The sequence below is a fragment of the Lichenostomus cassidix genome, chromosome 1 (genome assembly GCF_008360975.1).
Source record: "Lichenostomus cassidix isolate B80296 chromosome 1, HeHo_3.0, whole genome shotgun sequence".
NCBI classification, from domain to species: domain Eukaryota; kingdom Metazoa; phylum Chordata; class Aves; order Passeriformes; family Meliphagidae; genus Lichenostomus; species Lichenostomus cassidix.
In genome coordinates this window covers 99,653,228-99,779,738 of record NC_139479.1, presented here as the reverse complement: position 1 = coordinate 99,779,738, position 126,511 = coordinate 99,653,228, and the positions used below count along the sequence as shown (strand labels likewise).

The 126,511-nt window shown below is 41.4% G+C and overlaps 1 protein-coding gene across 4 annotated transcripts; it reads left to right on the top strand.

Annotated features, from left to right (window-relative positions):
* The first annotated feature begins 12,231 nt into the window (after positions 1–12,231).
* On the top strand, positions 12,232–106,959 carry UVRAG (UV radiation resistance associated). 4 transcript variants are annotated; one of them, XM_085074410.1, is made up of 16 exons: positions 12,233–12,447; positions 27,451–27,568; positions 29,006–29,040; positions 30,835–30,996; positions 31,838–31,912; positions 38,233–38,318; positions 49,402–49,507; positions 52,643–52,769; positions 53,718–53,802; positions 54,272–54,359; positions 54,924–54,984; positions 57,045–57,210; positions 73,372–73,450; positions 76,979–77,008; positions 91,989–92,080; positions 103,284–106,959. In XM_085074410.1, exons 1-16 carry the CDS (start codon positions 12,367–12,369, stop codon positions 103,981–103,983), a joined length of 2,091 nt encoding a protein of 696 aa, XP_084930536.1. In that variant the 5' UTR covers positions 12,233–12,366; the 3' UTR covers positions 103,984–106,959. The 4 variants fall into 4 exon arrangements, with proteins under 4 accessions (XP_084930554.1, XP_084930536.1, XP_084930544.1 ...); XM_085074436.1 differs by having other exon boundaries at positions 12,235–12,338; XM_085074428.1 differs by lacking the exon at positions 30,835–30,996 and having other exon boundaries at positions 12,232–12,447.
* Positions 106,960–126,511: the final 19,552 nt, after the last annotated feature.

Here is a 126,511-nt window from a genome sequence, read left to right as displayed (position 1 = left end):
TCAGGTGGGGGCCAGGCCCTCCTCCCAGGTAACAAGGGACAGGACAAGAGGAAACAGCCTTAAGTTGCACCAAGGAAGGTTTACAAGGTCTATTAGGGAAAATTTCTTCACTGAAAGGGCAGTCAGGCATTGGAACAGGCTGCCCAGGGCAGTGGTAGAGTGTCCATCCCTGGAAGGATTTAACAGATGTGTGGATGTGGCACTTGGGGACATGGGTTAGCAGTGGGCTTGGTAGTGCTGAGGGAATGGTTGGACTCAGTGGTTTTATGGGGCTTTTCCAACCTTTATGATTCTGTGGGTTTGCTCAGCTGTTTTTACCCTCCGTGGAACAGGGCAGCGATATTTCCTAGAGCACCAACTATAAAGGTGGGATGTCTCCAGCTTCCTTTGAGCCACTCGTTAATCAAAGTTACATAAGCAGAATAATGCCATTTGTAGCGTGTACACAGCTTTTTTTTGATTCAGTGTGGAAGCAGAGGGGGGTCTAATGAGAAATGGAAAAAAGAAACAGAGAGGAAAGGCTGCCCTCATGAGGTGCCTGTCAGTAACTCCATGATAATGAAACAAAATCCCCACGCATTATGGGGAAACGACAAGTAGCAATGCCGAGAAATCCCTCACCCAGATTGGAACGGCCTTCTTTGAGGAGGAGGCAGAAAACAGAAATGGATGCATTACCCTCTGGATAAATATTTTGTCAATTTAGCCCAAGCAGCAGTACCACAATAACAATGGAATAACAAATGATTTTGTACGGTACAAATTCTCAAAAGTTGATGCTGAAAAATGATCCCCTGGAAAATGGTTCTACTTGGCAACAGCTAACATAAATGAAGTTTTTCCACGTAAAGCAAAATCCATACTCTCAGGAAAACAGTCATTTTCTTGCCTACTTCTGCCAGGAATTCAAGGGTCCATGTTAGGCAGCTGAAAGGGCTATATTAGGAAAAAAAAGGTGCTTATGCAGGGATTTCTCTATTCTGCTTTGTGGTTATCTTTTCTTCTCTCAGCTGGGGGTCTTGGGGGTTGAAGATGTTTAAAGACACTGTAAATGATTGTAAGAGAAACCTGGTGGGAATTTGAACTCCATGCATGGTTTAATTATTTACTGGTTCCCTGGTTCCTCTTAGATCTGATCCACACTTCTAGCTAATCATATATTGGGAGTTTTTTCCCCCCAAAGTTTATTACTTTGCTCTGTGCTTTCTGCTGTGCTTTGATCAAGGTGACACAGTGCAGAAGAGCCCGTCTGCCACATCTGACTGAGCCAATATTAGCCTCTGTGTCAAAATCTCATATTCCCATTGCATGAAATCTTGGGAATGGTTTGGCTTGATGATCTGAGACATCTTTTCCAAATGAAATGATTCTGTGATTCTATACCTTTATGCAAATTGGTTGCATAGCCTCAGCAACCATAGTACCCATCCATTCTTCTTTCTTGTCACATCAGAAGGTCTGGATGTCCCAAATTCTAAGTGGATGTACAGGTTTCATCAGTGACTAGTCAGTCAGAATGTAATGACCTACAGATGATACCTAATAAATATCAGAGATCAAGAAAGTCTTGATGGTTTGGTATAATGGCATTATATTGTTCTGGAGATGTTTACAGCCAATGAAAGTACAAAGTTTTGGTACAAATGCTGTCCTGGGGAGGCTTCACAGCCAGTAGGCTACCATTCAATGGGTATCCTGATTTTTTGTCTCCTTATGCATGCTTAGCTTTCATAAGTGGATCATCCTGCAGAAACTCTCCATTCAAAGGGCCTTAAAGGTCTCCATAAATATTCCACAGAAGAATTTACTATCCCATAGAGGACATGCAACCACTTCTGGAGTGGAAAGCATAACCATGACACATCAGATTAAGTGATAAAATCACATTACAATCTCTGCATGGTGAAAATGCAGGTGCAGTAAAGGGAAGGACTCTATTTCAAGCATAATTCAGAAATGAGTTTCCTTCAGGGATTTCTGGTAATGTGTCAGGAGATATTTCATGACCGTACTTACGCAGGAGTTTAGGAATTTTGCACCTTGTTTGAAATACAGTCCTTGCAGCAGGCTGCAGTCCCAGTGCTTATTCAGTTGTGAATCACAAGCCTTTGGCATTGATCTACCCACTGAAATCAGAAAGTATCTTCTGGTTGATTTATATGGGCTTTTGATGTAGTCCACTGTGGTAACAACCACTTTGAGGTGGGTGGGTGTGGTGGATCCCATGTGCTAAAATGGGATGATGATGGAGATGGTCCTGTGCAGAATCAGAGTCTTGTGAGCAAGCAGAAAACTCTACCTGGTTTAATTTCTCTGACATTAAAGACATTTTAGTGGATGACCTGAGGAATTTCTTTCTGAGAAAGGCAGTTGCCTGTTGTCAGTTCATTCTCCAGGACAACCATTTTCTCCCTTTGAAGTTTGGTACACTGAAACTTTCCATTAAAGAGTAATGATCCCAAAAGAGAAGAGAATTTGAGCTATTTTTCTGCCATGCTCTCCAGCTTTTGGAGGCTAACACTTCAGCTCAATGTAAGAGCCTATAACGATTTTTAAAAATTTGTTTTCAACTCCTCTAATTAAAAAAATCCCCCTAAAGCAGAAGATGCCTGTTGTCATCATACCCAAGAAGCATGGCCACCAGTAGAAAAAGCACATGTGCTAGAACAGGGAGTTTCAGAGGTAGCCCATTTGTATCAGCCCCTACAACACTAACCACAATGATCAACACTCTGGGACAGAAACCAAAACCAGTAACATTTATATCTGGTGTTATCCTAAAGCAGTGAGTACTGGTATGGCCTTCTCCTATAACCCTTCTGAAAATATCTTGGAAAATACTATTCCTTATCTCAAGCTGCTTAAGCCTCTTTTATTTTTGTCTCTGCTCTGCCTTTTATTTCATTGTCTGCAGGGTTAAATAAATCAAGGCCAGGTTGGATGGGGCTTGAAGCAATCTGGTCTAGTGGAAGGTGTTCCCGCTCATGGCAGGGGTTTGGAATGAGATGCACTTTAAGGTCCCTCCCAACCCAAACCATTCTGTGATTCTATGACTTCTTAAACCCAGCAAAACCCAGCAAAACCCAGCAAAACCCAGCACACCTAGAAAATTTTTCTTTAAGATCAAATTGGTTTTTTCTGCTGCCTTTAAAATCTATTGTTATTTGCCTTTTTTGAGGGTATGGTGGATGCAAAGATCTAAGATACTGGCAAACTTTAGGAATATTGCACTCAGTTTTGCTACATTAATCTCACCCACCAGCTAGAGTGTAACCTGAGTATGTGAACCTGATTTTTTTTCTTTGGAAAAGATATTTCAGCATGTTTACTCCTGCAAGGGGGTTGCTGTGGCTAGCACAGGCTTTTCCCATGAGAATTCTTTTTGTTTTATAAATAAAGATAAAGTTTGGATGTTATTAAAAACAGTGTCCCAAGATCTGGACGGTGCAGGCCTGGCCAATCAGGCCTAGGGGGAGACTTCTGGCCGACCAATCTGGGTGACCTTTGAAAACTCTATATATATGATGAAATCAAAACAATCTCTTGCCACTGAGAACGGAGTTCTTTACTCTGCTAGCTGCTCAACAGTGACAGGTTGCCAATTAGTTTAGAAGATGTTTGAATTAGCTTGTTAAAACTTTCAAACGAAAGCTTATTATCCAAAAGAGCTGAGGGGGTGTCAAGTGGCAGAGGGTTGTAAAAACTGCCTTCAGGCAGGTGTTATGACCTCATCACTGTGGCCATCATCAGGAAAAAAAAATTTAACAAGTTCAAAGAACCTCAGAAAAACTTCTCAATTTGTGTTTTAAGTGTGTTAAAATAGAATTGCTGCCATGAAAAGTCATGCTGGGATCTTCCCAGGTATCACAAGCAAGGCAGAATCATGTCAAGATAGTGTGGGATGCAGTTGTTTTAAACGTCTCCTAGAAATGGCCTTTGGGATGAAAGCCATGAGCCCACAGCGTGCTTACTCAGGTACACATCTCCAGCAAACACAGGAGGCTTTGGCTTTTGTGGGGGCTATACAGGAGCTCTGAGTGAGGGACTGCTGGCACCCTGCTTAATCTAGCCTTGGCAAGGTGCTGGTTTGCCCTTTGGATTGCTGTTGCAACAGCTGGGAAAACTATGGTTTATCAGACAGAAAACCAAGCGCCCAAGTCTAATGTGCTCAAGAAGGGACAGTGCTGTACAAAACCACGACTAATGAAGGGGCTTCCTAAAGGAAGAGGGACTGCTGAACTGATTTCACAGAATCACAGAATGATTTGGGTTGGAAGGGACCTTAAAGTTCATCTTTTTCATCAACCCCCTGCCATGGGACACTTTCCACTAGATTATGTTGCTTCAAGCCTCATCCAAACTGGTCTTGTACACTTCCAGGGATGGGGCAGCCATAGTTTCTGTCGCAACCTGTGCCAGGGCATCACCACCCTCACAGGATAGTCAAGAAGTCTGGGACAGTCACAACTGCCTCTGTGGTGTTCCACTGAACTGAATTGCATCATAGCATCTTGACATTTTGGTGAATTTCATCCCATACCAGCATGTTGAGGGCTTTTTTTTTTTTTGCAAACCTTCACTATCAGCTTGACTAAAACCCCAGAGGTGCTTAAATGCAGCTCAGTACATTGACTTCAGTGGATTTGAGATCAGTCTATCATAGTGGGATTATTTCAGTCTGCAACACATTTCTCAAGACACCCAGAAAAACCAGCCAAACAAACACCACCCTTTCCCCCAAACCACAATGTTTTAATACGTTGCGGTCTTCAAAGAAGCAATATGCACACAGTTTTAAAGCAATATGGCTTAAGCAATGAGTGCTTTTCCAGAAAATACATTTGGTTTAAAGGTTGTTGGTCCATATTTTGTAATTGTGCTGTGAAGACTGACAAGGGAAGAGTCCAGGTGCGAACCACTAAAGCCCACGTGGCAAAAAGATACTCAGTGCTTAATGAAAAATTACCAAATTTACCAAAATTACCATCTACCTCTTGTACAACTTAGTCAGTATAGGAATAAAGCTGGTTTGTAAAGCTTTCACTTTGGATTCACTTTGTTCTGAGATAAGGCTGCTGTTCTCCTACATTTAATCACCTTCTCATTTAAAATATATTTAGTTTTATAGAACTATAGAATCGTTTAAGTTCTAAAGCCCCATAAGACCATTGAGCCCAACCATTCTCCCAGCACTACCCAGCCCACCACTAATTCATGTCTCCAAGTGCCATATCCACACCTCTGTTAAATCCCTTGAGGGATGGGGACTATACCACTGCCCTAGACAGACTCTACCAGGGCTGGACAACCATTTATGTGAAGAAATTTTCCCAATATCCAAGCTATACCTTCCCTGACACAACTTGAGGCCATTTCCTCTTGTCCTGTGCCTTGTTACCTGGGAGAGGAGCCTGACCCCCACCTGGGTCCAGCCCCCTGTCAGGGACTTGTAGAGAGCGAGAAGGACCCCCCACACCTCCTTTATTCCACACTGACCACCCCTGCTCCCTCAGTCACTCCTCCTCAGACTTGTGCTCTAGTTCTTTCACTACTTTCCCTATCTCATTCACAAAATATATTTAAAATATATATGTTTGAATCTGAGAAGGAAGTTTTTTCCATGTAAATAATAGCTCTTCTAAGCACCAGGAGAATAACAGATATTTTAAGCATCATTTGCATTCCAAAGCACCAGAAGTCCTCTTCTGTGTCCTGCATGAAAATTATCTAATTGTTATGAGTGACTTGAAAATATCTTCTACAGAAAGTGGATCTCTGCACACATAACATGACCAGAACAGCTTGATGATGTGTCAAAACCACAATGAATTGTCTCTCTCTGAGGTAGGGTTTATCTATAATGGAACACTTAGGAAACTTGTGATAAATTTATAAAATCAGTTTTAATACCCCCACATTTATGCAGCTGATGGTAATGGCAAAGTGCAAACAATGGCCAGTTGCAAATTAATACAGCCCCTCTTGGAATGTAATGCATTAAGGACTTATATTACTATTAATTTAAAACCAAGGGCCTCCAACATTTAAAAGATCTGACCTTTACTGTGCTTTTCACTGTGAGCTTAGGGATGACCAGAACACCTTAGTTATCGGAAAGTGTCTCACAGCAGTTCAAAATAACCTCTGTGAAGGGAACAAACATATTCAGCTGGAACTAGAAATATAGACCCTCAGAAATACTTGAAACATAAACAAGTCCAGGGTTCAATGCCCACAAAACCAGTCTCTTGTGTTAGTCACTATTGCTTGAGCTTGATGCCTTCCAAGGCAAAGCTAAACAAACTCTTTTAACCCCACATCTGTGGCTGTAAATTATATAATTTAATAAGCATTCAGTGCAGAATTTGTCCTTTTTTCTCTTTAAACAGCTCACAGAGTTCAACTATTTGCTCTGCATTTGAAATCCTTCTATCCACCAATGAAGTATTTTGGTTCATCTGAGTGATTTGCAATGATCTCATACCCAAATAAGAAGCATACTTGACCCAATCTGTGGCAGAAGTAGAAATTACTGTTGACCACAGAGTAATTTCTTCTCTTTCCAAAGGTTCTACCATGCCAAATTTGCGATAAATTCTATTAAATAATATCTGTAATAACTTGCAGGTGGTATTCCCCCACCACATGTCATTTTGAAGGACACGAGTCTATGAGTCTCAACTTCAGTGCAAAAAGAGCACTGATAAAGTTGTGCTTCCAGAAATGGCATTTAAGTATTCAAATATAATTTCTGACTGGCATTTCATCCAGCTTTCTCCAGAAGCTTTTCAAAAATACACTTCATTCTGCAAGACTCTTTATCAAATCTTGTTAAAATTGCATTTTGAAATTTTGTTAGTAATAATTTAAATTAGTTTCTGGCTTTGCTTCCCAAAAAAAATGTTCAGAAGAAATGGCTTCTGGTTTTCCATAATGTCAAAGTGAGGAGCTGCCATTGTGAGTTTAGACAACACATGAACACAAGACAGTCAGTAATCAGGTGATGTTTTTGACTGTTGGACTCACTTGAAGAAAAATGAAGATCACAGAATCACAGATTGAAAGGGACCTTAAAGTTCAACTTGTTCCAACACCCTGCCATGTGCAAAGATATTGTTCACTAGATCATGTTGCTCTAAGCCCCATCCAACCTGGCTTTGAACACTTCCAGGCATGGGGCAGCCACCACTGCTCTAGGTGACCTGTGCCAGGGCCTCTACTCCCTCACAGGGAAGAATTTCTTTGAAATCTCTGATCTAATCCTGCCCTCTGTCAGTGTGAGGTCATTTCCGCTTGTTATAGTCTCACAGAGTCACAGAATATCCTGATTTGGAAAGGAAAGGACACATTAGGATCATTCTGTCATTCCAGGCCTTGTCCAAAGTCCCTCTCCAGCTCTCTTGGAGCCCCTGTATGTCGTAGAGTAGAAAGACCTTGCAAAGCGGGGGCCTTGTTACCCTTGTAAAATCCTTGCTCACTTCTGTTACTTTGGCTGACTAGAAAAGCATTCTGGGAATGACTCAGCTAAACTAGAGGTGAAAATCAAGTTACATAATTTGTAAAACATTTATTAAAACCAATAAGTACTCACACCGTGAGGCTCATAGTTGATTACATCTGATGCCTATTCCTATCGTAGTCTATAGTAGTTGGTTAAGCACATTTTTGTGCCTCAGAAGTGTGAAAACTCATAACAAACTAACAGTTTAAGAGCCCTAGATTTTTGCAATAAAGTGTCTTCGTCACACCATCGTAGAGATCATGTGTTTAACGCCACAGCTGTAGGCACTGGCAGGGGCTCTAAGGTCTTCCAGAAGCCTTCTTTTCTCCAGGCTGAACACCCCCAGCCCTCCTGGCCTGTCTCCAGAGCAGAGGGGCTCTAGCCCTTAGAGCACCTCCATGAACTCGCCTGGACTCGCTCCAGCAGCTCCATGTCATTCTGATGTTGGACCCCAGAGCTGGAGGCAGCAGTGCAGGTGGGGTCTCACCAGAGCAGGACAGAGGGGCCAAATCCCCCCTCCCCTGCTGCCCATGCTTTGGGATCAGCCCAGAGCATAGGGGCTTCTGGGCTGTCAGTGCACATGGCTGATCCTGTTGAGCTTTTCATCCCTCAACATTCCCAAATTCTCCTCCCCAGGGCTGCTCCCCATTCATTCTTTGCCCAGCCTGTGTTTGGGCTTAGGATTGCCCTGACCAATGTGCAGGACCTTGCATTTGCTCTGGTAGAACTTCACAAGGTTCACACAGACCCACTTCTCCAGCCTGTCCACATCCTTCTGGATGCCATCCCTTCCCTCCAGAGAGTAGCCACACCACTTTGGTTGGGCAGGTGGGGAGGTTATGGATGTGGCAGCACTGTGTGCATCCCTGTACTTGCTGCAGTCGCAGGAACTTCATATTTTATGATAACACACAGCAAAAACACCCACAGGGACATTATAAAGGTTATGCTGTGATCTTCAAAATGATGCAGACAGATAATGTCATCCTTTTGATGTGGTTAGAAAATTCAAATGACAGTTTCCTAGGGCATCAGTAAATTCCACAGGGTCCTGCGTAATGCCATGTACATGGTGAGTTGGGCAGTACTGCTCCAGCAATTCTGCCTCCAGTGCCTGCTCATAATTAGGGATAAAAGAAGCCACTCTCCAGCTGCAGCTTGCAAATATTCTGCTTAAAATAATCCAACATTCCTTATTAATGAACTAATTATTGTAAGCCCTACAATTCAGGGACAATCTGGGTTATTAAATGGCTGTCATCATGTTGAATGGTTATTGTGGTGAACTAGACAAGGCAGGGACTAAACCTCTCAAAACTCATGAAAATCAGATGTAAATCTGAAACCTTATCCCTACAAATTTCTCATTTTATAATGCCCTTGGAAGAGGTTCTTTTTCATGCTAGGATACAAATCCCAATGATAAGTCTGCAATTAAGAATGAGGACAAAGCTTGAGCTACTGTAAGCTGGAAATCTGCCAGGACTTCTTTGCAGCTCTATGAGTTCCACTGCTATAAAATCACTAATAAATCCACATGGGTTTTGGGGTCATATTTGAATTTTTCTCTGGGTGGAATTTTGATTTTTAATCTCTGAATTACAGATCAGAACTCTCAGTCTACATCAAGCAGCAAATTAAATGCAATCTCCTTACACAGGGCACTGCTATGCTAAGTAAGACATTTGACTCTTCTAAACATCAATATTTTATCATCACAGTCGGTTCTTGTGAAAATAAACAAAAATAGGAAAATCCTGCTATGGTAATGACATACAGACTTTAAAGACACCGAATCTATGTAAGTTAGTGTCCTGGTGTTCTCTGGCATAGAGCTAATTTTCTCCATAATAGGTGGTATGTGGTTGTGTTTTGGATTTAGGGTGAGAATAATCTTGATAACACACTTTTTATAGAAGGAGAAGGTGAAGAAGTGAGGGAAAAAGTCAGTCACAGAAATGTCACGTTTCATCTGAGGATGGACTTATTTTTTTTTTTTAAAGGATACATTTTTAAAAAATATTTTGGGCAAAAAAGCAGTGGCATTTTCACATGGCTTCCATAAATTGTTTTTAGTGATTTATCTCTGGAAAAACTATTCTTACAGCTGTGATCTTCACTAATTTCCTATCTTATTTTAAGCTAGAATTAGTTTTGTTCTCTGGAGGCAGCATATTGGGAGCCTCAAAGGCAGAAAGCATTCCCAAATTTTCTTGATGTTTAGATAATTTCATCATTCTGAATGCTTTTTTCACACGACGAGCAAAGAAACCCCCCAGATTTCATCCTAAAAAGCAAGTTTCAATCCTCCAAGGTGAAGATGGAAAGCTCAAAAGAAATGAGCGTGTGTCTTGTTATGAACCAGAAACCAAGAGGTGAATCAAACTGATACAACAGGTCCAAAACTACTATGTTTGAACTTCCTGATCTTGACAACATAGCTCAGGAGTCTGGGTGCTTGAAAACAGAAGACTTAGCTATTGAAAATACTGAAATAGAAAATTTTTTTTTTTAATCAGAAGGAAAAACTGGTGACACACTTGTTCCCAGATTTTCCACAAAAGGCCACTGTTTTTAATCAATTGTCCTGATCAGAGACAGTAACATCCAGAACTCGCACACAACACCACACTCAATGATGTCCAAAACTTAATCTTGAGGTACTGAATTTATTTGATGCCTACATATAGAATCAAATAATATGGGAAAAAAAGTCTGCAGAAATGTGTTACTATGGGGTAAACCAGGGAATCACCCAGGAGAAAAGTTTAGCATCTCTATTCCAACTAGGAAGCACTTTGGAGAAAAGCAGATGCAGAGGAAGGAGGAGGATGGAAGAGGATGACTTCATCCCACGAGAATGGCCATCAAACTCCAGAAAACTTGACTTTCCACTCCAGTTTTCATTTTTCTTCTTTTTAACCAGTTCACTTTTGAATACCCAAGAACAAACAACGCTGTTACAACATGTCACCACAGCACGGATATTACTAACCCAGAAGTACTGCAGGTGAATGAAGGGTTAGTGGGCTTCCAGCAGGGTGGTCTCCCTGGTGTGGGAGCTGCATGCTGCTGAAGACAGGAGGACTGGAAGACAGGAGGAGCAGAGGACAGGAGGATGGGGTTTTCCAGCACTGCACAGAACACTCAACCCTTCCAGAGCTGCCCAGCTCAGTGGGAACAGGCGTTTCCAATGCTGTGGCACGTGCTGAGGACAGGCATTCCCAGTGCTGCTGGCAGGGCTGGCAGGACTGGTGTTCTCAGCAGTGTGGGGACAGGTGTTTTGACTCAGTCCTTGATGGTCCCCGGCAGTACCATGGGGATGAGTGTCTCCAGCACGACCACCTACAGCAGACAGATGCTGCAGAGTGCTGTTGGGATGGATGGCCTTGGTGGTGCACAGGGACAGGACTAGTGCTCCAAGAGCTGCATGGTATATGGGGATCATGCTGTTCCTGGTGGGCATGGTCCCTGTGGTCAGGATGGATGTTGCCTGGGTGGGATAGAGGTAGGTGCTGAGGGGATGGTTCTGTTGGACTTTGGTGTCTGTAGGTGTCATGGATGGTATGATGTGGGATGAGTTGGCCTGACATGGGATGGCCTAGCATGGAATGGGATAAGCCCATGTGATATGGGATGGGTTGGTCTGATGCTCGGTTGGTTGGCACGATATGGGGCAGGTTGGTCTGTTGTTAGCCAGGCTGGGGTGACATGAGGCAGGTTGGGGTGATATGGGCCAGTGGATGTGCTGTGGAGAAGGTTGGTGTGATATGAGGCAAGTGGATGTGATGCGGGGCAGGTTCATAGAATCATGGAATAAGCTGAGTTGGAAGAGATTCATCAGGATCATAGAGTCCAATTCCTAGCCCTGTGTAGGACACCAGAACAATCCCACCATGTGCCTGAGAAGCATTGTCCAAACAATGCTTCTTGAGCTCTGTCAGACTTGGTGCTGTGACCACTTTCCTGAGGAACCTGTTCCAGTGTCCAACCACGCTCTGGATGAAGAACCTTTTCCTAACATCCAGCTTGAGCTTTCCCCAACTCAGCTTCATGCCATTCCCTCAGGTCCTGTTACTGGTCACGAGAGTGAAGAGCTTGAAGCAGAGGGTCCCTCTGTGTCTCCTCCTGAGGTTACTGAAGACCTTAATGAGATCTACTCTCATTGGTCAGCCTCTTCTCCAGGCTGAACAAAAGAAGTGATCTTAGTCGCTCCGTATAAGGCCCTCCAGACCCTTCGCCGTCCTCCTGGCCCTCCTTTGGACGCTCTTTAACGGCTTAAGGTCTTTTTTATATTGACATGAGTCAGATGGATTTGACGTGGGGCAGGTGTCACATGGGGCAGGTGTCACATGGGGCAGGTCGAGGTGGTGTGGAGGACACCGCTGCCGATCCACAGTGTTGGGAACAGCCCCGTAACCCCTCCGATTCCTATGTGCCCGTCCCCGCCGTTGAACTATTTCCGTCACACCACGTGATGACAACAGCTCCCGCACACGTGACGGAAGGCAGCCTGTCAATCAAACTCGATGTCCTCCAGTCACCGCCCGGTTCTTCGGGTGCCGTCCCGCCTTCCGGAAGCGGGTGCTCTAATCGGCGCCGGCGATCGTTCCAGCGGTTTGACAGGGCCAGCGAAGTGGGGCCTTGATTGGCATTGTACTGAGCCAGTCGCAACTCCGGAAGGAGGATGGCTCCCGCCCCGGCGGCGCAAGGACCAGTGGGCTTACGGGAGGCGGTGCTTCGCCCACCCCCTGGCACTGCGGTAATATGGCTCCGTAGCGGACGGCCGGGTCGGCGTTGCTGCCGCCATTAACCCCTGCGCGCCCGGCGGCCCCGGGTGAGTGGAGCGGGGACCCTACGTGAGGATGAGCTCGGCTGCCGGCCCCGCCGCATTACCGCCGGGCTCCTCCGCCCGGGCCCTGCATGTGGAGCTGCCTTCGCAGCAGGTACGGCAGAGCCTCGGGGCGGCGCTCGGAGGGGGCTGAGATGGAGGAGGGTGTCCTGAGGTGAATCAGGGGTGTCCCCTGAAGCGTCGGGAGTTTTGAGATGAAGTGGGGGGTGCTCTCTTAAGTGTAGGATGCCCTGAGGTGTTCACAGGGACGTGCTCACTGCGGGGTGGCTTGTTCTGGGGTGAAGCGAGATGTTTCCTGAAGTGGGGGATGTTCCCTGAGATGTACAGGGGTTGTTCCCTGGGGTGAATGGGGGTGCCCCGAAGTGTACGGGGGTGCTCCCTGAGGTGTGGGGTGCCCTGAGGTAAAGGGGTGGACAAGTACTCCATGAGGTGTCAGTGGGGCTTCCTTGAGGTCTGGGAGTACCTGAGGCAGAGTCCTCAAGCTGATGGAAGAGGAGTCCCTGAAGCAAGGGGGAATTTGTGCACCTTTCTCTTAAGCTGGTAGGAAGTGAGAGGAAGCATGGGGTTAGGGGCCTCTGCCTCTCTCCCTGGGGAGTCAGGTGGTGTTTCCTCTCCCAGGAAACTATTTCTGTGCCTACAAAGGATCTGGGAAAATCAAAGGTGAGAGTTGCAGCAGGAGTAACACCCTACAAATCGGTTTTAAACTTGGGCATCTCGTGAGACTGGAGCAGCTGGGGTGTCCTCTGTCTTTTTTTAGAAGGGTAGGGAGTGAGTGTGGATATAACATGCGGTGTATTCTGAAAAGTGGTGAAATGTTCCCTCCCCATCACATCCTTTCTTTGCCTAACTCTGTGTTTCCTGTTTGCTGATAGTCGGCTTTTGGTTTACTGGGCATGTGTCCTACGCTTTAATTTTGGAGAGCATTAGGAGCAAGGTTAAGCAAGGAAGCCTAGGCTCTGCCTGACCATTTAGCAATCCCGATCAAACCGACCCTGTGACCCTTCTCCCCTTGCGTGCAGTCACTTTGATTGTACAGGAGCTGGAGCAGTAGTGGTGGAGAGGTATTAGTTAGCAAAGTCTTGCTTTTCTTTACTAATACTGTAAGATGTGAGTCTTGTTTTCGCTCACTGACTCTCTGCAGTTGGTGTTATTACGAGTTAGACGTCTACACGGTATGTGCTACTTGAGCTATGTGTTACCAGGTGGGAATAGAAATAGTTCCAAGACAAAAAATCAACAAATGTTAACTTGAAGCAGAGCTATAACTGCTCTTTTGTTAAGCATGTTTCAGCAGACATCCACTTAGGGGCAAAGGCAGGGAACGGAGGTGGCTCTTGGCCACCGACCTAATTTGTAAGCAAGTATTTACTCTGAAATGTGGGCCTGCTCTATGTTAATAAATGTAAACATGAGCACTGCTTTGTATGAACAGGAAACAGTGGATTGTCCATGAGATCAAGTATGTACTTCTCCCTGCTGAATTTTTGGTTTTATTCTTTCTCAAGCTTGTGCAAAGACCAAATGAATGCTGCAGGGAGAAGCCTGAGATATTAGTCATTGGACTTCGTTTGTGAAAGTGAGACCAAAACACAGGCTTTTTCTCCTAGAAGCAGAAACTTTTATAGCAGTTAGTAGGAGCAGAAACTGAGTCATCAATTATAGGATGTTCCAGTTAGGTAAATATTTATTGAGGATGCTTGCATGTTAATTGTAGCAAGTGTAAGTCTGTAACAGAGTGAGGTATTGTTCTGCTGTATGCTCTGCTAACACAACCCTGTTCTGAGTGATCTGTGTACTATGTCCATACTTGCAATCAAACTGAGAGGCTCAGCTGAACACACTGATAGCAAATCACCCCCTTTCTCTGTATCATCTAAGTGCAAGAGTATATTACTGAACTGCAAGATACCTTGACAAGGCTATTTTTTGGAGCTATTTTACTGCAGAATCATGAAAAAGAAAAGTGATTCCCAGTCTGTTGTACCACCTCTGTAATGCCATAGTCTGGCTGATCCAAGCTATTTTGTACTATGTGAGGCAAGGTAATTCTTTGCTATGTGCCAGCACAGAAATCAGCTTGGTGATTTGTTTCAGTAGACAGTTTTCTCTAGAACACCCAGTGCTACATTTTTTGACTGTAAGCATGAGAGTAGGATGGTCTGAATCATGGCTATAAATCTCTCTAAAAACAAATTCTCAACTGTTTATTCGAGGTGAGTGCTTTTAATGACTGAAGTGATTTTTTTTTTAAGGGCAGAAGTCCTGAAGGTGTAATTTGGGTTTAGTCTAGTTTTAATTGTTCCACTGACATTCACATTGATTAGAAAACAAAATTCCTGCTACTGACACTTTTGCAGGAGTGGAAAATCATGTCCAAAACCTTTTGCTACTGTGACCACACTTGTGTCAAAACTGACTGACCTCTTCTTTAACTTAGTTGTTGTTGGCAGGATGACCAGGGCAAAGAATGCCTTTTGTTGTTGTACTCTGCATTTTAAGAGAGAAATAGAGAACATGGCTGTAAAGAAATGCATCTGATTAAGCATAAAATTCCCATTTCAATCCCTTACTAATTATGCCAGGATGTTGTTGTATTTTACTGGAAGAGTGAGCACAACAGAACTGAAAAGGTGAAATAACTGCACTTTAGGGGCAGAGCTTCTTTAGGAATATCTCTTTCCAGTTGCTCGATGCAAGAAAACCAGGAGTGTCATGATAACTTAAGGATTTCTGAATGCTCATTATAAGCGGCTCAGAGCAACAGAGGGGGTGGGGGAGCCAAATCTTTCAGACTCTTACGTCCTCGATGGAAGGGATTGGACAGAAAATGCAGCCTGAACGTAGAGAGGCAGTCATGCCGCAGTCAAATGATCTGTTGAATGTTACTGTGCTAATTGCTGTCTAAAACAGATTTCATGTGTGGTTGTCTACTGATGGGAAAGCACACAGTCATGGACTCCGGAACCAGTGCCTTGGGAGGGTGGCTTGGCATGTGAGGCAGGGAGATGTATCTGCTGAGTATGGATGTGGTGGTAAGGAGGGAAGGGGTAAATTGTGCCACTGTGCACAGCCACGAATGGTGCCAGACCAGGTGACCCAATATTTTCTGTATCTTTCAGTTCACAGACATCTCTTGACAGTGAAAGTTTCTGTGGAGAGGAGCAGCAATGAGGTTTCAGCTACAGGTGTCAGAAGTGTGTGTTTAGGGTAGAGCAAAACAGAGCAAGCAGTTAGTGAAACTTCTCAAGGGTGCTCTGTAGCCTTCATGAACTTTAAGAACTGGGATTCTTAAAGGTCCAGTTGGAGTTCTGTGCACTTTTAAGAGTCCAAGAGCAGTGCTTATGCTCCTGTGAGCTGCTCCAAGAGCAGCATATGGCTCTTGTGGCTTCTGTTCTAGCTTAACTCTGGGAACACCTTTACCCTCTGGATTTGACCATCCAATCAATTCCTTATCCATCTAACAGTCCCTTCATCAAAAACATCACTCCTATGTGGAGAGAAGGATGTTGTAGGGGACCATGTCAAAGGCTTTACAGAAGTCCAGAAAAATGGCATCTGTAACTCTTTCCTTGCCCACTGATATAGTCACCCTATCATAGAAGGCCATTGAGTTGGTCAGGCAGGACTTTGCTTTGGTGAAGGCATGAAGGTCAAATCACCTCCCTGTCTTCCATGTGCCTTAGCACAGCTTCTTCTGTGCCTTAGCACAGAACAGCCAGGATCTGTTCTGTGATCTTCCCAGGTACAGAGGTGAGGCTGACAGGGTGGTAGCTCCCAGGGTCCTCCTTTCTGGCCTTTTAAAGGATGGGGTACTATGTTTCCCTTTTTCCAGTCACCTAGGACTTCACCTGACTGCCATGACTTTTCCAGTATCATAGAGAGTGACTTGGCAATTAAATCAGCCAGTTCCTTCAGGACTCTGTGGTGCATGTCATCAGGTCCCACAGACTTGTGCACATTCAGGTTCATCGGGTGGTCACAAACCTGATCTTAATATGTGAGGGACTTTGTTCCCCCAGTCCCCATCCTGCTGTCCATCCATTCAAGAAGTGCAGGAAGAGAGGTTGTCACTGAAGACTGAGGCAGAAAAGGTGTTGAGTACCTCAGCTTTCTCCTCGTTTGTTACCAGTTTTGCAGCATTGTTAATCTGGGATAACACCTTCTTTGACCTTCTTTTTCTGAGCATATGTGTAGAAGCCCTTGTTTTGCATACCTTGGCAGATTCAGTTCCAGATTTGACTTGGTTTCTTTCTTTAAAAGTGTGTATCAGTCATGCACAACATTTTGGGCAACGTGGCAGAAAGGAGTGATTCAAAGTGTGCTGGCAAAGGTGTTTGAGTTGTCTCATATGTAGGAGAAGTGAAGAAAGTTACTGTATGGGCCCAGGGCTGCACATGAATGAGACTTTTAACTAAAACAGTGAGAAAATAGTATCTTTTTTAATGATAGTTTTATATTACTCTTGTTATGTATTCTCCTGAGTAATATGAAAAAAAGACTGACTCTTAAATATTTCACTTCCCCTTTCCTACAAAATATGTGGGGGGGGGGAGGAGAATCAGAATAGTGGATGGAAAGTGTTGTACTGGAATATTGCTTTCACTTCTCTTTGACACAATCTGTCTTTAAACACTGAGTGGGAGGGAAGTGCTGCTCCAGTAAAACCCCACAGTGTGAACTGTGACCTGGTAATTTTACTCAGTTGTAGCCATACTCAGCTGTATCAATGTTTAGTGTTTGTTAGAGACAGATTAGGAGGAGTAATTGTTAAAGTTACTGGAAAATTGGAATTTTAGCGCAAAAGGTTGGCTGTTAACCTGGGGCTGGAATTTTGCTATCTGCAGTATACTACCTGTATTCCCTAAGGGTGAGATGCAGGTGTGTTTTGCAGATCAAATGATCTGTTGATAAGTCAGAGAGAGATTGTTCCATCTGAAAGCTGTACTAAATCAGTTTTTTTTGCTTTATTTGGGATGTTTGTAGTGCATTAGGGAGTGCTCTTAATTGAGCAACTTGTTGGCTAAAGACTGTAGTCTCATTTATGAAGGGAAGCTGTCTTATTTGGCCTTGATTTGTCATCCAGCAACATGATAATCATCAATATGCTTCAGGTTATTAATCATCTTATACTGTTTGCTTGTCCAACCTAGAGCATCCTTTAGTGCTTCTTTAAAGTCAAAAGTGCCTTTGCTCTGATTTTCTTGATACCCTTGGTTCTATAAGGCCCTGTTTACTTTTTGAGTCCTTCCTTCTGAGGATCATCTTTGATATTTCCAGGTTATTCCCCCAGCTAATGTGGACTTATGCTCCCTTCCCGAAGGTCATGTTAAGAGGCTTAAGGGACTTGTCTCAAATGCTGCAGTGTGTTATGAACGAGGTGGGACTCACACCCTGATGTTCTCTTTTTTACCCTGTGGTTTAGTTCCCATGCTGTGCCAAAGAAGCAGTTAGAGTTTTGGTCTTTCATCTTGGAACTAAATACTTACTTAGACAAACTCAGCGAAAAACGTCAGTAAGGCAGGATGGTATTTCTAGCTGCTGCTTCTAAAAGGTCTTGGTTAAAAATTGAAAGACTGCCTAGTTCCCTGTTATTTGCATCTTATATAAACACTTAGCAAGAAGAGCTTTTTCTGGCCAGCAGGCAGTACATGTGAGATTTTCTTAACCCTAGTTTAGAGCAATTTTTTTAGGGTGTGATGATTGTTCTTACTCTTTGGAGCTGTGGTGTTTGCCAGCTTGCTGTGTCTGTTGCTCTTGATGTTAGAGTGACCATAACCAAATACACAGAAACAGTACGCAGTTGAAATAATACACAGAAAAAGCTTCCTTTGCCTAATACCCTGCATAGGCTCGTGATTTTGCTTTTGAACCGTTCCTGCTAATATTATGTCTAAGTTAATTCTGCGTTTTGAGTCTTGTTTTGCCACACCTATCCTGCTATCCCATTTGTATTCCAAGACTAAATACCTGTGTCTTCTGTACTTGCTCCTACAATATGTTTTAAATAACAGGCTTTTACAGTCTTTCTGTAGATATTAGCACAAATTCTGCATGTGGAAAAAAGGATGAGGATGCAGAATATTAATGAGTTGTGTGAACATTATGAGCTTATATCACTTTTGCTCTTAGTTGTCTCATTGGTTTTGGGCTCTAAAATAAGTGGTGTGTATTTTCTGATGTGATTATGGTGTGCAAGTAGAAAATTTCTTGTTCCTGCTGAACAATTACTGGCTGTTTACATCTTTTTGTGGGGGTAGAAGTTGAGTTCTAACTTGCTCTTCAGTGTAAATGCAATTACTTAGTGAGGAAGGAGTTTAGAGGGTTAGCTAGTAGGAGACGGTACAGAGGAGGATAGACCAAAGAAGACAGCTGTCTTTCAAGAGTAATACACAGACTTAAGTTTTTTCAGTTATAATATAGTTAACTGTTCTAATTATTTTCTGATACTACTGTGTTTTACTTAGTATTAAAGGTATTTTGTTTAAATATGTTTAAATATGTGCGTTGTTTTAATTAGTATAAAGATCGTGCAACAGACTGACATATTTTGCCAGATCTAACATTGACTTCAGATGTTGCATTCTTTAAGTCTGTGCATACCTTGCAAAGGGCTGTTTTGCATTCAGGTAGCTGGAAAATAATTATACTTCTGCATGGGCCATGGCAAGTATTGAGATATTCCTTATTCTTCCTGTTTCACTTTGTCCTTGTGTGAATAAGGGAAAACTTAATGTCTGTTGAATATCTTCCTTTTTCTGACTGTTCCTGGTGAAGCTCTCAGTGCAGTACAGAAGCAGGAGTATCCATGGCATGGAGTATGGATGATCAGAAACCTGTAGTGACCCTAGATGTGTTCAGTTGAAAGTTTCACGGGTGTTTTCCTTCTAAATTGAAACTTACAAAAGCCTTTCAGCTGCCCAGAAACGTAAAAGAAAGGAGGCACTTTGATTTAAGGAACTGGAAACTAAAATTCACAATTGTGCCTTTGTGAAAACTTGCAGCCCATGAAATAGCTTTGACTTTTCTTCTGGTCATTTAGTCTGAGTAGATTACACTGCACAGGTTCAATGTTTCTCGTTCCTTGCATAAGATTTTTGGAAATGTGAGGGAAGAAAGTGATGTATGTGAGTGTCCTGTGTTGCATCTTCTCAGTAAAAAAGGTGCAGTTGTGTTTCTGTGGTGCGTCTTTGAACTGGTGTTGTCCTCCGGTCTGATTTCTAGTAGGCATAGCTTTTTAAAGGCAGTTGCAAGAAAATAGCTAAATCTTGAAATGAGTTCCTGGATGGCTGTTGAATCGCATCACTTGACATGAGGAAATGGATATATGAAGGAGGTGCATTTATGAAGAGAACCACAAGTCATTCAGTGAATTAGTTATGGCTGCATAGCTTTGAGGGCCTTGCTGTCATCAAGTGTGTCCTGGAAGGACATTAAAATAGAACTCAAAAAAATTTCTTACGGTGTGTCCCACAAAATTGCATATCAAATGCTTCTGCTTTGTGTCAGAAATAGATCTAAAAGCCCATGTGATTCTCTTGACTCTGAACTGTGGAAAACTGTTAAATTGCAAACATTATAAATCTTCCTAGCAATTGTATACATTGGAGTATTGTCGCTGTTGAGCAGCTAGCAGAGTAAAGAACTCAGTTCTCAGTGGCAAGAAGGAAAGATCTTTATTGTTTTGATTTCATCATATATATAGAGTTTTCACAGGTCACCCAGATTGGTCAGTTAGAAACCTCCCCCTAGGCCTGATTGGCCAGGCCTGCACCGTCCAGATCTTGGGACACTGTTTTTAATAACATCCAAACTTTATCTTTATTTATAAAACACAAAAAGAATTCTCATGGGAAAGACCTGCGCTAGCCACAGAGTATGAGTATTTTCTTGCCCTTCCTGTGGTTTTAAGTAACCATACATCTGAGTAGTGCCTAAACTCCTCATGTACATTCCTTGGATGTTAAAAGCTTTACGTTCTGCAACAGAGTACATTCTTCTGTGAGGTACATTCCTCTTAAAAATAAGGTATCAAACTGGAAAATGAGGCAGCTTGAAAACTTAAATAAAATAGAATGAAGTATGAATTCTTGTCTGCCATTTGACTTCCAAGAGATTGGATCATGTGATTGCTTCTTAATATTCAAACTGGCATGGAGAGATGAAAGCAAATAGTGAAAATCTGAGGAAGTTGGAAGGTGTAATAATGAGGTGTAGAGCAGTGCTGTGATAATAAATAATGCTCATGTTGGCTAAATGTAGATCATATTTTGGTAACTTTATTTTTTTGTTTCACAGCTGGAGGTTGTATGCTTTTTAAGAAAAAAAAATTACCCACCTCAACCTGTCTGCTATGACCCACAAGGCACACAGAGCCCTCTGTTTTAATATGACTTAATTTTGACAAATATTCAGACATCTAAGTAGCTGACATTACAAGCTCAGGTCTGTTCAGTTCAAAACTACTAGATTTGCTGTAGTACCATTTGTGTTGCTAACCAATCTTTGCCTCCTGCTTTAATGCTAAAATAGTTGGATTTTGCTTAAATTCTTCCTGAACTTCTGTGGGTCATAAAGCAAGGAAGCAAGCTGGGAAATTGATGGGAAAGCCAGGTAAAAACAGAGTGTGTAGCATGTTATAGAGAGGTCAGAGCTGATCCTGATCTGAAAAAAATTAATGGAATTTACTTCCTTGACAGAATTGTGAGGAGGGCAGCAGTCTGAAAACAGAGATGGTGCCTAGAGATGAAGAGTGTCTTGGTGTGTCTTGATTAAAAACTATTTGATAAGTCAGGTGTTTGATTAAAGGCTGAGGAAGGAGACCTGGTGCTGAAATTTTTGCCAATTTTGACAGTACTGTGTTCTGGAAATACAGTGGTTGCTTTTCAGCTCTTCAGGCCTCTGAGAGAGCCCTGAGTGGTGATTTGGTTTTGGTGAATTTGGGCTTTTTAAGTAATTCATGTAAACTTCTACTTTTCTTGTACAAAATGACTTCCCAGCTTTAGTGCTGGTTTTACCATTGTATTTTGCATTTCAGGCAAAAGTAAGTTTCTGTTTTGGTTTTTTTAAATTCCCCCCTGCCCCGTTCTTTTTGAATTAGAAATGTTTTCTTGAACCTGTGTGATGCTTTGCACATTACATAGTTTACATGAAAAGTCATCAGGAATGGGTGGGTGGGGAAGCTTGTTTCAAATCCAGTCACATGTGTATAAAACTTTCCTCCTGGGCAATTGAATTTAAGCTTCATTCTGGAAAAGGTATTCCTATTTACTATGTTATTTAAAAATATGCCTGTTCTAATAGAATTTCTGAAACTTACTCATGGTCATGGGTGCAGTGAGCCCACTGTCACTTTTTTGGTAACATCTGGAGGAGTTTTCAGCCTAACCCTCCATTCACAGAGGGGTCTGTTTGATGGCATCTTGGATGGTTCTTGCTGGAAGAAACCAAACTGCCTGCTTTGCTTAAGTTTAGATACTCCTTTGATGTATTTGCAAATTTATTTAACGTGTCAAAGGGCCCGCTGAGAGTAGAATTCATGAGCAGCTTTGCTAAAAGAGCCAGTGCTAGAGAGGGCAGACCATGCTACTGGGAGAAGGTCGATGTGGGACAAAGAGAAGACAGACCTCCCCTTTTTCGCAGCTGTGAGACATTAGATCATCTCAACTGCCTATAGCATGACAGGCTCCATGTGATAAGAATGGACTTTGCTGTTGCTCATATTAGTGACCCGAGCTTCACAACTGATACTTGGAGCCAGAGTCAGTGTGATGGCTGAGTACCAGAAATAGAAAATGTTGTTCATCTGTGTTCTCATCCACCTTGGATATACTGACTTTTTTTTTTATCCAGGGTCATCAGATTCTTGTAAGGGAATAATAAAGTGATTAAGACGGAAGAGGAGTCAGAACTCTCCGTGCTTGCTTTTGCTCCCCATTATGTGACCTTGAACAAATAATTATGAAATTCCATGAATACTTGAGGCTGTTGTATGTGCTTCCATGACCAGTCCAGACTTTGTGTTGACAACAGTTCACTTCTCTCGTGTTTGACTTATTTCCTTTTCTTACTGTGCTGTGCCACCTCTGCAGAGATTTTTATTAATTATACCAGAATCTTAAACAAAAACCAGTGAATAGCTTTATCACTTCTGTTTCTCAGACCTGGAGGAAAGCAAAGAGTGATGTCTGGATCAGCTTAAGCCATGAAGAAGCTGAAGTGTTGAAGTCTGCCTGCTCTGTCCTCTTTTGTGGTGGGCATGTCTGTGTAGGTGTAGGGAGCTGAATTAGTGTAACTTACCCAGATGTTGAACTAACTTTTGGGTTTGGCAGCTTTACCTTGGTTCAATTTTCTGACCCTCACCATGAAACTGCATGAAACACATTGTGCAGGATGGGAACAAGCGTCAGTATGCTGAAGGTGCTGTTCTAGGCAGAGGTAGTGAAAGATTATGGTATCTTAGTGTTGAAGGACCTAAAGCATGAAGCAACCAGGCAGTTTCAGTCCCTTAGACCTCAAGAGACTTGGTAAACTGTAGAGTTCTGGAATCATTTGATGAAAAAGCAGTCTTAACAAAGTTGATGATGAAAATACTTGATTCTGGAGCAGTCTGACTTGATTATGGCTTGTGGTAAATCTAGAGAGGTTCCCAGAAAGTAATTGAATGGGAACACTAGATATTGTGATACATGACACAACTGTAACTTTGAAGGATAAAAACGCAGTGCTTATGTTTTTCTGAGTTTTGAGAGAAGCTGGTAATTGCTGAGCAGGGATAGTTTTGCTGCGCTCCGCAGCAGCTCTGTTAAGATGCTGTTGTAGAATTCTGGGAAGCTGCTTTTCTGTCTCTTCAGGCATGAGGGATGAAACCTAATGGTATGTTCTGCTCTTCAGATATCTCCTACAGTTTTCCTGACCAGACTTTCTGTGTATGTTTGGGATAGCTGTCTGCTTATGACCTGTGGTATCTTTACCTGCAGTAGTGTTTTTAAAATGCAGGCTATTCAGGATTTCTCCTTATGGAAAATTAGTGGATCTCTTCTCCTGGTGTGTAGTTGCTTGTCTTCAAGGTAGAAGGAAGCACTAATTTCTTTCATGTGAGTCAACACGTAGTTGCTATATAGCAGTTGCTTTTAATCAAATGCAGCTTAGACTGGCAATTAAAGCAAATGATAACAAGGCCTGCTATGTAATTTCATTGCTCCATTGACTTTCTTGGGAATTGCAAAGGACTAAGACAATTGTAATCAAAATTATTTCTGTCACAAACCCCCTAGAATGAGCTGTTAGACCTGCTCTATTACTGTGCTAAGCACTGATCCAGATATGCCACTATTCAGGCTGCAAGTGCTGAATTGAGAGCTGCTGGAAATGTTAAATAACCTTTTCCATGCTATTAGTTCTGCAAAAATAACCTTTTTTGCTGCAGGATATCTCATTAAGATCCTTGCTGTAGATGCCTATCTGAGTGCTGTGTTGCTGGTAGCCTGTAAACCCTTTGATGAGATAGTGGTGAAAATTAGCTATATTCATTGCATATTTTGCTCATTTTTTAAATTAAAGCAGATCCTGCACTATCATCTTGCGCTCACTTTGGCCTTTTTGAAGTTAAGTGACTCATGATGCTGCCAAAGCTCTTGGAGTGTTTTTTAGCACTTGTATTTTGATTTTTAAGCTGGGCTTTCTGGAATAACTGTTTTGAATACAGAGCATTTTACCCTGGGGGAATCCTCCCTCATGATGAAGATTTCTTGACACTTTTATTGAAAAAGCAAAATAGCTGAAACTTGTCACTAAAGAAAAGGGACCACTTTTTAACACTTCACTTAAAAGGAGGATGAAATTTAAGAACTGTGGATTATTTGCAGGTTCTGTATGCAACATAGAGTGTACTGGTTTATTTTCTAAAAGAAGTTGCTTTTGCAGTTTGAAATGCTCTGGTACCTCATTGTGTAACACCTTTCCCTTGGCTCGTGGCAATGTCAGGCTCTGTTGCTACACACACACTTTAGGCTGGTGGTTTCATTTCAGCAGTTCTCTGCTGTTGGCTTCTTGCTGCTGTGTTGTCCCCTCCTTGGTCTGCACAGATGCTTGTCCAGACACATGGTAAACCATATTGAGGAACTGAGCTGGTGAAACTAACCCAGGAAAAGGGAGATGTGGTTAATTTCCATCCATATTGGTTCCCAGATATGATTCTGTGAGCAGCTGCACAAGTAGCTTATTTATCAACGAATAAGGAAGGCTGGTGCAGTGCTGGGGGCTGGCTGTGTGTGGCTTATGCCAGTGCTAGCAGAGCTGCAACACAGTGGAGTTTTTGTTTTGTGTATTCCAGTGTCTCCAGCAAAAAATTATATGAAATGCACAGAGGTAACACAGATTTAAAACTTCCCTCAAAATAATATTTACTTTGTCACAAAACAAAGCCCTTGATGAGGAATTCTAGAGCCTATTTCAATTGTCTTTTGCATATGTCCAGGTAGTCTCCTGGTTGAGGTCTTTCATCAGGAGAGGTTAATTAACTCTGAATGTTGCCTCCATAGAGTTCTGAGGAAATTTGAATAATGCAGTATAATATCAGTGAACATAGTGGGAAAACTGGAAGATTTATTTTCAGGATTCAAGTCCCTCAGTCATCGTGATGTCACACTAAAGAATGTGAATGATAAAATTGTCTGTGCAATTGGAAATCTGTTCCTTTTCAGCCAGGCTAAATGGACAAGTAATGGCATGAAAGGAGGAGGAGGGTGCTGGCTAAGCTGGAGATTCAAATAGACATTCATTATTGGTTGCACATTGAGTGTGTTGTGGTCTCATAACCCCAAATTTCATGGTCCTCCTCCAACACGTCTGGGAGAAGTGAGACTTTATCTTAAACTCCAGGACTTGAAGGGTGCAAGGAAGTCACAAACCTGGAGATAAGGATTCAAATCTTGTTCAGAGGTGAAGGTGTAGGTTAGGACACTCAACACCTTTTTTTTTTTTTTCAAACCTCGTTGACCTCCTTGTGTACTCGACCTCGTTGTGAAAGGTAAGAAACTTGTTTGACTTTGCATGAGGGCTAATCAATGAAATATCCTACTTAAAGCAGGCACACAAATTAGTTTGCAATCCTAAAGACACCTGGAGAAAATTGACTTCTTTGTTAGGGTGCAGTGTGGGTTGTTCTTTGTTTGTAAGGGATTAAAGGAGGGAAAAAAAAAAAGATACCAAAAATGAAGGGAATGAGCATGGTACTGAAGGTAATTAAAAGAGAGAGATGGCACGTAAAATTCTTGAATCATTTTTATAGGTTGCAAAATGCATGTTCAAAGCCATTTCTTAAGGAGTGAAGCTACCCATGTTTCAGGTTAGATGTGAAAAAATGTTCAAGATCCATGTGGCTTCTTCTAAGTGAGGCTTAATCTTTCTGTTGACATTTTTGATACCAGTTTCTAAGAAAATAAGATCATGTAGTGCCACAGAAGGTTTTCTGTTGCTTGGGATTTTTTTGTTTTAATCTTGTAATTCAGGTACCTGTAGTAGAGGTACCTGGGCATCCTATCTCAGATTCTGTTTTTAGTCTAGGTCATAAACAGACTTTGAATGGAATGAATCCATCAGTAATTTTTAGCCTGTCACATGAATAGAAATTTAATATTCCTCATACCTTTCCATGAAGGAAAACTTAATATCTCACTGAAGTGGTGTTAACTGTCATACTGTGATTCTAAAACAGTTGATGGCCTTTCAGCTCTTGTTAAAAGCCTTTAAGGACCGGCTGCAAACAGGAAAATTGTCTTTTTCAAAAACATTAAAAATGTGCTTTTGGTCAGTCCACTTTTAAGGTGGATTCAGACTTAAGAATGAAGAAGCTTTTGGGAAAAAATGGTCTAAGATGAATTCTGAGGTAAAAGTATGCACTGAAACAGTTGTTTGAGGCTTGTTGGTGGTTTGTGGTGATCCGCAAAGTGTGTGGAGCCTTTTGTCAACATCCCTATGGTAGATGGGCAAGACACTGGTGAGTTGACTGATTGGGAAAATAGGAAGGATTTGGTGAGAGCTTCACGTATTTGAAGTGGGAGTTTGCTTTATGCTAACTTCATGGGAGGCAGTTTGAAGCATGGGTCTTCAAAGTTACAATAGAAACCACAGCTAAGCAGTGATTTAGGTGTGACAATCCCGCATAATTGCTTTGTTAACTAGTTAAATTTTATAGGAAGTTAAAAATGTACAATATTTGTCAAAGATTAAGAGTGTGGTGTGCCCTGAAGCGAAGACTTTAGCCACAGCTATTAAAGCTGTTTGGTACACAGAGGAGGGAGAGAAGGATTGATTTGATCTGATGATTTTCATTCAAGGCGCAGTATTATAGTAAATCAGAATAATGTTGGAGTTGGGTGAAATCACTTAAGCTAAGTATTTTAGTGACATACCCTACTGTATTCAATCCAGGGAAAAAGGACTGTCTCATCAGAGCAGATGGTAACTGACAGTGAAAATCTCAAATTTCACTGTGCCCTTAATTTTCCCTGAAAATCTTGATCTGTCCTTCTGTTGTATTTTACTTTTATTAAAGGTTGTTAGAACAGTTTCCAGGATTACTGTGAAATCAGGAAGCTTTGTTCAGCAAGTTCCTTATGGCTCTGGATTAGGTGGTGGTTTATGTTTGATATCTTTGTCCACTAATGCTTGTTGAAAATAGTTTTGGCTGGGAAGTATTTCTGGTGCAATGATGCAGAACATCTGGGTCATGCTGCTGCTGTGTTTGAAGCTGCTGGTGTCACATATTTGCTTGAAAATGCTCCAGGAGTTGGGGTGATTTAGACATGTGGGATAAAAATGATACACAGGACATGAGTGACAATAGCTTCTCTTGAATATCAGTGTTGCTTAATCCAAGCTTGTAGGTGCTTGTTGTTGCTTGTCCCGTGGCTTTCCTGAATGCTGGCTGTTTATACTTGCTGTCTGACAGAGAAAATGGAGTGTTTGGTGAGATTTTTTTCTTTCACAACTGTGCTTTGGGAATCATTAAAATGCTTTGATTAAAAAAGAAAGAAAGGGTTTATTTTCAACCTAAGAAAAGTTCTTTGACTACTTACGTTTTTTTTCTTATTTTTAGCGCCGGCTTCGTCATCTTCGCAATATCGCTGCACGTAACATAATCAATAAGAATGGTTATCGCCTCTTGGATACGTATTTCACTCTTCACTTGTATGATAACGCCAAGATCTACAAAGGTAAACCAGGCTTGCTATCAAACATTTTTTGCTAGTTAATCTTTGACTTCTTAGGAAATGAATTCTCTCTTTTTGTTTTGTCTTGACAACTTGCTGCTATTAGTTACATCACCTTTGCTAACACTGGAAAAGAGCTCTTCAGTTTCCACAACTTCGTAAAAGTTTTCAGAGTTAGCAGCCAAGGAAGCACAACAGATGACAGTTTTGATAGTCTCTTAAATCAGCCTATTTTTGTCATTGCTCTTCTCCCAGAGATGATGTAAGAAATGGGGAACTTCCAAGGGCACATAAAAGTTTAAGCTTTTGGAGTTTTAGTTGTCTTTTGCGGGGAAGAGTGTCCTACTCTGTGCATACCAGTTGTTTTTTAAAGCATACACCAGCACTTCTTATTATCACAGTTTTTCAAAAATAGGATTGTCAGCCAATGACACGAAGATCCAGATGTCTGTTCGGGTTTGGGTAACTGTGTTTGAGTGCTAGATCTCATCTCTTTCGTGCTTTGCTTTCCCACTGCAGTATATAGTTTTTCATTGTGGAGAGATGTTATTACAAATGTTTTTATGCTCCTTTTGGTGTGTTCATTAATAGTTGGAGATGAATTTTGGTTTTCTCCTAATTTTTATTTTCATCTGGCATAGTGACAGATCTGGCATCTTGCCTTGCTTTTTTTCCCAAGGTTGGTGTTTTAGTAGGATAAGAATACAATACTTGAGCTTGCTGCCTGGCCTTTGTTGTGGTGGTTGGTTGCATAAACAGTCATCAGTGACAGGTTCAGTGTTTGGTGTTAGGGACTGTTTTGCACTTCACCAGAGTGTCTTCCTTGGTCTCCAGTGGGTTGGGATTGTACAAAATCTGTATTCCTGCCTCTAGAGCTCTTCATCTGAAGTCTTTAAGCTCTTGCTTTGGCTGGGAAGGCCAAGATCCATGTGTCAGGCGTTGCTTATTCTCATTTGAATACAGGGTTGTTGGCACCTCTGTCAGGTAACTCAGATGTTCCTTCTCTGAGCACCTGCAACAGGTCGCCCTCGCTCTTCAGGAAAGCTCTGTAATTAATTTATCTCAGCTGCTGTGTTCCGGGAAGATGTTGTGTGGCAAAGCAGTCACTTTGCAAATGTCATCCAAATATTTTTATGTACTAGGGCATGTTCTTTCCTCAGAAATCAATGCCTTGGTAAACCTTGGGAATTATCATGGGTATGAAGAGGAAATGCTCAATTTAAATAATGACTTGTATAACTAAGTGTGAAGGAGTAGTTCTAGTCAAAAACATGACTGCATTTCAAAGTCTTTCTCATGAATCTGTTACTAAAAAAATGGACCCACAAACATTTGTCTTTCTTGAGTGTTACTTATTTTAGCTTTTCCTGTTTCAAGCACTAAGATTTGTATCAGTGTTTAAGCTAATCTAAAGGTGTTTTTTTGCTTATTTTTCTTTAGAATTTTATAAGAGTGAGGTGATCAAGAATTCTCTGGTAAGTTACTTTAATGTGGAAAAACTGCTTTAAAAATTGTGTATTTAGTGCAGTATATTGGTTTCTCTGCTGAATGCCATAACTGTTTAATGTGTGTTTCCATTCTTCAGTTCTGTTAGGAGCCTTGTGTTCTTCTCTTCCTTTTCAAATTCTTCTCATGAGGGTTGGAATAGGGAGCTACTGAGTAGCAGAAATGCTGATTTCTATGAACATCTTTATGTTGTATAGGAAAACAGCAAAGAACATGTACCTGCCATATATAAACATGTATATCCTTTGAAGAGCTAATAGCTGTAAGAAGCTGAAGTTTGAAAACATGTTAGATTTTCTAAATTTTTCAGTTTAGATCAGTGAAGAGGCCAGAACTGAACAGTTTATTACTACTGAGAAAGGGGTAATAGTGGGATGGGAGTAGGATGTTGCAAGCGTTGGCTAAAGGTGTTTGAAAGCCTGCTGAAGACTTTTTAATGCTTGTGTTAACAAGGCAGAACTGCACCATTTATATCACCCTGGGCTGTAAATGCTTTGAAACCTTCCTGAATGGAGGAAAAGCTGTCGGTATACTCAAGGCTGCTAACTTTTCCAACTTCTAAGGATTTTTTGTTCTGCCTATTCTAGATCAGGAAAAGGAAAAACAAAACCAGAAACTAACCTAAGGACATAAGAGATGGAATGACAAAAATCTTAATAAAAGATGTCTTGAAGGCATCCTGTACACACACACACACACACACACACACACAAACACACACATCACCTATGGATAATTTAATGACCTGGTATTCCTTTGTCTGAATAGCTGCAAAGTATCCCTTCTTGTTAAGAGAACTTGATGAATGCATTCCTTCTGTAGTACTTACTGAGTAACTTTGCCTCTCCGTTCTTTTCAGAGGCATCTTTTTTCAAATTGGCTCATTCCAGTTCAGGGATGCTTTTCCAAGCTGCTTAAGCACTAGAAGGGAAGGCGAGTTCTTTCATGGGGTGGTGGGTGCCTGCCTTCTGTTTTGGAGGAGCTACTGTTTCTGTGTTCAGCAGAGGACAGAGATAAATATATATATAAAAGCACTTTCCCATTTCTGATTTTGGACACCCCGTTGTTTCCTGGCACTAGTAATGTTGGATTGACTTGGTGTTGTTACAGCTTGGGTCAGTTCTTTAGATGTTAGAGATGAGTGGAAATTCTTGTAACACCTAGTGTTTGCAAATCTGAGTTCTAGTGGAATATATGCTTGCAGTTCAGCTTAATTAATGTGTGTTGCTTCTGAAAAGCTCCAGGTGCAAATCTGATCTCGTGGAGTAAAGATGAGCTTTTAGTGACAGCATTTGAGGATTGAGCATCAGTCAAGGAGAAGAATGTGAACAAATGTGTCAACAAGTTCTGCAAATTTAATTACTGGGGAATAGATCAGCATTCAACTTTGGCAATACAAACAATACTCTGCTTTTCAGAAGCTGAATTATAAATGGGAAAGGAATATTTCTTCCACTTTGAAAGTTCCTGTTTTGGTTAAACTGAGCTAGTAAATTCTAAAATAAATTCTTTGTCTTGTAATGGAAAGAAGCAGAGCAGTTTCTGAAAAACTTTACAGCATGTATCTTTTAACTGAGGAATGCTCTCTAGAAAACAGTGTAAGGAAGCAGCAGAGTTTGTTGGCTTTGACTCTGTGAACCTTGAAATGTCTGTTTTTCCTTATTCTTAAGATTTTGAGGTGGGCTTTGCTAATTTCTGAATTGTCAATTTTTGGACTACTTTCAGCTTGTTTAAATTGTATTTATCCTCCTTTGAATACTTAGAATCCAACATGGAGGAGTCTGGACTTTGGAATAATGCCTGATCGTCTTGATACCTCTGTCTCTTGTTTTATTGTGAGGATCTGGGGAGGCAAGAAGGAGCACTTTCAGCTTTTGATTGAATGGAAGGTCAATCTAGATGGGTTAAAATACTTGGGCCAGCAGGTAATGTGAAAACATTTTTTCCCAACTTTTTTTTCTTAAGGAAACAAAACATCTGGATGAATTAATACATTGAATGCTAAGACAGGGTGTCTTTTAAGGTTTTATTTTAAAGTTTGATTACAGATATTCATGTTAGTTTACATCAGAGCTTTAAATAATAAAATAATATAGTGGTTTGGGTTGGAAGACATCTTAAAGATCATCCAGTTCCACCCCTCTACCATGGGCAGGGACACCTTCCACTAGACCAGGGTGCTCCAAACCCTGCCAAGCATGGCCCACTTCCAGGCATGGGGCAGTCACAGCTTCTGTGGGCAACCTGTGCCAGGACCTCACCACCCTCACAGCCAAGAATTTCTTCTCAATATCCCATCTAACTCTGCCTTCTGGCAGTCGGAAGTCATTCCCCTTTGTCCTGTCATTCCAAGGCCCTTGTCCAAAGTCCCTCTCCAGCTCTCCTGGAACTCCTTGAGCCACTGACAGGGGCTTTAAGGTCTCCCTGGAGCCTTCTGCTCTTCAGACTGAACTCTTGAGTCTTACCTCTGTTTAGTTTCCAGCTTTCTTAGTTATTTTTGTCACCTGGAGATACAATAATAAGAATGATGCTCTGCCTAGTGTTTCTGATTTCAAGGTAGAATGGCTGAACATAGTGACTGTATTTAAAGCGGTAAAGTAAACACATTTTCCATGGTTAAATTCAGTTTTCTCTGAGATTTTATGTTTTTCTAGAATTACAGATGAGGAAAAATGCTTGAAACTCTTGGAGCAATTTGTGCTTGTTTGGTGTGAGAATTTGCAGTAAACTGGCTGTAAACTGGTTGGTTTTCTTCCCTCCTTACAGATCCATGCAAGAAACCCAAATGAGATTATTTTTGGTCTCAATGATGGTTATTATGGAGCTTCATTTGAGCAGAAGGTAAGGGTGTCTTGTATTTGTTCTGCCTTGTTGGTGCTGGTGACAAGCTGAAATTCAACCTATAAGCCTGATTTTTCAAGATTGGATGCTCAGAACATTTAAATGCTTTGTTTTGAGAAGAAGCAGGTTTTTGACACGACAGATAAGAACTAGTTTCTTGCCTTGTTTGCATGGATATATTTTGAAAATACTTAGAGTGTAGCATTTAAGGTCCAAAAACCCTGTGGTTACTGAAAATAACCTTTGACTGTATTCTTTGAGGCAACCATTTCATTCAAACATAAGACATATTGAAAGTGATGTGGTTGTTAAGACTCATTTTCATGGTAAATATAAACCCACAACATTTTGGTTATCAGTCTGAAGCCAAGAGTTTGTAGCTCTTTAATGGGAAGCTATTTATTTGCTAATGCTGCACCTGTTTTATCCCATGGGTTTCTTTCCTCAAGAATCCACTGTAGTATTTGTGTCTGTCCAGCTAATATTGTCTCTGATTATTACATCATTGGTGATGAAAAGGCTTAAACTTACCTGTTGCAAATAGTGCATCTGACAGTTTTTTTTAAAAATCCCAAATTGCTGGTGGCAGTACTGTGGTATAGATAGGTTGTGTTAAGGAGTCCCTGGCTGGAGAGGAAATGACTACTTGACACACAGCTGCAGTTTCTGCATTCAGTTATCCTGACGCAGGACACAATTCTAGTTTTCAATATTTTAGTACTGACAGCCTGGGCCTGAATTTGAAGGTGGGAACATGATCTTCTTTTCCTGGTTGCTGTCAGGACTTGTTCCCTAGCTCATAAGGTTTAAAGGTACTTCTTGGTTTTGGTTATAAAATCATATCATAAAATGGTTTGGGTTGCAAGGGATCTTCATGATCATCTCATTACAGTCACGTTCCACTCGATCAGGTTGCTTCAAGCTCTGTCCAACCTGGCCTTGAGCACTTTCAGGCATGGGGCAGCCACAGCTTCTCTGGGCAACCTAATCCAGGGCCTCACCACCCTCACAGCCAAGAATTTCTGTGAAATATCCCATCTAACCCTTCCCTCTGTCAGTGTGAGGTCATTCCCCCTTGTCACAGAATACTCTGAGCTGGAAAGGACCCACTAGGATCATTCTGTCATTCCAGGCCTTGTACAAAGTCCCTCTCCAGCTCTCTTGGAGTCCCTTTAGGCACTGGCAGGGGCTCTGAGACTCCCCAGAGCCTTCTTTTCTCCAGGCTGAGCAGCCTCAGCTCTCCTAGCCTGTCTCCAGAGCAGTGGGTCTCCAGCCCTCAGAGACACTTTTTGGCCCCCTCTGGACTTGCTCCAGCAACTGCATGTCCTTCTGATGTTGGAGGTCACGGAGCTGGAGACTGCTCTGCAGGTGGGGTCTCTCACCCTGCAGGTTCCTCACTCTGTATCTTGGTTGCAAATACAGTTGCAGCCTGTCATGAAGAGGAGTAAAGTAGGAAACTCTCACAGTATTCCTGCTAGAGAAATTCTAAGTAACCCAGCCAATTGTAGTACAGTAATTGTCTTATCTGACTAAAAGAACCATAGCCAGAGTCTCTTTATTGTTATCATCACTGATTCTTCACTTTTTTCCTAGAGTTGTCATAAAAGTTTAAAATTCTGTATCCTTGACAATATATAGGTATTAGGAGTTTTACCTTTCTTACATCTCTTCTGTCCAGCAGTAACTTGCCTGTTGCTGAGATGCAATAAAAAAGATGTTTTCTTTGAGTCTTGTTCTTATGCAAGTTGTAGGTTTTTTGCTGCCATGGATAATTAGCTCATGGCAAGGAAAAAAGTTAGGTTTCAGAGGTTTCAAAAACCTTTGTTGAGTGCCTTCTGAGCACCGAAGGGTATTCTTTCTTTACTATAGATGTCTGACAGTAACTCTTGTAGTGTCTACAGCTTTTCTTCTCAGTGTCAATGTAAAGGTGTGCTGCCAATACAGCTGCTTTGTTCTTGATCACATTCAACTTTCACATAATTGTACCTCTGACTTCTGGACTTGAACAAGTTTATTATTTTGTAGCAAATGAAGCAGTAATTTTGCTGGAAGATTTCAGCAGGGTTCTGCTACTTTCATCAGAACCATGTCCAATGTATTCTCCTGTTTCCTTTCTGGCATGGGACCACTGAAGCAGTTGTTCCTCTCTGTGTCACCCTCTCTAGTAATCATACCCTGAACCTTTATTTGGAGTTGCTTGAACTGGACCAATGTTTAAATAAGATAAGTGTGTGCTTCTATTTATTTTGAAGCTGTTAACCTAAATGTAAAGTATTCCTGATCTTTGAGCAGCTTTCTGAATCTGTTTGATTTTGTCTGAGGCTTCGTGCTTGTGTGTTAAAACCAGTATTTGCCCAGGTTTATTATAATCAATTCTGAATGCTATTCTAGCTTTCCTAAAGCCAGATTTTTCTCTTCCTCTGGTTTCCTCAATACCTTCCTAACTTACAGATTTCCTTTCAACCATTTTGTGCTTGCTGTTCCGAACTGATATAACTCTCCCTTGTTCTTGCAGTGATACCTTTTCAGAAAGCACATTGAGGGAAGCAAGTATAGCTTCTAGTTAATGACTAGCTTTCTGTTGTCTCCTTAAAGAAGTAAAAGCAGAACTAGTCAATACAACTCTCCATAGCTCAAAATAATTTGACTATTGTCAAGGCCATGTGGAACAGAAAAGTAAGTTATATTCTTTAGGGTAGCTGAATTCTAGCTTCATTTTCGACTATCAAAAAGGAAAGACTGTTAAAAGGCGAGAGGAAGCTAGCAACACAGCTCAATGTGAGGTATAAAGCAAGCTCAGTTTATTTTACTGCGTGTGCGATTTATATACTGTTACAATGCTTATATTTATTGATCACTAATCTACTGGTTAATCACACAGGTTACAATTTACATTCCATTGCATTCCATTCTCACACTTTAAGGGTTCCCCCCCTCATTCTTCTGAATCGCAAGTTCCCTCCTGGTACATTCTTTCTGAGCATTCAAGGGCACAGCTGCGCTTTCTGGTACCTTTCTCATGGCACCTTCTCGGCGCACTGCCGTGGCCTGTATGGCCTACTTTAGCTGGCAATGGTCTGGCTCACACAAACCTCCCAAGGATTCATGCCCGCAATCCTGAAGCCATTCTGTGACGAAAGACCCTCATCTTTGGAAAGCTGCATCTCTTTTTTCAGTCTGTGGTCTCCATCCATACAGGTAGAATCTTTCCCCACGTCTGCATATACTTTATTTTTGAGCAGCTAGGTCCTGGCTACTTTGCATAAGCAAAGCCTTTTTGTGTGTTTACAAGTACATACGCCTCTATCTAGTAAACATGGCACAGAAAAAGCCACACTCCCCTTTCAGAGGGCAAACTTCCTAATAGCAAAGTCTGAAACCCCTATATTAAATGTTCTGTAGATTTCCTCAGGGTAGAACAGTTTGCCTATACCACTTGGTGCCTGACTCTTTGGAAAATTCCTTCCAATACTATAGTACAGGGGAAAAAGAAAAGGCTAAAATTGGTTGCTGCTGTAAATTCTTTCATTCCTGAAGCCAGTTATTCTAGGTCAGTCCACTTGTTCTCTGAAAAATGTTGCACTTTGTTTTCTGAAGGCAGTGTTTGTTGAAACACCATCAACTTCATGCTGTAAAATCCTAGAATGGTTTGGGTTGGAAGGGACCTTAGAGCTCATCCAGTTCCACCCCTCTGCCCTGGGCTGGGACAGCTTCCACTAGATAAGGTTGCTCTAAGCCCTGTCCATCCTGGCCTTGAGCCCTTCCAGGGATAGGGCATTGTGATGCAGGTACCTTGTGTATTTTCAGTTTTCCACCATCCTAGTTCTTTCAGACATTAATATTTTTATTTTGGTATTTTTTTTACGGAGGATGTCTGGATTTCAGCATTAAGCATCTAGTGTCTTCAGTATGGAAATGTGGTGCTGAGAGAGCTGCTGCAATGGTGTTTCTATAGCAATGTGATGCACTACATAATGTCAGGAAAATTAATCCACAAACATCAGAGGTTTATGTTCAAAAAGGAGACAGAGGAGTCCTATAACTTTATTCATTAATAAAGGGAGAAGTCATGGGCATTTCCCATGGGGTCTCTCAAGTTGCTCAAGGACTCAGCCTCTTTTTATCCGAATTTCCTGGTCGCATTTCCCTCTCTCTTTCCCCATTGGCTGAGGTACTTGAGAGGTACAGACTTTCCGAATTGCCTAATACAGACCCCCTTCTAATATACATCCCTGCCTTCTTCTTTTTCTTGTGTCTCTGTTATTTTAGTTTATTAACAGAGACTTGGGTAAGTCAGTCAGTGGAATTCCTATAGAATTCCTTCCTATTGTTTCTTCTCTCAGTATCAGTCTTACGTTACCAGCAGACTTACAGTTTGTGAAAACACTCGCTTATTCCTTTCAACGTTGTGTAGAGCTCCAGATTATTTAGGTGGAAACATATTTTTGGTGGAATGTCTGCTGTGTGGCCTGTAGTTAACACAGTTGTGTCAGAAGATGTGTTACAGTCCGGTCTAAATGCAGAAGAGCAGAGAATAATAAGTCTCTCTGAATAAAACTGATCAAACCCAGAAGGGTTCGAAATATACCCCAAAACTCAATGAAAACCAAACGAGGTTAGATGCTGGTGCCAAAAGAAATGATTTTTTTTTTAATAGTAAAAGAGATAAAGAGAAAGGAAAAGAAAGAAAAGAAATAAATAGAAAAATATGTGTGTGGGGGTTGTGACAGGGATTAGATAGAAACATTTCACCTTTGTGAGGGTTCCAGTGACATCTTGTTTCTCCCCTCCATTTGGTCTTTTCAGAGGGTCCCCTGCTGCCCACCACCGCTGAAAAGTATAGAATCTAATGGATCAATATACCTTTGGGCCAGGTGGAAATGTCCACATGACTCCCCTGGGGAGGGCAAGTTTGACACTGTCGCTTGTAACTGTGGATTTGTTGCTTCATGTTTGCAGTGCTCTGGTGCAGGGTCTGGGGACGCCTTTGATGGGCCGTGTCATCCCCTCTACTTAATGTGGATGTGGCTTTTCCCAAGGTGAAGGGGCCCCACAGCTGAGCCCATCTGCACAGTGGAGGATGGGTGTTAACTGCCTCTGACCAGAGGCTTTTCCACCATACCCCCAAAACCTCTCTTCCCCCTTTTGGTGTGAGGGTCTGTGCAAACAGGACAGCAGATAAGCCTGGGGCTGTGGTCTCCACCCCGAAGGTGCTAAACCTAATCCTCCTGTGAATGTATTCTTCTCCCCCAGCCCACACCTGAGTCACTTTATTTTACCTCCATCAAGGAGCAGTCCAGGGCCTCAGTCAGGGCCCCATTCAGGGTGTGGTGGTCTGTGCAGCTTTTGTTATGCAGTTTCGCTATAGTAGGCAAAAGTCCTTAATAAAAATGTTTAAGCCATTAGCGATAACATTTCAGTCTCCAAGATGTTGACAAGATGAAATTATGAATTTCAATATCTTCTACATGGAGACAGACTCCTGTTGGGGCTGGAGAGAATCTGTAGGCAGGAATTGTGGTACTCAGAATCCATCTCTATCTGTAGGAAAGCTGGCTCATCCCAGGTACCAGGTGAGTCTGCTTTATGCACTAAAATAAATGCCTTTTTTCCTACAATACCTAAACTTTCTGACAGTAATGCCAGGTGGCTTGACCTACTTAAAATTCACTTTATCATGTAAAGGAATGCTTCTGAGTTTGTAGCTTTTCTAGGAATTTATGTGACTGTGCCTGATATGGCAAAGCTCAATATCTGACATTTGCAGCATGAGGAATTGCTGTTTGTTGCTGTTTTGATCCTTTTTGTGCAGAACAGACACTTTGGTCTCTTAAAAGAACAACCATATGTCTTTCTTTACTTTGTAACTTCCAGACTGTTGTTTGCGTCACTCAAAACTGAGATTGCTTTGATCTTTTAATGTGTTACTGCATGGATGAAGGATAGAGCTTTATTTCATGATCATGTAATTCTCTGTCATGTGACTGAGTGGGCTCTCAGGTCTGAAGCTGAAGAATTGCAATGCTGTCAGTTGCACCTTTCAGCATTTCTGTGCATAAAATTCCGACAGTTATGGATTATAAAGTTAAAGAAAACACACTCAGTCTAGAATACAGAAACTCGTAGGTCTTTTATCCCTTTATATGTAAGTGGTGTTACTGCCACCTTAAATTGTTTCTACCTACCGTAGATAAAACATGTATGAAGGCAGATTTAAAATACATTAAATGCAAGGTCATTTATTCTACTAAAAGTCCATGCTCTTAGTCAAGATGATTTTTTAAAAAATTTTTAAATTAATATTCCTTTTCTGCCTTAAGGATCACTCAGGTACCCTGAAGAACAGCCTTCTCCAGGTGGATCAGAACTGTGTTCGTAACTCTTATGATGTCTTCTCTTTGCTTAGGTAAGGTTTTTGATAATATTTTTCAGATTTGCTTTAATTATAATATTTCAAAAATATTAGTTATGAGAAAGTATAATTGTGGTCCACCGCTGTCAGTAGGTTGGTTTTGAGGTATCGCTATTTAAAAGAAATTTTACAAGGCAAGTTAATTAATAACTTCAGTTCTGCAGTAATGGCAGTAGATGTGCTACAAAGGAAACCCTTGAACAGGAAATGTTTAATATGCTTTCAAAAGTCTGTGTAAAAATACATTTGACTTTTAAAATCAGTTATACAAATTAAATCCATTTGATTGTGTTGACAGTAGGTGTCAGTGTTGCCTGTCTGAAGGGAGAGGAAATATTATCTTAGGTTGCCTATTTAGAGGCCCTTATGTAAGCTCTCTTAAAATTCAAATGTGCTGTTTCTTGATTCTGTAAAGCACATGCTTTCTCAATGTTTGTTTTCTGTACTTTTAGTGGGAAAGAACCAGGGGGAGTGTTAGGAAGTTCTGATTACATTCTGGCATAGTCCATTAGAAGAAAACTCTTGTACTACCTAACATTATCTTTGTTAAACAGAAAAAGGAAAACATATGCAGCATACTCTGATTACTTTATTCACGAGTGTTCTTCACATTTTGTGTCTGCTTCTACATAGTATGAAGCACATGCCAGAAAAACACTCACTATTCTACTAGCTGCTCATGAACTTGACCAACTGGACCTCTGTCTAGCCCTGTATAATTGGTCTGCTATCATGCCTGTCTTTCCTCAAGCTGACAAGAAATGGAGGATAAAATTCCCCTTGCTGGGTGCTCACCAGTGCTGTTTTGACTACTGGAGCTTCTCGCAGTTTTGGGAACATGAGGGTCCAGACTTAGTCTCTCACAGTGTCCAGGCATATGCTGTTGGGTTTAGTTCCTCTTAAACTCTGTCTCTGAGCTGAGACACCCGCCTTTTTTATTTTGTCCCAAAAGGAGCAGTGTTTTCCGGGTCTCAGAACCAGGCCTGCTGCTGATTGTGTTTCAGTGGATTCTGCATACCATATGAAGGGGTTTACATTGCATTATCTAGTTCCAGCGGAAGTTAAAACCTGTAATTTGTGGCTGTACCTAGGTGTCATTTTTGTCTGATTTCGTTGTAGCTAGGAAAGTTCTTCAGGAACTAAGGTAGAGTCCTCTCTGTAGTTTAAATCTTTTCCATTCCCTCTCACATTAACTCTGCTTTTTTACAGGTGCATTTTCTGTACTGCTGCTTACCTTTGATATCTAGCTGAAAAGCCTGGTGATTATGTTTGTTTTAAAATAAATTGTAGTTGCTTTTTGTCAGGTGTCCATTATATCCTACTGAGCAGTTTCGTTTGCCACCTCCTCCAGTAGTCAGGCTTGAATAACCAGCCCATTAACTCTTTCCAAAGATAGTTTATATGAGTGTGTTCCTTTAGATCAGAAGAGAGAGATGGGTGTAATTTGCATTGTGATTCGTTAGACAGGATGGACTTTGGGAAGAAATGAGTTGCTGTCTTCCTTCTTCTGTCCTTTGGCTGTGAAGAGAATACTAAGGTGTCCACACCATAAAGATTTGCATCTGGTCATATAAATCCAATGTTTTGAAGAGTTTCTCATGATAAGATATTTGTAGTGAAAATTCACAAGCTGCACACGTGGTTTCCTAATGTTTTCACAATAAATGTGAGTATGAAGAACAGCTTTTACTGGCTTTATTTAAACTCCTACAAAAGGAAGCAAATCTTGGTGATGGTGTGATCTGAATCGCAGTTGTTGTGGTGGCAACTGTGCTGGCAATGGCTGCCAGTTGTGGCAAAGCCATTGATAGCCAAAATGGAAAAAACTGGTTCTAGGTCAGCCCCTAACTCTTGAAAAGCTTCACAGTGAGAACTTCTGTGGTTGATCTCTGATTCAAAACAGCTTTTGGGGGAAAAGTGATGTAGGTTTTTTTCCCCAGAAGTGAATAGCTAAAGCTTATGAAGCTTGTGAATAGACCTTAATGAAAAGCATATGCTTGGCTCAAATTGTGTTGATTAAAAAATTAATTGGGAATGACAGAATGTGTGAACAGTAGAATTTTTTTTTGTGTATTGGATTAAAATAGCGCTTGTCTGTTCAGGTGATGAATTACATGGATTTACAATTAAGCAAGAGGGAAAGGTTAAGTGTTCAGGCAGCTGCTCTTTACACAAGGAAGTTCTCAGCACCACTGCAGCTCACGAACCTTCTTGTTCCGGGACGGGGAAAAGACCCTCGAGCAAACATGGTGCTTCTTGTAAGTTGTTTGTGCCATATGGAAGTGACAAATGTTCTTGCAGCCATTTGCTTTAAAAGGGCTAACTAACAAAAATTCACCACCTCAGCTGGAAAGCCCAAATGTTGAGGTTTTTGTTCCTTGACAGATTTCCTGAAAAGAGATTATTTAAAGAATTTGTAAACATTATGTTGCTGGTAGTAATAGGTTGTACATGTTTCACCTTTCACACAGCATTTGGGATGGGCCAAATTCATCTGAGGTCATATTCTGGACATGTCTCACTAAGCAAGTTCTCAGCATGTTTGCAGCACTATGGGGAATAGGTTTATATTTAGTATTCCCTTGGTTTTCTAGCCTTTCTTTTCTTAAAGCTTTGAAAAAATAGACCTTTAGTATTAGATACTCGTAAAATCACCTTTGAGTTACCAAGGCTAAAACATGTCGACATTATAGAAAATCAGCTTTTGTTTAGCTCTGCTTATTTTAGGAAAGATGTTTTTAAATAGCTATTTTGCTTTTGTTTAAAATATTCCATCCTTATTAGCAGTTTTATTGAACAAACAGAAGTTGATCTTGGAAACTAGAAATGAAGACAAAATACATGGTCAGTGTAGGTCACTGTGGAGCTGAAAAACTCATTAGTAGATCCTCTGAGTAGTTTCTCTGAGACTACAGAGTCACTGCAATTGCATATGCCAAATGTAGTAACTGCCTTTGGGCAGCTATTTTTAACACATGGAAATTATGCTGAAAATGAAACTGTTTTTTGTAAGTTCTGAGTAGGGAATAGTAGAGCGAGCAAGGGCTTTGTTGGCTTAAGCTGCTCAGGGCTTACCCTGTGTACCTCCGGTACACTGACTTGTCTTCTGTAAACAGGTCCGTCTTGTGCAATGTCAATGTCCTGTCTGACTGGAGCTCAGCCAGACTTTGCTATTGTCCAGTTGATTTAAGTAGCTGTTCCAGACTTTAGGCTTCCAGTTGTTTAGTGGTGTGAAAAGGAGGCAAAGCAGGAAGAAAACATGCTCTCCTCAGCTGCTGTCTGACTTCAGAGAGTTGTACAGTATCTGATAACAAACCCAGAGGTAAGCCATGCAAAGCTGTACTCCCTTTTGAATTTCCCTGAAGTTTCTCTATTTCCATCTTCGTCTCCATGAAATGAGTGAACCCATTGGAGCTAGGCAGTAGATGGGATTACATGGAAACAGAGTTACTTTTTGCTACCCTATTCCTTGTGCCATGCTGGTAGCTGCATAGAGTTAAGTGCAGGCAGAGAAGATCTAGTGAGTTATATTTTAAGATATGCACTGACAATTGAGTCTCCTGTTTCGAGCTTTTCCCTTTGCTGTCCTTTACTTAGAGAAGGGTCCCAGCTCATAGCTGTGATCAAAACATGTCTAAATGTTGTAGTTATGGATGTTCATGCAGTGGAGCAGTCACATGCCATCTTTTATAGGATGTGAATGGATCAGGAAAGGTGATTGCTAGTAAATAACCTGATGCTCTTGCAGTGCCTTGCTTTAGCTTTTTCTGTGAGTATCTTGGCAATCACATTGCAGACTTTTGGACTTTGATGTTGCCACTGCTGCTACCATCACCCTTTCCCAAAAGATGTGGAAATACACAATCTTAAGTGTGGAATAGATTGTATTTGTAGAAGTGTGGAATAGATTGTAGTCTTCTTACCTGACTTGTGCTCTTAAGTCACAAAATTCCTCTGCTACAGCATCTCTTTACTAGTGATAAGCACCAGGGTTTTTGGTTTTCTTTTTTTGTGGTGGCCAGGTTTGATGTTTCTAAACAGGAAAGATTTGCACCTGGAAGGCTTGGCACTTTGTACCCAATAGGCAGCCAAGACCAGGCAGGCATCTCCTTGGCTTTGGACAGGCAAATCCAGGTGGCCCAAGGCCAGCATGAATAAGTAGGAGCTGGAATCGGACCTCTGGAGTGCCTCTGTATGCTTAATTAAGCAGTACTGAAATGGATGAACAGTGTAACAAGTGTCATACTTCTTGGCCTGAAAACTTAGTGAGTTGTAATTGTGCTGTGGTGTCTTCCTGAGAAGAAGCAATGGAGATGGAAACTGGGATCTGAGTTTTCTGTTTTTGAGAGGTTCCATAAGGATTTTTATTGCTGGCGTTAGACTTTCGGACAAAGCTGTTCCCAGGCATTTTACATGTATGGTGCTGGGCTGCATGGCAACTGAGGCTATTCAGTCATCAGAACAGTCAATTTACAAGCCTTACTTTTGCCAAAATCTGTAGCAGAGAGTGGCATGGTTCATAGCAAGTTGAAACAGTCCACGAAGCATAAGAGCAGTGGGTGTTTTTTTGTATGTTAAATGCTGGGGTAGTAGTCTGCTGCTGCTCTGATCTTCAGTGTTCCTAATATGCCATACCAAATAAGCTACCCTTACAGTGGCACAATTTTAGCACAGATATATTGCTAGCTCTTGGTCAAATTTGGTTTCAAAGCACTTTTGAGAGGAATTACACAAAGCCATGCAGAACTTCAAAAGTAGCTTTATTCTGTGTCTTTATTTGTGACAAAGATGGTATCAATGAAGCAAATCTGAGAAGTCAGAATCCAGTCCTGCTCCTTATTTTGTCTCTATTGAAATTGATGAAAGCCAGCATGTTGTAGAATCATAGAATAGTTTGGGTTTGGAGAGACCTTTAAGGATCATCCAGTTCCACCTGCCTGCCATGGCAGACCAGGTTGCTCTAAGCCCCGTCCAACCTGGCCTTGAACACTTCCAGGCATGGGGCATCTACCACCACCTTAAGCAACCTGTGCTAGTGTTTCACCATCCTCATTGTAGTAAGCAATGTCTTCCTTATCTTTCCTCTAAATAGCCAAGTGTCACTGAAGGAGAGTCTAAGTAATTTACTGACAGATACCTGAATGTTTTTGAGGAGGAGGATTTTGTGAACATCGGGACTGTTAATTTTTGCTACGCCTTTGTCCTGGATATGGTTCTTACGAAAGGTGCTGTGAGTTGCTTTCTCTCTCAGCCTGGGTGAAGATTTTGGTATATCTCCAAAATGCTTAGAACTATTCAACCACAGCAGGGAAAGTCAAGACAGCATTTTGAGAACAAATAAAACAGATTAAAGATCTTGCCCTGGGGAAAAGGCTCTAACAAATTTGCTAATTAAAGCAGGGCAGGACAGGTAATGCATGCATGTCTGAGAAGCACCAGTGCGCTCCTGAGAGCATTATGACCATCCTTGTCAGGTGGGAGTTTTCACTGCTTCAGCTGCAGAATCCTGTTTCTCTTGGAAGAAAACTCAGATTTGGGTTTGGGATGGGTTCTAGGAGAAAGTGCAGCAGTATGCAGCTTTGAAACGTGAGTCACCCGAATATTGGCTAGTGTTCCACCTCCTTCTTCCTCCACTGTGCTCTTGTGTCACAAGCACCTTATCAGTTGTGTGGCCTGTGAGTGGAAGAACACAATCAAGTGGAGAGCAGCTGGACTCTTTGGGTGGAGCCTGTAACACATTCAGTCTGAATTTATGCATCTTCCTTTTCAGTTGTTTGGTGAACCACAGTCTCAGGCTTGCTCACTGTTTCAGAGTGAGAAGAAACTTCTATTAAGATTTGTTGGGAAAAGACTGTTGGTTTCTCCTAGTGTCACTGTCCACCTGGTTGGAGTCATCTTGACATTTTTATGTATTTTGGAAATTTGATTTGCATCTAATTTACCTTTCTGCCAAATACAGTGTCTTGGATATGATTCTGTGTGCCCTGGCAGCAATGTTTCTGTAATCACAAACTGCAAAAGAACTAAAAGAAACTTCCTTTGTAATTTGCCACATTTGTTCTTTGAATAAAAAACATCAACCCATAAATCCATCTATTTAACCTGTAATTAAATCTGTGAATTGGAATAAGAGGACTAGAGACATCTTGGGTTTTGTTGCTTCATTTCTCGAAAACATTGTTTGGAGTTTCACTTTAAGGCTCTCCTCTTTGATTCATGCCCTGTGAGTATTGAAGGTGGTCTATATCCTAGCTAGTTGTTTTAAATATTCCTCACATTGAAGGCCAGAACCTGCCCTGCTGCTTGTTTGATAGACATGTTTTTTTCTTTGCTCCTCTGTTTCCAAATAGCTCAAATCATTCACTGTTACAGTCCACAAGTCCACATGGATTGATTATTTTAACACTTAATTTGAGCCTTACACGTGTAAGGGTCAAATGTAGACTCTCACATGTAAGCATAAGGCTTACATGTAGGTGACTTGCATGTGTAGGACTCAGAACTGATTGAAAGAATGATGGAAAATTATCTGTGCTGCAACAGCATTGTCTTGTGTGAGTTTCTTACAGCATTGGCTCTTGTAGATGTTTAATCTCATAAATGGCTAAGTTAGACTTGCATTTTATTCTTTTCTTACTCCCTACTGTCTTCTCTTGCCCTACATCTGCTTTTGACAAACTGTAGATACAGGTTTCTGAGGAAATTGGAAAGGAGCATGTGATTAAAAGTTAGAAATTTTTTTCTCGGGGAAGAGCAGATGATGCAAATAATGGTTTAAGGGTTTATGAAAAAAGGGTTTATACCTGGCCGGCACTCTCCAGAATCTAATTTGTGGACAGATACAAAGCAGTGCATGTTCCAGTTTTTGAATTTAATAGGAAAGTGTTGAATTATTTTTTTCTTTAAAAATAGGTTTGGGTACTTTGCTTCCAGGACCCTAAATCTCATTTATTCCCAGAAGTGTTCCATTCTATTTTTGAAATCCCTTGTAGTAATTCTCAGATTAAATTTAGTCTTGCTGTAAACTAAGGTTGTTCTGGCAAATAAGACCAAAGGCATTTATTTCTCTTGTGAGAAGGAGCTGTAGTATGTGACTGCTGTAATTAGTTGATGTATTTATGGCTTAAAGTTCTGTACATGAAAAATCCAGATGTGTCTGGTGGAAGAAAGTAGATATTTGCAGTGGATGGTAGAACTGCAAAATCGGATCAACTGTCTGATAAAGCTGAGACTCTTTCATTAACATAAACGCAAGCATATTTTAGCATAATTGGCACAACTCTCACTACACTCCAGCTTTCAGTTTTTTAGAGATTGCAGCCAGGAATGAACTTGCTATACAAACTAGTAAATCACTGGACTAATGCATGACCAAGAGGAACCAGGATACTGCAGCCTGTCTTAAAGGAAAGTGCTCCAGCTGAACCTTCAAACTTACTGCAAGCTTAAAGAGTTAATGTGTTGTTACAGCACATTCCTAAGTTGTAATGTCAAGTTATGTTGGACCGCTGCACTGTTCAGTTCTGGGAACTAAGGAAAACTGATCCTGCAAACAAGACAAGGACATTTTGGCAAAGAAATCCTGTAATGGTGTAGAAATCCAAAATTTGACAACCTTCCCCGCCCCACCCCAACAAGCCAGTGCCCAAGTTGGATTGATTTGTGGAACACTGTGTGCTAGAATGGTTTCAAATCTTACAACCAAGATAGAGAGAAAGTGGGTTGTTGGCTTTTTTTTTTGGCGGGGGGGGGTGAGGTGGGGTGGGGTGGTGGTTATTGGGGAAAGGAATTTGATGTCACACTTGAAAAGCCTTGAAGAATTAACCACCAAATAGCCTCTATTTCAGGAACTTGGGATTTAGCCATTGAAGAGGAGAGATGTTGAAATTTTGTGTGCTGGTCCTTTGTAGACCAAGTAGGGATAAAGCTTTTGTTGGTCTTATCTTACAATGCAATATGCTTTTAATGTATCCAACTGTCTTCTAAACGTTCAGAGGAAGGGAGAGTGTTTTGTGTCTTCTTAATCTCCCCTATCTCAGAAAGCAGGTGCTATGGGAGTGGAAGTAGAACAGCAGCCTCATGGATCTCCACCTCTTATCAGTCTTAGGGTGCTCAGGAACTTTAATGTGTGCTTTGCTTTCCATTTTTTTCCCAAGCAGCAGCATGGAACTGGCCTGATGTTGGACAATCACACAGGAGCTCTCAGTGCCCCAGCAACAGCAGTAAATCTGTCACACTTTGCTTTCCAATTGCTCTGCTGCTGGTTGACAGTGGCAGTGAGCTGTTGCAGACACTGGATGATGACACTGTTGGCTAAACCACCCCTTTAAAAAGGCTGGAGTTTCTGCTATAACTGGCTTGGCTTTCCCAACTGCTGGAAGAAATTAGCTTTAAAAGTGCTATGGACGTGCTAATTTTAATACAACATATTAAAAAATAAAGTCTTGAACAATGTAGGAAGAATCCCACGTTAGCTGATAGCATGTGGGTGATGCCATCAGTTCACTCATCATTGGCAGTTACTAAACCAAGCAGGATTGTGCACAAAGCACAGCTTGTGCTGACTTTAGCCTGTAGCATTGGACCTGCATTCGGCCTAGAAACGGAATCAAGATGCGGCCAGTTTAGGTTGATGTTTCTCTGCATTCATTCTGTAGAAATGTTAGTCCTGATTTATGGCCTCAGCTTGCTGATCTTCATTGGTGCAATCATAATGGTTTCCACCAAAGTCTGCTTGTGCAGAAGTGATGGACAAAATTTCCATGCTGGCATTCTTACTATTTATTTTGTATTCCTCTTGTTGGATGACCATAGGTTTCCACGAGGACTTTTTTTTTGGCTGAGAAAAAGATTTCTGTTGATAGTTGCTGCTTTTGTGACATGAAGTCCCTAAAGTTTTAATCTTGAAAGACTTATTTTTGGATGTGGTCATGTTACCATTTTAAAGTTCTTGGAACAACAGTGGATGTACTGGGATTTAGTCAACCAGTATCAGTAATTTTTCTGTCTTGCAGTGTAAATGGCCCTATTTGGCATCAAGGCAGCCAAGTTTAATTGTAGGGCTTTTTATAGTGCAAGAAATGATGCTTGGCTTAAAAAATCCATTTCTTATTAAAACTGGATTTTATTGCTGAATTATTTTGTATAGCAGCTTTTATATGTCAGGAATATATATTTAGATATTGATTTACCTAGTTGAACAAGTATTCCACTGTATAAATTGTTTTGAGAAGTCAGTCTCAGTAGGTTCCTTTTCCTTTGGGCATGGGTAGGAGAACTTAGTTGCTACACAATTTGTAGGGTGTTAAATGAGTATTGATCAAATCACTGTGAGGAACTCACATAGCAAATGACCTTTCTAACAATTTCTCTTTAAATACTCTTTCAATGAGTAGAACACCTTCCAGCAGGTTTTGCTACCTAAATGGAGTGTTGTGAAAAGTTGTAAGACTTTCTCTTAATCATCTAATGGACTAAATTGAGAATGTTCTTCCAGTGTTAAATTACATGAAGAGGAAGGGGAAATGTCACTCAGTTATTACTCTTTACCTAAAAGTTTTAACTTGGGGAAGGCTTCCTTATGTGTAGAAAGAAAATATTCCAGACTTTTGGAAAGAGACAGGTTGGAATGTGTGGAACTTGAAAACTTAGATCCTGCTGGATAACGTGACAGCAGAGCTCCAAATGATGTTCAGGATGATTGGCAAACCTTGGCTTTGACCTGTGTAACCGCATGCTCCATAGCTAACAGCCTCAAGATGCATTCACGAAGGTGGGAGGTATAAGTAGTAGTTCCCAGTAGGATCAGCGTTTCCAGGAGGTCTCAGTTCTTCGTTAGGCATGTTAGACCAAGCCCTTGGGTGATGCAGTCTTAGCCCCCTCCCACCGCCTCAGCAGCCAGCAGAGCTGTCGTTGCTTGGTATGGGATGGGGTACAGCTGCCCCTAACCAGCTCTGAGGCTGCTGGCGCTATGAGCAGTTTGAAAAATTTGAGAGAAACCAAAGAAATCTCTTAGATTTTTGTTTAATTTATCCTATTGCTGGTGTTTAGGAGAGGCAACAGTATGAAGGAACTAAAGGTATCTGGTGACTAAAGTATATTTATTTAGAGTTTATAACATGTGAAAGTCCTAAATCACAAGACCTTGTTTAATATTACTGGCACTGTTTTTTTCCATGTATAACTCCTCTATTTTTGTAATAAATACTTTAATTTCTACTCCATGTTAATATTAAGAAAGATGTTAATGTCCCTCTTAGACCTGTTTCTGCCATCATTTTCCTCTGCCTAATTTTCTTTTCAATAAATATGTCAAATAATTGATTTTCCCTCTTCACCCTGAAGCCAGAGCTAACAACTGGTAACGCATCATCATCATCTTTTCATGCTTCAGACGTAATTCAATTAAGAAACCCATGTTTTTGCTACAGAAGGGCCCACAGCATAGTGGGAGATACTGAAGAATGTTTCATGGTTTTGGCTGGGGTATCCGTGTGCTAGCTAAAGGATACTTGCACTTTTTCTAAAGCTGGCCCATGTTAACAATGCTTGTGTGTATCGATCTTCATGTTAGTGGTGGTTTAACTTAAATGAGATGCCTGTAATTACCCGCTCTCTCACCTGCAGCCAGTTCAGCATCAGTTGAATTGAAAAATGGAAGAGGAGATTTGATACTTGGTTGAATTTAAAGACTTGGCAGTTTTCTTCATAAACTATGCAAGTTATCACAGAATGGTTTGGGGTTGTGGGACCTTTAAAGCTCATCCCGTTCCAAGCCTGTGCCATGGGCAGGGGCATCTTGCACTACACCAGGCTGCTCCAAGCCCTGTCCAACCTCACCTTGAACACTCCAAGGATGGGGCAGCCACAGTTTCTGTGGGCAGCCTGTGCCAGGGCCTCACCTCCCTCACAGGGAGGAATTTCTTCTCAATATCCCATCTAATAGTGCCCTCCTTATGCTTCCTCATTTGATGCTTTGAAATGGAAGCTAACAGTCTGAGTTTGCATTCCTGCTGCTGGTTTTGAGGTGTTTGCACATGTCAAGAACCTTTATCACAGCTGTAACTTCTCCTTGCAGGCTCCACAGAGCTCAGTGTGCAATTAAACAGACTCAGGTAACTGTTCAGAAAATAGGAAGGGAGATTGAAGAAAAGCTGAGATGTACATCTACAAGGAATGAACTGGTAGGTTTGATTTAATAAAAACTTATTTTATGGGCTTGCTGAAGCATCTGACTGATGTCTTGACTGTAAGCTTTTTTTTTTTTAACATTTGAAATATTTACACCTGTTGTTTCAAAGGGAAACTCATCTGAGAACTGTGTAATGTCATGAATTTGAGTTGTATGTGTAACTCAGATGGGTTGATTGCTTATCCTGTTTTTACTTTTATTTTTACAGTCATGCTATCAAAGCATAAACATTGCACAGTGAACAAAAGAGGTCTTTCAGGAAAACAAACTTCTAATGATTTATATGAAACTTGACAGGAATTTAGTGGCTGTATCTTCTTGCACCCTGACATCCTTTGGATGAACATAATTCATGCAAATGCTGTTACTCAAGTGACATATTCATTTTAAGCAGAAATTGTACTAGATCTTACAGTAGCTTTTGACAGTTTGTTTTGCCTGCTCTCTTCCCCTCTCCAGAAAAGTCTGTTGGCATTAGTTTCTGCTTTCTGATCAGAAAAGCTGATCCTGGTTCAAAGCAAGGAGTTTATAGAACAGGAGTGGTTTGTGGTGACTTCATTATGTTGGTACTCACTGGTGTGTCTGGTGCCTTGTGTAGGAAAGGATACATTTGCAGTGTGAAGTTACTTTATTGCTGCAAAGGAGATTCTGAGTTGAGAGTACTCTCCTGTAAATTCCAAAAGTGTCAAACTATTTCAAGGATTTGACAAAGTGGAAAATATGGGAGTTTGTTTACCCTCTCTAATTACAAGGGCTACATTGTAGATGAAGAAGCAAAGAAGTCACCTTTTGTAAGGGGCAATATAAAATCTCTTGTAAGTCATTCCAACACAGAGCTTCTTTGCCTTCTGCTGGTATCTTGACAGTTTAACAATCATCTTTTCAGTTATGGATCTTTGTCCCTCCTTGTAAAGGCTTTTCATTTTTAAATATCTGAGAGCAAAACTGTATTGTACAATGCTAATATGGCTTTGGTTGGAAGCCACCTTAAAAAAGCTCATCCAGTTCAACCCCCTGCCATGGACTCTAGCACCTTTCAGTAGACCAGGCTGCTCCAAGACTCATCCAACCTGGCACTGAACACTTCCAGGCACCCACAGCTTCTCTGGGCAGCCTTTGCAAGGCCTCACCACCCTCACAGACAAGAATTTCTTCCCTAGTATCTAATATAAATCCTCTTTTAGCTTGAACCTGCTCTACCTTGTCCTGTCACTGTCTCCTTGTGTAAAAAGTCCCCACCCTGTTTTTTAAAGGCTCCCTGAAAATACTGAAAGGCCACAGACAAATTTCTTAACAACCATGGTCTGTTGGAAGTGCTTACTCATTTTACTTATTTTTCATTTCTTTTGTTCAACAGTGGAAGCTTTTGTTGGGCTTCTGTTCCCCTTTATATGTGAGTGAACTATAGTTCCATTCCTTAATATATAGTAATTTTTCCTGCTGCAGTTTTGACCCAGAAGGCTGAGTGTGTGGCTAGCACAGGTCTTTCCCATGAGAATTCTTTTTGTGTTTTATAAATAAAGATAAAGTTTGGATGTTATTAAAAACAGTGTCCCAAGATCTGGATGGTGCAGGCTTGGCCAATCAGGCCTAGGGGGAGGTTTCTGACTGACCAATCTGGGTGACCTTTGAAAACTCTATATATATGATGAAATCAAAACAATAAAGGTCTTTCCTTCTTGCCACTGAGAACGGAGTTCTTTACTCTGCTAGCTGCTCAACAGTGACATGAGTGTACATGTATACTTGAAGCAAACATGAAGCAGAAGGAAGAATTCAGCAGAAGTTGACTTGTTTTTGGGCAGTTACTGTTGAAGCACCATAATCTCCATTTAACTGCTTGAAAAAGTGAGAGCTGGTGGAGTTATCTGAAGTGACACTGTCTGGTAGTACTTATGCAAGACCTGCTCACAAGCATGTTTGACTGGCCCTTTCAGTCTTTGAACTGTCAGGGACTGATTGGACTGAAGAGATGTAACTTTTTTTTTCCATTTTGAATCTGTCTTCAGTTATTTTTAGTAAGTATGTATTAAATATGGTAGATGTTCCATCCTGAAAATGCAAAGAAACCTAGAATAGAAACTTCTACTTCACTGTATACATGACAGCACAATTTCTTAGTGGAGACAGCACATTGAGGGAAAAATACCAAACAGATTCTTTAAATATATGGGATTAGATTTAGAGTAGATATAGGACAAATCCTAAAACTTCTAAAAAAAGGGATCCTTGAAGTATAATCATGTGTAATGATGTAACTTGCTCCCTGCTATGTTCTTTCATAGAATCACAGACCTGGTTTGGGCTGGAAGGGACCTTAAAGCTCATCTTATTCCACCCGCCTGCCGTGGCACTTTCCATTAGATCAAGCTGCTCCAAGCCCTATCCACCCTGGCCTTGAACACTTCCAGAGATGGGGCAGCCACCACTGCTCTGGGCAACCTGTGCCAGGGTCTCACTGACCTTGCAGCCAAGAATTTCTTCCCAATCTCCCATCTAACCCTGCCCGCTGGCAGTGGGAAGCCATTCCCCCTTGTTCTGTCATTCCAGGCCCTTGTCCAGCTCTCTTGGAGCCCTGGCAGGGGCTCTGAGTTCTCCCTGGAGTCTTTTCTGTTCTCCAGGCTGAACACTCTCAGCCTTTTCTTTATATCCTCTTTTTCTCATCATCCTGAAGCTGCGAATTGCCTCTAATAGTGCAGCTTGAATATCTCCAGCCTTTTTCCAGCTCCTGTCTCCACTTAGTATAGACCCCTTATTGCTCACCTTCCTTCTAGCTGGTGAACCCCTTGCCAGGGAATGAATGCTCATCCTGCTGCTAGTGCTGTGCTATAAGTTTTTATGTCCTGCTGAAACACCTCTCCCTAATTTTCACTCTGGGCTCAAGAGAGGCAATGTGTCCCATGGGAGGAACAAGCACTGCGGCACACAGCTGAGTGGCTTTCCTTCCAAAGCAGCAAAATAATTAGAGTTTTTGGGTGTCTGTTTCCTGTGGTAATCTATGAACTCACTTTTTAGCCAGGCAGGTTCTGCTTTTGTCCTGTGTTTTCCTTCCCTCCTATCACCTCTTTTATGAAACTACTTCTGTGCAGAAAAGCTTTTATTTTTAAATCTGTATTTCTTCCAATAGAAAAAGGAGAGTGAATGTCTACAGTTGAAGATCCTGGTGCTACGTAATGAGCTGGAGAGACAGAAGAAGGCCCTTGGTCAAGAGGTAGCCTTGTTACATAAGCAAAAAAGTACTTTGCTTGACAGAGGTAAGTGTAGAAACCTTCGTCTAGTTTATGACCAAAATGGAAGTGCTGGTTTCTTTTCTATTTTTGTCTGGCTCTAATGTGCTTATGTTGTTTCTTTATCTGAAATTTGCAGCCAGGTGTAATTTCTTCACCCTCTGTGTTATACTGAGTTTTGGACAGCAGTTTCTGGTATCTTGTGTTGAAATAACTTCTTACTATGACACCTCTTCAAAGCAATCTTAAATCTGTGCTTAACTGACGTTTTATGACAAAATCAGAAGAACCACAGCTTAGTATAGTAAACATTGCCTTGATAAAGGACCATCATAATCTCATGAGGGAAGTTGCTGTACCTGTGATTTGGATTCCACTTTAAGTGTTAGAAGACAAAAATCTGTCTTAATATTTTAAGACAGATTTCTAACATATATAATTTCTGATTATGTAAGTGACAGATGAAATGCTCTGTCATCTTGGTATCATCCTTTACTGGGCAAGTCTCCTATAGTGAAATGCTATATCACTGCCTCTTTGGAGCTCACCAAGGCCAAGCTGCATGCATGTTTGATCTTACTGCAGGATTTTTTGTTTTCAGTATGTAAGTTGGGTCTAATGTAATTAGTCACTACTAAAAATGATGGGTTTTGCCATATACCTTATTCTGGCTATGCAGGTATTGAGACCCCATAACTGGATTACTGCACTGTGTGGTTGTGAGAGGAATAGGTATTAAAGGAGGATGAAATCTGATGAGTTGTATTTGGCTGGTGAATGGTCTGTACTGCATGAAGACAGGTGTTCCTCCTGTGGTCGCGTTCCCTAGTTAGGGAGCATAATTTGGAAAATGGGCGGGTAAGAATAAGTGGAGGATTATTGCCAACATTTTTTCAGTATCTACTTTCAAAACTTTGGATAAGTAAGAAAACAATTTATACTATCCTTTTTTTCCTGATTCGTCATGTTGCTTAGAAAATGCATTTGGGACTGAATACCAGAAACTTGAAGAGCATAATGAATCTCTGTATGAATTAAGAAAGGAATGCACTGCTAAGAGGTAAAAGAACCTATGTTTCTTCTGTAATTGGAAAAAAAAAGGACATGCTTAAGAGTAGGCCATTGAAAATGGGACTTCTGGCACCAAATTATTCCTCATGTTGCCCTAAAGCTTCTGTTAAGACATTGCTGCTACAATTTGTAGATATGTAAAGTGATACCAGTGCCAAGTCTAGAAGAGAAGAACTTGACAGATGTATGTGTGGGTTCTGATAGGACTGTTAGGTCTGTTTTAGTGTAACACAGCTTTGTTAATACCTGATGCTTGAAGTCAAAATATGTCCATAATTTATGGTACACCTGAAAACAAAAATTAGCTCTGTCTGCTATATTTTTTTTGGGTGGATTGACATAGCATTTTGGAGGAGAGCAGGTGATAATTGGAAAGCTGGAGAAGGGATATGACAGCTTGATACCTTTATTTGGAACTTTTGAAGAAAATAATGTTTTTGGAATCTCTTTCCCCAAAGAGAACAGTTTTTGAAGACAAATGCCCAGCAGACTATTCGATGCAAGCAGTTGCTGTCGGAGCTATCCTACATCTACCCTATTGATCTGGTATGTTTTCAACATTTTAAAAAACTGCTTGATGTGAAATGGACTTTCTATTACACTGCAAGAAAATAGCATGCTTTATTTGTGATAGAATCTGCTCTTTGTTAATCTTGTTTATTTCAGCTTTTTCTTACATTTGGTCCTTAGATTACAAACTTCACGGGGAGAGAACTTATGCTAGCACCTCTTACACAGTCTCAACTAGAAAAATAGAATAGCTATAATTCAATGGATGTTTTACATTTTGTGTACAATTACATAAAGTAACCCTGACAGTAGGCTAGCTGAGTGCACAGAAACATATGCTAAAATGTTGAGCTTCAAAATCTTTTATATAATGAATTGATTAATATGAAGCTCCTTACTCTTTAAAAAAGTTCCATTTACTTTCTGAACTGTGCAAGATGTGGATTAAAATACTGTGTTAGTCTCTCTAAGTTTAATTGAATATTTTTTTTATTTTTTTTTTTTTGGTTTGCTTTGCTGTCATTCTGTTTTATGCAGGTTTTGGTTTTCTGGATGTTATTGTTCCATTCTCACTTTCCACTGTTAATTTTAAATTTACAGAATAACCAAAAGGATTACTTTGTTTGTGGAGTCAAGCTTCCTAATTCTGAAGACTTTCAAGGTAGCTGCGTATTCTTAATGTAGTTGTTACAATGAACACTGCTTCTAAATGTTGTAAAATTAAAAAAGCTTTAAAATTAAGGTAGCACTAGCTTGGGGTCCAAATTTTTGACCAGAAGGATCTAGACCAGAAGAAAATTTACAAATTATTTATTGCTAATTCCTAGCTAAAGAAAATAAGGTTTCTGTTGACTCTTAGTAAAGCACTCTGTGTTCTAAGACTTCATATTGAAACACTGGAACAGGTTACCTAGAGAGGCAGTAGTCTCCATCCTTGGGGATGCTCAGAACTCAGCTGGACACACTGCTGTGGGCAACCTGCTCTGAGCCAGGGGTGAGGACTGTGCCATTCCCAGAGGTGCCTTCCAAACTCCATGATTCTGGAAAATACTTGTGTCTTACGTAAAAGTCCATTGGGGCTACTTTTAGTCCATAAATCTTGGTGGGGCAACAGGCATGAATCCCTATTCAGTTTGCTGTAGTTGCTGGTGAACTTGCCAAATAAATACTTTGCAAAAAAAGACTTTAAACTTCCCTGGCACTACGGAGTACTTTACAAGGACCTTCTGCTTTAACTGTCAACCCTCGTCCTGTTGCAGAGGCAAATATACCATGTGCCTGCCCATGTAACAGTTATACAGGTAACTGCATGCATTCATCTACAAATGTTTGACATGAACTGGAAATTCATTAAAATCCCTTTGAGGATTTCTTGCCCCCAGTATTTGTTCACTTTGGTTTCTTGAGCGAAAACGTCCATTGATTGTCTAACTGTTTAAAGCCACTCCGAAGTAATTAACTTGTACTAATAATATGCATATTGCATGCTAGAATATTGGAGGAATAATCTTTAAAACAAATTAATTTGTCAATAGGACAAAAATCAGTCTACTGCTTTGTTTTCCTGATTGCACTAAATGTGGTAATGAGCTCAGTTTGATAACTCTTGAGGAATCAGTGGTGTGCCATCTTCTGGCCCATTTTCAACTTCCTGGTGTTAATTTGTTGCAAAAGAATTACTAATTTTTTATCCAAGTCTCAAGTTATATTGTATCGTGAGGAAGAAGTACTAAGCATTCAACTTAGTGAAATACACAGTAAAATTTGAAACCCGGCTGTCTGGCATGGATCTTATCTCAGATTCAGTATTTCTAAAATACTCAGGCTCTCATAATTCTTAAAAAATCATGCGTCTGAAGGATCAAAAAAAATTCCATAAAAAACCAGTTTTGCTGCAAATTTTGAGTATTTTTTACAAAATCAATTTTGAAAGAGGTGTAGCTTAAATGTGTATATCCTGACAGGTTTTAGAGCTCAGTATGGTTGTTGAGTATCATATAAGCTTTCTTGAAGGTCCTCTGTTTAGCTGGTTTCATGGATGCGTCAGAAGGGATGGACTAGTGTGCTGTTTATATCCCTTAAAAAGAATCAAAAATTGAGAAAAGAGAAAGGAATAGCCTTTATATGGCTAAAAGATGCAATTTGAATTGCAAGACCTGCATGTATTCCTGCAGGTGAAGCTTTAAGGTTGAAACCTTAAATATCAAATTAAAAATGATAATTTAAAACAATGGGTTAATCTAAGTTTTTCCAGTTATTGGCAGAGAACAGAGTTCATAGCTTGGGATCAGTGTCTCTCCAACTGATCTCACTCATAAATAAAGTTGAGGAGAAATGCAGCTTTCCCCTGATCCCACTCACACGTGTCAGCTCCATACAGAGAAATGCAGAAAGCTTAATACTTGAGTTTTGTCCTGGGAATTTTATTTCACTTTTCCCGTCTCTTCTTTACCCTCTCCCATCCAGGCAGTGTAGTTTTGAAAGTAAAATTTGCAGGAGAACAAGCCATCACCCATTTTCTATGCCTTGTCACAAGAGGCAAACAGTGAAGTGCAAACATTTGTAAAGCTCTCCAAAGTGACTCCAGGCCTCCTTCTGTTCTTGAGTTCTGACTTCTGAGAGCTACATTAATTGTCATTCTCTGAGCAATAAGGATGAATACTAGGATTCATTGGATGCAATTAACAGTGCAGTTCAATTAAATCTCTTTGTCATTGACAGCAAAAGATGATGGAAGCATCGCTGTTGCCCTGGGCTATACTGCTCACCTGGTTTCCATGATATCCTTTTTCTTACAAGTGCCGCTCAGGTATCCTATAATTCACAAGGGGTCCCGGTCTGCAATCAAAGATAATATCAATGACAAGCTGACAGAGAAAGAACGAGAGTGAGTATGTTGTAAATATACTGATGTACAGTGTAAAAGGTACACTGATGTACTTTCTTCAAAACAACAAATCAACATCAAAAAACCCCATGTTAAACAGTTTTGAGTTGTCTGAGGTGACATGGAGTTTGGAGTTGTTACTGCTTTCAGTAGCCGTGTAACAGTCATTGAGTTTCTCTTGTTGGAATTCTGGGATGCAATAGTGTAACTTGGCTTTGTTTTTCTGGGTCTGTTGCACATACATGGCTTTGATTTGGCATCCAGTAACACTAGAAAAACTTAAATAGTATTTTGTAGTGTTTCCTGAGTTTTGCCTTTTGTTTGGAAAACTTGCCTTTTATGTTTTGCTACTGGCTATGGGAATAAACTACAGATAGCAAGTCTAGCTTCACTGGGGAGCTGCTGCCAGTGCTGGAGTAGTGGTTGATAAATGTGAGAAAACAAATAGCTTTCTTTTAACACAGCATTTTTTAATCAATTGAAAAAGCAGAATAACCTGCTACCTACTATAAATCAACCAAATGGTCAATGAAGAGCTTTTCATTTGTTCTGTAATCATTGTCTTTCAACATGTAGCTACACTGTTGTTGTTTTCCTTCTAGAAACTGTTTTGCTGTCTTTAAATTCACTCTGTGAATGCCTTCTTCTGTGTTTTGGAACTTTGTCTGTTTTTCCACTGTCTTTACACCTGTGTGCTCTAATATGAAAATAGTGGCAATAATTGTTTAAGGTTCACTTTGTAACCTGAAACCATTGAACTCCCAGAATTCAACACTAATGAGTGGTGGGAGGCCAACTGCTCCGTTCAGATTCTGGGCACTGGCAAAGTTTGCCCAGAGAGGTTATGGACTCCCCATCCCTGGAAGTGTTCAAGGCCAGGTTGGATGGGGCTTGGAGCAACCTGGTCTAGTTGAAGGTGTCCTTGCCCTGGCAGGGGGTTGGAATGAGATGAGCCTGAAGTCCCTTGCAAGTCAAACCATTCTGGGATTCTGCAACCCTGTGTGTGTATGGATGGCTGCACTTGGGCTTGCAGCACGAATAACTTTGTTTTTCTACAAAAGTTTGAAAAAGGAGCAAAGGAAATGACTGAGGAGAAATGAACTTGTGGAAAGTAACTGACTCTATTGACAGGAAGCTGTGAAAACCCAAATTCTTCCCTTAGGAAATAGGCAGTCAAAGTACTACAACATTTTAACACTAATTCCTCATAATCCAAATCAAGATGGAAGGGTTTTATTGTGCCTAGTTTACAGGATTGGAATGCATGAAAATGTCTGATTTCTCATTGAAGGTTAGTGACTTTTGGCGGGACAGGCAAGGTAATTTGCCTTAAGATTTAAATTCGCTGAGGTCTTCCTGTTTTGACATCATAAAAAGCAACTATATAATTATGTCTCGCAGAGCAATTTTGATACCATTTTAATAACTTGTCCAAACACACTTGTGGGTACCTTAACATAACATTGACCTGTTTTGCTTCAGTGTAGTTCTCGAAGCATATGGTCATACTCCTTCGTGTACATTGGTTGCTAACTAGGACATTTGTTTCTTGAAAGAAGAGTTCTGAGTAGTAGAGCTGCCTGTGTGTGGCTGTATAAAGATTAATTCAACTTCCTGTTCTGTGAGACAGACTGGAAGGTTTAGTCCTTCAGGCTACAGCCTTCCAAACTCGAAAGTTTAGCTAAGTATATGAATCCCTCTTGGGCTATTTACCTGTGTCGTGCAAGATTTTTTCAGGATTAGCTCCTGCCAGAGATACTCTCTACCCAGGTATTGGAGAAACAATCCTACCAACTCTAAGGTCTTTGGTTATTATAGAAAAATCTCAAATATCTTAAATTGCAGCTTTCTTTCTAAACTAATAGTTCATGTTTCTCCCTTGCTCCTAACTGTGTTGAGCACAGCAATTAACATGTATTATTAAATTTCTTTATTTCAGTCACCTGTCCTTTAGCAGCTTTTTAAACTCCAACATAAATTATTGAGTAATTGCAGTGAGGTAATTCCTATATTTGATCTTTAGTGTAACACATAGCATCTTCATTATTGACTAAGTTAAACATTTTACTTGATTTGTTGTTTGTTTGTTGGGGTTTTTTTTGTTGGTTTTTTTAATTGCAGAATTTCCCCTAGATCCTTATTAGGATCTTCTAAAAATTGTGCACTGGGCAGAATAGCTGAGATTTTTGCTCAAGAGCAAATTCATAAGTACAGCTGTTTATTTTTAAAGTTATGCTGTATAAAGGTGTTGCTACACGTCCTCCTGTTAAGCTGGTTAAACATTTTGAGAGCTTTCAGAATGTAAGTAACTTCTGGGAAATGCTTCATCTGCTTCAGATTGGTTTGCTTGCATCCAGGTCTGTTTTATGATGACCTTGAAGATTTTCAATTTTGTCTGCTACAATAACTGATATGATTGGGACTTTGAAGTAGGAGACTGTGTTGAGAACTTAGGACTTGTCTGGCCACAGTACTGAACATAGAATGAAGTATAGAAGGACTGCTGGTAGCATGTAGCATATGGTGAGCCTTGTAATTGTAGAGATATTAGTGTTTATAATCTGTTAGATAACTGTTCTCCTCTTGTATTACAAAACCTCATTTTGGTACTACCAAAATGCTCTAAGTTTTCTTTGATGAAGTCTGCTTTTGTGACTTTTTGAATTACCATGCTAAGGCAAGAATCTGAAATTTACTAAATTAATTCACTTCTTCAGTGGTCCTTTTAAGCATCTCCAGAGTGCAGCCAATATGCAGAAAGAAAGAATTCTCAGAAGTTCTGGAGTCGGAAAGATTTCAAAGTAATCAGTGCACTTTAAGTCAGTTTGCAGAGGACACCATATTTGGCGGGAGTGTTGACCTGCTGGAAGGGGCAGGAAGACTCTGCAGAGGGGTCTGGACAGGCTGCATTGATGGGACAAGGCCAGCTGTGTGAGGTTCAACAAGGCTAAGGGCTATATCCTGTCCTTGGGTCACCACAACCCCATGGTATGCTGCAGGCTTGGGGCAGAGTGGCTGGAAAGCTGGGAAGGGCCCTGGAGGTGCTGGTGGACAGTGGCTGAACATAAGCCCAGGTGGTCAAGAGGCCAATGGCACCTGGCCTACACCAGCAAAGGTGTGGCATCAGGCCCAAGGCTGTGACTCTTCCCCTGTGCTGGGCACTGGTGAGGCACCTCCAGTCCTGGGTGCCTCCCAACAAGAAAGACATTGAGGAGCTGGAGCATGCCCAGAAAAGGGGATGGAGATGGGGAAGGATCTGGAGCACCAGGAGAGGCTGAAGGAGCTGGTGGAGCTTACCCTGGAGAAAAGGAGGCTCAGGGGGGACCTTTTCACTCTCTACAACCCCCCAGGAGGGTGGACCATGTGAAGGTTTCTGTTCCTAGGTAACAAGTGACAGGATGAGAGGAAACAGCCTCAAATTGTGCCAGAGAAGTTTTAGGTTGGATATTAGACAACGTTTCTTCCCTGAAAATGCTGTCCAGCCCTAGTACAGTCTGGTACAGTGGTGGAGTCAACATCCCTGGAGGGATTTGAAAGCCATGTGGATGTGGCACTTGGGACCAATGGATTACTGGTAGCCTTGGCAGTGCTGCATGAGTCATTGGATTTTGGATGTTCTTAAAGATCTGAAAACCTTAATGATTCTGTGATTCTATGGATATGTAACTCACAAATTTAAGCTATTTAGATAGCAACATGTTCCTCTCTCCAGTGATCAACAAGCATGTTTGCAGAGTAAACCACCTAAATTCTTTGGCACTGTTCTGGTGGAACTGAAACCTAACACTTCATCGCATGCTCATCAACATAATGAAAATGCTGAGATTAAACTATTTCTGGTATGTTCTGATACTGTGTCTCTCAAGCACTGTATTTAATGCTTCTGTTCTTCTATTGCCAGATTTTTAATAAAGAATGACTCTCAGCTTAGGGCAAAATAAGGATTGTTATGTCTGAAGTGAGACATACTTTGGGACATTCCCTGTGTTGGTGTTGCTGCTCATGTCATAGTATTTTTGAATATAAACAACTTGGAAATATATATATTCCACTAAGAAAAATAAGTGTTTTTTTTTTTTTTAAGTTTAATCACCTTTCTGGTACACTTTGTATATCTGGACAAGGGAGATGCACATTGATAGCAATTATTTTTATTAAACTTTTGCACTATCACTCCTACTATGTCTTTTAAAAGATTTTCAAGAACTCTTACTTCCCTGCTAGGTAACTTGGAACTGGAAACCTTTTCAATGAATAGTTTAACTAACATTATTTCTCTGTAATAATAGTATAGAGAAATCAAATAGTACACACAATCTGACTGATGCTACACCTTCTTCCCAGCCAAATGTGTTAAGGGACAGTTAGAAAACCAGCATTATTAAGAAAGTGGCCACCTCAGTGTCATACTTCAGGTTGGGGAAAAAATGAACAGGTAGAAAATGGCATCATGCCTAAAAAGGTTTTATATTTAAAAGGTAGCAAGAACATTGTCATTTGAAAGTGTAGCTGCTGGGGTACTTAAAAGCATTACAGAGTTGTCTGATCTCCAGGAAGGGCTATTTTTAAAAAATATTTTTTGGTCATGTGTTTAAATATTGAACTTGTTGCTATTCGGTGCTATAAAGGTCAGAAATATATATCACATTTAAAGATTAAAAAAAAAACCCAACAGGACCCTGACAGTCATGGAAGAAGCCTGATCTAGTCAGGTGCTTTTTTTTACAGGAATATTTGGCATTAGTTGATCTGAGATAACAGTAAACAACTGTAAAGGTTTCCTTGCCATTTTGTAATTTATAGAAAGAATAATTATTTTTTCTTTCACTCTGCATGGTAAACACAGACAGCAGCAGGCCAAAGGGTTCAAACAGCTACAGTGCAAGTCTTGGGCATGGCATTGAGGCATCTGACATCTTGCAGTTGTTTTATGACTTTGATGTACCTCAGGAACCAAAAGTTGTATGAAAAGATGTAAGGGGGAGTGCAATTGAGGAAAACATGGGTCACTTGTCCTATCTAAATACCTTGTGTTGTCATTAAAATAGAAAACATCTGTCTGTTGCAATACTGTGTCCTCATAGAAAACAGGAGCAAAATACAGCTAAATAATAGTATAGCTAAAAGGGATAGGTTTGCCTCTGAAGTAATTTTCTGGAAGCTATTCCTGTGATACGGAGTTACAAGTCAAATTTGTCTTTTCCTGCAGCTCAGTGTGATCATTATTGAGAACCTCAAGTGTGCCAGAAGATTGCAGTGATTAGTCAGTTTTTGTCTTGATGTTTGATTTCTCTAGGTGCTGATACTTTAAAGACCAGTTTGATTTCATTGCTGCAGCCCTTGCGGGAAGGGCAAAGGTATAAAAAAAACCAGGTCACCTTCCACTGGGATGGTGCAGACTTGTTGCAGTTGAAGGGCATATCAAGCATGAACTACAGGTGCCCTTCTTGGGTCTTCAGAGTGGTTCTGGATTCCTTAAGGATGCAAAGCATTGAGTGAGTTTATCCTAATACAGCTAAAGTTGTCTTTAAGGTATATGATATATATGTGTGTATATATATATATGGTAAGGTCTGCAGCAACTTTGCATGTGGGGAATGTTGATGTATCTCCAGTTTATTGACTGAACCTTGAACCTAAACCCCAGCAGACTGCATTACTCCAGTTTGGGATGCTCTTCATTAGTTTAGGTAACCAAATTTCAGGGAAGTGGAGAAGTTCTAATTAAGTAAGTCACATAGGACATATTTTGAATCTGCACATACTCAAGCTATTATGTTGGTGCACTGGTGGTGTGTTCTAGACCTACTCATTTGCACTGCTCTGGAAAATTGGTTATGTTGTGTGTGGTTCACACAGCGCTAAATAATGAAAAGTGAGTTACTGACAGTGGAAGTTCTGATGTAAAAAATTTAAGGCTTCTGAATAAAGAAGACATATGGGATTCCTTGCCAGTTCTGCTCCAAAACTGCTTCCAAGTTATCTCTCTCGATGTATGCTCTTTTATTTCTTTTAAGTGTGGCAAGCTGGACTTGCAGATAAGTGGAGGTAAGTGTTGCTGAACTGACCTATGAATAATTCTGGGGCATTTGCAATACACTTGTTGAATGAGAGTAGTCTGTAAGTGATCATCCTTATTGTGGCCTTATTCCAGTTTGGAAGAATGGGAAAATCAGCATTTCAGCTGTAACAGACTTAGTACAACACCACTAAAGTGGTTATTGCTCTGTGCCTGGTAACAGGTAAGCCACTTGCAAACAAAGCAGTCTGAAAAATCAGAACACGAGCACGTGAAGAATAACTTTTCACTGACATTAAGATTTTCCAACTCAATTGAGAAGTCTTTAATCATATTTGGTACTTCAGTTGAGATAATGAAATTGCACCTTTGGGAAGAAATCTTGGCAAACTTAGATCGAGGGAGATTGTTACTGGAGAAATCTAATAGCTGTCAAAGAGAATTTGATTCTTTGGGGTAGATTGAGTGTGTGTTAAGGGTTCAGCTGTGTTGCTCAAAGAATGCTTTTTGCCATGAACTTACCTTGAACTTCTACAATCTTCAGTTCTTGAGGATATGTAGCTAGAATCCTGGCTTCTTTGGTTCTTGATTAGCAAAATAATGCTTTTGCCTTCATTGGGTCAGCAGATACTGCTGTGTGTAGATTAAGAATTAGATCAGGTATTGTTTAATAAATTTAGGTACTGTTAAAACCGTTTCTGGGAACTAGAAGTTTTTACATGCTCCTTAGCCAGTCAGAGAAAGCAGATTTTGTTTACTGCAGTAGATGAGACCACTGACCCCAGACATATCCAGCTGAGAAATGTTTCTGTGAAGACATACTACCCTTAACTTACTTCCATTGGGGCACTACACTCCTGTTGAGATTTTTTTGTTTTTTCCAAACATTACTTCATTTTTTTAAAACAAGCAGGGACTTGACCTGTATAAACTGACTTCTAGTTAAAAATGATCCTTCAGTGGCAGTGAGATTTATGGTTCTAACAGCAAGGTTGTCTCATCTGTCCTTATAGATGTCCATGCATTGTGACATCCATCATGGCTTGTATGGTGCAAGCCTTGAATCCAAGCTGAAATATTTCACAAAAATGCCCAATTTACAAAAAGCAATAGTGTCACTGGCTCCATGGATTCTTTGCTGTGGTTTTGAGGTGTCTGAAAAAGTTATTTGCTGAAGCAATAGAATGATACCCTCTTGTATAAATTAGTGACTGTCTTGTCAGGAGCTGCCTAACTTTCGTAATCTGGGTTTTTGCTTTTATTTTCTCTCTACAATCTGTACATACTGAAGCTATGGCGCATTCCCCAGGAGCAAGGTCACAGAAGTTGCACTTATCACAGAAAGATGTTTCTGCTTTCAATTATCATCATCTTAACTGTTCAGAAAGGCATTTTGAAAAAACATTTCATAATGTTAAACTGCTGATGCTTTCTTTTCCCAGTAAACTAATTATCTATGTATTGTACAAAGCTTGAATGGAGATGTGCTCATGGCAGTATGTATTTTTGTCATCAAGTTTGTTTTACAAATGTAGCTTTTTCTCTTAAGTAGGAACTCAAAACCATATAGTAATCCAGTCTGAATTCGCTTGTGATTTGTAACTTGTATTTATGTCTTAACCTGTAACAAGCAAAATGCATGCTTGTAATCCTTTTTTCTGCCTTTTCATTTAATTATGGTCTTCTGTGGAAGATCTCTGCAGTCTCTGCTCTGAAGGTGATAGACCTGTGGTGCAGCTTATCTGAGAAGGAAACAGGTTTTAAAGCTGTGCATCTGAAGATTCTTGTGCCTTGATCATCAAGTGGAGTGCTAAGATGTTGGAAATCCTGGGTATTTTGGTGCCTGTGGTTCTTGGGCAGCCTCATTGTCCTGATACTTGATTTGAAGTGTCCTGGGTAATTGTGATTTTGCGTGAGCTGTCTGGACAGTGGTAGTCCTTCTCACTTAAAAGGCTTTTAGGGTTTGATTTTTTTCTGGTTCAGAGAAGCCCCAGGACTTTTAAATAACACAAGCTTCCTCTTCTGGATATGACATTCCATTAGAATAAGCAAACAGGATGTGGTTAGGTTGGAGGGGAAACACAAGTTCTTACCCCCCTTGCAGACTCCCAAAGGGGGGTGTGGCTGAAATAACTCAAACTTCAGTAAATATTTAAACCTTTTCTTTACACTCCTCATACTTCAGACATACCAAGCAAGAACTTATGACTGTTCCAGGCCATTTTCTTATCTGGATTGGGCTATTTAGTTCTGTCCTTGTACAGAGTGTCCTATCCATGGGCTTTAGCTTAAAACCAATTTTTTTTTTTAACTGACCCATTTTTAGTAGTGTCGTGTGAGGCACAGTTGTTCCACTAGATCCACAGATGACTCTGCTATGACACCAGTGACTTACAGTCACAGAAATGACATCAGTTCTTTATCGGCATAATAGTGAATAACTGGGTTTCAGCTATATTTTGCCAAGTCTGCTCTGCAGCCACCTCCATGCAATCATTGTGCTTACTGTCCTTGAAAATTAGAAGTGAAAATGAAAAGAAAAAGCCAGGCTGAGTTTGTTCTCTGACAAATTTGATGCAGTGGGTCAGGAAGTATCAAAGATAGTGTAAATATGGTGATGTGAAAATGCAGTGGTGTCAGCTTCATTTGATCTTTGGACTAAGATTACAAGCTTCAGTTACTGGGTAATGTCTTGATGTCCAAATGAGCAGCAATGATGATTGGTGTTCTCACGATCTGGAATTGTGACAAGCACTGTTTAAAGTCTTAGTTAGTGATGCGGACAGTGAGATGGAGTTTGCTAATGATAACAAGCTGTATGGTGCTAGAGGGAAGGGATGGCATGCAGAGGGACCTGGACAGGCTGAAGAGGTGGGCCTGTGCCAGCCTTGTGAAGTTCAACCAGGCCAAGTGCAAGGTGCTGCACCGGGCTTGTGGCAAAACCAAGCACAAGTTCAGAGAATGGATTGAGAGCAGCCATGAAGAGAATGACTTGGCAAAGTGGGTGGATGAGAAGCTGGACACAGCCTGGCCATGTGTGCTGGCACCCAGAAAGCCCCCATGTGCTGGGTTGATCCCACAGCCTGGGCAGCGGTGGAGGGGAGAATTCTGCTGCTCTGTCCTGCTCTGGTGCGACCCCACCTGCAGAGTTGCCTGTAGCTCTGGGGTCCAACATCAGAAGAATGTGGAGTGCTAGAGTGAATCCAGAGGAGGCCACAGAGATGCTCCAAGGGCTGGAGCCCCTCTGCTCTGGAAGCAGCCTCAAGAACAGAAGGCTCCAAGGAAACCTTAAAACCCCTTCCAGTGCATAAAGGGGCTCCAAGAGAGTTACACAGGGATTTTGGACAAGGGCCTGGAGTGACAGGAAAAGGGAGAATGGCTTCCCACTGCCAGAGGGTAGGGTTAGATGGGGTATTGGGAAGAAATTCTTGGTGTGAGGGTAGTGAGGCCCTGGCACAGGTTGCCCAAAGGAGCTGTGGCTGCCCCATCCCTGGAAATGTGCAGGGACAGGTTGGATAGGGCTTGGAGCAACCTGGTCTAGTGGAAGGTGTTCCTGCCCATGGCAGGGGGTGGGAACTAGAGGGGTTTTAAGGACCCTTCCAACACAAACCATTTAATGATAATTATGTGTTCTTAAAGCATAAGTGTCCCAATTTAGCTTGTAAAGCTGCAAAATTACTGGTCCTTGAAGTTCTCAATCACTTGGAAAGTTAAGGCTGTCTAACATTATTCCAAACTAGATTTGGAATTTTACTTAGATTTGCCAAATGAGACGTAATATGATATTTAAATTGTGCCACACTGCAGCCTGTGGAAGACAGTTAGAGGTGATGTGTGAAACCCACTATTTTGCTGACTTCCTCCCTTAAGAGCTTTCTGAAGTAGAGATTAAACTTTTAGACTTTAATATAATTTGGGATATGGCAGAGGTCTGAACAGAAGAGAGAGTAAAAGATGTAAAACATACTGTATATTACCAAAGTAGAAGTAGGTGAAAGCAGTTAAAAATGAAGCAATTTCATAAGCTTTAAAAATGGTTTGTATCAAAGGCAAGTGATTGTAGACAATAAAAGTGGGCCACCACTATATTGGTACATATGTGATATTTCTGGATACAGTGTTGATAAATCACAGAAAACAACAGAAAATGTATTTGGACTTGAATTTTAAGAGACACTTGAGGTCTGAAATAAAAATATGGAATGAGGATTCTTTCAACTTTTCCTAACATTTACCATCTGCTTGAAATAAGAATCCTGTAGTGATTTATTGGCGTGTTCATCAGGCACCAAAGTGACTGTGTAATACAGCTGAATATGAGCTAAGATATGAAATTAAATGAGATCTTGATGGTTGATAAATACTTTTTGAGGGTCAGCTGGAAAAGTTAGGACAGTGAAGAATTTTTAGTGGTTAGAGTAGAATATTTAGCACAATTTGAGTTGTAAAAGTGATCTAATGCTTAAAATACCACAAGTTGTCTAATGATAGTTTTAGCTTTGAAACAGGCCTCTGTTTTTCCGGAATCAATATGTGGGCAACTTTAAAAGATTTCTTTTTCTATAGTCAGTTTTCTTGTTTTTAAATACATCAGTTTTAGTGAACAGTTTTGGTTGAAGACACTGTATTAGCAAATTGTTGTCTGTGCTGTCTTACCAAAACCAGGGGTTTAGTCCATTCAAAAGTCAGTGAGAGATGGGTTGCAGTTTCTCTTAAGAAATCAGTAATACTCCTTATAAGGAAAAAACCCACCAGAACGGATTGTGGATATGAACTGCAGGCATCACATCTCAAAGTGTAAATATGAAAATGAAAAATCCTTGCAGGAGGCTTTTCTTTACTATCTGCCCCTGAAAATTCTTGGTCTTACTTCAGCAGCACTTGAACACAGTCTCATTCATTACATTTTGCATAATGGAAAAGGCTTAAATTAACACTGGAATGTGACTTAAACAATCTTCCTACCCCAAGGAAGGATGGAGTTTATTTAGAGGAATCTGTTACCACATTTGAGTGTAACAGGTGGTGTAACAGGTGTAATTTGAGGTAACAGGTGGTTTAAACTCGCCTTAGAGGTAATGCATTAGGCTTCCTTGTGCCTGTAGCTTTATGATTACAAGATGATCTTGTATCTGGATGAACAGCAGCATGGAGCGATGGCTTGTGGTTTCACAGGGTGGGCTGCAGCCTCTGGGTCAGATTCCTGCAGGGATGCCATGGAATTGCAGTCGACTTCCAGCAGAAATGCCTTCAGGCCCCTAGGCAGGCACGACTGGCAAACTGAAAATCCTGTCTGCTCCTCCTGTACTGCCACCAGCCCACAAATGTGTTTAGACATATTCAGGAATGCTTCTTGAACTGAAAATCTGAATTTGCCTTGGTTTGATACTGAGACTTCTGTTCAGTGCATCTGAATGAGTCAACTGGAGTGGAAATGCTGACAACCAGCCACTGTTGGTTTTCCATATTGACTGGAAGCACATATATTGGGTTTGTCTTTTTTAACAGAAAGAGTTTTAAACCAGAGTGGATGATTTAGTATCCTGTCTAGTCTTTGTCACCTTGCTGTGATTTACTGTAATGAGATTATACTCTGCTTTTAAGTTTCTTAAGAGTTATGTGTGTTTCTTATGTCCACAGAGTGTTCTACTTGATTAAATACCATGTTAGAATAAAGTCTAATTAGACTAAAGACTAACTTCAAAGTAACAGTTCCCTGAAAGTCCTGTTGATGGTGTAGTTGGGTACCTTTGAGCTTGATACACACCAGAATGGTGTTTTTTATGCAAACATTCAAACTAACTATTAAAAAACTTTGTTTTTGTGAAGTGTTGCAAGGTCCTTGAACTCAAAACTCAATTCCATTGTTGATGGTAGTGTGCTGATTCTGTAGTTTCAGTGTGGACTATAGGTAGACTTCCAGCCCTGTTTTTTATTTAAAAGTCTGACTTGATGTTACTTTTCCCCATCAGAGTAACTGTGAACCAAGCACGTAACCTCTGCCTTGCAGTTTCTTTTTCAAAACTCTGTTAAACCTTGACCTGCTAACACTAGTTTCCTTACTCATTGCATACCAGCAGATCCTCTATCAGTTTAAATATTTGAGTATTAGGTGCCTTTGACAGAAAAGGAGAGATTGTTGTTCCTGTGCTTCTTCTGATTTCCATGCCAATTTTTCTTGGATGAGTTTCAAGCTGAGGAATTCTTTATCCTGTAGCTGACATCTGCTTAGGAAGTATGGCAGGAATTAGTAGGGAATGGATTGAAATAAAGTTGTTGATGTTGACTTGCTGAAATTAGGATTACAGGTAGAGAGGAGGGGCTTGTTCTTGGGAACCCTCCAAGCAAGAGAGATGGGAGAGGCGTCAAGTGGGTGAGGATGAGAGAAGTAAGGTTAAAGGCAGATAAATTGTCATCTCTATTCCAAGCTCTGCTAAAATGAAGTTGTTCAGAGATGATTAAGAATGTCTTGTAACTGCTTCTGTGATTTTGGGGTTTATTTAATTTATTTTTTTTGTCACCCATGAGAAATGATAATCAAAACCTCTTCTTGTAGGGCTGGGAATGCTTGGGTCTTGAACGTAATAGTGTTGATCCACTGGGGGGAAACTGTTCAGTCATTGTGGCATCACCATGGAAAAACACAAGTCTTGTCCATAGTGACATGCCATGGAAGGGGATGTGAGCTAAGTGCCTAAAAATGTCCTGACTGTGTTTTGTGGTTTATTATGGATAATGCAGTGTGATGCAGCTGGATAACACTGGTCATCTGACTTGTATGTCAGTGAGCCCTATAAAACATAACATGACTCAAAAAAATGAGTAAAAACATAGTGTTTGTCACAATCCTTTAGGATTGAATAAGCAAAACACATAACTCCCAAAACAAATGTAAGCTTTTAAGATCAAGAAGCCTCTTTATGTTATCTTAGACCATCAAGGCAGATACTGACCATCTGGTTCAAATCAGTCTGGTGTGCAGTTTGGATCACTCTTATCCAGAGTTTTCCACCTTCTGAATTCGGAGTGGGGCTTGTTTAATTTTAGCATCTTTGGCATAATTCTCATGTATCCTAAAGCCACCTTTACACACGAGTGCTGGCTGATGATTCCCTTAATCACTCCTAGTCCTTGTGCTTTTCCCCAGTACAGGCTCTTATAATTGCTGACATGTTTTGAAAGCAGTGGAAACACAAGATGCAGAAACAGCTCCAAATGATGTAAACCTGTTACAAGTTACTAAACGTGGTGGGTTTTTTCTTGCATCGGGTTAATGTTTTCTAAACCAATATCTTCTTTACAAGTTACTATTAAAACTACTATTGCTGTATTGTCTGGCTCTTTATATACAGAAAAAGATCATCTACTGTAAACTTCAAGTGTGTTAGCACTGTATTTTAAGAAGTCTACATGCCATTGAAATGTCATATTCCATAGTTGATATTTACATACAACATATTTTTACAAAGGCACATGTTGACAATCACTGAACAGAAGCTGTTTTGTTCATAATTCCTGCCTGTTCACATGGCAGGTGTATGGTTCCCTAGAGTGTGTAAGTACCACTCTGAGGAGGACCAGAGCTCAACTTCTGAGCTCTGTTCTGTACTCAGAACAAGTTTCCTACACTTGATAACTTCTCTCAGGTGGTCTTTTCTGGTGATTATAGAAAGGGTACCTGTAGCTTGTGTATTTTCTTCTTTCCACTAAACATATACTCCTTCAAATTTTTAATTTCAAAGTAAGTATCTGTGTTGTGCTTTAAAGGAGCTTAGTAATTCCCCCCTCCCCCCAAATATATCAGCAAGACTGGAAAGAAGAAAGGTGCACTTTGGAGGGAAATAGGTAGGCAGATGCCATTTTGCATTTTATTACACATTTTATGATTAAAAAAATACTAAAATAGTGTTTTTAAAAAGTATTTAGTATAACTAAATCCTTACACAGCAGACTCAGCTTTTTGCAGCATGCTAAAGGGAGAGATTAATCTTACAGTTAATGCTTTTCTATGAAACAGGCTAAAAGAATTTTGCGTAGGGAGGCAGCAGTTCAAGTTGGGTTCAGTTATACTCACTGAAGCACTATACAAAATGTTAGGGTTCCTCTCCCTTGAGTTTATTGCTTGTGACCAGGTTTAATGGGCAAGCAAGAAAACACACAAAGAGAGAGAGGCATAAAACTTAGTAATATTTTCTCTCAACTCATAAATGTATATATGCAGAGACATCCACTGACAGTTTTCTAGACTTTCATGTAAGTGATTATGTTGTGAAAGCTGACCTAAGGATGTATGTGTTTTAAAGCCTTTCAAGATTAGTTAGTGGAAGTTAGAGGATAGGAATGTGAATATTGGCAAAGAAGCAGGATCAATGTGATAAGCAAAAAAGCCTAGTTTTGTCTTTTAAAAGAATCTGTGTGGGAGATGGCAGTGAGCACCATAAACCAGTTTTTACCCCCTTTCTATGCTGTGTGGATTGAAGAGGTCTGTGTCTAATAATAGGATACATGGTTCCCATTACCAGTGCCTTCATGAAATGCTACCTTCTAGTGAAACATGTTTCTAATGGTACTTCTATTGTAAAACTTGGGTTAATTGTAAAGGTATTCTTCAAATCTAATCCCTGCTCTGTTTGAGTAGTGTAATTGGAGATACTGAAATGAATTCCTCTTTCTTTGTATTTTACACATAGAATAATGTGTTGTGGAATTTTTGTAGCATGTGTTCATTTTGGAAGGTTTCATTTTCTTGCATGGGGAACTAGTTGGATTTATAGATCTATTAAGCAAGGTGAGCTAGATATATACTATTCACAGGGATTTTTATGTTCCTCAACTTGAAGTGACCTAGCAAGTTTGAAAGTAGCATAAAACCTGAAGCTGACGTCTCAATATTTGATCTGCTGTGATTGTGACCTGTTAACCTTTAGCTTTAATGGCACTATATAATTCTTCAAAGTTGCAAATGTACTCTACTGTGGATCTGGTGGATGATAAAATCCATTTTGCCTAATCACCTCTCCTGAATGAGTGTTGTTTCTAGTAGATACTGATCTCCTGTATTGGTGATCTTATATTTGAGAGAGACTTTGGTTTCTGCTGGAGTGTGGGGCTTATGTGGGTAATGCATTCAACATCTTGATTAGGAGCAGCAGGATGTGGTTCATGAAAAGGTGAAAAATTTGATTCATGCTGTAGTTCCCATAAAAATAAACTATAGTTTGTATGAGGATTGCTGAATTGACCATGATGATGTCACAACCTCTGCTGCTGAGGAGGAGTCAAAAGACAATCCTCAGAAGTAGAGTGTACAGCTATTAAAGCTGTTTGAGAATTGCTTCACTTAAGCAGACCTATGAAATTATATTCTTTAATGCAGAAACTGTCAAAGAGTTTCAATACTTAAAGGACTAATATTTTAGTTCTCTTATCTCACGCAGCAGTGCTCTGCTATGTGCTTATAAGCTGTTTGCTACATCTGGGTATTTAAAATGGTAAGCCATATTTATTAAGTAGGAAAAATTAAGATTAGTAATAAAATATTTGCAAGGGCCATAGTGACCTGTCATGCTGTATGGGACTTAAGCCTTTGGTGCATGTGTGAATTTTGTTGAAAGGAATCGCTTCTGTTCTGAGTGCTTTTCTGGAAAGTGAGCCTGCAGATATCTTCTCTGTGCAAAAGGCTTTGTACTTTGTCAACTGCAGAATAATGATCAAAAGAGAACACCTTTTAAAAAATATTATTTCTGTTTGGAAATGAGCTAACCAAATGTGACCGGCTGAATGCAGAAGGATAATGTGGGATCTGAAATTGTGCTGTGTGCTTCTGAAATTACATTTTGCTTAGTGAGAGGGATGTTGCAGCACTGGGAGAATAGTTAAATGTCTTTAAAAAACCTGAAATAATTTAAAAAGTGGAATTTCATAGCTGAATTTTGACATCAGTTTTCAAATGCTGATTGTCTGGAGTTGCAGAGGGTTCCTAAGTACATCCTATGGAGGGGTTCCTGGGAAAAATCAGCAGGGGAAACTTTTTAAACCTTTACCTTCTCAGAAAAGAAATCTAGGGCTTTTTGAAGTTTGCATAAGCATTTGAATAATTTCACCTTAAATGCTTTTTCTCCCTCCTTTTTTTTCCTCAACAGATTTCCTTTATATCCAAAAGGAGGAGAGAAGCTTCAGTTTGAATATGGAGTTTATCTTCTCAACAAAAATATAGCACAGGTTGGTACACTTGAGATTTTATTATTATTATTACTATTTTATTTTATTCTATTTTTTTTATAATGTATTTTATTGTTTTTTATATCTGTTCTCTGCTTGGTGTCGATATGATGTGAGTGTGTGTGTGCTGTCTTACGATGCTGCTCTCTGTGGTGAAAACATGTGAAGTAAGAAAAATGTCTTTGAAAACATAATTTTTATTTACCTTACAGCTTTGTGCTTGAGATTTTCTGCTGTGGTGCTTAGAGAAGGACTTGCCAGATAATAATGAATCTTTTCCTTTCCAAATAATTCATTCTATGAGTCTATACAGACTGTTTTGAAAATTTTAAATGTTTTCTGCTTTTTTATTCTGTCGTACTTGAAGATGCATTAGTGTAATTCTTGCTCCTGTGTCTTTAATGTTACTGCATTATTACTTCAATTAGTATTCTACTCTTATAAGAAAACACAAGTAGCAAACATGAAATCTTGCAAATGTTTCACTTCATATTTAATAAAACAAAGTCCTCTAATCAACCTTCATTATTTTTAATGTATTTTAAAAAACATCCCTTATTCTGGCAAATGCAAGAGACTTTGCAAACTTGTATTTGACATGGCAGTAATACCTGCAGCTAACACATTTGGTATGGAATTCAGAGAATGTTCAGAAAGCTGGTCTGAAAGAGGCCTGGGGAGACTGTTTCAACTGGTACATAGTCCTAGGGCAGAGTCAGCTGCTCTTATGCTATGCCTGGTCATGTTCTGTGAAGAAAAGTCTGTGATGTAAGTGCTGCTTATTTCCAGTGCTTGACTGGAACTGTGCTTTAGTCTTGGCCACTAAAGACATCTAATTTCTGTCGTCTAGCCAAACCTGTCTTGGCTATGTTTATATATTATAATAATCTGATCCATTTAAGTCTCTTCCTCTTTGCAAACTTTTATGTGTTGAAAAACCACTTTTCAACACTCTTCTTGTCTCAGATTCTCCATCAGAATCCACATTTTTCTTGAAATGCAGTGCCCAGAGCTGGATACAGTGAGCAACTGTTGCTCTCAAAAAGCTGAGTAGGATGGGAGAAATGCTTCACAGGTCTTGTCCTTTTATTTCCAGTTCATTGTGTTCTAATAGGTTTGTATTCTTAAAAGCCTAGCAGAGTGAATTTTCCGATTCTGTGCAAGCAACAGCCCCAGGTATCTTCTGCACAGGAACAAACTAATCCATTCTGAATTCGTGCAGGTGACTTGTTTAGTTCACATTTTACATTCTGTACCTTGAATGTGTCCTTAAAAATGAACTCTTTTGTTCTTAGTCATGTTTCTGCTTTGGTGGCGTAACACCAGAGGCTGAGAATTCAGTCTCGGCTTTATGCTGGCTACACCTGAGTCTATGCCCTATCCAGACTACCTAATTAAAATATTAGATAGAACTGGTGTTCTGTTCACCCAGGTGGAGCTCCACTTCGCCAGCACTTCAGCTGTAGCCATGAACCGTTCTTTATTACACCCAAAGAGTACTCTGTCTGTATTCACTCATACTTCATCAATATCCCATTTCCCCAGCATGCCTGTGAGCATATTATACCAGAAAATGCCAAGAGATTTAAATCCAAACAGAAATGACATTTCTATTTCTAGCTTGTTTGAAATTACATTGGTCTTACAGTTTTATTCTTGAAATATCTGACCTTTTTATGCTTTAGTTTCTACTAGTCTAGTTCGTTTTTCCAGTTTCATTTCCTATCACTTTTTTGCTATTCCTTACCCCAAACTGAAGTAAAGCTTCTGAGTCTTTCGGTGTTTTTTAAGCTTGGATTGTATTTACCACTTTCCTTACTTGCCCATGCTTAATGTATTTTGAATGATAACCTCTGAAATTACTTAAAGGCTAAGATACCTTAAAACAAAGTTAATCAAGTCCTGCTAATCTCAGAAATTCTCTTAGCCAGGCTGTTAAAGTAACTTAGACTGTGCCTCTTTGTTGGTGGTATTAGTAATGACAGCCAGCTGTTCACACTTGACCTCCAGAGGGCAGAATAATGAGAAAAAGGGAGTAGTCTTTCCTTCAAATGCTTTGATAGCTCTCTCTCTCTTCATTACTATCCAATCAAATCAATGCTTTTCTGAATCTCTGTTCCCTAGTTCATCCTGCTTATGCTTGTTCATTCTGTAACTTGTGAATCGTGATGCTGCTTGCTTTGCCTTTCAGCCCTTCCTGGTTTTTATCTTATTCTGGAATTTGCCATTCAGTTATGTGATGCAAGCAAGAAGCTCTGGTTTTTTTCATCAAAATGAGCTCTTCATTGAGCCCATGGTGGTTGTCTTTTCTGTTCATGTAGTTTGGGTTACTTCGCACTTGTGCCTGTAGTATTTATTTTATAGGAACTGTCACCACTTGTTTTCCTCTTTATCTCTTTGACTTGTCGCCTCTGAGTTGTTACCACTGTTGGACCTACTGAAACCTCTCATTCTGATTTTCTTTTCCTGTTTCTGAAGGACTCTGGGTAGTTGAACACACAGTCACTCACACATGTTGCCTTCCAATTCCTTGCAGTTGGTTTCTGAAATCACTGCCATGTGTTTAAACTCATAAAAGTAAATGAAAGCTTTAAGTATGTATTGGTATAAAAAGGGTTTCCAAGTTTACATGTGTTCATTGGTGCTGGTGCAAGCTAGTCAGTGGCCAAACTTTGAAGTGGTTTGTACAGCACCAGTGGTTCACATGTTAATTCTTGAGCTTGTATGCTGTTGGATATATAAACATAATATATTTTTATGTTTGTATGCTGTTGGATATAAAACCATAATAAAAATAAATTGCAATTTCTGGGAGGGCTTTTACTGCTTATTTAATCAGGAAAGTGTTACTGATGTCCCCATAAACTGTTGTAGTCACCTTTGTTTTGATGTCCTTGGTCAAATATTACTGCTTTTTATAGTTCTGCCAAAGGAAAATTCCATTGTGAAAGTAGAGCAGGTAGATAATGTGCAGGAATGCATCACAAAACTTCTGTATTCTGGGGCTGACTTGGCCTAAACCCTAAGATTGTCTGAATCCTCTGTGTGTTCCTTGAGATGCTGAAACTGTTGAATTTAAGTAGCTTTTAGCAGGTCTTATGGCTGCTTTCAGAGAAGCCTCCAGATATGCTTAGTTCTTGTGAATGTGTGAAAAATTAAGTTTGGATGGAGAATGAGCAGCTGCCTCTCTCTTAGCTCCAGACCATCACCCAAAGGTGTTTGCCTTAATTCAGAGAACCAGTCCTCTTTGTAATGAATAAATGTGAATCAGTTTCTCAATTCCCTTTGTGTGCTGTGGAAAGGTTGGAGGTGCCTAGGAAGAATATTGGTGACTTTACTGGAGCATTGAAAAGAAGAGCTTGGATCTCTCTGACCTCACTTGAATAATTCATGCAAGTTTTGATCACTGTGGGTGAGAAACAAAGAGCCCAGAAAAACTCTATCAACTTAAAGAAATACTTTAAAATTACTTGTATAAGCTTCCCTGGTTTCACAGGTTTTTATATAGCTTTTTTTCCCCTTTCACAATTACCTGAAATTCTGGCGGCAAGGAGAAATGTGAGTGTGGAAGAAGTTAGATGGGGTTGATATTAAGTAAAATTACTGACATAAAAAGTCTTCTAGAGATAAAGTGGTACTGTTTTGTAAAACAGCAGGATAATAACAATGGAAAGCACATCTTGCACTCAGGAGAATTCAGCTGGAATTAGAAGCAGCTCAGTGCTGGCTTAGTAGAGCATTTTTTGGAGAAACTTGCTTTGCTGTTACATTCCGAAGTCGAAACAATGTGTGTTAATTCCGAGAGTTCATAATAACTTCCATCTGTATGTAAGCACAAATTGTTTCAGTACCCATATTTTCTGTTTGTAAAATTGAATCCTTCATGAAGTTCACAGAGGAGCTTTTTGAGTTGGATAACATTAACTAAGGCCATAAATTTCCATTTAAGTCTTCAGCTATTTGAATCTCATGAGCATGGAAATGTGGTTTTTTTTTTCAGAGGGAAAATTAGTGACTTATGTATCATAATACCTACCAAAAAATTCACTGTCATTGTCAAAGGTGAAGTACAATGCAGTTGCTAAAAATGTGAGTGAATTGTGCAGTTCTCCAAAGCGTTAGGCAGTGGGAGAGTATTCAGCAAGTACTGGTCCCATAAGCTCTGCAGCTCCTAAGTTAGGGATGTGTGTGGAATACCTGAGGAAGCTGAGGCTTTAGTAGGAGAACGAAGTGAACTCTCACCCTGGTATTCACAGCAGAGAAATTGAGATTACACCATGGAAACCTCTTGTCATGGTGGATGAATATTAGGAAATACCTGAAGGATGGCAAGGTGTTTTGTGGGTGATAAGTGAACACAGTACATAGTCAAAAGAGCATGTCTCAGAGTTCTCATTGTTCTGAACATACAGTGTGGGTGGGACCCAGTTCTGCTGGGGCACAGACACAGACCTGGTGGAGCTGAGATCTCACAAGTGCTTGAGCAGTGATCTTGGTGCTCCAGGTTTTTCCATCTTGGTTATTTAACTTTTTTTTATTTGAAATATGGGGTATTGAGTTTTGAGTCTCAGGCCTGTAGAAAGAAAGCATCTTTATTGCCATTTTACTGGTTGCTTGCTGTCTCTTTCCTGCATTCTCAGAACCTTAATTGGTTTGGTTTGACTTCAGTGCATATTCTTCATTACATATGAAGAGATGATCTTTACTTAGTGACCATCCTCCTTGAGGTGAGTGAGTCCGTAGTGAGCACACACAGTGTCACTGTGGGAGAATAACTGGCCCAAAATTGTATATCCAAAAAGATGAGGGTTGTGAGGCCCTGGCACAGGTTCCTCAGAGAAGCTGTGGCTGCCCCATCTCCTGGAGGTGTTCAAGGCCAGGTTGGATGGGGCTTGGAGCAGCCTGGTCTGGTGGAAGATGTCCCTGCCCATGGCAAGGATTTGGAATGACATGAGCTTGAAGGTCTCTACCAACCCAAACAAATCTGTCATTCTATATTACATTATTTCTGTCCTGTATTGGTCATGTCTAACACATGCATATATAATGTGTAGGTGTTGAAGAGAGCATGTCCCTCTTGTTCGTCAAAGTTCCAATTTCTTTAGGTATTCAAGAGATTGTCTATTGCATGATACTTGACAGGCATTATTCCTTGTCCAGTTTCACGATTGTTTGTAGAGGAGATAATTTCAATAGAGTTGTAGAACTGGTTTGTTTTGGTACCAGTAAGAAGGGAATTTACTGCAGCAATTTTCTTGCATGGGGGAGTCAAGTTATTTACACGCTGAGTATCAAATGATTTGCTATTTCAGTCAACCACTGAAGGGCATCAAATTAATTTGTCTCTTGGTCTTCTGTATTTCTTATTCTGAGTCTTATCACAGCCACAGGGCAGCTGTATGATCATTCTGAGACCACTTTTATTCTTTTGCTGTGACCTTGGTCACTATTTATCGGATGTGACCTCAGGAATGGTGGTGGTCTGTCCATGTCTAAATTACTGGTTCTTGAAAAGTAGACTTGCAAAACCAAGTGTCAAATAATTTGGACCATTTTACAACTCTTTGTTTTCCTAGAGCCAACCCAAGGAGTCAATGTGTTTAGTCTTACCCCAGTCCATAGAATCATACAGCAGTTTGGGTTGAAAGGGACCTTGAAGACCATCTTGCTCATGGGCAGGAACACCTTGCACTAGACCAGGTTGCTCCAAGCCCTGTTCAGTCTGGCCTGGAACACTTTCAGGGATGGGGCAGCCACACCTTCTGTGGGCAAGCTGTGCCAGGGCCTCACTACCTTCTGAGTAAAGAATTTCTTTCTGGTATCTAATCTAAATCTGCCCTATTTTAGTTTAAATCTGTTCCCCTTTTCCTATCCCTGCCTGCCTCTGTAAAAAGTTCATTGCTGGTGTTTCTTAGCAGGGGCTCTCCATATGGTGGCAGGCAGAGCATCACCTTCTAGGCATCAGTTCCAGATATAGTGAAATCTGTGGAATTTGTTACACTGCAGGAGTTAAGGTTATTTTTTCTTCTGTTCAGGCTGAATGCCATGCTTGGGATTGTTTCACAGGGAAGGCTTCTTTTCTGATCCTGATTTGTTTTGTCAGACTGCTATTGAGTGGTGTTACACTGATACTCCTATTCACACTGGCATGATTTGCTCAGCCCTGGCCAAAGAGTAGTTCAGCTTTCATCTGACAGTTGTTAGCAACACATGAACTTTGCTATTTGACATGAAGAAAACAAAAATCACTTGTCAGCTCCCCCAGGGTTCTTTTTCTCGTCAATAGTATGCAGATCCAGGGAAATAACTGGTGTCTAACCCTCCTCTTGTGTGTCCATGGCCACTGTGTCCACATGGAGACCAGTGGCATTTACGTGCTTTGTGTAATCTTCTCAAGAAGCTGAGCAGTCAGTGCTGCTTTCCTGGGAATGTTATATTGTGGCAATTGCCTTGTCCATTTAATGAAGTAAGTAACATTCACAGAAGCAAAGCAGAATAAAAGCAAAATACTTGATATATTTTAGAGGCACTTAGAGTGCCACCTTTCTAACAGCTGCATGGAATGAAAGTTGAATGCTTATGTACTAGTGCCATATCCATATGTAAGAGACTGAGTTGAAATGCAGCTGTTAAACATGAAATGAGGCAAGAGGTTCAGTTTCTGGCTTTATTAGACTATAAAACATGAGAGAAAATCAGCTCTATTATAGAAACTATCTTTTCTATGGGAAGTTGAACAGCAGAAATGTTAGGCCCAGAAATTTGCTTTGGAAATAAACACTATGGAGCAGAAGTGTCTTTAAGAGTTCTGTGGGTAGTGGTGTAGATGCAGTGGTTATGACCCTTTGAGTATGGGATACTGTGACTTGCACACGACATCTTTTATGAGGCCCCTAAACTAAGATCATAAAACATACAGTTCAGAAAGAATTCTTCATCTGAATCTGAGGCCAATTTAGCTACATAGGGAAAAGTGTTCTTGAAAGAGCACAGGGTGAAGCCAGAGTCTAGTCCTTGTCTTGTGAAATGCCAAGCTTTCACTTTAATGTTAGAGGAAGGGACTGCACCTGAAAAAGTACAAAGTACCTTCTCCAGCTGTGTAGAGCCAAAAGCTCTTAGGAGAGGTTTCATTCCTGAAAGTTTCCTAGGGTAGCAATGAGCTAATACTTAGCCAGATCATTTAGAATTGGAATATTTGCATATGTTTTTTGCAAACTTATTGGAAAGGCTTTCTTTTTTTTTTCCTTTCCTATCTCCCATGCAAAGATAAAAAAGGTTGAAATGAGACTAGATTAGCTGTAACTAAAGTCCCACTTTCATTCAGCTGAAAGCCTTCCTGTCTTTGTCTGCAGGCAAAGTTTGATATTGACTTGCTCTGTGAAGGAGCAGATCTTGGCTCTTCAAACTTCACAGATCCCCGCACCTACAGCCTAAGCCTAAGTGGTGCTGGAGGGTTCTGCAATTGTGGTGAGATGACCAATGTGGTTGGGTAACTGGAGGGATGGAACACTTCTCATATACTGGGAGAGCTTGGGTTTTTCAGCCTGGAGAAGAGAAGGCTTTAGGAAAACCTCAGAGCCTCTTCTAGTGCCTAAAGGGGGCTTCAAAACAACTGGAGAGGGTCTTTGGAGAGGAGCCTGGAGGGACAGGACAAGGGATAATGGCTTCCCACTGCCAGAGAGCAGGGTTAAATGGGATATTGAGAAGAAATTCTTGGCTGTGAGGGTGGTGAGGCCCTGGCACATGTTGTGCAGAGAAGCTGTGGCTGCCCCATGCCTGGAAGTGTTCAAGGCCAGGCAGGATGTGTCTTGGAGCAGGACAGCTCTATTGGAAGGTGTCTTGGCCAGTCGCAGAGGGGTTAGGACTGGATGAGCTTAAAAGTCCTTTCCAACCCAAACTGTCCTGGGATTCTATGAATAGGAGAGGTGGCATCACCAGCTGTGCTTAGAGTCAGTCCTCCAAAATAATTTTGGGGCACCACCCTTGCAAGCATGTTCTGTGTATTAGATCACTTTTGTACTGTGTAGCAGTCATAATTTCTGTGAATTAGCTCTTCTGACTGCAAAGTTGCTTTAAAAAAAAGAGTGTTTTTAAAATAGAACCAAAATTGAGTAATCAAAAGGCAAACGGATTCCTGATACAGTTAATCTGACATGAACACATGTCTGACAACTTAAGCTGCTTTGTAGTGGATATAAGTGCTATGTTATAAAATTGAAAGATGTAGTAAAGTGGGAAGTCTGTTGTCAAGCCCTGTCACAATGTATCAGTGTAGTAATAAGCTGTAGTGTTTAATTTTTTCTTAATGAGTAGGGTGTGTGCACTGGAGGCAAAGCTGGTCATTCAAATTTAAAGTATTAACATCTGTGGAATTCCAGGACCTGCTTTGTGAGCCTGGCTCTTCTTTCAGAGCCTTCTTTCTTTCTGCCATGTGGCAGAAAATTTCTTAATGGGTAAAAGAAATCATGGTAAAATGCATCTCATTCCTTGAAACTTTACTTGCTTTAATGCATAAAAGTTCTTCTCATCTGTTATTTGCAAGCAAGTGTCAAGCTGTGATTGTGGGGTTTAGTTTTTTTTTTTCCTGAGCTTCTGTTATTTTCATTTCTCCCCTCACATTCTTCGTTCTTCTGTTGAGTGGTTTAATATGTATGTTTTGTCCTCCTTGGGTCTGCATTTGTCTCATATTTCTGTGCAAAAGATGTGACACATCAGGGCACAAAACCTGTTTTGAAAGCTTTTGGTATGTCAGCTACTTAATCATCCAAGCCTTTCAGGGTTTTTATAGACTGTGATTGAAGTTTAGAGTAAGTTGCTCTCCAACAAATGGAATAAAAGTGTCTAATATGTATTGGCTCATTCACTTTCTGATAAGTCCAGAATGTTTGGAAATCCAGAGTTCTAAAGTGTTTTGTTTTTGAAGAAACTGGAAATACTGAAGGGTTATTGCATCTCTCTTTGCTGGCCTTATGTGTAATTCATGTGAATATTTGTTAAGTTAATATTGTGCATTAGAAAAAAAAAAAACAACAAGCTCTGCTTCAATTTAGCATGTATAAATTGATGTTTTCAGGAAGACCAGTGCTGAACTGTCCTTGGTTTAATGCTCCCTGAGCTCAACTCTTAAGTTTGCAATATCATCCATCTTACAAGAAACCATTTCCCATGTTGGTGTGTCTTAGTGCCAAGTGGAGTTCACTGAATGCCGGTGTTACCCTGATTGGAGGCAAGCCTTTCACAGGTTAAACTGTTGATTCTGTACTCCTCAAATGAGAGGTTTTCCCATTTGATTCACAATATTTTTTTTTTTAGAGGTCAGTCTGCTTTGCCCACTGAAAGTAATGTAACAGATACGTGGAAAGCAGTTCAGCTTAAGTGCAAGATGTAGCTGGGAGCAGAGAATCCCCAAATTCTTCTTCCATTTAAGCTCTGTGGCATGGGCTGAATCACTTGATTTTTGAGTAAAGCTTTCATGAAGCAAGAATCTTTTCACCTGAAGGAGCAGGATTCACAAATCTGGATGAATGAACAGCCAGAAGCTCAATTTAACCCATTTTAAAACTAGGGCTTTCCCAACACAACATGAACGATTTTTCTTAAATAGCTGAAAGATTTTTCATTTGCAACACCTAATGGAGCTCATTGTTTGCCTACTGAAATAATTCTGCAGGTTCCTTTCCTGCAATATCTTAAGGCACAAGGTAGAGCTGATGTCAAATGGGAAAATTGCCTGGGTTTGGAATGGATTTACTAAAATATGAAAGTAACGAATAAACGAAGGAAGAGTGTGTAGCAGTATAACCCTAACCCTCTCTGATTTCCATCTAGGATAAGGTGGGAGAGTTCTCTGTACATACCTGTGTATTCCCTGAAAATATTGCCCTTCTGGTATTCATAGGTTGATACTTGGTTTATATAGGTAAAAGGCATAGTTCAGGTATGCAGAATTACAGTTGGGGAGCTAAACACATACAGAAAATATCACAATTAAGATGGAGACACAGAATGTTACTTACCTTTCTCCTTTTGACTTTTGCATGTCTGACCTTTTATTCTGTGCCTGCTATAATGATTTTTAACACAAAAGCTCAGGATGAATGAGGACAGATGAAATACGTGTGCCCATGTCTTATAATCCAATAAACATCAATTTGTGATACTGAACCTTTTTAAGAAGTTCTGACCTTAACCTGGAAGGGTTATGCTGTATAGTTTCATCTGATCAAGCTACAAATGCAGCAAGACTGCAGTAAATGTGGTTTTAGTTATTTGAGTGCATCACTGGGGAACGGGGGAAGCTTTTTGGAGGCTAGTAACTGCTCAGTCTTCTAAATTGCCTTTTTTAATGTTCTTTCATGAAACAGTCATAGCATATGAGGTGCACATTTATGGGCACAGGGGCCTATATATGTTGGTTTTTATAACAAGCCCAGTAACCACTACGTTTTACAGGAAGGCTTTAGTTCACGAGTGGCTGTTTCTCCCAGCCTGTCTTTGACAATGGTTTCCTATATCCTTACTGGGACACCAGGCTGGAACTATGAAGGTTAATGTTTGAGACCTCTCTGGAGGGGTGTTGTGTTTACTCTTAAGGAGGGTTTCATAAATATCAGTGAGAGAGTTCTTGGGGAAACACAGCATTTGGCTCACGTAAATGTTTAGTTCCACAGTGTGTTCTATGTGCACTTAAACATGTACTCCTATTTCCTTATTTTCTTGAGTTCTATCTCCAATAAACGCTATTGCTGCAAAACCAAAATCCACTATTAATTATTGCCACAGTTTTAAAAATCAGAAGAAAACTGCTTCATGAATGTTTGGCAGAGTAGTATGAGCTTCTGGGCATTTAGAATTATGGCTGCTGCTGTCTTTGAATAAAGATCAGACTTTTTGTTTTGGTGAATGTGAGAGGAAGAAGCAGCTTAATATAATTCTAGGACAAGTCAAAGAAGGTAAAAGGGAATTAGGTCTGTTATCAGATGAGAATATAGTTTCCCTGATCACTGCTGAATCACTCCTCTACATAGATTTCATGCATGAATTTCCCCTGCCTTTCAGATGGAAGTGAATTAAAATTCTCCAGGCTGAGAGCAGAGAAAGGAGACAGGCTGTTCTTGGGTCAGGAAGAACCAGTGGTGAGAAAAAATTTCCATCTCAGTTTGATGCAGTTTGTAAGAACTGAGTCAGATAGCTCTGTGAGGACATTTTGCGTTAATGTAGAGGTCAGTGTTTTTTAACTGTACGAGTGATTGTCTTGGTCCAGGGACTGTGCAGCATCTCCAATGTTAGTTACTGATACAGATCAGAGTGAGAGAGCGAGGAGCCTTCAACATCAGAAGGATGTGAACCTGTTGGAGCGAGTCCAGTGGAGGCCATGGAGATGCTCTGAGAGCTGGGCCCCTCTGCTCTGGAGACATCCTGGGAGAGTTAGGGGTCTTCAGCCTGGAGGAGAAAAGGCTCCAGGGGAACCTTAAAGACCCTTCCAGTGCATAATGGGGCTCCAAGAGAGTGGGAGACAGATGGGAATGACAGGACAAGGGGGAATGGCTTCCCACTGCCAGAGGGCAGGGTTAAATGGGATATGGGGCAGAAATTCTTGGCTATGACGGTGGTGAGGCCCTGGCACAGGTTGCACAGAGAAGCTGTGGCTGCCCCATGCCTGGAAGTGTCCAAGGCCAAGTAGGACAGATCTTGGAGCAACTTGGTGTAGTGGAAGGTGTCTTGGTTGTGGCAGGGCATTGAAATGAGATAATGTTTAAGGTTCTTTCCAATCCAAACCATTCTAGGCTTTTTGCGATAACAGGAAATTATCTTATTTATATCAGCTTCTCCCTTGTAAATGTGGGACAAATCAGGTTAGTTCAGACTAAGCATGCTTTAAAAATAACTGTGATTTTAAGAACCCTTTGAAGGTGCAGCATAAAATGCAGTTGTTTTCTCCTGTTGCTGCATTGATTGCTGTTTGTGTGCTTTATTTGTTATTGCTAAATCAAAATTGTGGTGGGTGTCCTTTAAGACGGTTTTAGTGAAGGATTTAGGCATGCTGGGTCAGCTCGAGGAACTTGAAAGCGTGTGCTCAATGAATTTATGGAGGACATGGGTCTTCAAGGATGTGGATGTAACTTGTTTTCTTGTTGGTTTAATACTCGGAAGAGTTGCAAAGTAAACATCTGCTTTTCAGGTGGGACTCTGGAAGAGGGAGGCAGGCATTGACATATGAAGATAAGTCATAATTTCCATTGAAACAGCTATTGAATTTGAGCACTTCCGCTTGCTTGGATGAGGTCTGTCAATTTGCTCCTACTGAAAGCAAGATTGAGGACTTTAAGACTTGTTATAGTCACAGTAATTATTTTTCTTTTTTTATCTCCTACCCCTCCAAGAAGCTTACCAAAAATTTAAAAAACCCTTTGGTTATGTTTGCTTCCAAACTGTAATTGATGCTTACTGACAGTCTTTTTATGTATGAAAAATTAAAGTGATTTTTAATGCTTAGTTTTGGAGGTACATTATTTAAAGAGCTATGGATACCACAACATGTTTCACTAATCTTGTAGCTTAAGGGTTTTTCAGTAAACCCATGTAGGTGTTCAGAGCTAGAACAACTAGCCAGATTCAATAAAACAAAGGCAAGCAACACATGAAGAATTCAATAATCTAAAATCTGGTAATTGCCCCCAAAAGGTATAAACGCACACAACTGTTTATATAGCAGCAGGCATTATTTCACTGATTCCTCCATGGTTGTTTATATAGCAACAGGCATAACAACACTTTCTGTTTTCATTATTGCTGTGCTTAGTCATCTGAATCCCTGCCAATACTCCTTCATACTCTGAGTAGTCATCCAGGATCTTAATTAACAATTAACAATGTGATTCTGTTAAAACTTTTTAAAACTTTATATTTCTGTCCCGGTGTTTGATATCCTATTATGCAAATGCTTGGCTTGTGGCCAGCTCTGCAAATTTGATTGAAAGAACACTTTTGTTTCTATTTTTATTTGTAGGTTTTCTCATTTGTGGAGCAGATGTTCTTGTGAAATTCTTGGTGCTATCAAGATAAACTCATTTAGCTGAAAATAGTTCAAAATTGCTTTTGACTGCCTTTCTACTGCAAGATCTTTGCATAGTGTAGTAGTGGATTGGGTCCACCTCTTGTGCAGGTACTGCTACCACGTCAAGGACCAGTTGGCTGCAGTTGAGACTAAGGGAAGTCCAAAATACAGCAGATTCCAGCACAGACTTGAATATTACGCACAATATGTACTAAAGTGGCTACTATTTTGAACTTTAATAAGATATTCTGGCTGTTAGACTGCTTCCACATGGCTTAGAACAAGATGAATATGGCTAGAGTAATAATATGAGAAATGATGAACAGATAAGTTTAGAAGTGGAGTCCTTCTGCACTCCTCACCCAAAAAAGATAGTTGAGTCCAGGTACTCAGTGGTTTCTGACTGGAAGTCAATGTATATGCTTGTATACTGTTAGTCATTAACAAATACTGCTGCAGGAATTAGGATAGGAAATGGACTGTTGTTCTTTGCACATAAATGTGGGATATCCTTATTTTTCTTAAGAGCTGCAAGAGTGGCAAAAACCCTAATTTTGATCTTGGGTGCAATCTGCAATTACTCAGAAATAGAAAGATAGCTAAATGGTTTCTTTTTAAGCCATCTTATCAGGAAAACTTTAGTAGTCCTAGTACTTCTTACGGTCAAGAAAGTAACTGAACCTTTGCAGGTTTCTATTTTAGTTAGGTAACAAACAAGGTATCTCTACTGGGAGATTTGATGAATGAACATTTTGCTGTGGAATTTTTACCTTTAGGAAGGCAGTTAGCTTTTCTGTTGTCTAACATGATTTTAGGTCATGATTTTTTAAGTCTAACAGTCCAGTGGAAGACATAATTCCTTGAAAGCTGCTTGGTTGGCAGTAGTAGTTTAGAGATGCTCAGATTGGAGCGGGTTCACTGCTGGGGACAGACACCTTCCAAGGTAAGTTCACACAATTGCAGAGAAGGAAATACAGGTGGAAACTGGGGCAACTGAATGTTATTTTTCTCGTCCTAAAGAGAATAAACTATTTATGTCCATTTTGTTACAATTTAACTTCAATTTGTCATGCATCATCTCCAGCTAATACTGTGGTTTTGTTAGTATTAGTATTTTATGGAAATTCAGTCTTTAAACACTTTCTTGGGAAGCTAATACAAGTTTTTTAATAATAAATCTATCTTTCACTCTGAGAACCACTGTTTTAAATGCAGCTTATATTAGCATTTATAGTTTTCTGTGATGTTGGAATAAATACATATAGTAGAAAAGACCCACTGGTATGATTAGCTGGTCTTCTATAGAAAAGTTGGCCTGAAAATAAATTTATTATCGTATTTCTTCAGATTTTTCTGTACAGGTAATTCCTTAAGTTCTTCTGCCTTGAACTGAGGTGCATCATAAAACATGATGCTCCTCATCTCCTATATGTTGTTTCTGTGGAGTAAGTGTTGCTAGTAACTAATATGAGAGCAGCATGTGGGAAAACAAAGCTGTATATAGGAGCTAAATATTGGTATAGAAATCAGAAATATTTTATTACTGGAACATCATCAATGATTTACTCACAGTCCTGGGAGAATATGTGCTCTTCTATGTGAACACAAATCTTGGACACATCTTCGCTCCAATTAAAGCAGGCATGTTTTCTTTGGATGGCTGGGTCTGTAATATCCTGAAGAAGCAGTCTAATCTTTAAAATCTTAAATAAAATGCTGCTTTTGCCAATGATTGCATTGGAAACTTAGTGTGGAGATGGGTGACTTTAAATAGTAACAATTGAAATTTGAACTGTTTCTTAGGAGAATCGAGACAGCACATGGTTCCCTCCATTTGTTTCTCTTTTCCTGCCCTCTTAATTCTTATGAGCAAAGCAGCTTTGTCCTACATTTTTTTCTTTTTAAATTTGATTTTGATGTTAAAGGGTACATGTGAGAGTCCTACTGTAATAGGTCACAGGGAATCATAGAATGGTTTGGTCTGGAACAGACCTTCAAGATCATTCAATTCCACCCCCTGCCATGGGCAGACATCTTTCAGTAGACAGGTTGCCTCAAGCTCCGTCCAACTTGGCATTGCACACTTCCAGGGGTGGGGCAGCCCCAGCTTCTGTGGGCAAGCTGGGCCAGTACCTCATCACCCTTACAGGGAAGAATTTATTCCTAATATCCAATCTAACCCTGTCCTGAGTTAGTTAGAAGCCGTTCTCCCTTGTCCTGTTACTCCAGGCTCTTGTCCAGAGTCCCTCTCTAGCTCTTGGATCCCCTTTAGGCACTGGCAGGGGCTCTGAGGTCTCCCTAAAGCTGTTTCTTCTCTGGTCTGAACATCCCCAGCTCTCACAGCCTGTCTCCAGAGCAGAGGGGCTCCAGCAGCCCTTGGAGCATCTCCATGGCATCCTCTGGACTCAGTCCTTATGACTCTTCAGCACCTTACTATTTATTGGGTGAGGTGAAGTAACTAACACAGCATGTGTGCTCTTGGCTGTTAAAAAAGTTAAACTTGACGGAAGATGTATGAGAAATGCTTTATGGTTTGGGGAAAAAACCCAGTCCTTACTAATACTTTTTTTTTACATTGTCAGAGGGTAAGGAGAGGAGGAAGAAGAGTACTGATTTTTTAAGTAAAAAAAGATTTCCCACTGCCCCCCCCATGTTCCCATTTGCTTGGTGTTGTACCTGTAGTGGCCTGCATCACACAGCAAAGCAGAGATTTCTTTGTCGGAGTACGTGAGACTACTACAGAATTACATGAAGCAGGAGTTAACCTTTTCTGCATTAATGAAGAGGTAATTTTGGATCCAGACTAAAACCTGAGTCATCAGCTGATATTTGTGTGGCTTTTTCTGTCCCTAAAAGGCAGATGAGTTTTTCGGCAGCTTCTGGATTTTTAAATACATCATTATTAGCTTGTATTGATGCAGGCTGTTACGGATCGAGTGTGAGCTTTATACAAGCCCTGCCTTAGGTTCAGATTTTTGGCAGCAGCTTTACTCAGGTGACCTGCACCTAAATTGCTCCAGCTTGCAAGTTCTGAAGAATGTCAGATCAGGTCTATTATAAAATGGGTCATTTATTGTCCCATAGGAAATTAACAGACAAAAGATTAAACAGATATACTTACTACATAGGATAAAAGAAAGGCCTACTAGTAGATTAGATAAAACAGTGCACGACATAAAGGTACCTGTATTAGAGCTAGCAAAGAAATGGTTTTTGATTGGGAGTCAATGTAACTTACCACTGAATTGTCAGTGGGGTACAGAGATTCCTTTCACTCAGCTCTTGAGAGTAACTCTGGGCTGGCATCCCAAACCTTGAGGAGAGATCCCCACACATCTTCAGGGAATGTGCTTTCAGCTTTGTGAAGGTTTTGTGTAGCTTTTATCGTTTATAAAGTGAAGTGTCTGTCAGTCAGGAACTCAAGCTTGTCCTCCTTCAATCTTGCTCTCAAGGCAAAATGTTTATTGTCACCTGGGAATGTCACCTCCATGGCACCGGAAATAACCCACTATCAGGCAGATGTCCTGGCTTGAGTTATTTCAGCAATTAGCAAATTCATGTGAGGGGGAAGATGCCCTGAGCTATTGCACCAGCTGATAGGCAGAACAGATAAGCCCTCCTGTGGTGGGGTACATCTCGCTACACAGACACAAGGCAGTATTGCTTTGCTTTTAATCTATTACAAAGCCAAAATCATACGCAGGTTATGAAGTTAAACAATATTTTTTTTCTAGAGGTTTCATGAAATTTGCATACTAACTTTACTTAATATGCATCTCTACTACTAGCAATATGAAAATGTCTTTTACTAGAAACAGTGGTTTTACTCATGTTTGGATAGTAGCGTCTCTCATGCATTCCACTGATCTTGGCTGTTGGAAATAGAGAGATCCCTTAATCCAATTTATTTTCATGCTCTGAAATCTTGAAATGTAAGGATGACTAAAAAAAAGGGGTATTCCATGAACTTTTGATTGTTGGAGGAGGAACAAATGTAAAGTTTTTCAGTTTGTGGTTTTTTATTTCTTTATCTCTTTTGCTTCAGGCTAGTTCTCTGATTAACCAAATCCACTATAATCACATCAGGAGAATGTGGTGATGGTTTTGTAATTTATATTCTATGGTTGTCTTAATCCAGGTTCTGTCACTGTAGCAGAAAATATGAACCCAAGCCCACCATATGACTTGGCTTTGTCCATATGGAAATAATAAACTGTAATAAATGGCTGCCTGTTGTACAATGCAGTACTGAGAGTGATTTTCTTCCAAAGTAATTTTTCTTTCTGAAACTCAGACAAGCATAAAAATCATTGCTGATTTCAAGAGTCTTTTTTTGTGTAAAACACATTGTTTGGGAGAAATCAGAAATTTTTGAAACTTAAGATATTTTCCTGCACCCTACTGTCAGGAATTATGGAAACAGGTGTGTAATTCTAAACAAAAGAAATTTGACTTTGAGTGGGACTGTTCCGTGTTTCAACAAGTAGCTCTGTCAGCATTGAATTTGTGCAGTTACTATGTGCCTGTATTGGAGTCCAGTGGAGACTTCTAGAAGGTGTTAACATATGCTGAGAACTGCTTATTAGATTGGTAGTGCTTCATTCCAATAGCCTTAGAGATACTGGAATATAGGGATTTTATTTTTTAATTTTTTTTTTGTATTTTTAACCACACAAGGGATAAATTTCCCTGCAAAGTTCCATGAAATTTTGAGATTCAAACTTGAAAGACAGACTTTTTCCCTTCCATGTGTTGTTTTCTTCAGAGGTATTTTTAATTTGGAGACTTAAACATGGAGTTTATAATTCCCAGAAGTGACAGTTATGTCGTGTACATCGTTTGATAATCTAAGGATAAAAACAACTTGTAGGAGTCAATATTCGGGTTAAAGTATGTTGGTGTTTAAAAAAGCCTTTCCCATCACTACATGACATGGCATCTGATTTGAGTGCTGTATTTAATTATGAATCTAATAACATGAGTTGAAATGTTGATATAAACTGTATAACGAGTACAGATATTGATCAGTGGTGTGATAATGTGTATTTTTGCTCATTGATGTTACTATAATTATTCCATTACTGATTCCAGCATACACTGATACACTCAGACTGACAAGAACACACAAATAAATACTTGGAATTCATGCATATAGAGTATTGTGTTGGAATTAGGTTTTTTTTTTCCATAATGGCTGTGTTGTTATTAATCTATGTGGCTGCTCTCCTGCTACAGACAGAAAATGGAAAAAGTGTAAGGAGGAGTCAGATTGACTGATTACTTTGTCCCTGTTCTTGGGTGGGTTTCCTAATACAAGGAGTAAATGGAACATTTCCTTCAGGGGAATAAATATCTTGGAACTGCTGGATAAAAATCCTAAACTTTCTAAAAACCTAGTAAATTAACTGACCATGATGTTATATTCTTGGGGATTTGGAAAGATGTGCTAATTTTAGGATTTTTTTTTTCCTGTTCTTGTAGCTTAGATATCAGCATGGGCTGAGTACTCCAGATCTAAGGCAAACTCTTCCTAACCTGAAGAACTTCATGGAGCTTGGGCTAATGGTTAGATGGTAAGTATTTATTTTTTGTAATTTGAAAGAAAGAGGTGGATGCTGCAAGAAAATTGAAGGTAAGGATTTGTCACAAACAAGCAGCTCCTCTTCACAAGCTGAGCAATCTTGGTGAGATTATGACCTTCCCAGAATACAGACCATGTAACTGTCCACCACATTATACAGTTTTCTTATACTCTTACAATTTCTTCCATATGATGGGCCCACGACCGTTCTCAAAGATTGATGTAGCAGGGGAATCCTGTTTGAAAAAATTATGTTCCTCATTAGCGGGAGATGAATTAATTGTTGTCTTAAGACTGTATTTAATGTTTGGTATCAGGTGCACCTCCTGTACCAAACTGCCTTAGCAGAACAGGTCACAGCCTGGGCAGTTCCTGACCGTATAATTCAAGTGATCTGCATGGGAATCTGCATGATAATCTACACAACCTCTCTGTAGTGTAATTGCTCCTAATGAAAGCATGCTGTTGCATGTTGAGCTACATTAGTAAATAACTGAATGTTATAGTATCTTCCAGTGAAATCGTGGGTGCTTCTGCTCTGATTCAGTCGGGAGGATTCAAACTCGTCTTCCACTGTCTGCAGAAAATCAAATCAGACTGGTTTCTGTGTTATAAGACTAAAGTTAGTTTAGGTTTATCTTGCAGCAATTGTTTGAGCAGGAGGCTTAACCAGTTCTCCTTAAACTGAGGTGAACTTTACTAAAAGTGGAAGCACAATTTACTACCCAGTGTATTTCAGCAGGTGATAGATGGTTTGTATTCACATAGTTTTAATTTATGCTCTCTGAATTGTGTACACTCCTGCAAACTATTGCTGTAAGCAATTCTTTTGTCCTGCATTCTCATCTTATCATAAAATCATAGAATGGTTTTGTTTTCTTGCCCTCTTAACTCTCATGAGCAAAGCTGTTTCTTCTCCCTACATTTTTCTCTTTTTAAAATTGATTTTGATGTTAAAAGGTACTTGTATGAATCCTACTGTAACAGGTCATAAGGAATCATAGAATGGTTTGGGCTGCGAAGAATCTTAAAGCTTATCCAGTTCCCACCCCTGCCATGGTCTAGTGGGCTCCCACTGGGCATGGTTACTCTAAGCCCTGTCCAACCTGTCCTTGAACACATCAGGGATGGGGCAGCCCCAGCTTGTCTGGGTGACATGTTGCCAGTGCCTCACCATCTTCACAGGGAAGAATTTCTCCACAATATCCCATCTAACCCTGCCCTCTGGCAATGGGAAGCCATTGCCCCTTGTCCTGTCATTCCAGGCGCTTGTCCAAAGTCCCTCTCCAGCTCTTGGAGCCACTTTAGGCACTGGCAGGCGCTCTGAGATGTCCCTGGAGCCTTCTCTTCTCCTGCCTGACCACCCCCACCTCCAGGTTGCCGGTTGGAGTCTTGGCAAAGGAAAACAAATACAGTAGTAGAGGAAGTTTCCGCTTTGAGCAACACTGTAAAAAGTGTTTTTTGATGGAAATTCAGCTCAGCCAACGCAGGAAGTAAACAGGCCCTGAGAAAAGGAAGCTCAGCCCCTTGTGCAGTTTTATTCTGTAAATTTCAGGCACAGCTGAAAAGATTATCCATGCTGTTCTTTTTACCCTCTAGCAAGATGCATAAAGAAAAGCTTTCTTCATTGGGAAAATACCACTGTGAGTTTTTGTCTAATGTCCATCATGGTTGATTTTTACACAGATGATGTGTGGTCCCCTCAGCAAATCTGAAAATGAAAAGCCAAACTGTGAGTTCTGTAGCACTTCCCTCTGCTCATCAGTAGAGTGGCAGAGGTGCAGATATCGCCTGCAGTCTTGCATAAGCAGAAGTGGGTTGACCCTGGAACATGTGAAACGGGAATCATTTTCACAGTGTGTGTACCTGTTCTTCCCTTCTGGCATGTGCTGGCCCTGTAGAACTGATCTGGAAACTTGAGTTATGCCTTGGAGGTTTTACAACCCTGTTGTTTTCTGTAGGTGATGCACAGTCATTAACAAGACAAAGCACTTTTTTTTGAACTGGATATTTCCAAACATGTAGGAATATTCAGCATCGTTTTTCACTAATATCACATTCTCTTCTTCTCCCCATGGATGTCTCTTCCTCATTTCCTTCTCACCTCCAAAGCTTGTATGAATACTTGTTCATTTTTAACTTCTTTTTTTTTTATAACTGATGATTCCAAACAATGCTTCTTAGTGCTTCCTAATAATATAAATGAAAATGTGGCTTTACAGGGAGTCTAGCTTGAGGGGAAAACTGGCTAGACTTCCGTAACTGAGCAGAATACAGATGTCCACTGTCCTGTGGGTAATACATGATTACATACATTGAAACAAGCAGAAAAGCCACTAGCTGTTAAAAGGAAAATTTGAAGGAATTTTTTGTTTTCAGGTTACTGTAAGTGGGTCATCAGATGCCCTCTGCCGCAAACTGCATTCAGTAAAATATTTCCAGATTATTCTTTGTTTGTAGGGTAAGATCAGGGAGACATGAGGTTTTCTTATCTACATATTCACTTGGACCACCTGGTTTGTTTGGTCCTGTTGCTGGTCTTCAGTTTCCTTTCTGAGCACTGTAGCTGGGTTTTTCTGAATTTTAAATTCTGTCACCATCATAATCTTTACAATTTTAGATTAAAAACAAACCCAGAAAATCCACCATGGCCTTTGTAGAAGAGCTCACCTATGTCATACATCTATCACAACAAATTTATCTTCAAAGTCTCTGCTTCAGCCTTCTATAAGTTCCCCTGTTTTGCCTGGAGCTTTGGGCTAGCCTTTGGCCCTTTGGAAGGTCTGCAAATTCCAGTCTCTGTGCATCAAGGTTTAGTGGCTGGTTCCCTCTTCCTGGTGAGATTTATGTTGTTTTGGTTTCTCAGGTATGACACTTAAATGATTAATACATGTTTTCACTTCCCAATGTGTGATTTATTGCAGCAAGCTTGCAGGTCTACAAGCTCTGCTTCCCTCTTCGTATCTCTCTTGGCACCAATATCCTGCTGTGTTTACTTCCCCCTTACCCCTACTGCAAAGTATTATTTGTGCAGTATGCAGACAAAATCAAGACTGATCTGTTGTTTCCCTCACACACTGTTAAGGGTTACAGAGCTGCAAAAACTGGCTTTCCTGCTATTAAATCTCAACGTTGACTTTTAAGGTGAAAGATGATGAGCCAAAGCTGTTGTTGATTCAAACTGTCTCAGTTGTGTTCCCCCAAATCTTTTCTGTTTCCTTTTGGGAATAATTCTCTCTGTTTCCAGTTTTCTAGCCCTGGAGTTTAACTGGCTTCCAGAAAAGTAGCTCAGTTTTTTTAGGTTAGCTTTTGTGGATGCAAAAGGCCCAATGCAGATTTTCTCTTAAATTCTTTTTCTTGTAAGCAGGCAGTTTATTCCAGCATTTGAGACCAAATCATAGAAAGGTTTGGATTGGAAGGGCCCTTAAAGGTCATGTTGTTCCACCCCCCTGCCATGGGCAGGGACACCTTCCACTAGACCAGGTTGCTCCAAGCCTAGTCCAACCTGACCTTGAACACTTTCAGGGATGGGGCAGTCACGGCTTCTCTAAGCAACCTGTGCCATGGCCTCACCACCCTCACAGGGAAAAGTTTCTTCCTAATTTCTAATCTAAATCTCCCCTCTTTTGGTTTAAAACCATTCCCCCTTCTGTCCCTCTCTGTCTGTTTAAAAAGTTGCTCTCCCTTTTTGCCCACTTCAAATCCCCACTTTCATGTAGATTTTTAACATAATTTTATTCCTTTTTGCATGTTCAGATTTACCTTTCACAGCTTTAGTCTCTTTAGATCATTGTTGCATTAAATAGACTGACTCATTTTCTGTCCTATTCTTCAACTTATTTTTTTTCACTCTGTGTAACTTATGAGAGGTACCCTTTGTGCAAGTACAGAACATGCTGCGCAAACCTGAGCAGTCCAGCGAGGAGATTTTTTCCTAGTGAATAGACAATAGACATATCTAGTGCTCGCAGATACAAGATACTCCTTTGGAAGGGCTTGTCTGTAGTCAGGGAGATGCCCTTTTGAGCTGCATTTAAAGGCTTTCCTCAAGAATAATTGTGTGCCAAGGCTTAAATTTGTGTTTTGAGGGTATGTTTTGATTCATATACTGCTAGAATCAAGAAGAGCCCAAAACATTTTAGTTATGAAAACTCTGGTGGCTGAATTTACAGAGATTTCATTTTTTCAAAATGTGTCTCAGAATTTCTTAGCTGCCGAAAGATGCAGTTTCATCTTAACTTCTTATTGGCAGCCTTCCTGTTGCTATTGTGCATTATTTAACCAGTAATCTCTAAGAAGGTGAAAAACTATTATTGCTTTTTAGTGCAGTTGACATGATATTGGCTCTGAGCTGCTTATGGAGCTTCAGGATGGCTAGATGCAAGCATTTCAGATGGTGAAAAACCAACTTAAACACATTAATTTAGCATTCTTGCTGCCATGATGTCATAGTTTGCAGCGAAAAAGATCAAATGGTGTTAAAGTTTTTGGGTTTTTTTTTAAACATTCTCATACAAAAGAGCTGTAGCTGTGGATTTTGGCTTTTGACCAGGCAATCAAGATTTAGTATTTTGTCCAGCTGTGATCCAGTAATGTTCCTCAGAGGAAACATTTTGTGGGGAGGAAAAGATACATACTTGAGTCTGTGAATTGTATTCTATCCCTCGTATTGCTTTACAATTTCTCTGAGCCTCTTGCAGACAGATTAAATAATCACAGATGAATTGGATTGAAGAAACTTTTTATCAAAACTGCAACCAGAATGTGTTCACTAAGAAAATAATTTCAGAAATGTTTGTGTCTTACTTCAGTCACTTTAGCTCGCCTTTTCACAGTGTGGAGTCTGTGTCTTCTGCCTTAGGGCTAAGAATGCTCAAACTGACTATTTAGTAACTAGTGAAAACTAATATTTTGGGAGAAAATAGCTACTTTGTCATTTTGTTGCCAGAAAAACTTAGAGATGAAGTCACACTGTTCCAAATTGGCTTATGAGATTTGGATGCAGTTGAAACATTGAGAGTGGCGATAATGTAATTCCCTTATCTGTAATGTCCAATAAGCTTGAGGCTTCTCTCTGTTTTTTTTTTTTTTTTTTAAATTTAGAAATCCTGCTTTCTGACTGGAACTGTACATGCCTGTATGTGCAACCAGTTCTAGTGTCATCTAGCCTGATGACTAAAAGTCATTAGGGCCTGATGACAGTTAATCAAATCAGTTTTTATACTCCACAAGTTGAAGGCCATTCTTTTTAGTCAGGTGTCCACACCTGTTTGTTTTCTCAGGAGACCAACCAAGGAATTGTGGCTGGGAGCTGAAGCAGCTTGACTCAAGTAACTCAGCTCAAGGCTGTGCCTTAGAGTAAAGGGCTGTGTTCCTGCAAGCCAAACCCTTCTCATTTGGGACAATACCTGGCAGTCTTTAAAGTTTCTGAGTAATTGGATGATAGTTTTCTAACATTACTTCCTTTTTAATATATTTTTTTAATTTTGTGAGCTGTGAAGCTCAAAGGACAAGGGGCAATATCTTTAAACTGACAGAGTTTGGATTAGAGATAGGGTAGCAATTCTTCCCTGTGAGGGTGGGGAGGCCTTGGCACAGGCTGCCTAGAGAAGCTGTGGCTGCCCCATCCCTGGAAGTGTTCAAGGCCAGGTTGGATGGGGCTTGGAGTAACTTGGGGTAGTGGAAGGTGTTCTGCCCATGGCAGAAACTAGATGGCCTTGAAGGTTGCTTTCAACCCAAACCCTTCTGGGATTCTGTTCTGGGATTCTTTCTCTGGACTTTGCCTTGATGTGAATGCTGTGAATTCTGATAATAATACGATCTTTTCCTGTTACACAGGAAAACACAAAAGGAATAGAGACCCTCCATCAGCTGCTTGTTTCCATAGAGATTAATAGCATCCTTGTATTTCTGAGCTCTGTGCTTCTCTCTAAACATTACTTTTGAACTTAAACCTCAATATGACTTCAATTCTCATCTGGAGAGGAGGTGATGGCACAGGAAAAGACATAACGGTTTAACCCTCTGTACCCAGAGCCATTATGGGTTTGCTTTACTTGCCTGCAAGACTGTGACAATTGTTCTGCTTAAAAGTCTATGGAGAGCTATTCATCTTCTCATGTTTGCCTTGTAGACACTTGTCACTCAGCCTGAGCTTGTTGCCTAGGTTACCCCTGTGATCAAGCAGAGGCATCCAGGGAAGATGACATTCCCACTGATCATAACTGGCTTTTTGTAGGAGATTACCACTCACTTCTCATTTTCCTTCTCCAGTGACTGTGGAAGGAGCCCAGGTAATGAACTCTTGAATGGCTGATCTCCAAAGTCCTTCATGCATATTTACTTCTATCTAGATGCCCTAGGTAATATTTGATAAGCAGATAAACCATACTACTGACTTCATTCCTCCATTGGAATATCTCTGTATTTATTCCTGACTAAAGCCATCCTATTCATACTTACTGGTAACAGTGAAGAGTTTCTGAACTCTGCTCGCATGTTTCTCTAGCAGCTTAAAACCTAGTTTTGAAGTCTTAAGGTCCATTTCACTGCATGTCATTCAAGGAACCCGGCTGCAAGTGCTTTTTGTTCTAATACATTAGTTTTAACACTTGCATGATAAATGAGGATAATGCCTGCTTTACTGCCCTATGGTACTCTGTTAGCAGAGAAGTTATTTTGTAGATGAAAGCTATTAACAACTTACTGCTGCTACATTTAGATCACTTGGTGTAGATCACTCTGCCAGTTTAATTTAGCAAGAAAGGGAAGGGGTTTTTTGCTGATGGACTTAAGACTTATTGTTCAGGCATACCTAACACATTAGGTTGAGTAGCCTTGTCATAAGAACCTCTTAAACTCTCCTGGTCCCACAAACTAATTAATTTCTCACCCGTTTGCCTGTAAGGTCTAGAGTTACAAAGGAATTTAGGAATGTTTGAGGGGGAGTTTAGATTTTCACACCCACTGCAAGAAATTTTAACGCTATTTTTCTTGTGCTAATTAGACACCGCAGTTTTCATGTTCTTTTACTTGGACACTTAAATTTCTTCTGCTTCATAGATCAGTTGGTCCTGTGCCTAAATTGAGCTGACCAACACTTTCTGAAGAATCACAGAGTATCTTGAGTTGAAGGGACACCTAGGGGTCATCAAGTCCAACTCTTGGACCTCACGGGACACCCCCAACAATCCCACCCTGTGCCTGAGAGCATTGTCCAAACATTCCTTGAGCTCTGGCAGCCTTGGGGCTGTGACCACTGCCCTTGGGATCCTGTTCAGTGCCTGACCACCCTCTGGGGGAAGAACCTTTTCCTGACAACCAACCTAAACCTCCCCTGATGCAGCTCCAGCCATTCCCTTGGGTCATCCTGTCCCTGGTCACAGAGAGCAGAGCTGCTGCTCCACTGCCCCTTGGGAGGAAGCTGCAGACTCTGGGGAGATCCTCAGCCTCCTCTAGGCTGAAAATGCCAAGGGACCTCAGCTATTCTGCAGGTAACTTGGGATTTGCCAATTGGGCAGTCCTATGTCATACTGAAGTCTTTGTCCTTTAAAGAGTCCAATCTAAGATAAATTGATTTGAGCAACTTTGAGACACAGCACAACAGTAAGAAGTATTATTCACTCAAGATGGCAAAGAGACTTTGCCTTGAGTTTGACCTCTCCTAGAATTACCTGTGTTTTGTGAAATAGTGTGCCTCTGGAACTTCAGGAGCTGGGATTAAACCTAGGCTTGCTTTTTGCTCTTCTTTCACTCCATGTCCTTCTCAAGTGAGATGGCACTTATTCTTGTGAGGTCTTGCATCTTCTGCTGCAAAGTGATGTATTCAACAGGAGGTTCTACTCCATACCCATCTGCTGCTGTTCAGGCCACTGTGTTTGTAACTTGTCTGGGCCCAATTATGACTGCTTACGTTCCAGGCAAGAGCTTTTGTCACTCAAATACTGTGTACAGAGTACATAGTTCTTGTCACTATTTTGACAAACACACATCTGTACTTCAGTCCACAAGGGACTGCTTGAAATTCTCCCTGAACTAGATTTTAGTCTCTTAAATACCCATTTTAACCTGCGGATGATTGAATGAAATCCAGAGAAGTGGCAGAATTTCCTATAAACCTTGTAGTCATTCTGCCTAGGAGGGGAGATGGGAAGCCCTCAGTGCCATATGGAGTGTTACAGATCTGATGCTTTGATGTCAAACTGTTATTTTACTTTGTGAGGGATACAAGTGTCCTGTACCATAACTTCTGTAGCTGCTATAGAGACTGTTCCTGCTGTTGCTGTGGAAATCCCTTGGTGAGCCTGAACACAAGCTGTTGGCAGAACAGCTAGCACGATACATCTCTGCATCTGTCATCCATTGCACATGAGGAGAAAAAAGTTATCCTTCCTATCCTTCCTAAATCTTGTATTTTTCCTAGTCTTGGGTTTTTTTTTGTTTGTTTGTTTGTTTTTGTTGGTTGGTTTGTTGGTGGGGTTTCTTTTTGATTTTCTGTTTAAATTATTTTTTCAAATGTGCGGATTGGTTCTTTGGACTGCAGCCCCCTTTGGTTCCAATTCAGCAGGAATATGTTTCCATTTTCTGACATCTTGATAGAAACCAAGCAGAATTATTTTTATTGTTACTGTTGCAGGGGATATAGTACTGAAAACATTTTATGGGGATGGACCATTTCTCTTTAAAAGGGATGGCAATCATAGAATCATTAAGGTTGGAAAAGACCTTTAAGCCTCTAAGATCATCAAGACCAACCATTCCCCCAACACTCCTAAGGCTGCCACTGACCCACGTTCCCAAGTGCCACATCCACACATCTACGATAAGTGGCCCTTGAGTTTGAAAAGGAGCTCCTGTGGGAATGGTGTCTACCCCATCTTCTTGCATACTCACTCACTGTTTTAAATGCTAATGGGCACCAGATTTGTCAGATAGGTTCAGACTACAGAACACATTATATACAGCTCATTTTGGAGTGGCAAAAAGCTAAAACTCTCTTGCCTGGAGGCTCCTTTTTGTACTCCTCCACACTTGAATCAGGCTTAGGCTCCACTTAGCAGAAATAGCAGTCTCAGCCTGTGCTTTGGGCTCAGTTCTGTAAAGAAGAGGGAAGGAGGAAGGACTTTTATGCCCAGTTCTGTTGCATAGAGCCGTTGCTTGTCCTACTTTCTGTGGCTCAAGGTGGAACGAGGATCTTGCCACATCTTTTTGGTAAGATGTACAAATCACCATGTTATACACTGTTCTGCCCAGACAGGAGAGAGATAATTCAGCTCTGCTACATGGGTGTATCTAGAATGGGAAAGGCAGCAAACCCTTAGATCTCTTGCACTGAAAAGCACCACCAACTTCTTTGCAAGGGTTCTATAATTTGAGTAGTGATCTGTAGTATTCAGCTATCACTTTTCCTGAGCAATTAGTTCACATAAAAATGGGATGATGTGTCCTTTGACCCAGTGAAGTGTCTTGAATGATATCTATCTTTATAAATACTTGCACATCTTGGAATTCAGGTAAGTTCCTAGAACTTGCCATTTGACTATACCATAAACAGATTCTCATCAAGTAAGTAGTACAGAGTATTCATTTATTTTCTGAATGAAGGCAGAAAGCATTAAACTGAGGGAAGGGAGGGCAAAACAGATCATCCCTAATACATCTGCAGTACGCATTGCCCAAGTACAGTTAACAAGTCTCCTGTCTCAGATTCTTGTGTTTGTCTTATTACATCATTCTAAAAATAAGTGGTTGATGGTGCAGGGGTTGGTTGACAGATAAAGCTGTAAAGGCTTTGTGGAGTTCACATTCAAACGGTCTGAAACAGCTGTTGAATTCTAAGAAGAAAGTTGATGTTTTTGCTGCTGTGTTCATGTGTGGCCCTTAACTCTGCTTTATGCAACTGTGTGTTCTGAAAAACAGTTTCTCCTTAAGGTGATTTGAGGGTTTTGTGGAAGAGACGGAAGCCCTAAAGAGCTATTAAGGGGCAGCCTGGGAGGAGGTAAGGTGGGAGAGGAAATTAAACAGCAGTAGTACTACTCACTGCCCTCCCATGGGGACGCTTATTCTTCTCAACAAGAGGGACTTGTTGCAGTCTACTTCATCCTATTTATAAAGGGGAGCAAAACAAGAAAAGTAATGTGGAAAAGAATCCATGCTAGGGACTACTCATTACTGCTGAATGACTACTTGTAGTTACTGAATGAGAACATTCAAGATTTTCCCTTGTCAGACAGATCCCAAAATGTATCAGGCCTTGAGCAGAAGGAGTTTCTTTCAAATGAAGTTCAGGATGGAGTTTCATACTTATGGTGGTTGAGTCTTAGAGTTGTATATTCAGCAGATCAATAATAGCTGCTTTTTTACTTTTTTTTTCATTTGGAAGGAAAACAAACCAGTTGCTTATGTTAATGTACAGCATACAATTTGCATATAGAGTGGTGATTGTATTTGGATGGGGATTAAGCTGATGAAGGAAAATTCTCATAACACACCCCAGATGATGTAAAGTAGATTTTTCAAATTATAGAACTTGAGACAGTAAAAGTGGTTTGTAGAACTGTATTAAACAGTAAAGTCAAACTTGTAAATTAAGCTTCATGTTCCTCAAGAAACAGAGGCTGGCATTTGTCCAAAAAGTTTTGGAATGACTGGCACAGAAAAGCACAAGATCTGGCAAGAATAACCCTCTGCAAATAGTGAAGTTGGTGTGGTTGTTCTTTGTGCATCTGTCAGAATCCACTGTTGGATTCTTTGCTCACAGAGAATTCAGCCATTATTACTCACTTTTGAAGAGTTTATGATGGCCCAGTACAGGCCATAAATACATAAATATATGGTCAACAGTAATACTTCATGAAGTGCAGCTTAATCCTATAAAATTGTGGTCCTATAAAAGTGTTAACAGTATGAATTAGCATAATGTGATGGTTTTCTTGGGTGATTGACTCTCCAAACCATAGAGCTGTGTAAGTGTTCCTGCATGACCTCACTGGTTTTCAATACAGCTGTCCTCTGGGATGTCTTCTGTGTTCATGCAGCACTAAACAGATTTGGGGTTTTAGCACTTTAAGATACAAGTTGTTAGCCAAATAGAGCCCAGAGTTGTGACAAAATAATGGCTTCAGCCTTTGGTTAAACATCTGTATTGCTCATGAGCATGCCTGATGGCTGTGATTGATCCCCTCCTTCTTTTATAGCGATCGACACCATACATCCAGTGCAATTCCCGTTCCAAAGAGACAGAGCTCTAGCTTTGGCAGATTGGATATTGGCTTTTCCAGTGGGCTTCCTTCTCCAGATAAGGGACTCCGAAAACGAGCCAGCACAGGAAACGAGAGACTGCAGTACAAAACTCCTCTTCCTAGTTACAATTCTGCTTTAACACAGCCTATTGTCACAGCCAGTGTTGGAGAGCTGGATAAAAACCCTGGAACCGTATGTTCTTCCTTGGACACATCTATGGACTCCTCCAAAGGAATTACCAAGAAAGGCCAGGACTTGTGCAGTAGTTTAAATGGAGAAAATGGAAGCCTAAACAATACCCAAGACCAGCAGGAATCTTTCCTAGGACATTCTAGTGCAATAAACGGGGCATTTCTGCCTGGCGAGTGCTCTGGCACCATGAGCAACGAGCAGCCCTGTGAGTTTCAGCCTGTGCTCAACCCTGTCCTTTGCTGCACCGTGGAGCAGGCAGAGGAGATCATGGGTATGGAAGCGACAGGGTTCAGCACAGGAGATCACCTGGAAGACTTTAACTCCATCCCGGTGGAGCACGCTGTGGCAGTGGAGTGTGATGAACAAGTCCTAGGGGAGTTTGAGGAGTTCTCTCGAAGAATCTATGCACTGAATGAGAACGTGTCTAGCTTCCGCAGACCACGTAAAACTTCGGACAAGTGAGCCCAGAGAGGGATTTGATAGCAGACATTGAGGTGAAATCAATGATCTGGAGTAGAAATAAAATTGCACTTATTCTTTATATAATTATAAAAATAAAAAAGCTAAAGCTGTTCCTATGGTGTTAGACAAATGGAATTGTGTGCAGTAACACAGGATCATAGTATATTCACAGCCCAGGTAAATTTTCATTCTGCTTCAAGTCCTTTTATGTCTGGTATTTATAATCTGTTGGATGTTTAGTGTATTTTTTTTCCTTTGGCATTGGAGTCCGTTTATAAAAGCTTTCCTGAAAACAACTTCTAGTGCTGATCAGCCCCTTCTATGAATATTTGTTAAGTTCTTAATTATTATTTAGAGTTAAATTTATTTTAATTTCTTCAGAACAAAAAAGCCTTTAATTTAAAATACTTTTATGGTAAGATGTCTTTACCTTCTCCCATGTACTCCTGTGTTTGCTTGAGCAATGTAGTCTGTATTAGAGAAACACCCTGAATTTGTTTCAGTTGTACAACTTTGTCTGGACTGTGGTTGGTAGCCTTTGAAGTTCTAGTTTGCACTGAGGAGTCTTCAGCTGGTGGTGTGAACTTGCCAGAGAAAGAGCTCCTGTGTGGTATATGTAGTTTCCTTGCACCTGATTAATCAGAAATAACATTTGGTGGTTTTTCCACTCCTCCTTTCCTCCATACTTGCTTTTCCTACCACTGGAAACCTTGAGGAGTAAATCACCTCTAAGGTTCCGTATAATAATCTCAACCTGGCCATTCCCTGTTTAGGCTGGGCACACACCTCATTAGCAGAGACTTAACCCAGTACCAACGTGGGGTTCAGCTGCCACCCTGCAAGGTGTGCAGTGGGGATACTGTGCCCTGAGATACTTCAGACATCTTCCAAAAACCGACACTGGGAATGAAAACAGCACTTTGGAATTAGGTGAATGTGTGGAATTGCTCCATCCTCTGTAAAAAGGAGACATTTAACATTATTCATCTGAATTAATATTTTTGTTTAACCATCTATACTTGGAGGGAAGAAACTTCCAGTGGTTTGCTGGAGGTGCAGTTTACTGTTGGGTAGGTTACCACTGTTACATGTTCAGCTGCACTAATGGGAAAGCAATTTGCAGCCTGCTTTGTGATTCCAGGTATTTCTTTCAGTTTGGATTTCATTGCTCTTGCTTTCTATATTGTATACCCAAGAATCTGGGCTCAGCTGTGAGCTCTGAAATATAAAAATATGTAGCAGAATAAAATACTTCATCATGCCTGGCTTTTTTTTCCCCTCCCTGGTTTATATTTTCTTTTGAACCCACAACCTAGTCTTTTCGTAACTTCACCATAAGCCTAGCTGAAATTGAATTTTTAAAAATGTGGATATGTATCATCTCAGCTTTCTGTTGTCAAAACAAGATGTGTATGTGAGAACCAGTATACATAATAGCACTATTCTAGAATATGCATTTTTCCAGGCAACGCCTTAATGATTGTATTAAAACTATATTCACGTTTCTTCTGTTAGCTTTTAACATTTGTATCTGCAGTTGAGTGGTTGGATCGAGCCTCTCTATAGCAATTTGTTGGCTTTGGTCTGTCCCTGGATGATGAGTACATCATATGGGAGCACTCGGTGACCTTGATTCTATGAGACACTGAACATGATTTCAGGTGCAAAGTTGGACACATCCATGACTATCTTCTCCAAATTAGCTCCTCTGTCTTGACCTCATGAAAACTTCCTCAAAGGAAGTGCTGCAACAGCTTAAAGCACTGCCATCATCTTTGGAAAGGAATAGGTAGGAAGCTCTTGCTTTGCTTTGGCCTAGAGAGGGAAAAAGAAACATCTGAAAGCACAGCACTTAGTAGTGATGAGTGTAAGATACTCTGTCCTGGCCCTTGTATGATCTTCTGATACCAGTATAATTTCAGGTGAAATTCAGTAACTTTGGGTCAGTTCTGCACCCTGTGGGATGGGACCTGGCACAGTTAAGGCAGTAAAGACCTGTTTGTACACACACTTGTGGTCCCATGTAACAGAAAGGCATTAGCTTGTGCGTGATGGTGACTTTTCAAAGCAACCCAAAAAGTAGTTGTGAAGTCACTGTGTTTCATAGGTGAACATGGAGCATCTTGGCACAATTAAGCAACATGTGAAATTAGGTTTGTAGAACATCAGTCGGACTTAATTTTTTTATTTTTCTCATTAGTTGCTTATTTTCTCAGGTTGTACAGACCAAATGAAGTCTAGTTCTTCTCCCCGGTGTTGTGTTGCTGTTCCTATTTAAGCCCTGTAATTGTTAATGTGTCAAACACCACGGTTGATTTTTGCATCTGTTGCACAAAGTTGTTCGAATGGGCTCTCTATGGATGTATCTTGTGTTAGCCTTAAATTATCCCTGTGTTTCTCTTCCACTTCTGCCACTTTCCATGTAGCAGGTGGTGTGAGGTGGGACAGCACCATGGGGCTAATGAAGCATTGAAGCATTGAACAGCTCCTCGTGGCTGTGAGGATGGGGGTTGTACAGACAGCAGCCACCTCATAGCTTTCTCCTTTCAGTGTTCATTTTTTTTCACCCCCTGTAAATTACTTTGGAAATAGTGTAGTGGAAGAGAAACCAACCAGGTTTGAGGGTGAGATGATAGATCACAATGTGCTTTCAATTTTCAAGAGCCTTTCAGTTCCTGCACAGCTGTGACACTCTTAAATGTCTGCAGCTGTCTTCAAATGGACAAAGCATTTAATTGCGATCTTTCCCCCTCATTAGAAATTCCTAAGATTTTTGAGCATATTAGTTTTTGGAAGATCAGATCCCACTATATTTTTATAGCAAGCACAACAGCATTGGCTTATCCTTGCTTGACTAGGTATTAAAAATAATCAAGACCAGAATATCCCATAGTAAATGACACATTAAAGCTGTGTTGGCAATTGCAGGAAAGCTCATCTGTCTTTATAAAATAAAACTGTTTTTGTATCTCTGAACTTTTGTGTCTTCTTTAATGACTCCTTTATGTTTGTTTTCTTAATGAGCCTGGTTTAAACCAGTGTTCTTCCAAGCCCCAAAACTCCTTGGCTTATTGTTTGAATCCATATTGCTCCAAATATTTGGACAAGGGGATTTCCCTGAAGAACTGACTGCCTTGATGGCTCCAAAACCTGTTTCAGAAGAGCTGGTATTGCAGTTCTTTTTCATGCTACTCTCAAAAGAATGGCATGCGGCTAGAAAAGTAGCTCCAGCCTATGTTGGGGCTGGGATTCAGCTGGATTTCTAGACGTTTCTGGATAGTGGAAATGCTGTCTTCCCTTATCAGGGAAGCATTGCTACTCATCCAGCACCCTCTGTAATCCCAGCTAGTAACCAACATATATCTGCCTAAAATGCTGACTTGCGCCTTGAACAGGAGTCTGGTGCATGAGTCTTGGCAGGAGTCTTGTCCATGACTTGGCAATTTCTGGTGGGAAGCAGTGAAATGTGAAGAGCTACAGCGACTCTCCAGGTATGATCAGGGGGTTTTTTGGCTTGTTTTTTTTTCCTTCCACCCGGTCTGTCAGCAGAGAGTAAAAAGCCAAGGCATCATCTGTATAGTCCAGGAGCTGAAGTGGGAAGATAAAGAAGTTTTACTTTAAGCTGTTTTGCAATGTTGAACAGCATTGCTGAAACAAAGTTGCATGAAAATGTCAAGTAAGTGTCAGAGACTGAAATAGTTCATACCTCAAACATTGATACAAATTTTTCCTCACTATAACAAAAGCTGTATAAAGAAGCTACAATCAAAGAAGGCTCTCTTGAAGATACCTGACTGGGACTTTGGACAGAAAGGCAAACTGCTTAGATTAGGTGAAGGGAAACCTTATTGTTCAGTCATCTCAGGCTGAAGGAAAGGTATGTATTGACAAAGGCCAAAGCCACCAGCTGCACTGAGAATCATCCCTGGCTGAGTTTGGGGTGGGGGGAGAGCACAGCTCAGAGAAGCCAGGTTTACACAGACTCCCCCACAGCTGAGGGGGGAGGAGAAGGTTTTCGGGTGCATGGTGTAACCTCTGGTCAGAGGCAATAAACGCCCATCCTCTGTTACATAAACTGGGCCCAGCTGAGGGGGAGTCATAATCCATTAAAGACCACCTCAAAGTGCTAGGCCTGGCACCAAAAGACTGCATGTGATGCAAGCAGTCTGCTGCTAGAGACTGCCCCCTCCCCTGGGAGGAACATGCCTCGACATTGCCACCTGGCCTGAGTGTATATTAACCCATGGGATTCTGTGCTTTTGGGGGGACCATCACCACCAAGAAGACCAGCTGGAGAGGATCAATGCAACATTGTTGGGATGGTGATATTTTCTTTATTCTGGCTCTGTCACCCTCCTTCTGTGTCCCCCCTCCTCTTTTCCTACTTCTCCCTTTCTCTCTCTCTCTCATACTTACTATCTAATAAAACCCATACCATTGACTGGCATATGGTCTCATTTACACCTTAATTTGGGCAGAGGTATTTCTAAGAACCGTAATAATTGGATCATAACAATAAGGAAGGGAAAGAATAAAATGGAGGTGTTACTGGAAGAGTGGACTTTATCTAGATAAACCTTGGGCTCTTCTGTGCCTCATTCTGTCACCTTTCAAATGGCCAGAGAGGGTACGTCTCCTTGCTTTCTGGGTTGTAACCTTTTTCAAAACCCTAATGTACACCCTGGGTTTTGACCTTTTTCAGGTGGAACTGTTTGCATGTACTCTGTGTGCTCTGAAATGAGCTGGTTTAGCTTGTATCTGTGGGCAACCGTAAGCACCTCCAGCCTGCAGGCAAGCTGTTCTTAATTCCAGGTGAAAAAATACTTTCCAGGGGAAAAACCATTTTCTAATCAGGTCTTTTAATTGCTGGTTATTTTAATATCACTTGATTTTGTATATGGTAAAACACAACATTAGTTTACAATTTTTCATTAAATAGTATGAAAGCTTTTTTCCCAAAATAATTGTGAGATGTCAGCTCTGCTGCTGCTCAGTTTAGTGGTGAATGTATTGCATTGACTGTCTCATCATTTGATCTGTGGGACTCTTTAATCTCACTTTACTAGGTTACTTTTAATAGAATCAGAGTAATAGAAGGCTTGGAAGGGACCTTCAACATCATCCAGTTCCACCTCCTGCCATGGGTGGGATACCTTCCACTAGAACTGATTGCCCAGAGCTCCATCCAACCTGGTCTTGAACACTTCCAGGGATGGGGCAGCCCCAGCTTTCCTGGGCAACCTGAGCCAGGGCCTCACCACCCTCACAGGAAAGGATTTTTTTTCCCAATATCCCAGCTAGCCTTAACCTCTGGCAGTGGGAAGCCATTCCCCCTGGTCCTGTCATTCCAGGCCCTTGTTCAAAGTCCCTCTCCAGCTCTTGTGGAGCCCCTTTAGTCACTGGCAGGGTCTCTAAGGTCTCTCTGAGGCCTTCTCCATGCTGAAGAATCTGATTTTCTCTTGTTTTTTTCTCAAGGCAGAGCTGCTCCAGTCCTCACAGCCTTTTTTGGTGCTGGTGCTTGAACTGTGAGCTGAGCCTGGACTTCATGAGTCCATCTGGCCAGCTGCCTTATGTGGTTTGTTTTTTATGTCTATTAAAAAGGAGTTTGCAGATCAGGTTGTGTGGTCACATCTCAGGTGTTAACTGAAACCATGGTTGAGAACCAACAGGCAACTCCTGAACTGTCCTAGCATATTGATGCTGATATAAACAGATGTGCAAACATGGAACACTCCTACTTGCCTCAAAATCTTATACAAAATGTGCTTATTTTTAAAATAAAACAACAAGGTAGTTCCATCAATTAAGCTGCACAAAAATCTGTAAACCTTGAACATGCATATTTGGTACAGGTAGAAAACCTGCCAGCCCTGCCATTGTGCTTCTGCCAGGCATGTGGATGTGGTTATTGCCCCTTGTGGACAGGGCAGGCAGAAGAACTCCTGCTTTTGGAGAGATGTTTCCCTCTTCTTGCTCCATACAGAAGGTGGCAAGATGGTGAAATCACAGTGGATGGCTGGGTTACCTATCCCTACCCAGATCTGAATCCCAGCTCTACCTCTTGTTAACTGTTCTGCTTGTGGGTCTCTTTGGGCTTCTCCTTTCAGGAAGGCGCTATCTAGCTGGCCAGTTGACTGCTGCCAATACTGCCAAAGCTAAGTGCTTCTATTTTCATCCGAGGTCTGCACATGCTACAAGCAAGGCATTTTTTGGGAAGAAAATCTTTTCCTTACAGGGTGTCTCCAAAGGATGACATGTACAGACTTCCTTGTCCTTCCTTGCTGGAGCTCTGCTGCAAAAAATCATTTGTGGTTTTTTCAGCCCTTGCTTTTCTGGTTTTTCTTTCAGGAGTCTGGTTTCAGTTGTTGGTCTGAAATTCTTGACAAGAGTTTGGGGTTGTCTTCTGTAGTTTCATCTGACCTGGCTAGCTCCACTCAGAAAATGGGTCCTGGGTTTGGAAATAATTTTCCTGTATTAATCTTCTTCTCCCTGCAAATTTGCAATGATGGGGAAATTTCACTGCAACCCACTACATCCTCAATAGTTTAATTGGAGATGTGAGTGCATGGCAGAAAAGACAGAGGACCCTTATGTGGATCTGTTTTCTAGGGGTTCAGTTGTGCCCTTTTCAGGGCTGACAACAGTTCCTTGAGGTGAGATGGGGCATCTGCTGGAGGTTTGGTAACATCTCAGCTTTGGGGTAATCTCACAGACTTTCTCCTTTCTTTCACAGATATTTAAACTAATGCTGAAAAGAGTGTCAATAAAACAAGTTCACTACTGTCTAAACTGCTCTCTAGGAAGTTCTCCCATGTCTTGATGCCTTGTCTGGAAGATGCTGAGAGTTCCTGTTCATGAACCATTGAGCTTCTGGCCACAGCTTGACACCTGACCCCAAGAGATCTGAAACCAAATATGCCTGGTGTTAAAACATTTCTGGGCCTGAATGACTCTGAGATTCTGCCGTGGGAATTGCTGGTTGTACTCTGCTCCAGCAGCACATTGGAATCACAGTATGGTTTAGATTGGAAGGGACCTTAAGGCCCTTCCATTTCCAGCCCCAGCCATGGGCAGAGACACCTTCCATCAGAGCAGGTTGCTTCAAGCCCTGTTCAGCCTGGCCTTAGATACTTCCAGTGATGAAGCATCCACAGCTTCTCTGGGCAGAAGCCCTCAGCCCTTGGCAGAAGGCAGCGATATTCCCTCCTGTATTGCAACACCTGCACAGCATCAGCTTCCTGTTCCTTTACCTCAAAACCAAAATGCTGGTGACAACACTGTTTTTTCTTTTCACTGTTCACTCCAGATGAAGTTCTGGTGGTGAGTGTTAGAGTTGAGCTCAACAGAGGAGTTTTGAGTTCCTCCTTATGACCTGGTTGTGATTGCTGTGGGATAGGCATTGTGTCAGAGGAGCGTGTGTGGTGAGATGGATGTTCCAGCCACTGGGATGGAAATAGAAAGCAACTTTCTGGAGGCAAATAAATGTAAAGCCACACTGGCTGTAAGGGCAATTGGGGCAGTGCAAAAATGATCTTCTCCTGGTTAGCAGAAACACAGGACTCTGCTTCTGGCTCCAAGATATTTGGTCTGAAGAGCAGAAACACTGCTCTTCCTTGGTGATGGGCTGTTCCTCCTCCAGCACAGGCTGTGTTGTGTGCTCAGGCAGAACACCTTCAGTTCCTGTGCAGGAGAAGGATGAAAACAAGAGTATGGTGGCTTCCTGCAGTCTGGGAAGGTTACCTGGGGTTCCCTGAAAACATTCCCTATTTTCTGTTTCTCTGTTACATTTGTAACAATAAAAAAATTATTTGTTTTGGAAAGAGATTGGTAACTTCACATATTTTTCAGATGGCCTTGAAAATGCCCTATGAATTCTGCATGGCTTCTCTACCCACTGATGTCTGTTGCATCTCCCTTTTGTTCTCTGTGGGTGTTGGTTTCTTCTCCCAGGGAACAAGTGATAGGACAAGAGAAAACAGCCTCAAGATGTGCCACAGGAGGTTGAAATGGGATATCAGGGAATTTTCTTTACCCAAAGTGTTGTCCAGCCCCAGCACAGGCTGCCCAGTGGTGGAGTCCCCATTCTTGGAGGGGTTTAACAGATGTGTAGATGTGGCTGGCACTGGGGGACATGGGTTAGTGGTGGCCTTGGTTCTGCTAGGGATACAGTTGGACTTCATGGTCATGGAGAGCTTTTCCAACTTTAATGATGCTGTGATTCTCTGTCTGTTCAGAGTATTGACTTGGGCAGCTAAAAACTCTTGAAACTGCAGCATCTTCTCATTTAATTCCCAGGTGAGTTTAAACGCATTCAACCACATTCCTCTGCACATTTTTGCCATCTATCTCATCTTGTTTTAACATCTCACTTTTGGATTTCATATTCCTCATCTACCAGATTAATCCCTCCTTTCACAGATCACCTTTTTTGGAATTTGAACACTGATATAGGGCAAGTGCAGCTCCACAACCTGTGGCAGCACTCTCTACCTTTGCCTCCAAGTGTGCCTTTAATAACCTTTTTCCCCTGAGCTAGCAGGAAATGTTCTCATGATGTAAGTGGAGGGCCCTGATTGGCTTGGCTTGGGCTTGTTTTTATAGTGATTACTTTGTCAATAGCACATAGTGTGACAACAAAAGGCAGTTGTTTGGCTGCCCTATTATCCATTGAGGAAACTTGCTAAATTGAGATAGGATTTGTCCTGGGTGAGAATTACAAGATGCTTTCAGCTTTGTTGGTAACTTAAAGGGCCAAAGAGGGAAGCTTTAATCCTCCCTGACATTAGCCAGATATCAGGCACTGGATTGCATGGGCTTGCTCTGTGCAGCAAAGCTTCCAGCCTTAATGAAAAGTGTTGCCTCCTTGACCAAAGCTTGTCAAGCTGGGGACAGTGAAACAGAGGAACATTTCTCATGCTCTTTGGCTAAGCATCTTGAAACCTGTGTCTTGGCTGTGATTTTCAACATAAGATAAACAAGCAAAACAGACACCATTGACCCTTCCCTACCTGCCAAAACAAATGAGTCCCAAAACTTTTCATCATTTTCATTACAAGGCTGTCCAGCCCCTGAATAGGCTGCCCTGGGCAGTGGTGGAGTCCCCATCCCTGGAAAGATTTAAAAGCTATGTGGATGTGGCATTTGGGGACAAGGCTTAGTGGTGGGTTTTACAGTTCTGGGGGAATGGTTGGAGTTGATCATGTTAGTGATCTTTTCTAACCTAAATGATTCTGTGAACTAGCTTCTTCCCTGACAAAACCGGTGTGAAACAGGTGTGGCTTTAGTTTGACTTAATATCCCTCACTTTAATTTTGATGCTGGTGTAGTTTGTGAAAGTAGAGAAAATTAGAGGCTCTGAAATCCAAATCACACAAGCAGTCACTGGAACAGAGGAGAGGAGGAAGAACATGAAGTCTCCATGGGCGATTCTTAATTACTTGGCTACGGCAAATGCTTCCAGCCTGAGCTATTCCCAGTGATTGGAAGCCAGAAGGAGGAGTGGTCAAAGGATGGAGATGACCAGCTGCTCATGCAGCTGAGTGTTTGCAGGGAGGAAAAGGGGCTGCAAGTGCCCTGCAAACCCCATTCCTGACCTCGATAATTCACAGGGGTGCATGGCCATGGTCTGCCAAATGATTGCATGTGCACACATGCAAAGGAGAGGAAGTTCAATGTTCCCTCAAGCAAATAAAGGTCTGATCTCATCCTCAGATTCACCACAAACTGGTTAGAGAATTATGAGGTAGAGTTATGAATGAAGATTAATATATACATTATTTAATTTTTTTTAAGACTTCAGTCCCACAACCTTCATTTTGAGGAACCGAAGTTCACCTTCCTTTTCTCTAAGTATTTTCTCCATCCATCTAACTACAAAATGTTGTAGAGTTTGTGTGAGAAGTATTTAAGAGGAAACCCCATGGAATGTGACATTAATTAGGGAGAACATAATAATATCATTAGCACCTACTGAATAGAGAATTCAGCAAAACCTTTTATTTAGAAATGGTGTGTATTTGGACAACACTGTCAGGCACTGGTTTGGACATAGTGATCCTTGTGGGCCCCTTCCAGCTCAGAATATCCTATGATTTGCACTGTATTCTTCTCATCTAGCTTGGAATTATTTTCAAATCTGGCATTTGGCTTGTACCTGGGATTTCAGCTTCCACTGAGCATCCCTTTTCCTCACTCTCATGTGATGGCGTTACCCTTCTGTGGAGATGAGCCTGTGCTGCATACCCCATGGGTGCTGCTCTGTGGGTGCAGTGAGCAACGGGCAGCAGAAGAGAATCAGCTGTCACCCTAGAGTGCTTGGGATGGAGCAAAAGAAACGAATGGAGCTTTCCCCAGCTTTCCCGTCTAGCCTCCCTGCATCTGTCTGAATCCAGGTACAAGCTGTCACCAGCCCTTGAACCAGGGCAGCATTGTGGCCACATGCCTGGAAAAGAAGGTGTGTTATTCCTCTTGCTCCTGTGCACCTCTCCTCTGGCATCCCATGTTCTGGATTAATTCTTATGTGCCTTTAGCACAGGGGTGAGATCTTGTATTCACCTGTGTCTCTGGGAGGATGGGAATCCTGATTGTGCCTGGGACTTTAGGCTCCCAGAATGACACAAGTGGCTATGATTTAGAGGTATACTAATAGAGGGATTTAGCCTCCCAACACATCTGACCACTCCAGAACTCTTTTGGCAGCCTCTAATGAAACCTCCCAAGCCAAAGAAATCCTGTGCAAAATAGGGAAGGTGCTGGGGAAAGGATGAGGAGGCTCCTCTGCAAGACATGGTAGGTTTTTTCAGTCTTAGCTGTTATATTTGCACAGGGGAAAATATAAATCAAGGCTGTGCTGGTCTATATCTGGCCAATTTCACTCTGGAGTTCCTGACAGGTAACCCCAGGGTCCAGTTGCATTCTCTTAGTGCTTATTTTTGATGTTATAGTCCAAACTGACTTTCAGTGCTTGAATATAAAACAAGTTCATTACAGCTAAACCCTCCAGCTCAGGGATTTCCTGCTGGTAAGTCTTGGAAAAATTAGGATTCCCAGTGATATCAGGCTGAAAACATGGACAGATAAAATTCAAGTTAGCAAGTTATGCCAAAATGTTTTTGGAGCCGAAGTGGAACTGTATTTTCAGCCCACTACAGTGGGTTATCCTTCCTTGTCTTTTCCTACCTCTTTCTGCCTAGGATTGGAGGGAGAGGCCCTTGCCCTGCACAGCCCCTGAACAGGATTTTTGTGCTGCTCTTAAGGGGAGCTCATTAAATTGCAGCAGATGAGTCCACAGTCCTATGGCTAAGTACATTTCTTGAGCGTGTTTTTGGAACCTAAACTGTTTTGTCTTGAGCCACTTTCTAAAAAGCATGAGAAAAATCTGCACAGCATCTCACCCAGTCACTGTGATCAGCTCTGATAAACACCGCAAGCAGATAAGACTTCAGATACCCTGATTACCTCCAGGGGCGGGACATATCTCCCAACCTTCCCATGACTATATGAGGGCTGCAACACAGTGGGGTTGCTACTCGATCTCTTGACCTGCTGGTAGCAAGGCATTACTATGAGGTGTGAATTTGGCCTGGGACTAGTCCGTGCCCATCTGGCACATGGACAGCACCTCTTCTGCTTCCACCTCCTTCCCTTGATGGAGCTGACACCTTATAAAAACAGATACAGCTCTCTTCATCCAATGGATCTCAGCTGGAATTTGTAACCGCTTTTCTAATAAGATGAAAGTCAAACACTGCTGTGGGGTTGAGGGGTGGGAGAGGAGCTGAGAGATTCCCCAGCACAGATGATGCCAGAGTCAGAGCTACTGCTATTAAAAAAGAGATGCATCTCCTGCAAAGCATTAACAAGATCCAAAGAGAACAGGAAAGGTCTCATTTCTACACATCCACCACCATGTTATGAGAAGAAATGCATGCCCACAGAGAAAATGTGCAGTTGGGGTATTTTAGGAAAAAAATAAGAACTGTAGGAGTAGGGAATATTAGAGGAGGTGATCCAAGAAGGCTGTAATCCCTGCTACTGGAGCGTATGAGAACAAAGACATGGAATCATAGAATGGTTTGGGTTGGAAGGGACATTAAAGCTTATCTCATTCCACCCCCCTCCTATAGGCAGGTCCACCTTCCACTCAACCAGGTTGTTTCAAGCCCCATCCAACCTGGCCTTGAACACTTCCAGGGATGAAGCAGTCCCGGGTTCTCTGGGCAACCTGTGCCAGGACCTCACCACCCCCACAGGGAAGAATTCCTTCCCTATATAATGACAGAATCAGAGTAAAAAAGACTGGAAGGACCAGCTTCAAAGTTTGATCTGGGGTTGCCCAGGTTTTTTTGTCAAGAGAGTTTCAAGTATCTCCAAAGATGGAGATTCCCTAACCCAGACATCTGCTCCACTGTTCGACCCCTTCGTGGGGAAAAGATTTTCCTAATGGGCTTTTCTTATCCTCTAACTTGGTTGTTCACTGTTTTCCTATCACTGAGCATCTCCCAGGACAGCTTGTCCTTCTCTCATCTCTACATCATCCCTTCTTTGCCTGAGTCTCTCCTTGAGTGCCCTGAGTCTGGTGGCCTCACTGTATTCTCTCACCATTTACCTGGTACTGGGGAGCCCAAACTGGTCCCAGTGCGTGGTTTGACAAGTGCCAAATGGAAAGAAGGAATCACTTCCCTGGTCCTGCTGGCTCCCCTCCTGCTACCACCACCCACAACATGGTTTGTATTCATTGTCCCAGGTTCTTTCCCCAAAAGCTGTTCTCCAGCCCAGCAGACCCTAGGCTGTAGACACCCTTGGAGATGTCCCATCCTATCTCAGTGACTGAGGGTGGTCTACTCATGCTCCTTTCCATCTCCATGTTTTTGTTCATCCAAATCCCACGTATCCCTAACTGCCTAAGAATTAAATTAAAAAGCTTGGGAAAAGGTTCCTGTTCTTTCCTCCCGCTGTTGTCTTCAAATTTAACACACCTTAAACTCACCTAATTTGCTAGTCACTGAAAGTGTAGCACCCTGTATGGGTCCTGTGAGAACATGTGATAAAACTAGGATTATCACTTGCAGGAGCAGCACAAGAACAAACCTGGTAACATATCCTTCTGCAGTGTGGGACCTGGGTGGAGGATCAACCATGAGCTCTTAACCACCAGACCTGGATACAATTCCTTGCTGCATGCTGCCTGCTGCTCTTGGTAGCTTTTTGTTGTGACAAATGACTCATGATTGCTTTTCCTACAGGCTCATGTTTTTGTGGCAGGAGTGTCTAAAAGCAGCAGCTGAGCTGAGCCTCTTTGCTCCAGGGGCTGCCTGGTCACCCAGAAGGGGATGGGGCTCTTCCTGGTGGCCATAGCTAGACTTTCCCTAGGATCTGGAGATCAGAGGCTGCTGTGGTGGTTGGCAAGGAATGAGTCCACAGGTGAGAAAGTCCTGCAAAATCTGATCTTTGAAAATGCCCTAAAAGAAGGAATAGAAGCCTGCTCAACCTGAAGTCGTAGATCTTGCTGGTCCAGACTGTTTCTTGTGACTCAGAATAGATCTATGACTTAAAATTTCACATTTCTAGGACTCATACATTCCCAAATTTTTCCTTCCCCCTGCCTTTCTATGCTTCCGTCTTCTCCAGCTACGTGAGAGAGATTGCCACTGCAAGGAAAGGAGCATGGGAGTGCTGATCCCCGTGGCTCAGTGTGATGTCCTGTTGCTGTTGCAGCTATTGCTTTTGCTGAAGCAGGGAAGGATCAGAACCCTCTGTCCTCATCTGAGGTGGGGCTGTGAAGGTTCTTCCTGGGTGGGACTCACTGCCCAATGAGCTACTGCTCCTCTCCGAGGAGAGGTTGAGCTGAATTGGGGGATCTGGTGTGCCAAAGGGTGGCAACGATCTGAGTGCTAGGTTCCTCCCCCTCTTGCATGTCTCAGCCTATGTGGAAATCCAGCTGTTGAGGTAAGCTTCAGCCTTCCAGGGTTTCTGGTTCTGGGGAGCTGGAGCATCCCTCCCACACAATCAGCACGTTGCTTTCACTGGCTGCCTTCCCTTTAACTGTAGAGGTGAAAACATAAGGGCAAGCGTCCACCCCATTATGCTTCTTGGCAAAACACTTGGAGCCCTTTGCAGGGAAGAACAGGATAAGCCAAGCTTTCATCTGGTGTCCACCATACACTAACATTTCCATGTCTCTGAAGACCACTTCAGAGATACAAGAATGTATCTAAAGATACATTCCAGGTATCTTTAGAAGATGTACTTTCTATCTGAGGGGTGAAGTTTGTGCACTCAGCAATGGCTTAGACCCTGATCCTGGGGAAGTCAGTCCCCAGGGTGCTGGCTGATGACACAGTGCTCAGGTGACAGGCTGTGGGGAGAGGGATGGGTTAGAAACAGGAATTTGGTTAAATTCCATCAAGTTTCCAGTGAGTCTCAGTTTATAAATAATTTAGGTCAACCACATGCTTCTTTCTTTGACACTTTTTTGAGGCTGAGGTTGCTTTGCGGTTTATACTTTGAAACTTTCCTTTCATATGTGCCCCCATCACCCTGCCTACCAGGAAAGTCCAGCACAAGAGTCAAAAAGGTGCCTGTCTGGATTAACAAGGAGCACTGAGCTTTTCCCAGGGCATGGTGTGATTGGTACCAAGGAGTCTTTAAAGCATCACGGAACCTGGGATGAGGGATAGGATAGGAATGGTGCTTGTACACCATTCTCAGCAGTATGGAAGAAAGCTGGGAAGTCAGATAGGAGTGTTGCTTGTGAAGGGTAGTTTAACATCTGGAAATTATTAGATGCAAAGTCACCAAAGCATGCAGAGTGGTCTTCTCCTATCCTTGTGAGCTTCTTTCGTGAGCAGATGGGAATTGCAACACTCTCCTGGCAGGGTGGTGGCTGCATGGACAGACTAGGGCTTGGGGCTGGGGATTTGCTCCAAAAGTTCTCTTCTAGCAGTGTTTGGGGTGTTGAACAACTGATGCACCGTTTGCCATGAGCTGGTTGAAATTAGTATCCCAGCAGCTATCTCCTGAGGTGGAGGGAAGATACAAAGGCTGAAGGGAAAGAGCAGAGATGTTAGCAGTGCAGTTTACCTGATTGTTTTGAGCTCCAATTAGATTCAAGGAAGAGAAGTGAACATAGGGTCCCATTCTTGGGCTGCAGGCATTCCTTGGAATAGGTGAGTCTTGCTGTAAAAGCTTAATTTTTCCCTATCAGCAATAGAAACAACTTGTAAGGAACAGAAAATATGGAGCCATTCCTACAGAGCTGCATCCTTAGCCACACCTACAGGTTGCATTTTACCTAGAAGATTGGTTTTCCTTCTTTCTTCAGGATCACACTGTTACTTCACAACTCAGATGGCTCCCCCAAACTAGCCTCCGAATCCTGAGGCAGGCAATTCACAGGCAGAACTCAGGAGACAAGGTCTGATAATCCACAAGTTTTTTCACCTATAATGCCTTTGTTTTCTTATTCTGAAGGGCAGGAAATCTAGAAACATTTGGAAATTCTTAGAGTCATAGAACCGTAGAAGGGTTCGGGTTGGAAGGGACCTTAAAACTCATCCAGTTCCAACCTCCTGCCATAGGCAAGGACACCTTCTGCTAGATCAGGTTCTCCAAGCCCTATCCAACCTGGTCTTGAACACTTCCAGGGACGGGGCAGCCCTAGCTTCTCAGGGCAACCTGTGCCAGTGTCTCCACAGTTGTTGGGTTGTGCACATCAAACCTTCCTGCAAATGCTGAAGTACAGGTGAGACAGCTGGAACACACCTGGAAAGCCAAAGACTGAAGCATCCTGCACAAATTACAGGAGAAAAGGTAATTTTGTTGGGTTGTGGGTTCTAATTCTTATGTTAATTGCACAATGATTGAGTGTTATTCCTTACCACCACCCAAATGCTCCCAAAAACTGCTCTGTTTGTTGCTGGTGGTGATGGGGAAAGAGAAAAGCCACATTGCTTTCCTCAAACCAGGCAGGGAAGCAGGATCAGCTTCACATGTTTTTGAAGCCAAACATGTCTGAAGGGTTTAGATTAGGGATTTGCAGTCTGCAGCATGACTCTCAGTGGTGAAACATGGGAGATTTGCAATGACTTGCTGGGAATTTCCAGAAGTTTGTACAGGCACCTCCAGGTGGTTAGGTGCCTCTGAGGTCTGAACCTCAAGAAGAGGGGACTTCCTGAACAGAGAGGTCTGAGTTGAGCCACACTCACTCAACTAACCTAGGAGATCAAGAGGGCCCTGGGCAGGCCTGAGAAATGGGCTAACAGGAACTTGACCAAGGGCACATGTGAGCTCTTACATCTTGGATGGAACAATCCCATGGGATTGTTCACACCAGGGATGGGGGTGTAAACCTTAGACCATGGCTCTGCAGGCAAGGAAGGACAAGCCTCTGTCCTCATCATCTTGTGTGAATAACTGAGCATTGCAAACTCTTTCTATCACAGAGAAGGGGTGTTGCAGTTTTTAGTTTCTTTTGTGGTGGTAGAGCAGACCTTACTGGAGAGCATCTCTGCCCAGCCCGGGTCGGCGCCTCAGTGCACCAAACCCTCCCTCCAAGGGCTGGTCACTGTGCTCTCACTGGCCAGGGAGCCATAAGGCTAGGTCTGGTTTCATCTGCTCTTCACAATGTGGTGGTGGTAAAGGAGGCAAGAAGGGTCTATGCATGATGATCATGGGGGTTTTTTATTCACATGGTCCATCAGAGGCCAAAGACTTCCTAGGGGCAGAGACACCAAGATGCAAAGACCTCGTGCAGAGACATTCCTGGTGCAAAGACCTCGTGGATTCAAAGATATCTATATGCAAAGACATCATCATGGCGGAGGGTCAGAGGTTTTCTATAGAGACAGGGGGGCGGGGTCAGCACATTGGCCCAGTGATCTCTGGGAACAGGGACAGTACACGGGCGGAGTCGGGGCAAAGGAACCAATGTGGAAAACGCGAGGGAGTGGCCAGGATCGGGGCGGGAAAGGCAGCATAATATGAGAAGGGTAGACATATAAGGAAGAAAAGGGGTGGGGAAATACAGCTTGTATCACAACAAAGGCGTGCAGCTCATCAGGCAGAAGTTTGAAGGCTGTCCTGAGTAAAACACACAGGAATGTCCCATGAGGAACTACTGTAAAGCCAAGGAGAACGGGCCTTTTCCCGGTTGTTCAACACATCCTGCAGCTCTCTCCAAGAACTGCATGTTCTAACCCCTGTCTTTCCATCCACAAACCCCACAAAATTATGCACTTAGCAAGTGGAGGAGGAAGCTCTTCACCCAACATGTTAGTCTTTGCCTTTCATTATTCCTCTTAAATGGTGAATCACAGAATTATAAAGTGGTTGTAGAAGTCCTCTAAGGTCATCGAGTCCAACTGATCCCCACCACTAGCAACTAGTGTTGCTATGTGCCCAAGTTCCATATCCAGAGATGGGGATTCTACCATTGCCCTGGGCAGCCTTTGCCAGGGCTGGGCAACCTTTCCAGGGAAGGAATTTTCCCAATATTCAACCTAAACTTCTCCTGGCACAACTTGAGGCTATTTCTGCTTTGTTCTATCCCTTACTCCTTTGGAGAAGAACTTGACCCCCACCTGGCTCCACCCTCCTATCAGGGAGTTATAGAGAGTGAAAAGGTCCCAGCTGAGCCTCCTTTTCTTTTCTCTGAGTCCCCCAGCTCTCTCAGCTGCTCCTGGTGTTGCAGCCCCTTCCCTGGGATGAGAGAAAGGCCCTTCTGAGCCCCTCAGTGTCCTTCTTGTTGGGAGAGGCCCAGAACTGCCCCCAGGACTGGAGGTACCTCAGCATTGCCCAGCACAGGGGGATGGTCATTGTCCTGGTCCTGCTGCCACACTGTTGCTGGTACAGGCCAGGTGCCCTTGGCCTTCTTGCCCACCTGGGCACACCTGGGTTCATTTCCAGCCAGCTCTTTTTCCCTGGAAAAAGACAAAGCTTGGTGGACACTTGCGTGTCCTGCACTTGTATTTGTGCTGTGCCACAAAGCTCCTTGCTAAGTCTCCCCACAGAGTGGTGTCTCCAGGGTTCCTTCTCAGGACACCATCAGAGAGGTGTCAAAGCATGGAGGTATTCCAGGGATGGGGGTGCTCACACTCAATCAACTGAATCAACTGTAGCAGGGCAGGGTGTGTTATGTCCATAAACACATGTATCTGGGCTGCTGCTAACCTTTGGTGGAGGTCAGGATGTTTTTCTCCAGCCTTCACTGCCCTGCTGAGATGCTGATGAGGGGTTGTGTGGAGATACTGTGTTGCTGAAATGCCCAGATTTCCTTCCCAGGCCAGTCAAAATAAAGAGCTTGGGTTCTTTTTTGCATTGGCTGCTGGTGCTGACACCTCTCTGGGGATGGCGCTGGAAAGGCCAGTGTGCAACTGCCCACTGATGACAGGCCCAGTAAACACCTTCTCGGGTTGAAGAAATGAAAAACAGCAGTGATTTCCTGCCCACACCGACCAAGCAAAAATGTTCCCCTGTGAAGTTTTATGAGGCTGCAGAGCCTGAAAATGTATTAAAGGCAGAAAGGACTAATTAGCAGAGATGGAAAAAGTGATTTAGATGAAATTAATGTTGTGGGACCCTGTGAAAAATTTGGAAACTCTTCTGAAGACCCAGGGTGTGATTCTGACCTGACCCAGAGAGGTGGCAAAACTTCACTGTATCCAAGGCCACAGGTTTGCAGAGCCCCTTGCAGAGACTTTGACACACTTAAAGTGGGCAGGAACTGATGCAAAGTGTGGACACAAAGCAAAAGGATGTCTAGCCACCGGTGTTTCTCTGCCCTAATGATAGAATGAGTCTATCATAATTATTATGAGTTTTGTGAGGTCTTACAGTGTCTTCAGGAACAAACCCATCACCGGTGTTCCATGGAGGCTGCCTATGCCCTGCTTGTTTGTGAGTCCTTCAGGGAACGATATAGGAAGGGATGTCTCACCCTGTTCCAGGGCACATGCACTTACAGTCATGTAAATTTCAAACATCCTGGCTCCAACACAGAGGTTGAGGCACATGCAAGAACATGTCCAAACCCTGGCTCTTTCTTACACCTTTCATCCTGAGCAGCCAAACTTGGTGGTTTTCCAAGGGCTGGATCCTTTTCCAGCTGTTCAAGGCCTCAGCACTTAGCTTTTCCAGTCCCAGCTACCTTCTAGAGCCCTGTGCTCATGCTGCAGGCCCAGGAACAGAAGGTCTTGGCTTGGTGTGGCCTCGAGGCACCAGCTGCTTTCCATGAACTGCACAGGAGGGGCTGAAACAGTGTCCTCTTGCGTATGAGTCCAGGGAGAAACAACCACTCTGGGGGTGGCTCTGCTGCGCTTCCACTGTGAGGGATTTCATTGATGCTGAGGAGTCCAAGCAGAGGTGAGAGGGAGAACATAAGTGGGAAAAAACTGTCAAAATGGAATTAAAAAAGAGAAATACTCTAATTTTTGTATGGGTTGTGGTATTCATTGCCTTAAACTTGCCAAAATGCTGGAAAACATGGTAATTACATTGAGTGTGGTGGCACAACTTTTGTGAAACATTGAGGGGGTGACTCTTAGAAAGAAAGCACCTTTCGTCTTTAAGGTGTCATTTGAAAATTGCTGAAGGAAAAATAATGCATTTTGAAGGATCCATTTTGAGCTATGGGGAGAATACAGACATGATCTAGTTGAAGGTGTCCCTGCTCATTGCAAGGGGGTCGGACTAGATGGCTTTTAAACCTGAATCTACATCTACAGGGCAAGGAGGGGGTAAGTAGAGACAGCCACGCATCTCTAGGAGCATTTTTTCTCTCTAACTACACATGCAAGATATTTGTATCTAAATACTCACAGGCTCTTTCCTGTGTGATGATGGATGGATAGATAACCTTTTTCCATAAAAATGTACATAATTAAGGGTAAATTTTTCATTGTCATCTCAGCTTGCGTTGAACAATTTATTTTCCTCTTCTTTTTTTCCTTGGAGTATTGTGGGTGAGGTGATCTGACTTATGTCGAACATAATATATTTGGATGGTTTTTTTGAGTAATGACACTGTTGTTGTGTACCTCTTGCTGATATAACCATAACGAGGGGAAAAGGCGCCCTTATAAATTACAGAGGAGGAACCAAGGACGGGGACAAAGCAAGCCACCTGGGCTGGCAGCTTAGATGGTTGGAAATCTCCCCAAATTGCCTGAATTCTCTTAACCATGTTTTAACCATAGGAACTCCATAATGACATCCACCTCCCAGGAACATCTGTCCATGATATCTCTCCATCCAGTGAGACCAAAAATTTGAGCTACAAGAGAGACATCAAATTTACCCGGATCCCCAAAGACGTGTGACCAAGACCCCCTTGTTCCCCACCGAACAAAGTGATGGGCAGCTGAAGTGTCCTGACTGCATTGTCTTTAGATGAGCCCTTCCTCCTTTGTTGTACTAGACTACTCTTGGAAGCAGTAAAGTTGACTTGAACCATTATTAAAATAATAGAGACCCCAGAGGATCTTTAATCAGGAGATCTTTAATAATTACTACCTCTAAGTCTATTGCTACTCGATTTGAACCAAGGTTTCTCATGCTATCTGAGTCCTGGAGCAGAGCTCAAGTTCATTCCCACAGGGCTGGTGTTGCTGGAGCTGGGCTCGGCCTTCAGCCCACTCGGCTCCGGCTCCGTCCCTCCGGACTAGCACCAGTCGGCCCCCGGGGGCACTGCCTGATTCCCGGTATGGGGAGAGGAGGAGTAGGCCGCCCTGTGGCAGAGGGTCAGGCCCGGTGGCGGGGAGTCGAGTCAGCCTCCAGTCCCCGAGAGGCAAAGAACCCCAGAGGTTGAGAGCTTCAAGGTGCTTTATTGACGGGATAGCAGAGAAACAGGCACCCTAAAAGCTCTCAGGCTGTCCGTGGACGTGAGGTCTGGCTCCCAGAACCCACAAGGCACGAACAGCTCAGAGCAATGGCAGTTGGGGGGTTTTAAAGGGGGGGTACAGGGTTTCCAGGGGCGGGTCCGCAGGGGCGGAGCCAATCAGCTCGGGTACAGCCTTAACGGACAAGCAGGGTAGCAAATGACACAAAACCAGGGGAGGGATACAATCCAACCAATGAGGGAGCGAGGGAAACAGAACATTCTAGATAGGGGTGGCAGTTGGGGTGGTAACAGGGGCGGGATAACTAAACTTCTGACCAATAAACAAAGAGAGAACTTTCAGGGGGTGGGGTGCGGGAGGTTACATTTCATCCTCGGAGTCTTCCTTTGGGGAGCTGCATCATGTTGACAACTGGAGCCCTGGGCTCCGGGCCGGCCGGTTCGGACTGGTGAACCTCCACAGGCTGTGAGTGCCATGTGACTTAATTGTCCTTGTTATTTTTCTAGTCACGTCAAGGGCTCCCTTGGAAATGTTATATAGCTGAGAAAGAGTTTATTATTTGCTGTCAGGGGGCAAATAACACCAGGGCATCTCTGAAGACATCTATAACACATCTGTGTAATGTGGAGTTTAAAATAAATCAGTAAAAAGAGCCACTCTCTTGAGGGCAATATACTGTAAAATATTTCATCAGAAGGCCTGGATACTACATTGCGCTTGCAATTAATCTTCTTGGTAATAGCACAGCTTGTTTTCTCCTGCCACATTATCTCTCTCTGTTTCCAGCACACACTAGATATCAGAGGGAAACCCTTTTAGCATTGTTTTTGAAAAAAATCCTGCCTAAGTTGGAAGCTGTTGAGTTTCTTTATTCATTTGAGGTCCAAAGAAATGCCTGATAAGGTTTGAGATGCCTTGGTATGTCAGCTGTTCCCTAGCTTCTCCCCTTGGTTTGCAGCCATGGATCACTTCATGCAGCTGAAGAGGCTTAGCTCTGGCAAAATGATAACCACAGCACTGACCTTTCATCCACTGGATCTTTCATCCACTGCATTTTATTATTACTACTCCTGGAGTTTGCCTGGGTTTAAACACCAGCTTTTGGAGTGGGTTTAAACACCAGCTTTGGGTTTAAACACCAGCTTTTTTATAACCCTTCTGTTCTCAGATCATCATGTTGCAAGTGTACTGTGACTTGATTTTTATGACTGGAGTGAGTAGGTTTTTTTTTAGATTAGTACTGGGGACAAATCTTATATAACAAATAGATGCTTTCGAGGAGCCACAACACCAAATGGACATTGGGAGCCAGTGCTTAGGGAAAGTGATGGGAGGAGGCACTTCATGGGGGGGTTCTTGCATGCAAGAAGGCTATCATGGTGCAGATGTTCCCCTCCTATGACGTGCACCATCAACATGAACGTCCTCCCCAGGAAGGGTCAGGCTCTTTCACAGAAAGAATTTGGCAGAAAGGTGACAGAGATTCACATGTCACTCTCTGTCTCCAAGAGTCATTGCAACATGTTTTTTTCACACAGGGGAAAGGGGGAACAAATGCAAACCGTGAGTCCCACGAAATGGAAACACTATTGAAATGTTTTCTTGTCAGTTCTCCTTCTCAACTGTGTACTTCCTGACTCTTGAGCAAGAGCTGATTGCTGTGAACAGCTCTGCCCCTCGAAGCAATGACCTGT

Excerpts from the sequence above, each read along its gene's own strand:
- UVRAG (XM_085074410.1), top strand. The coding sequence starts at position 12,367 with ATGAGCTCGGCTGCCGGCCCCGCCGCATTACCGCCGGGCTCCTCCGCC. Across the intron at positions 27,569-29,005 it reads TAACGCCAAGATCTACAAAG|AATTTTATAAGAGTGAGGTG; the intron begins GTAAACCAGGCT and ends ATTTTTCTTTAG. Across the intron at positions 54,360-54,923 it reads ACATCTACCCTATTGATCTG|AATAACCAAAAGGATTACTT; the intron begins GTATGTTTTCAA and ends TTAAATTTACAG.